The sequence below is a fragment of the Peromyscus californicus genome, unplaced genomic scaffold, assembly GCF_007827085.1.
Source record: "Peromyscus californicus insignis strain IS unplaced genomic scaffold, ASM782708v3 Scaffold_18__1_contigs__length_77618521, whole genome shotgun sequence".
Taxonomy (NCBI): Eukaryota; Metazoa; Chordata; class Mammalia; order Rodentia; family Cricetidae; genus Peromyscus; species Peromyscus californicus.
In genome coordinates this window covers 26,094,584-26,225,825 of record NW_026294480.1, presented here as the reverse complement: position 1 = coordinate 26,225,825, position 131,242 = coordinate 26,094,584, and the positions used below count along the sequence as shown (strand labels likewise).

At 43.5% G+C, this 131,242-nt stretch overlaps 2 protein-coding genes across 5 annotated transcripts in view; both read left to right on the top strand.

Moving 5' to 3' along the window:
- Zfr (zinc finger RNA binding protein) overlaps positions 1-36,791 on the top strand; it is a 64,671-nt gene extending 27,880 nt beyond the window's left edge. For 2 of the 4 annotated variants that reach the window (XM_052743101.1, XM_052743102.1), the window contains exons 6-20: positions 415-662; positions 3,716-3,907; positions 4,392-4,683; positions 7,038-7,234; positions 8,953-9,072; positions 10,760-10,905; positions 14,165-14,327; positions 15,117-15,322; positions 17,156-17,306; positions 20,919-21,060; positions 25,562-25,659; positions 26,498-26,593; positions 34,483-34,594; positions 34,713-34,810; positions 35,294-36,791. In XM_052743101.1, coding sequence (XP_052599061.1) covers positions 415-662; positions 3,716-3,907; positions 4,392-4,683; positions 7,038-7,234; positions 8,953-9,072; positions 10,760-10,905; positions 14,165-14,327; positions 15,117-15,322; positions 17,156-17,306; positions 20,919-21,060; positions 25,562-25,659; positions 26,498-26,593; positions 34,483-34,594; positions 34,713-34,810; positions 35,294-35,473 — 2,441 coding nt within the window. In that variant the 3' untranslated portion in view covers positions 35,474-36,791. The remainder of the gene's footprint in view (positions 1-414; positions 663-3,715; positions 3,908-4,391; positions 4,684-7,037; positions 7,235-8,952; positions 9,073-10,759; positions 10,906-14,164; positions 14,328-15,116; positions 15,323-17,155; positions 17,307-20,918; positions 21,061-25,561; positions 25,660-26,497; positions 26,594-34,482; positions 34,595-34,712; positions 34,811-35,293) is intronic. The other 2 variants (XM_052743103.1, XM_052743104.1) reach the window with 2 other exon arrangements.
- A 23,091-nt stretch (positions 36,792-59,882) lies between these two features.
- Mtmr12 (myotubularin related protein 12) lies at positions 59,883-130,801 on the top strand. Its single transcript, XM_052743100.1, has 16 exons — positions 59,883-60,113; positions 90,215-90,275; positions 92,108-92,253; positions 93,204-93,276; positions 95,594-95,724; positions 97,079-97,169; positions 101,183-101,312; positions 109,051-109,126; positions 114,753-114,859; positions 115,615-115,739; positions 117,136-117,214; positions 118,431-118,501; positions 121,016-121,188; positions 123,750-123,917; positions 124,824-124,985; positions 128,069-130,801. Exons 1-16 carry the CDS (start codon positions 60,033-60,035, stop codon positions 128,633-128,635), a joined length of 2,241 nt encoding a protein of 746 aa, XP_052599060.1. The 5' UTR covers positions 59,883-60,032; the 3' UTR covers positions 128,636-130,801.
- Positions 130,802-131,242: the final 441 nt, after the last annotated feature.

Genomic DNA, 131,242 nt, shown 5'->3' with positions numbered 1-131,242 from the left:
AGTCATCTCTCCAGCCCTAAATCTTACCTTATAAAGTGCTTCTGAATTTTTCCTACTTGAGATTCTTCTTCAAATTCAGTGATTTGTAAAATGTGTTTAGAGGATCAGTAGTTTTTTTAACCACACAGTTGTCAAACACATTCAATTGAGCAGTAATCTTTTAAATGAAGGGCTAAATTTTAGACTTTTCTTATACCTTAAAACATCTGCTATGTGTCAAGTAAATATTTTAGTGACTTGGTATAGAAGCCCGGTAAGTTTTATTGGGGGAGATTTTATGAGATAAGATAAATACATATTGTAAATATGCACGTGTAAATCTACCTTTGTCAACATTTATTGAATTTAAACTTATAATTTAACTTGTCCTTTTATAATCATATAACATAATCTTTGTTTCGTTTTATTTGTAAGGTACATCTTATTCAGGTTATGAAGCAGCCGTATATTCAGCTGCGTCTTCCTACTACCAACAGCAGCAGCAGCAACAGAAGCAAGCAGCAGCAGCAGCTGCTGCTGCAGCAGCAACAGCTGCCTGGACAGGGACCACCTTTACTAAAAAAACACCATTCCAAAATAAACAACTGAAACCAAAACAGCCTCCCAAACCACCCCAGATTCACTATTGTGATGTTTGTAAGATCAGCTGTGCTGGACCACAGGTACTTATATTGTGTATTTACCATGAGTCTCGGTGGTTATTTTTCATAGTTGAGTAGGGTTGATGTTCTAATTCCTGTGCCTACAAAGCACATTCACATCTGTGTATTCTACATCCAATGATTCACCCATAGATCAAAAATATGCATGTGGAAGACTGCATCAGTGTAGAATGCCTGCACTTTGTCCTTTCCATTATTTCCTAAACCATACAATAAAGCTGTTCAGTAGGATTTACAGCAGGTATTATAAATAATCTAGAGATCTTAATGTATGCAGGTAAAATACATAGATTGTGTGCAAATAATTTTGCTATTTTATTTAAAGAACTTGAGCATGCTTGGATTTTGGTAAACAATTTCCTGCAAACACTGAGAGATGGCTGTATTTCACTAAACATTTCTTTAGAAATTGTTTGTATTGTCACACAGAAGTGATAATCAGGAAAACTGTAAAAGTGATTGTAAATGTATGAAAAATGAGGAAATTGGGTCCCCCACCCCACCCCATCCTTTTTAGGAAGCCTCCTTTGCTTTTTATATAAAACTTCAAAAGATTTTTTTTTATTCAAATTAACCTATAATTGTAAGGATTGTGTTTCTGGTGAGACTGTTGTACATGCTTTCTAGACTGTAACATCTGTGACTTTGTCCATGAGGGGACTGGGAACATTGAAAATTAGAAAGGTAGAAGGAAGATGACTGTGGTGTTGGGGATGTAGCTCAGTTGGTAAAGTACTTGCCTATGCACTGGGCCCTAGAATCAAATCCCCACAACTACGTAAATCAAACATGGAAGTTGCTGTACACCTGTAATCCCAGTACTGAGAGGTAGATGCAAGAGAATGGAAGTTCATTGTCATCCTTGGCTATGTAGTCTGTATGAAGCCAGCCTGGGTTAAAGGCCCTGTCTCCCTCCTCTTGCTTTAAAAAAGATCAACCTGTGAAGAATGTGAGTCCTTTATTATCTTTTGTTTGTTTGTTTTTGTTACGATCTTACCATCTATACCTTAAACTGTGTGTTTCAAGCATGGGTCTGTTAATGAGTTCATCCCTTCCTAAAACCTTACTTGTTTTGACTATGAGTGAGTCCAATTTTTGTCACATATGGACGTACACACCTGTAATCCCAACGCCTTCTACAGCAGAAGTAGGAAGATTATAAATTCAAGGCCAGCCTGGCCTGTATTACGAGTCTTACCTTTTTAAAAAAAAGTTTTTATATAAAATTTTACGTAAGTGTTGGCTAGAGGGATAGCTCCATGGTTAAAGAGCACTTGATCTTGGAGAGGACCTGGGTTGGATTTCCAGCACATACATACTGGCTCACAAAACTACTCATCCATAACTACAGTTCCAAGGGATATGAGGGTTCTTGCCTCTGAGAGTATCAGGCATAAATGTTTTTTTTTAATTATTTAAAAATAAATATTTACACCAGCAGCTTAGCATTATAGAAAGCTTATTTGGGGGAGTGGATCAAATTTGATTCTTCACATTTCTCTTTATCTAGCTTTATTCCACCAGTATATGCTGTGTGTGTGTGTGGGGGGGGTATTTTCGTTCTTTAAGAGACAGGATCTCACTATGTACCACCTCACCCCTCAAACTCACAGAGATCTGCCTGCCTCTGCCTCCCAAGTGCTGGGATTAAAGGCATGAGCCACTATGCTTGGCCTATATATACACTTTTTAATATACTGGATTAGTTATGTTTTTAATACATAATTCTGAAATATTTTCAATTTTTGGTGTTTTCTGTATTGCTGACCCCTAATTAGGGAGTATTAAAATGTATGTATTCATACTATTTGTTCTTATGCAGTACATTTAACTATAGATTCGAATGAAGGTTAAGTGTCAAAAAGCATTCAGAATTTAAAAATTAAAGTTTATAAAGGTACCTTTTTATAAAGAATGTTTTTATTATAGTAGGTTTTTTCCCTCCTAATAATATAGGTACAGTTTCCCCCTCATTTTAGTTATGTAATCAGATTTTTTTTTTTTTTTTTTTTTGTAGAATGACTGCTATCCATTGTATTTTTGCCCAGTGTTACACATAAGCATTAAAAGATACAAGTTCTTGAAACTACAGGCAGTTTATGTTCTATTCTAACTATACATGAAATGCTTCATAATTCATCCTAGTGGGTAAGGAATAGGGAAGCTCAGTTGGCAAAGTCATGGCTTTGCAAGCATGCAACTCTTAAGTCTGATACCCAGAAGTAACGTGAAAAACAATTTACACGGTGTGACCTGAGCAAACACTGTTCAGACAGCAGCGATAGGCAGATCCCTGGATGGTTTCAGTGGGAAACCTTGTCTACAAAAAAGACTGCGCTAAACTCTTGAGGAATAGAAACCTAGGTTGTGCTTGCCCTGTGCTTTCCAGCACACATATACCCATTCACATGACTGCATCTATACACAGAATAAATCTGTTCTTAGGAGGTTGGATGTGTAGTTCAATAGTAGTGGCACACTTAAATCCCTGAATTCAGTTCTTGGTACCCAAATAGCAAAGTATTCTTATTAAATAAACTGCAGAGAACCACAGATCATATGTACAGAATATTTTATGTTCTTTGGTACTTTTAAAATAGCAGTTCCTATCCATTCTTCCTGCATCCCCCCACCCCCGCACCCCCACACCCCCCCCTCCCTTTTTGGAGACAGTATATTGTTACATAATTTAGAATAGCCTTGAATTCAATGATCCTCCTCCTCAGCCTACTGAGTGCTTAGATTACAGGTCTGCACCACCACACATTTACCACATTCTGCTTTTGTTGTTTTGGGGTCTATCTGTTTTTGTTGTTGTTGTTTTTTTGGGGGGGGGGGACAGGGTCTCACCATGTAACTGGCTGGCCTGGAACTCACCATGTAGACCAGGTTGGCCTCAACTCAATGCAGTTCTGCTCTGCCTCCTGAGTACTAAGATTGAAGGCATGTGCCACTACACCCAGTTTATGATCCCATTTTTAAATGAGTGTTAGAGGTCTGAAAGTTGAATAGAATGTTATAGAAAGAAAATTTGTACTTTTTGTTCAAAACAGACTTATAAAGAGCACTTAGAAGGACAGAAACATAAAAAAAAAGAAGCCGCATTGAAAGCCTCTCAAAATACCAGCAGCAGCAACAACTCAACTCGTGGGACACAAAATCAGCTACGTTGCGAGCTCTGTGATGTGTCTTGTACAGGAGCAGATGCATATGCTGCCCACATTCGTGGTGCTAAGCATCAGAAAGTAGGTGTTTTGGTCCCCCCTCCCACCCACACACACAGCCTTATGTCTTACTCTACTTACTTTCACTTTTTCAACAGGGGTTTGAAAAAAGATGACTTGAATTTTTGAAACCTTTGAGTATATTAAAAACCTTGCTTATATGTTAACATACATCAAGGTAACCTCAAATAGTCATTGCTTAAAAGAGAAACACTAGGACCTTTAAATTGAATTAAACCACTTCACAGTTTGGGACTAATTCATTTGTCTTGCTTAACTACAAACTGATTTGCTTATAGGCAAGTCCTTTTATCAGTAAACTACAGACCCATATCTGCTTCACAGAGATTATGTTAAAAATAATGAGTTTCTGTAAAACCATAATTGTAAAAATAACAAAGAAAATTAAAGTTTTGATTTTCATTTTAGAGTCTCACTCAGACAAACTTAAAAAAAAAAATGAACACATTTGAGTTTCCTGACAGGTGTGCTTTTTGTTTTGTAGGTGGTTAAATTACACACAAAACTTGGTAAACCTATTCCTTCAACGGAACCAAATGTTGTTAGCCAAGCTACTTCTTCAACAGCTGTATCTGCTTCAAAACCAACTGCCTCTCCTTCAAGTATTGGAGCAAGCAATTGTACTCTGAATACGTCATCAATTGCAACTTCTTCAGTGAAAGGTCTTTCAACTCCAGGAAACTCGTCTCTTAATAGCACATCCAACACTAAAGTGTCAGCGGTACCTACCAATATGGCTGCCAAGAAAACATCTACACCCAAAATAAACTTTGTTGGCAAGTACTAAAGATTGATTCTTTGTGTTCCTTTTAACTCTGTCCGAGTGGTTTTTCTTCTCCATTGTGTTGCTGGCTATTGAACCCAGAGTCTCCTATGTGCCAGGCAGCACTGTACTACCGAGCAGCCTCTGTCCTCTCTGCTTCTGTACTTCCTAGTCAATCCACAGTCCGCTATCCTTTTCTGAACCTATTTCAGGACTCCCCGGGTACCTAAGTACTTAGATAGAGACAAGCAGGAGGCTGAGTCAGAAGGATTGCCAGGAATTTGAGGCCAGCCTGGGTTTGGTTCCACGCCAGCTTAAACTAATATGAAAAACACTGTTTCAAAAACATTTTTTAAAAAGCCCCTTCCAAAGTCAGTGCTAAGTTTTCAATTTCATCCTGTTCATTGCCTTAACTTCGACTTGGCATATAGACTACTATACTGTAAATCCTAAGGTACATCGTAGTTTCCAGCATATATGTCCACCCATCCTTCTTTGGATAGATTACTGATTCTGTATGTTTGTTAAGTGACATTGTTCCTAAGATTATGGTTCTGCATCTCATCTCTCTGGAGCATATTCCTAGATGATTTTATGCATTCTAGTGTATGCAACTATAAAATCTGGCAAATTCAAAATCCCAACTGAGTTTGAGAATCATTTTGGTTGCTTGCTGGTTGTCCAATAAATATTCCCTTCCCATTGTGTTCCATCCAGAGAATATTACAAAATACTCATACAAATGACTTTCTTTGTTTAAGGAAAAACTTCACTAACATTTCTTCTTATTCATTGCTTCCTGCTATTTCCCTATCATCTATGCAGTGTTTATATGGTAGAAAGGCTTTTGGTTGTTAGGGCTTGTTTTTTAGGCATTAGTTTCTTTCTTAGAGCTTAGTTTAGGCTCTTCATCATAATCTCTGTGTTCTTGTTAGTCATTTTTTGAAAACACATACCAACTCTGTGATCTCTTAAAATCTTCATTGGCCTTTAGATGTAGTCTATGACTTGTGTTATTTAAAAGCCTTCATAATTGACTTCTACCTTAACTTCATGTCACCTTTACCTGGGGGAGTAGTTGATACTAAATTCCTGGCTTTCTTCACTTTACTGTAGTCTTTAAGTCCATGTTGCTACTCTTATACGTGCTGTACTTTCTAATTAGACATTATTCTCTGCTGTCTGCTTGGCCGTCTCATTCTCATTAATCTTCTCTCAAAGCCCAGTTCAAATGATAGACCCTTTGTGAAATCATTTCTAACTGGACATGGTAAAGACTTGTGACTCAGTTCTGCTTTGCTTCATTCCTACAAAATTCAGTTCCTATTAGCACAGGATATTATAAATACTTATCTCTTTAAATTGTGAGCAGCTCAATCACAGTTACATTATCTTATACTTTTTAATAAAAGTTTGCTGAAGTTGTTCTTTGATAGTTTGCTATATTTGTATAATTGTCTTATTCTTTCTGTAGATCTTAAAATATATTTGAAAGAGGTTTAAGAGTAGATCATTGACAGTATGTTATTGTCTTGAGTAAAGTGTTGAATTTTATTGGTTAAAGTGAAAGCAGTAATTTGTAGTTTTCTTTTCGTTTTTGAGATTATTCACAGTTTAGAATAAAAACAGCCCTCAGCTGGAAAGAATATGGTGGATACAAGGCACTTGCCAAGCCTGATGACTCCAGTTCAATCCCTGGTTCCCATGTGGTAGGAGAGAATTTACTTCTTCAGGTTTTCCTCATAACATGTGGTTGTGGTCCACATGGGCTGAACCTATTATGCACAAAGCCCTGAGTTCAATCCCTGTCCCCACATAAAGCCCACTATGGTGACACACACCTATATTTCCTGCACTAGGGAGGTAGAGAGAGAGAAATACCAGAATATTTAGGCCAACCTGGCCTACATAGTTAATTCCAGATCTGGCTTGTCTACAGCCTGAGAACCCCCATCAGAGATAAGCCAAAAAAAAAAAAAAAAAAAAAGAGCAAATAAAAAGAAAAACTGCTATGGGGGGTAGGTAAATACTTTTTCTTATTAATCAGTTTAGGGAACTCACTACAAACATGGATTATATTTAATCCTTTTCTTTTCAGGTTCCTTCTGTTCAACTTGGATCCTAAATGTTAGAACCAAGATAGGGTTTATAGATATGCTGTATGTTTTGAGATGGAAACGGGAAAAATTTTGAAGTGTGGTTCATTAATGGGATACAGAAAGCAATGTAATATATACAGTTTTTTAAAAATTCTAATCTATTCTGCATAAAGTTTATCCAGTTGTAGTCAAGATAACTTGTTTTCATCCTAATAGGTTTATACATTTATATAAAAATAAAATTACTATAATTTTTTTGCTTTTTTAGGTGGTAATAAGCTACAGTCAACAGGAAATAAAACTGAAGACTTAAAAGGAACTGAGTGTGTTAAAAGTACTCCTGCTGCCTCTGCTGTGCCGATTCCAGAAGTAAAGCAAGATGCAGTATCCGAGCCTGTCACACCGGCGGCCCTTGCTGCTTTGCAGAGTGATGTCCAACCAGTGGGGCATGACTATGTGGAAGAGGTACTGATTGGAGAAAACCATTGCTCTGAAATTGGTCAAAAGGAAAAATGTGTCACTCCAATTTATGTATAAAATCACACTGTACCCAGTTGTAGTTTGGATTTCAGTTACTTATAAAATTAAGGCTGCTAATCTAATGGGTATCATTCATTTGCTGTCTTGAGGTGATTAGAACAATTCCTGTTTATAGGTCAAGTGAGTACAGTAAATGGAGGAGCAAAAGAACATACAGAGGCCTGAATAAGTAGTTGCTATTAACAGAAAGATCATATAGTGGTATAGTGTAACACTACAGTTTGGTTTCACTCTTTTGGAAAGCATATATAAGTTTCCAAGCTCTGGTATATGTTTATAAAATTAGGATGTTTGCCCAATAAAGGTGTGACAATTAGGTAAATTGAGTGAGTGACATGTAGGGTTTTGTAACTATTTATTCCTTAGTCTGTTTCTCTATCAAAAGAGATTACATAATATATTGACTCTTTGTTTACAAGATATACAGCTAGGATCTTTAACTTACAAGTAATTTATAAATGACTGATTATCTCTCTTATAAGGGTAAGATCTGATTACCTTTTAAATTTTGTTCTCAGATACCTTTATTTTTAATGGCTTAATTAATGGGTTGATTAAATCTAATCTTTAGATGATTTGATTCAAATCCAGCCTTAATAGCACAATTTGAACTTAATAGTAACATCTCAGTCTGTTTTTTTCATTGTGCAGTTAGAAAAAAAATTGCATCTTGACTTTTTATATGCATCAAAATCTGGAGCTTTGAGAAGTTGTATAGTAAAATTGGGCTTTTAAATCATCCTCTTTTCCAAGAAGCAGGTGGTCAGTAACTGTTGTGAATTTACGGCGTCTAGCTAACTAGAAAAGCTTGGTTGACCCATACAGGATCAGCTTAAAATGGAGGCAGTAAACATTCAGTCATGAGTGGTGCAGGTCCTCCTGGAGCCATGTCACTCTGTGTAGATTGGTTGGCATTTGCTAACTGGTAGGAAGAAGTGAAGTGTCAGTATATGCCTGTGCAGGTGGTCTAGTTAAATCTGGCAAATCACAAAACAAACCAGAAGACATGAACTTATGAAAGAAACTTCGGCAGCGGGGGGGTGGGGGGGGGGTGGGGGGGGTAGGGGTGGTGTTGGTTGTTGGTAAAGATGGGAATGAATAACAGTGGATGGGATATGATCAGAATATATTATGCTAATTTATGAAATAGTCAAAGAATTAATAGAATTATTTTAAAAGTAAATCTAAATGCTTACATATAGACAGATACTGAAGTAAAAAATGCTTTACAAAGGCAAATATATACCAGTACTCATCCCAGTCCCAGTTTCTTTTTTTTTTTTTTTTTTTTTTTTTTTAATTAGGCCTGGGTAGTCAGGAGGCAGAGACTGGTGGATCTCTGTGAATTCAAGGTCAGACTAGTCTATATAGAGAATTCCAGGCCAGCTAAGGCTACAGTGGTGAGACTCTGTCTTGACGTTGAGATTAAAAATAAATTTGAAAATTAGACCAGCATAGTGGTGCACGCCAATATTGGGAAGGCAGGGGATCAGGAGTTTAAGGCCATTCTTGGCTTCTTGAGACTCTGTCTTGAAAAGCAATATAAATACATTGAAAATTATAGATGTTTCTGTTTGTTTTTACCCCATTTCAAATTCTGCTTGCTCTCAATTTGATCAGAGATTCTATTTTTCCATACCAAGGTACGAAATGATGAAGGGAAAGTCATTCGCTTCCACTGTAAACTATGTGAATGCAGCTTTAATGACCCCAATGCTAAAGAGATGCATTTAAAAGGACGAAGACATAGACTTCAGTATAAAGTAAGTTAATGTAACTACTCAACTATTGTTCTTCCAAGATTTTTTTTAACATACATTTTTACTGTGTATGGGTGCTTTGCATGCATGTATGTCTGTGCATCACATGTTTGCCTGTTGCCAGAGGCCAGAAGAAGGCATTGGATCTCTTGGAACTGGAGTTCCAGACTGGGAACATTTCGTGCTGGGAATCAAACCCAGGTCTTCTGGAAGAGCTGTCAGTGCTCTTAGCCTCTGAGCTAGTTGTCCCTTCGTAAAACAACTAGAGCATTCTATATGCACAATAAAGCATCTGAACAACTCACCTAGTATATGATCTCTCATTCTAAAATTAGCATGTCCTAGTGATCCATTCCCTCTGATAGAGCCTGGTATTTATTTTATTAGTTATACTTAAGCAATAACAGTATAACCATGTTTTTCATAGTTGTTGTAATTGGCAGGAGTAGACTAGAATCCATTGCTTGAGTCAAGAAGTCGTGTAATGATAATTGTTTCACATGGAGTCTACAGAGTACCACTTCACCTACCTTCTTTATGTTGGTAAAGTTAATTTGGAGATAATGCTGGAAGATCTCATTTATTTTATACTAGGAATTTACCATTGCCCACCTTCAGATATTAACATGTTAAAGTTGCTAAAAAGCCTGGGCTGGTACAGTAGGTGTGTGATTTTTCTTTGAAACATGGAATGAGAACACGTGGTAACTTGAATCCATGTACCCAAGCCATATTCATTCACATCTGGCTCCAACTAGATTAATAAGTGAGCACACCAGCAGAGGGGTAGTTATATAGCATTAGTTTCATAAATAGAAGATTTTACCCTGATCCAACCTAATTATACAGATTGTACTTTTCATTAGGAAATTGTATGTATGTATGTATGTATTTTTGGTTTTTCAGGACAGGGTTTCTTTGTGTAGTTTTGGTGCCTGTCCTGGATCTCGCTTTGTAGACCAGGCTGGCCTTGAACTCACAGAGATCCGCCTGGCTCTGCTTCCCAAGTGCTGGGATTAATGACATGTGCCACTGCCGCCCAGCTCATTAGGAAATTTTAACCGAGTGTTCTGGCACCTAGCTGAAACAAATTATAAGTTCAAGGCCAGTCTAGGCTATACAGTGATACACACACACTCACACATACATACATACATAAATAAACCAGGATTGGGTATAGCTCAGTTGGTAGAGTGCTAAGTTAGTGCACACACTCAGTCCTAGACTGGATCCCTACGCTGCATAAACTAGGTGTGGTAGCACATAGCTATAATTTCAACATTCACTTAGGGTAGGTACAGATGAAACAGTTCAAAGACATCATCAGTTACAAATCTAGTTTGAAGCCAGCTCTGTCTCACAAATGGAAGCAAGAGACCAGCACATACCAGTGCTACATGAAATTTGTAACTATGAACTTCTGATGAGAGACTGAAATTGTGTATTTTAAAATGGTTTTAGGCAGGTAAAGGCACTTGGCACCTGTCTGAGTTTGATCCCCCTGGAGTCCATATGGTGGAAGGAGAGAACTCACTCATACAAGTTATTCTCTGATCTCCACACATGCATTGTTGCACATATGCATGCATACATACACACAGACAATAAATACAAAAATAAATTATGTTTAATGAATTAGGTTTGTTCAAGGGACCTGCTCCTTTTTAAAATGTATTATTGGAATTAACAGAAAAAAGTAAATCCAGATTTGCAAGTAGAAGTGAAGCCCAGTATTCGAGCAAGAAAGATTCAAGAAGAGAAAATGAGAAAGCAAATGCAGAAGGAGGAGTATTGGCGGAGACGAGAAGAGGAGGAACGCTGGAGGATGGAAATGAGGTAGTGTTTTTAACAAGTGTTCACTAAGATCCTAGACAAAGAATGATAAACATTAGAATGCTTAGTATACTTATATTTGATTGTTACCTTGATAAGAAGAATTTTGTGGTGGTGGCTCACACTTTCAATCCCAGCAGAGGCTTGTGATTTCAAGGCCAAAGTTCAAGCTCAGTCAAGGATCCATGGAAAAAATAGTAAATGGTATTATATATGTTAAATATATATGAAGAAATTGGGTATTATAGGGGTAACTATTGCAGATGACCTAAGTTCAGTTTCTAGTACATCAGGTAGCTAGCTGCCTGTAATGCCAGCTCTAGGAGAACCAGTGCCCTCTTCTGGATCCTGGCTTCACATGTGCACATACAGACAAATGTGTATAATTTAAAATAAAGTTATAAAAAATTTGTAACATCTGAAGAAATGTCATACTTTGATAAGTGTTTGATATGTGCTTCTGTTTAGAACCAACAGAAATCTCATATTTAAATTGTATAATTCAGTTACAAGATTTTAGTATATACAGAGAATTGTAAACCATCATCAGTTTTGGAATATTTTACCACTCCTAAAAGAAATCATAGCCCCCGGGCTGGAGAGATGGCTCAGAGGTTACGAACACTGGCTTTTCTTCCAGAGGTCCTGAGTTCAATTCCCAGCACCCACATGGTGGCTCACAACCATCTGTAATGAGATCTGGCTCCCTCTTCTGGCCTGCAGGCATACATGCAAACAGAACACTGTATGCATAATAAATAAATAAATCTTTTGAAAAAAAGAAAAGAAAAAGAAATCATAGCCCCATTAACAATCACTCCCAGTTTGTTTACCATATTTTCTGTCCCATCTCAGTACCATGGAACCACTAATCGACTTTCTATCTTTATAAAGTCTATAAATTTCATAAAGGAAATCAGTTTTAGATGATTGACTCATACAGTGGTCTTTTGTGTCTGGAAACCCAGGGTGAGTAAGAACATGTAATCTTTTTAAATAACTTTATTGTAAAGCTACTTACTCACACTTTATTATGTGTTACCTTTAGGTTTCTGTAATAGATAACATATCAGTTTTTTTATGCATATGAAAAAATAAATTGTTTTTTAATTTGTGCCTTTCTCATGTGTTGGGAATTCTTTCTATGACTAGATTTTACATAGTTAAGCCTCTTACTTATATATCAAATACAATTATCTTAAGTCCCTACTCAGTGCTTGGAAATATGTTCATATACTGAGCATGAGTTTATAAACAGTAATTAAAATTCCTGCCTTTATACTATGTAAACATTTTTAGCAGTAACAAATATCATTGGACTAGACATGATTTTCTAGAACTTTTTTTTTTTTTTTTTTTTTTTTTTTTTTTTGGTTTTTCGAGACAGGGTTTCTCTGCGTAGCTTTGCGCCTGTCCTGGAACTCACTTGGTAGCCCAGGCTGGCCTCGAACTCACAGAGATCCGCCTGGCTCTGCCTCCCGAGTGCTGGGATTAAAGGCGTGCGCCACCACCGCCCGGCGATTTTCTAGAACTTTTAAGCTGGGTTATTTTCTTATTTTTTTCTCTCAAATCCTAAGTAACATAGAAGTATTCTATCAGTGCCCACATGACCTAAAATATACTGTTCACTCTCTACCTGGAAATACTGGTAGTTTTTACAGTGACAGTCAATAAGCACACATCTTTATTCTTGTTTTAGACAAATTTATTAGAATAGCCTTATTGCTACATGGTTGGTTTGGGGGGGGGGGTTGTTTGTTTTTGTTTTGTTTTTTTAAGATAGCCATTGAACTTAAAAATAATAGAACCAAGACAAAACAGAAATCAGTTCTAAAAATGTTAACTAGTAAAGAAGGGGCTGTAATACTAGATAACCATCTTTCGAATTCATTGGGTTTTTTTGTGTTTTTTTTTTTTTTTTTTTTTTTGAGACAGGGTTTCTCTGTGTAGTTTTTTGGTGCCTGTCCTGGATCTCGCTCTGTAGACCAGGGTGGCCTTGAACTCACAGAGATCCGCCTGCCTTTGCCTCCCGATTGCTGGGATTAAAGGTGTGCGACACCACCGCCTGGCTTTTTTTTTTTTTGATATGAAATGCTTTGTGATTTTGCATGTGCCATGCTAATATTCTCTGTATTGTCCCAGTTGTAGTATAAATGCTGCCAAAGCAAGCACTCAGGTGTTTTATTTGATATACATTGTAATTTCTACTGAATTGACAGCCATGAGGATCCACAACTATTCTTGTAACTTGAGTAATACAGCCTGTATTCCTTTTGGCAATACTTATTAGGAACTGAGTCATAGGTATCTCTAGCCAAGGATTTGTCTTCTGCTTACTATAATCTGCCATTATATCCAATAATGAAATTGTGAGTTGCTACCATTGGTCTTTTTTTTTTTAATAGCAGAGAAATATTTTGTACAGTCTATATCATAAATGGAGAACTTTACTATTTTTAAAAAAATAAAAACACTCAGGCTGAGAAGATAGGGCTATGGATAAAGTGCTTTTTGTGCAAATGGTGAGGGCTTGAGTTTGAATCCCCAGAACCCATGTAAAGCTGGACCTCATGGTTCACATCTGTGACACTATGTCTATAATGAGAGGTATAGACTGGAGAATTCCCAGAAGTTGTGGGCAAGCTAGGCTGGCATGTGCAGCAGGGGGGAAAAAAGAAGAAGAAAAAAGCAAAACTATAGACTGTCTCAAACAAGATGGAAGGAGGGAGCCCAATACTAAAGGTTGTTCTCTGGCCTGCATATAGACACTGTAGCACAGGCACACACACACTCCATCATGCTCACAAGCATGTACATACACCCACAATTTATTATCAGTTAGTCTCCTTTGGATTTACAATCATTACATTAAATGATTAGAATAAGCTAAGGTATCTGTTTTCTGTTCGACTTTGTGTTTGAGGTGTGAAGTCTTGTTCTTATTGTTGTCTCTAGTTTTCACTCCATTTTACTTCTCAATTAAAAGAAATAATGGAAATCAGAGAAAATGGCGGTTACTAAGGCAATTTGGGTGGGGTTTTTTGTTTTGTTTTTTATTTTATTATTTTTTTTTTTAATCTGATCTCTCCTTCCATTGGGTCCCAGGGATGGAACTCAGGTCATCAATCTAGTGCAGGCACCTTTTCCTGCTGAGTCTTGACTGACTTGATTACTTTTTTTAAAAAAAGTTTTTATGTTGTTATTGATGGAAGTTCTTAAGCTGGTTATTTTGTTTGTTTTTAATGTATCATTTGTGCATCAGACGTTATGAAGAGGACATGTACTGGAGAAGAATGGAGGAAGAGCAGCATCATTGGGATGATCGCCGACGAATGCCTGATGGAGGCTATCCTCATGGTCCTCCAGGCCCATTAGGTCTTTTGGGAGTCCGACCAGGCATGCCTCCCCAGCCACAGGGTCCTGCAGTGAGTATCTGCTTTGCTCATATAAGGGATGAGAATTTAAGCCTCCTTCAACATTAGAAGATGTTTTGTGAGTTCATTTTGAGATTTAATAATGCCATCAGCTTCATCTTGACTGTATTTTTAGTCCTCTTAAAGATTCTTAATGCTAAAATCTTCATGCATAAGAACTTGGCCACATTTCCTTTGTACTTCTTTATTTTCAATACTTGCTAAATTCTCAATACAGAACTACCTTTGTTTTTTGGTTTTGGTTTTGGTTTTTCGAGACAGGGCTGCTCTGTGTAGCCCTGGCTGTCCTGGAACTCATTCTGTATATCACACTAGTCTCAAACTCACAGAGATCTGCCTGCTTCTGCCTCTCGAGTGCTGGTATTAAAGGCGTGCACCACCACCACCCAGCTGTAGAACTACTTTTGATAAATATCTTGTACTTCAGAGACTTTCCTGCCAATATTTTTCCGTAGACTGGAAGGAATTTTCAATGTTAGAGGTAACTCTATTACCTATTCTTTCTCATTTGCCATTATAGTATCTGAGCAATTATTACTGAAAACAAGGTGAGTTTCAGATCACTGAAAAGCATTTACAAGGAGAGAGATTAGGACAATATCTATCTATATATAACAATTTTGCTTGTTTGCAACAGAAATGCTTGCATTTTCATTTTATTGAAAAAGGAAAATAGACTTTTAAGTGGACGTTTTGTTTGACTTCTTATTGTAAAGCAACTTTACCTAATTGAAAAATCAGAATTTTCTATTATTCAGAAAATTAACCTTTTCTCTCTAGCCCTTACGTCGCCCTGACTCATCTGATGATCGTTACGTAATGACAAAGCATGCAACCATTTATCCAACTGAAGAAGAGTTACAAGCAGTTCAGAAAATCGTTTCTATCACTGAACGTGCTTTAAAACTTGTTTCAGACAGTTTGTCTGAACATGAGAAGAACAAGAACAAAGAAGGAGATGATAAAAAAGAGGGAGGTAAAGACAGGTGAGTTTGCAAATTACATACTTCCTTTACATGGACATTTTTATATTTATTAGAAAGATAGCAAGACTGATAAGGGTCTAGCAAGAACATTTGCTACTCTAGTTCTAGAGTACCTGGGTTTGGTTCCTACCACCCACATCAGGCAGCTCACAACCATTCGACATTTACATATATATATATAAACTGGGGAAGGGGAAACTGAATTTCTGGTGTTAGTCCACACATCCTAACTCTACTTGTATTTTTACTACAATGAGTAATATGCATTTCTACCATCACCAGGGTTTTTTGATTTTTAATACTTAATAAATGTTTATTACAAAAAATATTAAATCTGTTTCAAAGAAGCCCTTATAACTGCAATTATATCAAGCTTCTCTTTTCCGGTTTTATTTATGTGTTGCATCTGTCTATATTTTCGTACGGTTAAAAAACAGCTAGGCAGTGGTGGCACACACCTTTAATCCCAGCACTCGGGAGGCAGAGGCAGGCGGATCTCTGTGAGTTCGAGGCCAGCCTGGTCTACAGATCGAGATCCAGGACAGGCACCAAAAAGCTACACAGAGAAACCCTGTCTCAAAAAAACGAAAACAAACAAACAAACAAACGTACGTACATGCATACATACATAACATCAATAGAAGCATTGGCCATAAAGCATAAGTTAGCCAAGCTTTAACATCTTTCATATTTATGATTTTCTAACTTTTCCCTTTCCCATTTGGGAATTTTTTTTCTATTAATGTTTCTTACATTTCTGACTTATAAAATAAAACACAAGGGGCTGGGTGTTTGGGCCCACTTTAATACCTAGCACACAAGAAACAGAAGTGTGGTGATATAATGTATACCCTAATAAAATTTGCCTGAAGATCAGAGAACAGAACAAGCCGCTAAATTAAACATAGAAGCTGGGCAGTGGTGGCACACACTTTTAGTCTTAGCACTTGGGGGGTAGAGATCCATTTGGATCTCTGTGAGTTCAAAGCCACCCTACATGAGATTGACTCAGTCTAGGAGAGAAACAGAGCCAGGCGGTGGTGGCACACACCTTTACTCCCAATGCTTGGGAATCACATGCCCTTAATTCAGTTGAGATCTCGTGCCTTTGCTTGGGAAGCACACAGGCCTTTAACCCCAGCACTAAGAAGGAAGTGATAAGGCCGGGTGGAGAAAGGTGTATAAGGCGTGAGGAGACAGGAACTGAGGGCTTTTCAGGCTGAGGAGTCCTAGAGGTAAGACGTGGCAGTGACTCGTTCCTTTGTCTCTCTGATCTTTCAGCATTTACCCCAATGTCTGGCTCTAGGTTTTTTTACTGAAAGACCGATAAAACATTCAAGCAACACAAAAGCAAGAGGCTCACAAGTTTGAAACTAGCCTGTGTTTTAGTGAGATTCTGTAAGGTAGACAGTATTTGTTTCAGTTGGCCCTGTGCAAACTTAGACCTTGATGCCGGTTTTTTATTTTTAAAAGTAATTTTATTTGTGTGTCTGTGTGAGTATATGCATATATGTGCATGTAGAGACCAGAAGAGGGCATCCAGTCCCATGGAACTGAAGTTGCAGGTTTTGTCCAATACAGAGTACTGTGTGCTTTTAACCTGTTTCTCATGAACAATCACTCTTAACCAGAGCCTTCTATCCAACCTTGGTTTGTTTTTAGTGTATGTTGTTTATCTAAGTAACATATAGTTTAAAATACTGTGTATTTTTCCACTGTAGTTGAAGACAGTTTCAATAGTGCAAAAGTCATCTAGATTACCATATGCTTGGAGGAAAATTACAGTTCTAGTTGAGAAATGTCATATTTTAATGTAAGTTGATTTTACTACAGAGCTCTGAAAGGGGTATTGCGAGTAGGAGTATTGGCAAAAGGATTGCTTCTACGAGGAGATAGAAATGTCAACCTTGTTTTGCTGTGCTCAGAAAAACCTTCAAAGACATTATTAAGCCGTATTGCAGAAAACCTACCCAAACAGCTTGCTGTAAGTATTATGGAAATGTTAAATTAACCCTTTGTCCAGATCAGAAGGTTTTGGCAGGACTGATTGTGCTTCATTTTAAACCTCAGTCAGCCTGTTAACTTTTAGCTTGGCTTTCCATAATGAAGAGATTGGTTACTTTTTTCCCCTTAATTGTGCAAACTGATGAAACTGTTTTCTGCTTCACCTTTTGGGGGTTTTGCAGTGCTTGTAATTTGGCAGGATGCCATCTTACTAATTTATTTTAAAATGGAAAAAATTCAGCATACCCAGTTTTTCCAAAATTGGACTCCTAAGAAGACATAGCAGAGAATATTTTATTTAGTGTATGTGTACACATCATGGTGTATGTATAGTAGATGGAGGACAAGATGTATAAGTCAGTTCTCTCCTCCCACTGTGTAAGTTCCAAGAGTCAAAGTCAGATCAGCAGGATTGGCAGCAAGTGCCTTTTACCCACTGATCCTCTTGACTGACCTGATTTTAAAAACAAAAAACTTTAAAAGCTCATATATAGTGTTTGATTTTTTTTTTAATTTATGGATCTCTTAGTTGAATGCATGTTTTTGATATAATGAGAGTGTATCTTACTTGAATTTGTCTAGTTTTATTATTAATATAGTAGTCTCTCTACCCTTGGAAAGATTTCTGAGATTCCCTGAAGCCCCCAGGATGCCTAAAACCTCAGACAGTAGATGTCATGTTTTCCTTACTCTTGCATACCTGGGATAAAGTGCAAATAAATTAGGCAAATATTTATAATTAAGCATAATAGATTAATGACATATTCTCCACCGTATGTCTTAGTAGCAACAACCTCAGCCTGTCCCCACCCCTACCACCAGGGGAATATTGTCTATAAACCCAAGACCTTGTGCATGCTAACCATGAGCTGTACCACCAAGCTGCATTTTTCATCCCATCGTTCTTCAGGGTGAGAACTTTCACATTTTCACTAAAGCTTCTCTTTGTTGTAGTTGAATGCAAGAATCACTCACATGCCATATCATGACAACTGATCCAATAAGTAAATAATGAACATGTAGTAGATTGGAAACAGGATGATTCACAAAGCAGGCCAGATTGGGCATGATCAATTTAGATTTAATCATGCTATTCCAGCCAGCATACAGTTTAAGACATATGAATTGCTTATTTGTGTAATTTTCCATGTAATATTTTCTGATTGTTATTGACCACAGATAAGTACAAATTGTGGGAAGTGAGACCATAGATAAAGGGATGACTACTATACTATTTTCAGTATTTCGGTAGAAGATATTTCCTCTTGGCAGCAAGATGGCTGAACCGGTAAAAGTACTTTGAAGCCTGAAACAGTTCAATCCTCAGAACCCATGTAACAGTGGGAGGAGAGAACTAACTCCACAGAGTGGTCTTCAGACCTCTGCGTGCACATGTGCACAAGTACAAGTAATAGAACATCCTTTTTTTGGCTTTCCAAAAACAACGCTTTGCCAGGTGGTGGTGGTGCACACCTTTAATCCCAGCAATGGGGAGGCAGAGGCAGGTGAATCTCTGAGTTTTAGGCCAGCCTGGTCTACAGAGCAAGTTCTAGGACAGCTAAGGCAGGTAAGCTTTAGGGGGGAAAACTCAACATTTTTAAGTAATAGCTTGATATTAATTGGCACTTATTTATATTGCAATGAAAGAAATACTTTATTTTTTTAAGTAGCCATGCAGATGGCTCAGTGAGTAAAATGTTTGCCCCCAGAGCCTAATGACTTGAGTCTGATTCTCCAAAGCTGTGCACAGGAAAGAGCCAATTTGTAAAAATGGCTTCTGACTCATTTATGTCCTGGTACATGTGTACCATTTACACTAACATCACACACATACAAATGCTATAGGACAAAGAAGTTCTTTTTTTCTTCATTTTTTTTTTAAAGATTTATTTACTATGTATACAGTGTTCTGTCTACATACATGCTCACAGGCCAGAAGAGGGCACCAGATCTCATTACAGATGGTTGTGAGCCACCATGTGGTTGCTGGGAATTGAACTCAGGACCTCTGGAAGAACAGCCAGTGCTCTTAACCTTTGAGCCATCTCTCCAGCCCTCATTCTTTTTTTTAAGAGAGGGGCTGTTGAGATGGCTCAGTAGTTAAGAGTATTTATTGTTCTTGCAGAAGACCTGAGTTTGAGTCCCAGCACCCCTTGTCTGCTTACAGCCAGACAGAATTCCAGTTGCAGAGGATCCAACACCCTCTCTAACCTCACAAGCAGCAGGCATGCATGTGGTGCAAATAATATGCAAACAAAACACTCATGCTCATAAAATCTTTTTTTTTTAAAGTGCTAAATAATTAACAGTTAATCAAAAGCAAACTACTTTCCAGATCACTTGCTCTTAACTCTGTGTAAGTACTTAAAAAGTTAAATTAGGGAGTTTGGTGAGGTTGCTCAGAATTGCTGCCCAGTCTGACAGCTGAGTTCACAGTCCACAGGACCCACTTGATGGAAAGAAAGAACTATTGCAAATTGTCCTCTGGCTCCACTCATGCACAGTGGTGTGTGTAAACATGAATGTGCACACATAATAAATAAATTAAAATGTCTTTTTGTTGGGGGGGGTAATTTTGGGTTTCGAGACAGGGTTTCTCTGTGTAACAGCCCCAGCTAGCTGTCGTGGAACTAGCTCTGTAGACCAGGCTGGCCTCAAACTCACAGAGATCGGCCTGCCTCTGCCTCCTGAGTGCTGGGATTAAAAATGAGTGCCACCACTACCCCTGAAAGTTGTTTTTTTGTTTTTGCTTTTGTTTTTTTTTAAGTCTCCAGCACCCCTCTATGTGTTACCACAAGTAAAAAGTAACATACAATTTGAGCCTAAATAGTACTGTATAAAAATTTCATGTTTCTATCTTGTTTTCAGTTGTTTGGGGTGGGTGGGTACAGGCATTCGAACCCGGATCCTTCTGTACACCAAGGGGTTCATCAACTAAGCTATATATTCAGCCCCTATAATGTCTGTATTGAGGCTTCATTTGTTTATGTAAACTGGAGCTGGATTCGTGTCTACCAAATTGCAGTAGATCAGTTATTGACTGCTTCTGAGTAAGCAATAAATTAGCAAGTCGAAAAGAATGAACTATGGGAATGGTTATTGAATCAGGCTCCTTGAGGAGCTCATATTTACCTTGAAAATCTATAAATATGTAAATGATGACGGCAGCTTTCTTTTTTAATTCATCAGTTAAAGGAGACATGAGGACCTGTGTACATATAACTCCTATTAAAAATAATCAAATGATTGGTTAAGAATACCCACATGATAACTCACAGCCATCTGTACTCCAGTTCCAGGGGATCTGAGCCCTCTTCTTTCCTCTGTGGGCACCAAATATGCACATGGTGCACAGACAGTATATGCAGGCAAAATACTCAAACACATAAAAAAAGTTTTAAAGTAGTGGAAAATATTAGTTCGACAAAGAATTGCAAGAGATTAATGGTAAGGGTAATCTGGCATGTGTTTTTTTAGAGGGAATAGAATCCAGTGTTTGTAGAATGGTTAATGTAATAAAAGCCACAGTAAAACTATTTTTGTCTTTTCATGCAAAAGAATCAACTAATTTCTTATACTCTTTATTACATAGGTTATAAGTCCTGAGAAGTATGACATAAAATGTGCTGTGTCTGAAGCAGCAATAATTTTGAACTCATGTGTGGAGCCCAAAATGCAAGTCACTATCACCCTGACATCTCCAATTATTCGAGAAGAGAACATGAGGGAAGGAGGTTGGAAAGCCAATTAAACATTCTCCTTTTCTTTTACCTTTTTGTTTTCCATTTACCTATCCTTTGATGGCATTAAGCCCTAGAAGGCAACATGCTGGCATTACATATGAATTAGATTTAACTTACTCAGCAATTAGTTTTGCTTTAGAACATTTCTAACAAAGTGAGTGCTCTTCTTAGTGATGTACTATTATAGAAAATATTATGTGATTGGTTTTCTTGATATTTTTTTTTCTTTCTTTTCTTGCAAACCTCAGATTTCTGGAAAAAAAACTTCAAAAATTGTTTTTTACGTAGTTGACACATGGAAAAAAGTTTAAATGCTTGTTAATAACTAGGGGCTGCAATTTAACTTTTGCTAAGACAATCCTGGTCTTGCCTTTTCTTGATGAAAAAGTCTCAAATTGGCGAACTATCTACAGCACTTACTTACAGTTGTTCTGTATATAGTCATGGATCTGGCCTGACCTGAAGTAACTTTTTCTAGTTCTCTGAGGTTGCTCTTTGGTTTTGCGTACTTTATAAATGCAGAACATGCTAATGCACACAGATTCGGGCATTTGGCCTGCATACCATCTAGAGCTCTTAATAAATGATGTGGATAAGTGAGTTACAGTACAGTTCAGGATTTTGTTTTGTTTTTTTTGTTTTTTGTTTTTTAACTGAATTTGCATTTGTAGAACATGAAACTCTACTGGTGCCAGCAATGTTGCTTTAGGGACTATTCTGTAACATTTTCAAAGCTTCCAAAGCATTTAAGCCAAAAGCATGATCATTGTCTGCAGTAATGTTGGTTCTCTTGTTTTATGGGTCAGATAAAATTTACTTTGTTTCCTTTCATGTTGTTTCTATCTATCTTAAGTTAAAATGGAATTAAATTTTACAGTGTTTGTAGTACAGGTTGAGGAGAAAAAAGATTATCAATTCTATTCTTTTAAATTTGTTACCTTAAGGCAAAACTATTATTTTCAAGAAACTGGGCTTTCTGTAGCCCAAGAAAAGAATATTTTAGTCAAATTTTCATTTCGAGGCATGTCTGATTCTGTATATTTTATATGTACACCATATTAGGATTTTTAAATGTTGTATCTTAAGCTTTGCATTCTAAAAAAACGTGAATTTTATGTAAAGGATCATGTATGTGAACATGAATTACCCTTGAAGGTCTGGCTATCCATGTTGTTGAAGAAAATGGTTCCTGAGTCAATTTGGCCAAGTTGTATGTAGCATATGATCCTTTACTTAGGTTTTTAAAAATCTAGTATGATATATTATAAATTACTGTTGCTATATTTAATGTAAAATTATGCTTATATAACTATTTATCTCTATTTCAAAATACTTCTGTTTATTTAGCCTCAGTTCATTATCAAGCTATTTTATAAGTTAATGGTATCCTGTTGTAGTAAATCCTTAACATACCTTTCTAAAGGAAACAAAATTATATTTTTGTCTGACCCAGACTGAGATAGAATTACAGTTCTGAATTTTATAAATATGATCATGAGGGAAATGGTCAGCCTAAAATTGAAAGATTTTTCTTCAAGACACTGAGCTGGAAAGTTGGATATACAAAAGTGTAGAAACATTGTTAAGAGTGTTCCTTGCTGCAGATGACTGCAGTCAACCCATGTTTTTAGCTTTATCATGAAGATTGCTTCTTTCTAGCTACAGAATATCGGTATGTATTCTCTCTCACTGCAGCTCCTGGTGCTCTGTGTCTTCAAATCATTTAAAGCCTATAGCTTGCTTTGGGGAGTTAGTACAGGATGTAAGGAAGGCTTTGCCGGAAGAACATTGTAAATCATGAGATTTGACTATGATATTCCCACATAGTGTAATAGCCTCTTTAATATGTAGTGGTCCTGTTTGATATAAAAATCATTTAATAAAAGAAATAACTAAATTGTTAAAATAACTGTTAAACACATGACATATCTTTTCTGGTAGTGTGTTTGACAGTTAACATGCAGTAAACATTTAATTGACTTTAAGCTTGAAATGTTCAGAATGCTCTAACCATTGCTACAGAATCTTTTCTGCAGCAAATCAAGTATTGTGTGTGTTTTTTTCTACCTGTAGCTTATCAGGCCCGGTCCAAAGCCTTCTAGCAGAAGGGATTGATTCCTGTCAGGGGTTGCTGCCAAGACATCGGAAGGATTTTTGACCAAGGTTTTCAAAAGCTCAGTGTCACATCTGCCATTTGATTAAGGGGGGATTTTGGATGCAGAGTCTGGCATTTTTTTTGTCCTTTGTGTGGCTATTTTGTTTGTCTTTTGTCTCTTCTAGAATTGAGCAGTGTTCACACTAGTTTTTAAGTAGTTGGGTGAATTATATTTTACATAACCATGTTAATTGAAATTAATATATTCCCATTAACTTTTAATTATAAAATAGTGTGGACACAGCATGTCTTCTAATTGGCGATTAACCCCTTAAAATTTGTGAAATACATTCATGTAGGAAAAGAATTTGTATTTTGTTTTAATAAATTAACAGTTTCTTTGTTTTGTTTCATTGACTATTAGGGAACAAGTATGATTTTAGCACAATATATCTAAGGGGTTAATCTACTTAAAATATAAAAATGGGTACAAAAATCCACACTAAATTTAACGAAAATTTCCTACTTATAGCTCTTATTTATTTTTAACTTATAATAGGTATTCTGGCATCATTGAATTTATATTATATAAAATCTACAAAGTTATGCTTGTGTACAAAAAAATTATTGGAAGAATTTGTAAGATTCTGAAATACAGTAGATTTAGAAACTTTCTACATTGACCATAGTTATCTGTTTACATTTTGGCTTTAACGTATTGTAAATAAGGAGTCAGAGGGCCTACTACATAGTCTTCATGTTGTGGAGAGTGGAAGTAGTTAAGGCAGATTTTCTTCTTTTTCAGGGTAGTTAGCTATCCTTTCTTTGTCCTTTCTCCTTATCTCATTTTTCAGATACCTTTTCATATTTCATCTATTCATGAGAACAAGAACTTACCTCCTAAGACTTCTAAATTTCTGGGCTGGAGAGATGGCTCATTGAGTAAGAGCACTTGCTGCTCTTGCAGATGACCCCATTTCAGTTCCCAGCACCCAGGGTCAGGCAGCCCACAACCAACTCTGCTCCTGGCCCTGGCCTACGAGATCTGCTGCCTTCTGGACTCTATGGGCACCACAAAGATGCATAAATAAAAATAAAATTGATTTCTAAATTCTTATAAGACAAAAATTCAAGCACTTTACCCAGACTAACAGTACTCATTAGTTTTTATATTTCTTCTTTTGTTGCTCATAGTCATTTGAAATACCCAGTAAATTATTGTATCCTAAATTCATCATGGTTTTTGGTGCTCTCTAGCTACTGCTTGTACTCAGCAGATTATTTTCTATAATTTTCCTGCATTTAAAAAATACACTATAAGCCAGGCATGATGGCTCACACTCCTAATCCCAGCTCTCAGAGGCTGAGGGAGGAGAATAAACCATGAGTTCAAGGCCAGCCTGAGCTATAGATGACCTTGTTTCAAAAACCAGAAAAGCAAAATGTACTAAAGTTGATGGCAACTCTGAATTAAATGAAGTATTAACTATTTGATTATAGAATAGTTTGACCAGCAAATTTATTATCTTCTGCACGTTTTATAGGTATTTCAGATAAACATGTAGCTGGCCTTTTTGGATCTTCACTTTTGTGAATGATTTATTAATGTAAACTGGTCTTTGTTAATGTAAATCTAATTTCTTGTCCTAATTTAGTTTCCCATTTTTTTAAGCTTTATTAAAAAGTAACACATTTTAGCCAACTTAAAAAGACTACATATTTACCCTCAGAGCACTCTGCTTATGGCTTCTTTTCTGTACTTAATTGTATTTAACTGTGCTAGTTCCTGTAGCCTTTCTCTGCTTTACTCATTGTTTCTCTCTGCTTGCTGTTTGGAATACTTGTAATGAAAACTTTCCATTTTAGAAAGCATTTCATATTCCCTTACGACATGCTAAAGTTCTGTTGAACATAAAGAATTGAATTCTCATAGAACTAAACCTAATTTTGGTCCTTTGGTTTTTTTGTAATTGTTGTATTGACCATTCCATATTTATTTAAGTTCTTTCTTATATTAGCCCCAGAGTAACCTAAAATACTTTACCAACTTGGTCAATTATTGTACATTCCCATTTAAGGTGGATTTTTGTGTTCCCTTTTGTCTTTGTCGTCTTTGTGCTGGTGCGCTGTGTCCAATAATCTTTCCTTTAGATTTCATTTTGGTGAGTAAGGTTTCTATTTCCAGAAAATTATTGTATCATGGAAGAGTTAATCTTAATTCTCCTTTTGTTCTTCATATTGTATTATGTAAATTTGTTGAAAGTTACTCCCTGGACGAATTAAACTGAAAAACTCTCAAATGGCTCACGTGACACTGATGCTACTTTAAGGAAGTGTCTTGCTCACCTGGTCAAACACCCATTCCTCACTGCATTTTGCCAATTCAATCCATTTTAGATGTAACCTCGGGTATGGTGAAAGACCCACCGGACGTCTTGGACAGGCAAAAATGCCTTGACGCTCTGGCTGCTCTACGCCACGCTAAGTGGTTCCAGGTTCGGAACATCATTTTACTTTTTTCTTGTAGCCTTATGAGAGAGTAGTTCAGTACATGTTTAACTATGCTTAAACATTTCAAAAGATTGCCTAAGCAACACTATTTTAAATTAAATCTCAGAAAATAAGGTATCATAGCTGAGTATAAAGATCTGCATTTTGCAGTTACTATTAATTTGACAATAAACAGGCTTGGGGGATGTTTGTACTCCGGGTTTTTTATTTTTAGTGGCTATATTTGAAGTTGACTTCTTCGGGAACATCACGTGTTTTTGTATATATATTTTATTCCATAAGGCTGCAGATGAACTATGCTTTAAATAATGGAATATGTGTTTAAAGCTTTGTGTATAGTTTTAAGATTTTCCCCTTTCTCTAAGTTGATGAGTGTAGGGAATGAAAGGTGAGGAACCGCTGCTTGGTTTAGTGACTTTGCAGACATGCAAAGGCACAGACCGGAAACCAAACAGATCTTCTCAACCTTCCAGTCCCTAGACAAACCTGTTAGCTCTTTACTTTTCTTTTCATTCCTAATTTAGGCAGAGTTTTTTCAGTTTACTGTTTTGTATGAACACAGGTCAAGGTTCACAGGGGATCAAGAAATATTATTCTTGTATAATCTGTTTACTTTGACCTAAATACTAGCTTTAAATACTAACTCTGGCATAAAATACTGCTGTAAATGGCAGCTCATTGAACCCAACTTAAATGTAATTATTTTTATTTTTATTTTTAATCTGAGCTTCCATTGAACAGTGGTATTTTAACTTTTTTTCATCAAGGGATATTTTTGATATTTCTAAGATTAATTCAGTTGGTTTTTGTGTTGCCCTCAAGGCTAGAGCTAATGGCCTACAGTCCTGTGTGATTATCATACGTATTCTCCGAGACCTTTGTCAACGAGTTCCAACTTGGTCTGATTTTCCTAGCTGGGTAAGTACCTTGTGACAGCCCCATATGACAGATGAGCATTTAGAAAGGTCTTTTCTGTTTACTCTTTGTCCTCTGACCCTCCATTTTCATTTACATATCGATAAAAATCCTGGGGATTTGAAAATACTTACTTTCTTAAGATATACTAATTAAAAAATTATGCTTGGGCTGGAGAGATAACTTAGTGAGTAGAGGCATTTGCCAACAAGCCTGAAAACATGAGTTCCATTCCTATAACCCATATGGTGGAAGGAAAGAATTGACTCCTAGAGCTTGTCCTTTGACCTGAATATGTATACCATGGTGCACAGAAGAGTAGGGAGACACACAGTGAAGGAGTGAGTAAATGAATGGTTGTTTAAAAAAAACAAAAGTAAGATGGTTTGCAAATTTTAGAAGAAGAATTATACTGGACTGAGTGACAGCTCAGCTATGCAAGCTTGAGGGCCTCAGATCAAGTCCCCAGAACTCACATAAAATACTGGGCATGGTGGACACACACTTGTCACCTTAGTATTGTGCTGGCCACGACAGGAGCATTACTGTCCAGGTTCAGAGAGAGACCCTTTCTCAAGGAAATTGGGTAATGAGCTATGCGTGTGAGAACCTGTCTTAACAAACATAAAAAGACCCAATGCGTTTATTTAAAGACAAACTGTTCGTGAATAGTAAACATTCACATAGAAATTTGTTCAGAAATAAAATTTAACCTGTTGATTTCAAAGTAGGTTATTAAAAATTAAATAGCCAAGGTTGCCAGGTGTGGTGGCTCATGCCTTTAACCGAAGCAGGAAGCAGAGGCAGGTGAATCTCTGTGAGTTCGGGGACAGCCTGGTCTACAGAGTGAGGTAAAGGACAGCTAGAGTAGTTACAGAAAAAGAAACCCTGTCTTGAGAAAATAAAGTCCCCCCCCCCAAAAAAAAAAGCCAAGTTTATCTTTTATTTATTTTTTTATTATTTGTTTTTGTCTGTGTTTAAGAATTCCATGCTTTAAGCCAGGCATTGGTGGCACACCCCTTTGATCCCAGCACTCACAGAGGCAGGTTGATCTCTCTGAGTTTGAGGCCAGCCTAGTCCACAGAACTAGTTCCAGGACAGCCAAGGCTACACAGAGAAACCCTGTCTTGAAAATACAAACAAAAGCCTGGACTTTGGACTTAAGACTTGTAGGGCTCAATTGTTTTTTTCCCAGATAAATTATATTTTTTTAGCGTTACAAATTACATACTTACTACACTGCAAAAACTTTTAGAAGGATGTGTTCCAAGTTCTCATGATTATTTCTAAGGGGAGTGCGAGAAGGAAATAATTAAGATAAAGAACTGTAATGTTTCATTTTTATTGAGGGAGTAGGGAGAGATACATGTGTTTGTTACTTGTGTGGTTAGATCTTCAAATTATGAATGGAATCCAGGTATTGTACGTACCTGGTTTCACAGCACTAGGGAACCGTGAGGCAGAGCATTGTAAGTTACATTGTAAGACCGTATGTCAAACAAGCCAAGTGAAACAAAAATACATAAATGAATCAAAGATGAATGCAACTGTGTATTTGAGGCAGGCATCATGCTGGAAGAGTAGCTGAGAGCTTCCATGTTGAGACAACGGGGATATAGATATATATAGATATATATCTATACCTATATAGATATAGATATATAAATAAAACTAGGAATAGCATAGACTTTTGAAAACTCAAAGCCCACTTCCAGTGACACACCTTCTCCAACAAAGTCACACCTCCTGATCCTTCCCAAAACAATTCTACCAACTGGGGACCAGGCATTCAAATATATGAGCATGTACAGACCATTCTCATTCAAACTACCACATTTCCACTCCCTGCTGACATGGACTTGTGGCCGTACCACAATGCAAAATGAATTTAGTCCAGCCTCAAAAGTCCCCAGATTCTTTCACAAATCACAACAGTTTTAGAAATTTAAAGTCTCTTGGAGTCTCAAGGCAGTCTCTAAAGCAAAAAGCAAGTTATATACTTCCAATATACAATGGCACAGTATACAGAACCTTTCCAAAGGAGAGAGGGGGTGCATAATGAGAAAATCTTGACAAAGGCAAGACCAAAACCCAACAGGGCAAATTCCAAATCCAGTAACTCTATGACTGATGTCAAAGAGCTTAGATTGCTTCTGCCTTCCAGTTTTGCTGGCTGCAACAGACTTCTCTCTGTTGTCTGGCTTCTACTCCCTGTCTGCAGCTGATGTTGGCAGACACCCCACAGCTTTATGCAGTGTCCTCTCTGAGCCTTCATGCAGGGATGCCTCTGCCACATACCTGGCCTCAGTAGCTTTCATTAGCCGTCAAGGTGGGTTCCACAACTGTAACAGGCTTCCTTAGACTGCCAGCCCCCAAATCATGACAGGGAGATTTATTATTAATTACAAATGCTCAGCTTTAGTTTAGGCTTGTTTCTAACTTTTAAACTTTAATTGTTTTTAACTTTTTAAACTTAAATTAATCCATTTCTATGTGCTGCCCCAAGACTCATTTACCTCATCTACATACTGTCCATCCTGCTTTCCTGCTTCTTCTGTGGCTGGCTGGCTAGCCCCTAGTTGGCTACCCTTTCTCTCTGCTTGCTAGCCCCGCCTATCCCTTCTCTGCATAGCTATTGGCGGTTCAGCTTTTTATTAGACTAATTAGGTGCCTTAGGCAGACAAGGTGAACAGCAACACATCTTTAATTAGTTAAACAATTATTCTGCAGTACAAACAGATGTAACATATTTTTGACTAGTTAAGCAAACATTCTATTCCACAACACACAACTCTGTACTGTTCTATTGCTCATGATTCTAAGGCCAGAACCATGTGGCAATGGTGCCAAGTTCTTCTGCCTGCTTCAGATGGAACCTGGCCCCCTCCTCAAATTACATTTGCATAAACTTTCCTTTGTTGTTGCTCATTTGAAACAGGTAATTCCTTAGGCCAGTGGTTCTCAGCCTGTGGGTCATGACTCCTATTGAGTCAGACAAACCTTTCACAAGGGTCACATATCAGATATTTACATTACGATTCATAACAGTAGCAAACTATAGTTATGAAGTAGCAGGGAAAATAATTTTATGGGTTCCGAGCATTAGAGTTGGGAACAACTGCCTTAGGCCATTTCTCTTTACAAGTTGTAGGATTAACTGAGTGGTGTCTGGCCCTGAGGGCACCACTCACTCAATTCCATTTCTCCTTGTCTCTTTCAGCACAAACTAAGATTCAAACATCAAATTTCCTGGTGTTCTTTTCATTGTAGACCTACATCAGAGTGGTAACTAATAAGCACTTGACAGTGTAAACATTAGACTGTCTTGAAATCTCCTCTGCCATTGAAATTAGTCCTAAATTCTTCAATAGTCTTAGGCTGATTCTTAGGACAAGGGCAAAAACCAGACACATTCTTTTCCAGAATACCACAAGAATGGTCTCTAACCCAGTTGCTATTATTACCCACCCCTCACTCCCCAAAGACCTCTTGAGCTGGGCCTCTATAGTTCTGTCCATATGGCTCTCAATACTTTTGTCTTCCAGGCTCCTCCTAGGGTGGCCCATTAAATCCTGCTTATAGCATTCAACTACTTTCCTAGTCCAAAGTCTTTCACATTCCTCCAGAAACCGCATGATTGGGCTTTTACAGAACAATAATAGCCCACTCTGTACACCAACTCTGGTTACTTTTCTGTTCCTTGAAGAGACACATGACCAAGGCAACGGAGAGAAAAGTTTACTGGGATCTCAGAGTTTGTGGGGATTAGAGTCCATGACTGTCGTGGTGGGGAGCATAGTGGCAGGTAGGCATGGTACTAGAGCAGTACTAAGAGCTTAATTAAATCTGATCCACAAGCAGGAGGCAGAGAGAGCTAACTGGGAACGTCGGAAGCTTTTGAAACCTCAAAGCCCACCCTCAGTGATCCAGCTCTTCAACAAGGCCACACCTCCTTTCTCAAAGCCCACCCTCAGTGATCCAGCTCTTCAACAAGGCCACACCTCCTAGCCCTTCCCCATTCCACCAACTGTGGACCAAGCATTCAAATTGGGGGGGGGGGGCATTCTTATTTAAGCTACCACAGTTCCATAATGTTTTGGATTTTAGCTTGATATAGTATTGTGGAGTCTTCCTGCTTATCTGAACTTTGACTTCATTTTATTGGCTTCATGTGGTCATTTAGTTTTCTTAGAATCCAAAACTTTAGATTATATTATCATTCAGATAGATTTTTTTTTTTTTTTTTTTTTTTTTTTTTTTCCGAGACAGGGTTTCTCTGTGTAGCTTTGCGCCTTTCCTGGAACTCGCTTTGGAGACCAGGCTGGCCTCGAACTCACAGAGATCCGCCTGGCTCTGCCTCCCGAGTGCTGGGATTAAAGGCGTGCGCCACCACCGCAGATAGATTTTTTAATGTTGATTAGATTTTACTAACAGCGAGTTTGTTTACAGAAATAATGATTGGAAAAAAGAGAGTTCTCATACAAATTTTGCCCCTGTACATGCACAGCTTCCATGTCAGTATTTGTACCAGAGGGGTACATTTGTTATTAATAAACTTTTAATGCATAATTGCCATGCAAAGTGTGTACTTAAAATAGACTTCTCATACTATTCTTTATATGAGTGTAAGATGTCATGCAAATTTGTTCTTTGTTTTATATATTTAGTTGACATAATTACATTTATTAGTTACAGTGGTATGTTTCAGTACACTCACATAAATGTGTAATAACTTGACTGGGTCATTGACGTGTTTATCATTTCAAACATTTATCAATTTTTTTATGTTGGGAGCATTTAAAGTCTTCCAGCAGCTACTTTGAGATGAAACAGTTAAGAGTTAGAAATGTAGTTCATGTTAGAGCACTTGCCAAGAATTTGCAAGATTCTGGGTTTGATTCAGCACCTAACACATGTACACCCCCCAAAAAGAAGTTTGTTAACTAATTGTTGGTAAGCATTGTCACCCTATTGTGCCACAGAACATAGATTATCCTGCTTATCCATTTCTACTGTGTGGCCATTGGCTGTCTTACCACCACCACCTCCACATTCTTCACAGACTCTGCCACTATTCTCTTTGTGGGAACATAGAGTATTTGTGTGTGGCTTGTTATCACATAATGTTAGTTTCTATCCATATTGTTGGAAATGACAAACTAGCATTCTTTATTGGGGCTTAATTCCACAGTTTTTACGACCCACAAATGGTTGAATCTTTTTAAAGTATCCTTTTTCTTACCTTTGTGAGTTATGCTCTAAGGACTGCTTGTGGAAAGAAGTACAATTCAAAAGGCCGGTTTTAGCCTATACTTTAAAATGTGTGTTTATTGTTAGGTCATTAGATGTGGGTAAAGTATATATACCCTTTGTACTCTTAAGGACTGGTTTCCCCCAGGGCTCCAGGATTACAAATTCTCTGCTTCTCCTTCCTCCAAGGAAGAAGGTGAGGGTGGTCAGAAGAGATCTTTACGTTTAGGAAAGTGTCCTGTGGCACAATCCATTCTTCCTCAACTAAGAGGTTATTAGTGAAGTGTTCACTCACTTCCTAATCCCACCCCAAGTTCCACATAGAGAGTACAGGAAGACCTGCTTGAGCATAGTCACTGTTTCTTGGGGGTGGTCTTTTGCTGTCCTTTCCTGTTTGGTGCAAGCTGTTCCATTTTTGCTTGGAGGCAGTAGCATGTGCATTGTACCATTTTTAATTATGTTTGGGAGGAGCAAGAGATCTTGAGATTTGGCTCTGTGCCCTCACCCTGAGATTGGACTGACATTGTTTTACCTCTGGCTTTTTTTTTTCTCTTTCATTTTTCTTTTAAGAAAATTTCTACTCCACATACTATCCACAGATCCCCCCTCCTCCCTCCTCTCACCCCCAGCCCTCTTTCCCAAGCCACCCCTTCCCCACATCTCCCAAATCGAGGTCTCCCAAGGAGAGTCAGCAGAGCCCAGCACACTGAGCCTAGGCAGGTCCAAGCCCCCTCCCACTGCACCAAGGCTGTGCAAGGTGTCACACCACAGGCACCAGGTTCCAGAAGCCTGCCCATAGACCAGGGACAGATCCTGATCCCCCTGCCTGGGTGCCCCCCAAATAGTTCGAGCCAAACAACCATCTTCTGTATCCAGATTACCTCTGGCTTTTACCTTTATTTTTTAAGTTTTATCATTTTATGTGTATGAATGGTTTGCCTACATGTGTATGTATATCGTGTGTGTGCCTGAGAAGGTCGGAATAGGGTTTTAGAGCCCTGGACTGGATGGAGTTAGACAGTTGAGAACCACAAGGTAGGTAGGTACTGGGAATCAAACCTGGGTCTTCTGCAAAAGCAGCAAGTGCTCCTAACCACTGAGCCATTTCTCAGTCCCTGTCTTTCTGATTTTTTTTTTTAATTGTATAACTGAGTATAAGTTTTTTGGCTTTGGAACCATTTTAGGGTTTTGTTGTGGTTTCAAGTTATTTGATTTCTTTGAATTGTTTTTTGAGCTCCTATTTATTGCATTCGTGTGTTTTGTTTGTGTATTTTGAGCAATGTGTGTGTGCCTCTGGGTCAGAGAACACTTTGTAGTAGTCTGTTCCTCTCCTTGGGCTATGACTTCCAGTGATCAAACTCAAGTCGTCAGATTTGCTAAGTCATATGACAGGCCCTGGAATTCCTACTTACAATTGAAATAAAAGTTACAATGGGTACTGGAGAGATGGCTCAACAGTTAAAAGCACTGACTGCCTTCCAGAGGATCTGAATTCAGTTCCCAGCACCCACCTCTAGCAGTTCACAAATGTCTATAACTCCAGCTCCTAGGGATCCAACACCCTCTTTTGGCTTTGGTAGGTACCTCCATACATGAGGCAGACACCCAGCATACACATTAGTAAAAATAAATTTTTTTTTTCAAAAGCTACACTGGATGACCCCAAAGCCTTGTACTAGATGAGAGAAGATAGCCTTCATATGCTTCACTTTGCATGCAGTGTTTGGAGTAGGTAAATCTGTAGAATTTGAAAGTACATTAGAGGAGGAAAGGACAGAGAGGAAGAGGTGTCTACTAGTAGGTATGCAGTGATTTTGAAAAAAAAAAAAACAGGCAGGGCAGTGGTGGCGCACGCCTTTAATCCTAGCACCCAGGAGACAGAGACAGGTGGATCTCCAAGTTTGAGGACAGCCAGGACTACACAGAGAAACCCTGTTAGAGTCTGTAGTTATTAACCTGATGTTTCTCTTCAAACTTAAAATGTAAAATTGGTGTCCCCATAACTTTTGGACTTGGGGACTCATTGTATAGTCCATCCTTGAACTTCTGATCTACTGCCTTGAGTTTGTTTCTTTGTTTGCTTTTTTTGAGATGGAGGTCTCTCTGTAGTTCTTTTGTCCTGGAGCTCACTGTGTAGACTAAGCAGGCCTCTAACTCGCAGAGACTGTCCTGTCTTTGCCCCCAGGGCCCAGCCTGGTTTTTTTGTTTATTATTGAGGTGGCACTAGGTTACCCAGACTCGATTCTCAACCAGTTCATGGGCTTAAATAATTCTGCTTCAGCCTCTAAAGAGATATGAGAGGCTTTTATTTAACTTGAATATTTTTGTATTATAAAAATTATTATTTTACATTTGCATATGTGTTGGAACAACTTGAAGAAGTCAGTTCTTTGTACCTTTAAGGTTCCATCAGTGGTGTGTCTGTGTGTCTCAGGACCACTTGGAAAAGTCAGTTCTCTACCATGGAGGTTCCATCAGGCTCCTCAGCAAGTGCCCTTTACCGCTTGAGCCGTCTCACTGGCTCATTGCCTTATCATAACTTCCATAATCTTCAAAATCTTGAAGGACACTTGCCCATCATTCTGATGGTATTTGAAAACGGTCTTTAAGCTGTTGAGTGTATTTTATGTCTTTAATCTTAGGCAATGGAGTTGCTGGTAGAGAAAGCAATCAGTAGTGCTTCCAGCCCTCAGAGCCCTGGAGATGCCCTGAGAAGAGTATTTGAGTGCATTTCTTCAGGGATTATTCTCAAAGGTAAGTCGCGGGTTTTTATTACGTAAAATTAAGTTGATTTCTTTATTGAATAAGAGGCCTACTTCCCCAAGGAGATAATGCTAATAATGCTTTTCTTTCTTTACAATGATCATTATAGGCAGCCCTGGACTTCTGGATCCTTGTGAAAAGGATCCCTTTGATACTTTGGCAACAATGACTGACCAACAACGTGAAGACATTACATCCAGTGCACAGGTATTTGAATACTTGTTGGATTACTGTCCTTAAGGTTTGGAGGTTTTGTAAATGTTTAGTTACATGAAATAATTGTATAATAGTCACTGTGATAATTATTTGGAAAGTAAGCCTTTAAAGGGGATATTGAAAAGATGTACCTTTCCAGAGGTGGTGGGGCACACTCATTTAATCTCAGCACCCATTCAGGGTGTTTCTTTCATTAAGTTTTTTTTCTCATATTGTTATATGAGGAAGTGAACTAAATAAGAATTCATGTGTTTTTGTGTCAGTGAGATAATCTATAGGTAAAAGTGTGTGCTGCCTAGCCTTATGGCCTGACCTTTGGTTCCTAGAACCCACATGGTAGAGAGAATGGCCCCCAAGTTGTACTCTGATCATGGTATAAATGTGCACCCCCCCAAAAAAGGGATAAATATAAAGTACAAATTTTAGAACATCTGATTTTTAAAATTCATTCCTTATTCTGACTCTTATTTTCAGTTTGCATTGAGACTGCTTGCATTCCGTCAGATACACAAAGTTCTTGGAATGGATCCATTACCACAAATGAACCAACGCTTTAACATCCACAACAACAGGAAACGAAGAAGGGATAGTGACGGAGTAGACGGATTTGAAGCCGAGGGGAAGAAAGACAAGAAGGATTATGATAACTTTTAAAAAGTTTCTGTAAATCCTCAGTGTTCAAATAGGTGCCGCTTTATTGGCTGTTTTCCATTCATAGTAATGTCTACTTCAAAGTTTATCAACAATGTAGAGTTTCATGGAAGAACCAAGTTTTTCTATGACATTAAAAAACTTAATGTACAGTGTTAGGTATTATATGGATGGAAAGACACTGAAAAATAAATTCAACTAGGGCAAAAATAGTGGTTCCATTTTTTTTCCCCATTATTTTGATTTTATTGACTGGTTGCCCTTACTCCCTGTATTTTTGTGTCTTTTATTAACTAGTGTATTGTGTTATGAAATCTTGACTGTATTTAATGCAGCATTTGTGCTTCAGTTGCTCCATGTGTTTTGATACTTTTATTTAGAAGTTTTGTTTGCTTTGACCCTAGTTGTAAGTTACTTTGTGTTATAGATCATATCCTTTACCCCTTAATATTTCACAGCAGTACGTTTTTTTGTAACGTGAAACTGCAGGATTTTTTTCCTTTTGTTATTCTATATGTGAAGGATTAAAATACAAAAATCTACCCTGCCATTTGAGTGCTCAGAACTGGGTGTTTCTGCAGATCTTGTGGCATTTGTCTATCTAGTGTGATATATAAAGGTGTAATTAAGACAAATTCGTTAATCTAATCAAGTTTGCTGTTAGTTGTGCATTAGCAGTATAAAAGCTAATATATACTATATGGTCTTGCAACAGTTTTAAAGCCTCTGCATAATTGATAATAAAATGCATGACATTTTTGTTTTTAATAGTCTTTTAAAATTATAATTTTAGGTTTAACACGTAGATCTTTGTACAGTTGACTTTTTGACATAGCAAGGCCAAAAATAACTTTCTGAATACTTTTTCTTCTGTACAAGTGGAAAGGGCATTTTTCACATATAAGTGGGCTATTGTTTTCAAAAGAACTTTATCATTGTGCAACTAACAATAACTAGCCCTTAATTATGGTGACAGTTCCTTATTAATGTGTGTGTAATTACTCTAACAGCTCTTAACAGTATAACACAGTTGAATGATCCCCACACATCCCATCATCCAGATCATCTATAGGTCTATTAACAGTGAGATTGATAAAGTATTACTGATTTAAAAAAAATAAGATTATCTAAGGAAAAAACAGAAAATTATTTGGTGTGGCCATCTTACATGCTTATGTCTCATATAAAATGCTAATACCCTAGCAGTGGTGTGATGCAAGTTCCATCTTCCTGTTGGTGTATGTATGCTCTGGTACACAGATGTTGTTTGTCACAGCACTACAGTGAGATACAGAAATAAAAACTTAAATTCATAGAACGACTTCATTGTATTATGTGGTAGACTTGATGAAGATGACTTTGGCTTGATACTACGTACGCTTCAGTAAAATCATATTCATATATATACCATATATGTATGTGTTACTCCTGCCAAGTGTATGTTGGCTGGTCACATAATTCTGAAAGTTTTTAGATTCACCACCAAATTGGTTCACTTTTCTAGGGTCAGAACCCTCCCCAGACTAAAGACTAGAAGTCTCTGAGTGTTCTTACAGAACTGTAGTACTATCTGTCTGACTTCAGCATGCCTTTATTTTTATGTTTAGATTTTTGCTAGGAGGTTTTAAGTACCCAGATAATTTTTAGATTTTTTTTTTTTTTTTTTTTTTTTTTGAAAGGAAGGAAGTGTTTTTGCTCAAAGTTTGAGAGGCTAATCATTTTGGTGGGGAAGGTGTAGCCACAGGTGGGTTCATTACATGAGAAGGGTGAAGCTGGAACTCTACATATTGGTCGAATGGGAAGCAGAGGCAGGACAAGACTTCTCACCCTAGACCATATCCTAGAAGTTTCATAACCTCTCAAAACTGCCACTAGTTGGGCACCAAGTGTTTAAACACGGCACCTGGTTGTAGGGGTCAGGCTACTTCATATCTAAAAAAGCATTCTATCCCTGGCTCTGTGTCCAAGTCATGCATGTCATGAGGTGACCTGCAGCACACTGAGCAGCCCTACCCCTGCACCTTGTCATTCATAGTCCACATGACTTCTCTTGGTCCATCCCCTTCAGTGCTGACAGCTTTCCTCAGTTGAACACCCCACATTTCTGGCATCACACACCCTGGTGTCTCCACTAAGGAGCTCTGTGTAGGGAATCTGACCCTGCTACACATTGCCTAGCATCAGTGACTCTTAGAACCTTGTTTCAAACCTCCATGACAGTAACTGTTGTATCAGGATGCCAACCACACAGCTTCATTGGGCTCCATGTGGCTTCATGGGTGAATCTGGGAAAACACCTAGGCAGTGTTTTCTGCCAGGTTACCCTGGAGGTACTCTGAGCTCTTTTCCTCCAAATGAATAGTTAGAAAATAATCTTTATGGATTCTTTGGGAATTTCACGTCATACACCTCAGTCTTTCTCATTTCCCAGTCCTTCCACATCTGCCCTCCATGCCTGTAACCTCCCCCCAAAAAGAAAAAAAAATTTTTTTAAATCTCTCCAATGCCTCTGGGCAACCGTCTGTTCCTCTATCAATTGCTGCTTTCTCTCGTACCAGTCATAGCTGTCCCATCTCTAGTTCCACCCTACATGTACCACTCTACTCTGTTTTTCCTGTCTCTCCATCACATGTTCACCATATTCACATGGTAGCCTTGGAAGCCGTGGTGTGTCACACAGTATTCCCTTTTGCGCAAACAGCTTTATTTGCAGATGTTCGTTGCAGTGAGTCATTGATCTGAATCAAGGCCTCTGGCCTCTGGCCCAAATCAACACTGGGCCCTCTCTGAGACTCCTCTGGGAATATCCTGCTGTTGCTCAGTCATGGAGATCCTGTGGCTGTGATTCTATGGGATTAGTCCCTTCATGCTCCAGCAGCTCATAGATGGGATAGATGTTGGGGTGGGCCATCTCAAAGCTCTGGATCTGGGCCTGGATGGTAGCTGAGTTGGTCATTCTGTGTCTCCCAACAAAGGGCAGGGTGAGCTGTCCTGCAACTGTATCAGCCCATGTCACTGTCACAGTGCTGTTGGCTGGCAGGGGATGGGGCCAGCTCTTTAGTAACCACACCATGAGGAGTATAGCCAGCTCAAATGCATATTTTCAGCTAGGATTTCAGTTTTAACCCCTAAGACCTGAAGTGTATTGGGTCCTGCTCTCAAAGCACCTTTCCTTCACCCCACTCTTAACATAGTCTTACTGTAATTCATAGTTCTTTGCTGAACTATGTATTTACATCTTTTCTCTGAGTAGTAACCATGCCAGAGCCCATATATTACCCTGTCCTAAAATTTCTCCCAACAAACAACTTTTATCAGCTACTTGTATTCAGCATTTTACTCAAGACATTTCATTATCAACAAACAGCCACAGTCCTTAGACTAATTCTTAAAGAAGTCCTTCCTCTGACACTTTGGAAGCCCAGTCTCAACTACCCATGTTTCCTATCCTAGCCTGTTAATGTCTACTGCATTCTAGGGTTTATCCAGCCCTCAGCTCCAAATTCGTACACATTCCTCCCAACAACTAGTTGCAAAGGCCTATGAACTCTAAGGTTGGTTTAATCACAGCACTGAATCCACTTCTTGGATCATTTTCTGTGTTCTCATCACTAGGACAAGTACCTTGTTGCTTGGATTCCAAGGGCTTCCTTGGGGGAGGGAGTGAGAAGGTGCGGAGTCAATAGCACAGACACCTCAAGTTCATTGAAGACAAATAATGAACTCATTTCTTCAATAACAGGGTAGGCCTTATATACCCTCCTCCCAGCACCCAGTCTGTGTGGTCATCCCTCATTGGCAGGGCACGATCAGGAACTCTGACAGTTCCTGTTGCTAGGCCCTCAGGCAGACTCCAGGTTGGCTCATAAGGAGTACGTTATGTACATGCCTTGGCAACTAGTCTGAGCCAATTTCCTCAACCCTATGGGCCTGTCCTACTATAGTACCTGGCAGAAGCATCTTGTTTCAATGGTTATAGGGGTTCAGGGCATGGGCCTGGGAGCTGAGGAAGCACAGCCTTTGCAGGAGGTGTGGGAGTGGAGTCGTTTATTGTGTATGTGTGTACTTGCACTAATGGACACCTTGAGGGAGTCAGTTCTCTGCTTCCAAGATAATCGCTAGTCATGTTTGGCAGCCAAAGCACCTTTACCCTCTAAGCCATTTTGCAAACCCCAAGAGAAATTTTTAGTTTTAGTTTTACTGTTGTGTTTTGAACTTTTGAAACAAGGCCTCATGTAGTCCAGACTTATGGAGCCCCCTGAGTTCCTGAGCGGCCCTACTTTTACCTCCCAAATGCTGAGTGGCATATGCCGCCACACCTGTGAGAATTCTTAGTGAGAAAGTAGATAAACTTGTGTTCTGTCTTGAATCCCCAATCCAGTGGAATTGTTTTGAACCATGTAATGTAGTAGAAACCATAGAGCAAATGGAAACAAAAAGATCATGTTGGAGAGAGAAAAGATGAAGAGGGTGTTGGAGTGGGGGTGTGTACCATGGTGTACATGATCACAGAACAACCTAAGAGGGTACCAGAGATCAAACTCGGGTTGTCAGATGTGACAGCAAGTGTCTTTGCCCACTGACCCATCTTGCCAGCCCTAGAATTATTGTTATTATTATTATTATTATTATTATTATTATTATTGTTTTGGTTTTTGTTTTTCAAGACAGAGTTTCTCCGTGTAACAGCCCTGGCTGTCCTTGTAGACTAGGCTGGCCTTGAATTACAGAGACCTGCCTGCCTCTGCCTCCAGAGTACTGGGATTAAAGGCATGGGCCACCACACCCAGCTAGAATTCTTAGTTGTATGGATTTTATGAAATCTCAAAGGACATGAAGGAGGGCTTAGTATTAGATATGGTAAAGAGGAAAGAGCTAAAACTGAAATCTTCAAATTCTGCTTCCTAGGAGAAGAAGTAAGCACTTCTCTTGCCCATCATCACCACTGAATGCAGCTATAAGACCTGGGTGAAACACACTTCAGTGGTGGCGCACGCCTTTAATCCCAGCACTAGGGAGGCAGGTGGATCTCTGAGTTCAAGTACAGCCTGCCCTACAGAGTGAGTTCCAGGACAGCCAGGGCTACACAGAGAAACCCTGTCTCCAAAAACAAACAGAAATCCTGGCTGAAATGCATAGGAACAAATCAAGGACTCCAAAATGTCATTAGTAGCCAATTAATTAGAGAACCATAATTAAAGTATCCACCATCCTACTGCTCACAAAAGTGTATTCACCTTCAGTCTTCCACTGCTTCGCCTTAGACACAACCATGGGTGGAGAAGTGGGTGGCAACTAAAACAGGTTTCTAGGCAGAAAACTGAAAGGGGGATGGTGGAGAGGACTGGAACAGACTGGAGAGGGGAAAAAATTAGTCCAAATGACCCCATTATGTTAAAAATCCCAGGACTCAACTCGTTTTGTAGGCTAGCCTTACCTTGCTTCCAAAACCATTAAAAACAATTCAGGCTATGTAGTGATATTTTATCTGTGTACCCAAATAAAGTTTATCTGAGGATCGGAAGGAAAAGCCAGCCACTATAGTAAACATAGAGGTCAGGCAATGGTAGCACACACCTTTAATCCAGCACTTGGGAGGCAAAAGTAGATAAATCTCTTAATTCCGTGAGTTCAAAGCCAGCCTGGGCTACATAGTGAGACCCCATGTCTCAAAAAAACAAAAATAGTAAAATAAATAATAAACAATTCAGAGCTGGGCCTAGTGGTCCAGACCTGTAATATTAGCTGTTGAAGAGGCTGAGACAGAGGATCGCAAGATAGAGACAATTCTGGACAAATTAAAACCTATCTGTGATGGTTACTGCCAATTTGACAGGACCTAGAACCACCTTAGAGACAAACTTCTGGGGATCTTTGTTATTTGTGAGGGAATTTCCAGGTTGGGTTAATTTTGATGGGTAGACCCACTATAGATGTGGGTAGCAGCCTTCCCAGTGAAGGGGTCCTGTACTGCATGAGAAGAAAGAGAGGCTACCATTTCATCTCTCTGCAATGGGACCAGCTGCCTCAGGCTCCTTCCTGCCAGCAGATCTTTCCCACTGTGCTTGACTGTACCCTTACAGTGTGAGCCAGAATAAACCCACCCTTTAGTTCCTGTCGAGGATCTTGTCACAGCCACAAGAACAGCAACTATTGCATTATCTCAAAAATTGGGCCAGGCGGAGGTGGCGCACGCCTTTAATCCCAGCACTCGGGAGGCAGAGGCAGGTGGATCTCTGTGAGTTCGAGGCCAGCCTGGGCTACAGAGAAAGAGCCAGGACAGGCACCAAAACTACACAGAGAAACCCTGTCTCTAAAAAACAAAACAAAACAAAACAAAAAAAAAAAAATTGGAAGGAAAGCTGGAGACATGGCTCAGAGGTTAAGAGCACTGGCAAGTTCCAGCAACCACAACCACCTGTAATGAGATCTGGTGCCCTCTTCTGGCTTGCATGTATACATACAGGCAAAACACTGTATACATAACAAATAAATCCTTTGAAAAAATCGAAAGGAAATAAAATGTAAAAAAAAAACTGGAGATAAAGATGAGCACCAGAGTACATGTCTAGCATGGATAAGACCCTGTGTTCAACCAACAGTTTACAAAAGGAAACAACAGCAACAATAACAACATGTCTAAGCAAGCTTATACCTCTTGAAAACAGATCACTGGAACAGCAAGACGACCCAGTAGGTAAAAACACTTGCCATATAAAAGCCTGAGACCTGTGTTTGATCCCCAGAACCCACAGTGGAGGGAGAGAACTGACTCCTGAAAGTTGTCTTCTGACTTCTACATATGCTCTGTGGTACATATCCATGCACTCACACTGATAAAATAACAAAGGTGGATATGGTGGCGCACGCCTTTAATCCCAGCACTTGGGAGGCAGAGCCAGGCGGATCTCTGTGAGTTCGAGGCCAGCCTGGTCTACAGAGCAAGATCCAGGACAGGCACCAAAACTACACAGAGAAACCCTGTCTAGGAAACAAACAAATAAATAAATAAATAAAAATAAAAGAGGTGGTGCCTATTAGAAGTGCCTTAGGTTGTTGGGGGACAGGACTGTAAGACCTGACCCCTTTCCCTTCCTTCTCTTTGTTCCCTAGGGTCTTGGTGTGACCAGAGCTACATAAGTGAGACCCCTGTCTCAAAACCAACCAACAACAACAAAGCAAGTTATAGAGAATCATTCACAGATCCATTACATCTGATCTGTGTCTATGTGCAAATGTCACTGTCAATTATTTGAAAATTAATGAGTATATGAATCTTATTACTAAAACTATAAAAACCATGATGTTCTACAATGAGTGAAAAATGAAAGAACAAGAACTGGGGATAAAGATCAAGGCAGAAATGAATGAAACAAATGAAAAAAAGGAACACTGAAACCAAGAGTGAGTTCTTCAAAAGGATAAATAAGAATGACAGAACTTTAGCCAAACTGCCCCAAAGAAAGAGATAGAAAAGACTAAAAAATTAGAGAAGAAAAGGGTGTCTTAGTTAGGGCTTCTATTGCTGTGAAGAGACACCATGACCACAGCAACTCTTATAAAGGAAAACATTTCATTGTGGTGGCAAATTACAGTTCAGAGGTTTAGTCCATTATCATCCTGGTGGGAAGCATGGCAGCACGCAGGCAGACAGGGTGCTAGAGAAGGAGCTGAGAGTTCTTACATCTTGACTCACAGGCAACAGGAAGTGGCCTGAGACACTGGGTGTGGCTTGAGCATATATGAGACCTCAAAGGCCGCCTCCACAATGACGTACTTCCTCCAACAAGGCCATACCTACCCCAACAAAACCACACCTCCAAATAGTGCCACTCCCTATGAGCTTATTGGGACTAATGGCATTCAAATTACCACAAAGGGTAACAATAGAATTTGAAACATCATCAGGTCTTATCCTGATATATATATATATATATATATATATATATATATATATATATATATATATATATATGAATATATGTATATATATGAAAATCCAAATAAAATTTTTTTATTGGAAGTCCAAAAAAAAAAGGAACATAACAAAACTAAACCAAGAGATGATAAACAATTCAAACAACTATAACAAGGAGGAAGATAGAAACTTATTAAAATTTCCCAACTATGGGACTGGAGAGATTGCTCACTGGTTAAGAGTACATATTGCTCTCCCAGAGGACCCAAATTCAGTTCCCAGCACCCACGTCAGACAGCTCACAGCTACCTGTAACTCCAGCTCTAGGGGATCTGACTGGAGGGCAGTGACACACGCCAAAAAAAACATAACTTTTTAAAAAATTATTTTCACTCTCCCAATTAAAAGAAGTTCAAGCTGAGACAGATTCACTGGTGAATTTTACCAGACCATCAAAGTAGAATTAACATCAATTGTGTCAGTTTAAACACATCAATAATAATAATCTCAGACACATCAACGTCTGGGTGTTGCATGAAGGACAAAGATCAAAGTATTTCTCTGTTTTTCTCTCCCTGTGTCTCCCATCATCCCTTTCGTTAATTGTCTGAGTCCAAATCTGTGCCTGTCTGAATGCTGTCTTGCCATTCCATCTACCTGTATCTCTCTGTCAATATTTTGTATCTGTCCCTAACAAAGGGCTTTATTCTATTGAACAGCACAGAAGGCATCACATGGGGGAAAGAATGAGGGATATATATATATATATATATATATATATATATATATATATATATATATATATACTTCACAGAAGTATTTAACAGAGTTTTACAATGGTAATCACTGAAGCAGGTAATAGACAAACATTGTCAAGCAATATCTGAATGTTGTAGTCAGTTTTTATGTAGCTATCCATAAGGCCTCTTGTTGTTTTTCTGCTGGCACAGTGGCTGCACCTGAATCTACTGCTGTTTCAGCCAGTCATTGCAGCTCTGGAGTTACTTCCACTTCTCAGGCAGCGGCTCAGTGGGACTTTTACATCCAGCTGTATCCACCTCCTGCCGTTGCCACCAAATGTAGTTTTTAACTAAATCTTTATTATTATATTTATCAGTAAGACTCAGGTGTCAGAGGCTGGGGTGAAAACCTGCTAGTTCAGAGAGGTTGAGGAGCAACCAGCTGAGCAACTTGGCTGGAGTCTCAGAAAGAGAGTGTCCTTCCACTCCGCCAAACCAAAAAGGACCACCACACTCAAAGTCCCTCCCTACTACTTCCTGTGCTTTTCTCTATCCATCTTCCAGACTCCCTCTGACTCTCTATGTTTACTTTCTGTCAATTAGTTGCTGGCTCCACCTCTTGACCCAAGGTTGATTTCATTTAATTAAGGCAAATGTAAACTTTGGGTTCATGATGTGATCAAATACCTCACAACATTTTCCCTTCTTTGTCTAAATAAAAAGGAAAGGTTTTAACTCTAAAACAGTAAAACTATATGCAATAAGAACTATTATCAGGTAAGAATTACATTCACAGCTGGGTGGTGATGGCGCACACCTTTAATCCTAGCACTTGGGAGGCAGAGCCAGGCAGATCTCTGTGAGTTCGAGGCCAGCCTGGTCTACAGAGTGAGTGAGATCCAGGACAGGCACCAAAACAACACAGAGAAACCCTGTCTCAAAAAAAAAAAAAAAAGAATTACATTCACAATGTCCAGTCCATTTGTATTTGGCAAATTTGGAGAACATACTCTGCTATCTCTCCTATTTTGGTGAGTCCAAAGTTTTATACCTAAACCATTTTCTATCATAACTGATATTACCAACCTAAAAATATCTTTTTAGACCTTAAAACATTTTCTTAGATAAACAACTTATATGTCGCTCAACCTAATAAGCTTTATATCTCTTTTGTAAGTTTTTCTGAATTTGGTAATAAGGAAAACTGTAAAACTATAACTGTCTAGTCTCCAACCCTATCAGAGACCTGAGAAGGATAAACTATTACCTGAGCAAACAAGAAGTGCAGAGCAAGCAACTTCCAAAACCATAGAAATGACAGATACAGCTAGATGCCTGGACAGTCACCCAAGGTTTCTCTGCAATGTTGGGCCATCCATCTTTGGCCTACAGGCAATAGAATATCTGACAGAGTTTTCTGTGAAGCAGGAATTTTAAAGGACTGGTCTAGCTTGTCTTAGCCAAGCTCAGCAATCAATCAACTTCCTTTGTGTCCTGCTTGTCCAGTTTGGACAGCATACTGTCAGCACTCACGGCAAGGGCAGTTTCTTGCCCAGTGGCTAGTTGAAAGCAACTCTATGTGGAGGTTCTTCAATGCCCATCATCTTCTTTGAAGTAGATATATCTCACTGTCATGAAAAGCCTTATGTTATCAAAACATTTTAAATGCCATATTCTGTAGATCTCTGAAGTGTTTGAAGACCACCTATCTATCTAAAATATATATCTCTGTTTAACCTTGAAAACATACCTAATGTGAGTATAAGTTTGTTATAGATGACTAACTACTAACCTGCATTTATTAATTATAAACAGTTTCTTATAATAGCTTTCAAGAACTAGAACTTTATGTTACATTTTTAAATGAGATGCATAGGTACAGTACCTTCAATAAAAATAGAAACATATATTCAGTATATTGTGACAAAAATAACCTTGAATTTGTATCAGTACACAAAAACCCATACCAATGTAAAATATTTGAGACTAGCAGTTGTTTTTTAGTTTAAAAGTAGATTCAATAATCTATCCTTTTATCCTATAATTCCTATATCCACCTTTTTCCCCAAAAGATAGGAGAGAAAGAAGGATAGAGGAAAGAAAAAGAAAGGAAGAAAGAAAGAGAGAGAGAAAGAAGGAAAGAAAGAACCTTTTAATCCAACCTCCTTTGTTTAGTTTCATCCATGACCATGACCAATAACAACTTGAAGCTAACCCCCCCCCCCCAAACAATGAAAAACATCCATAATCCACTGAACGACCAAAAACCTCTCATCCCAACTCTTGGGAATGTGTCCATTGTGTTCTTAAAGTTACTTCCTGTTGTCTGGGCATCTTTAGAGGACCCTGAGAAAACTGGGATACTGGTCAAGTCCTGGGACAGTTAGTGGTATCATTTCTTGTCCAGTATCTTTGTGATGGAAAAGTGCAGGGCTTCACTGAAGTCCTGGAAGAGTAGTCTATGAGGTTGGACCCTCTCAGCTAGAAGCTTTGAAGTTGTCCTGATCTGTTTGTAGTCCGAAACTAATACTTGGGTGGTGTTTGTCAGCTTAATGGCACTAGTACAGTCTAGGTGGATTTGTCATTGCAGGACCCCATCAACTTTTTGGAGACCTCAAAGGTCACTGTTAGGAATGGTCATAGTTCACTGCAGAAAACTTAAACATTTTAAATGCCATATACCGCCGATCTCTGAAAGGTTAAAGGATCACAGACTATTAAGTACATCTGGGGTGCACAAACTTAGTTCCTAATTACCTGCTTCAGACTCAAATCCTAAAACACATACAGGAAGCTAGATGGAATTTACTTCTAAATTAGTACTCTGTATGACTACTAATAACCCAACAGAAAGTTTATATATACATAATAGTCTCATAATTATAATATATGCAATATAACGCACATATTCATTTTATATATGCCTATTATATATGATTATATAATTCTATTATATAATTGGATTATATTATAATAATCTTATAATCTAATAATTTTTCATGGACTGTCTCCCTTGATCTATTTTTTTTTTACTCAGGTTATTATTTGTGTGTGTGTGTGTGTGTGTGTGTGTGTGTGTGTGTGTGTGTGTGTGTGTGCATTCTGGAGGATGAGCATGAACCATAGTATGTATGCAGCGGTCAGAGGTGGAGACACTTTTCTCTTCCCACCTCACTTGGATTCTGGGAATTGGACTCAGGTTGATGGGCCTGTGGGGCAGGTGCCTTCTCCTACTGAGCCATCTTGATGACCCTGCCTTTTAGTCTTCAAAGTTTCATTCACAGACCCTTGCCTCTTCCTTACTCTGTTTCCATGTGAGCAGCCTCTTCATATGGACCAGAGGCAGTGGAGCCAAGGACTATGTGCTGAAAACATTACTCAAAACAAGTAACTCCTTCCTTTAAATAGTTTTTCTCACATCTTTGTTCCAGAAATAAAACATTAATATAGATCCTGTTTCAAAAAAAGTGAGGATGGTAATATAATGTTTATGTGTCCAGATGAATCTCAAAAGAAATATAAATGGCTTACAGGAAGATGAAGCCAGTGTTGGAGAGATGGCTCAGTGGTTAAGAGCACTGACTGTTCTCCTAGAAGACCTGGGTTTAGTTCCCAGTACCCACATGGCATCTCACAACTGTCTGTAACTCCAAAACACCAAATGCACATAAAATAAAAATAAATTTAAAAAAAAAGCCAGGCGACAGTGGTGCATGCCTTTAACTTTTGCATTCTGGAGGCAGAGCCAGGCTGATCTCTGTAAGTTCAAGGCCAGCTTGGTCTACAGAGCGAGATCCAGGACAGGCACCAAAACTACACAGAGAAGCCAAAATTTTAACCTTACTAGTAATCAAATAAGTGCACAAAATTTTAAAGCTAACAGAATGTTTATCAATCAGACTGACAAAATACATAAAGACTGAAAATATTAAAGTTTCAATAGGCATAGTGGTGCACTCTTTTAACTCCAGAACTTGGAAGGCAGAGGCCCGAGGACGCTGTGAGTCCAAGGCCACCGTGATCTACATAGTGAGTTCCAGGACAGGCACAGCTACATGGTGAGACCCTGTCTCAAAAAACAAAAACAAAACAAAAGAAGAAAATGTTAAGGTCTGAGCTATCAATACCAAGATCTTAAAGTTGCAAAATACCAGTTCAATCTGCCTTATTATTATCACCATTATGGTGATTCCTAATGCTAAGTTTTTGGACAGTCTTGCTCTCCAGTGAGTAATGGCCTGGAACTTGTTTTGTAACCAGCTGTGGCCTCAAACCCATGATTTTCATTCCTCAACCTTCTGAGTGCTGGCATTACTGGCATGCACTACTATATCTAGCCTCAGTTAGCATCTTATTGGTGTTTTTTTAACACATACATATAGAGAGCCTTTGACTCAGCAATTGTACATCAGAGGTTTTGTCCTAAAGAATTAAATATACTCAATAAGTATAAAAAATTATCAATTCCTTGCATTTTTATTGTATTATTGTATGTGTGTGCCCCCACCTGGGCCTGTGGAAGTCAGAGGACAGCTTTGTGGAGTTAGATGTAAGGGGGTCAATAGAGACCAACCCTTGTCTCCCACTGGGTTCTTTCTTGTCTTGCCCTCTCCAAGAATGAGGTGAGCAGACAATGAAGTATGTAACTTGGGACCAATAACTTTAAAATGGGATAAAATAACTTAAAACAGGCTGTCATGCTGTGGATTTAAATAAAAGAGGCCCGAACTCTGGTAGTGGTGGGATGCTCTCAAGAGTCATTACAGGTCTGTAAAATGTTGCAGCTCTAGGGAGCGTTAGCATTCACAAGCTCTCCCCAGGGCTGAGAGATTCCAGATGCCAGTCAAGAGTAGCCCCTTATGGAGAAAGTCTACAGGTCTGAGCGGGGTTACAACTCTCCCAGGCTTCCTTATATGATATTTGAAGGCTTGTAGATGTGTCTAAAACTAGTCCTTCTATCTGTGTCTCCTAGAAGACCGTGCATTCTAACACTGGTGTAACCTCCAGAGCCAAGTCCTTGTCTTCATCTCTCTACTCATTTGCTCTCAGCTGGGTCTCTAGGCCTTTGTGGATGTCTTTTCTTTGAAGTGGGAAAAGCAGAATGGTACTTCCTTATTGATATGAGAGCAGGAGAAAGCAGAACAGAGAGCCTTCTTTTTACAAGCGCACGGATTACTTCTCTCATGACATGTGGTTTCAAACTGTTTCTCTGGATATTTCCTCTGTAGCTGATTCCTCACAGGTAGTGGAAAATTGTGCCCCCTTTCCCCCGGCCCTTCTGAGTCCCCAGCTCAGCTGGGCCGTACTGTTCCTATTCTGATTTCCAAAGCCTGTGAGAGTTATTTGCAGAGTCCGGCATTGCCTGCTTTCCTTGGCTGCCCTGAGAACATGTTCCTGAGCCCAGGTGGATGAATGGTGAATAGACGCCAGTGTTCTGGAGGAAGGTAAGGAGCCAGGAAATAGCTGATCGTTAACAGGCCTCCAGCAGAAAAGCTACTGTGTTAAAAACATGGAGAAGTTGCATCACAGCTCAGTGACTCCCAGTGTTCTCTGCCTGATAAAACAGACTTACCTCCAACTGCCCCAAACTGCATTTTAAACCTTGGGATAGATGACTGTTTCTAACATGAAATGGGGGTACAAGGGTGTTCCCAACCTCTGGATTCTTCTACAGCAGCCTGAACAATAAGCCTATCAAGTTTTCAGAAGTGGGATGGTGAGCCAAGATTTTGAGCAAAGATCAAATCCCCAGGAGTCAAGGAGACATGTGACATTTTATCTGAGAAGGTTCTCCTGACCCTACAGCTGCCAGTGTTTCTACTAAGATCTTTAAACTCCAACTCCCAGTGGCCCTCCCACTGTTCCTCCAGATTTTCAAGCCTTGTATTTAGTCTCAGACAAAATTTGGGAGAAAGGAAGGGCAGTAGTGGCGCACGCCTTTAATCCCAGTGCTTGGGAGGCAGAGGCAGGCAGATCTACAAATTGAGTTCCAGGACAGCCAGGACTGTTATACAGAGAAATCCTGTCTCAAATGTGGGAGAATAGGTTCTCTGGGTGGCAACTTCTGTCAAATCAGAAAAGAGACAGCTGGGTGGCTGGTACCACTTTGGTATCACACACATTTATTGTTGTGGGATATCTTTCTGTATGCTGTGAATATGTGTGGTTCCCATTGGATAATAAATAAAGCTGTTTTGGCCTAGGGCAAGAAAGCTTTACAGCCAGGTGGGAAATCCAAGCAGAGATGCAGAGGGAAGAAGGGCCGAGTCGGAAGAAATGAGAGCCGCTGCTGAAGGAGCAACAAGATGCCAGGAGATTGGTAACGTCATGGGCACGTGGGAACACATGGATTAATAGGAATGGGTCAATTTAAGATGAAAGAGCTAGCTAGCAAGAAGCGGAAGCCATAAGCCATATAATTTGAAATTAATATAAGCCTTTGAGTAATTATTTTATAAGTGACTGTGGGACTGTAGGGAGGAGAGATTCGTCCCGACTGCTGGACAAGGCAGGACCAGTCAAATTTCCGACTACAATTTTTTCTCTTGTGCTATATAGCACTCATGTAATTGGATGACATATAAAGGCATTAAATTGTGTGAATCTTCATCATTTGAAACATCAATAAGCCCCCTTCTTCTTCCTGGAGATCATCTCTGGAATAGATGCAGGGTCTTGAGTTCTATTTTCTTTTTTTCTGAAACAGGGTTTCTCCGTGTAGTTTTGGTGCCTGTTCTGGATCTTGCTCTGTAGACCAGGCTGGCCTGGAATTCACAGAGATCCTTTTGTTTGTGCCTCCTGAGTGCTGGAATTACAGGTGTGTGCCACCAGGCCCGGCTGGTGTCCTTTTCCATCGATCTCTGCCTATTCCTTTTTGGTGCAGAAAACCCAGGGCCAAGTTTTCTCAGCTAAGTTGGAAGCCAGCGAGTCCCAGTGATCCTCCTGTCTCCACCACCTGGCCCCTTATGTAGGTGCCAGGACACTTAGCCAGTTCTCATGATCGCGTGTCAAGTGTTCTCAACCTTTGAGCCTTTGTTTTGAGACAAGGTCTCATGTATGGCCTCAAACCTTGAGCTGACCAAGCTTGCACCATCATGCCTGGTTTATGCGGTGCTGGGAGTCACACTCAGGACTTTGTGCCTACTGAGCGACATCCCCAGCCTTTGTGATACCCTTCTTTGAAAGCTGGGCATGGAGACTGCTCAGTTCTGTAACTCCTGCGATGTCCTGACCAAGGCTGAGTATGTACTCCAAGTTTCATATGGTTGTGGCATAGCAGATGTGTTTCAGAGGAGGTACTGTGGGACGGAGGGAGCAGGGGTGGGCAACCAACAGGACCTGGTCCAGTCTACTGCATTTAAGCAGACCACTTTTTAAACAGTCCTGTAGAGGGCGGCGTTTCCTTATCCTGAAGCATCCACAGGTCATTGTTTTAAAGGCATCCCACCGATGAAAGCAGGAAGCTGAAGCAGGAGGATGGTCTGCAAGTTTGAGGCTACCTAGCCTACGTGGTACATTCCAGGCGGTCCAGGGCTACGTAGAGAGATTCTGTTTAAAAAATGGAGGGTCAGGGAGAGGTAGGAGAAAGAAAACAGGAGTACCGAAGTCCTGGAGGAGCTCATTCTAAATAGTGAGACAAACGTAAGTGGATAGGACCAGGCGCTGGCTGAGCCGCTTGAGGTGCTTAGAAATACAGGAGTCTATCTCTGCAGCATCTCTAAGGAAGCTGTCCCAAGTCCTGTTGACGCTGGGATCGGCTTTTTGGGTAGGATTTGGGGAGCTAGGTCAAGACAAGCAGAGGCAGAAAGCAGTGAGGCTTCCTTCCGTCTTTGTTGTTGTTTATTTGGCTGGTTGGTTGGTTTTTGAGGGGACGCTGTCTCAGGTAGTCCGGGCTGGCTGGAACTCACTACGCAGCCAAGAGACCTTCAACTCCTGATTTCCCTACCTCAGGCTCCTGTGTTAATGTGTACCGAGTCAAAGTGTCTACACTAAGGCACTTGTTTTTTTATTTAAGTCCAAATTATTTGAATTGCTCGCTATAAAATGGCTAATATTATGTGACTGTCACCCTTTTATCTTTTATTGAAAATAGATATTTTTCACATAATATATTTTGGTTGTGTCCCCCTCCAGCAACTCCTCCCAGATCCTCCTCATTTCCTCACCCTCCCCAAAATCACACTCTTTTTTGCTCCACCCCATTAGAAAACCAACAGGCGTCTAAAAAAAGAAAAGAAGAAGAAGAAGAAGAAAAAGAAAGAAAGAAAAGGAAAAAGAGGAAAAGAAGATGAAATAAAAGCGAACAAACTAGAATAGGGAAAAAAAAACAGATAAAAGAACAGAAAAGAAAAAGAGCCAAAAACAAAGTCAAAAAAAGAAAACCCACAGAAAATACATAGAGATGCAAAAACACACACATTTGTGCCCATAGAAATCTCATAGAAATACAAAATTGGAGACCATAACAGATAAGCAAAGGACCTATGGGAGGAAAGCCCCCAGACAAAGCATTGAAGCAAAAAAACAAGCCCTCCAAAAATGCCAGTGAATTTGTTTTGTGTTGGCCATTTATTGCTGGGCATGGGGCCTGCCCTTCAGTGTGGTTTGAGCCAGGCGGTAGTGGCGCACACCTTTAATCCCAGCACTCGGGAGGCAGAGCCAGGTGGATCTCTGTGAGTTCGGGGCCAGCCTGGGCTACAGAGTGAGACTCAGGGAAGGCACCAAAGCTACACAGAGAAACCCTGTCTCAAAAAACAAAAACAAACAAACAAGCAAACAAAAGTGTGGTTTGTATACCCACTGAGACTGTCACCCTTTAAAAAAGGTATGTTGAAATAGTAGAACAGTTTCTTAATTTACCTATTGTTAAGGCTAGATGATAACCTCCATGGTTCAGAATTTAAAGTCAGAAAGAGGCATGTACAAAAAATTCTTAAAAATGCTTCTCTAAATATCCAGTTTCCCTTTATATGAACAACCAATGCCACAATTCCCCTTGTATCTATCCAAAAAAGTTCCATTCATATACAAAAGATAGGAATAACTGGACTCTTCAGTGACCCCAGCGCTGAAGAGGTGAGGCATGAGGACTCTAAGTTCAAGGCCAGACTGAACTACACAGTAAGTTCATAATCAGCCTGGACTACATAAGGAGACACTATCTTAGAGAAAGGATTGCACATGTAGGCAGAATTTGAAGCCAGGTTGTCTGGCTCCTTTAACCACCAATCTGAACAGCTGCTACCTAAAATGTTTCCTCATTCTTTTTTATGGCTGTATAGTGTCCAATTAAATGGTTACCCTATAATTTACTTGAATCACTCCTATTAGTGAACATTTACAATATTTCTAACCCAATGTTACACACACACACACACACACACACACACACACACACACACACACACAAATGCAGTTAGTAGCTGGGTGTGGTGGTAATCCCAGCACTTGGTAAGTAGAGGCAGAAGACCAGCCCTCAGACTATGAGGTTGGCTTGGGTTATTTGAGACCCTGCCTCAAACCAAAACAGAACATAGCAAAACCTTAGACAAAAAAAAAATTGTAGTTAGTAAGCATGCTTATATGTCATTTCAAACATGTTTATCTGTGGAATACATTTATTAATTATCATTTATTTAATACAAACTTTATTACTATTATTATTATTATTTGTGTGTGTGTGTTTTTGTGTATTTCTCTCTCTGTGTATGTGTGTGTGTGCAGGTACTCATGGAGGCCAGAAGAGTGTGTTGGAGTACCTGTAGGCTATTGTAAGGTGCCCAACAAGGACATTGGGAACCAAACACTGGTCCTCTACAAGATCTTTTAACTGCTGAGCCATCTCCCCAGCTCCTCAGTGTAAGCCTATCAAGCCACACGAGTGGCCAGGCCCCTTCCCCAAGACCTCCAAACTACCAGGTTCCACCCACAGAACACTCTAACTGCCATAACTGCTGGATCCTGCCTCCACCCTACAGAGTAAAAAATCCAATCTCTGGACTTGAAATCCCACCAATCTCCACCCTGGAAGCTTCACCCTGAAAAGTGTGTCATCCCCCCACCCCCGCCTCAAGAAACTCTATATAAGCCCTGCCTTCTGCTCAGTTCTCTGCTGTTTCTCACCTAAGCAGAAGCAGCCCCCTCCTAGGTTTTTCCCTTCCAATAAATCTCTTGTGTGAGGTTTGTTGTACCCTGTGTGTAAGTGTTGAAGCTCTGAAGGAAAAGGTATCCTGGCAGTTGGAAGCCAAGGAATACCTACAGCTCTGAAGGGAAAGTTGTCCCAACAGAAGTGTTACAGCTCTGTTCAGGTGGGGGACAGTTTCCCCCGCGAAGCGTTACAGTCCTTGATCTGGGAGGTTTCCCTAATGCAAGTGCAAAAACTTTGCTCCAGCAGGGGAGGGTTTCCCCATTGAGGTTGTTACAGATTTGCTCAGGAGAAGTATTACAGCTCTGCCCAGCTTCCCTGGAGTGTAATAATTCTGATCCAGCAAGACAAAGGCTTCCCAGACAAAGTGTCACAGCTCTGTTCTGCTCCATCAAGAATCATTGCAGCTCTGCCCCGCTCCAGTGAAAGAAAGTCATTATAGCAAACCTCACTCAAGAAATTTTTTTGGGAGGGAGGGAATCCACGAGAGTGGCTGCCTCTGCCAGCGTGGAAAAAGGAAGCCCCAAGCTGAACAAGTACAGGGTTTATATGGGATTTCTTATTGGCAGGGCTTTCGAAAGTGAGGATTGATAGGATCTCAATTCCTGAGCTTGGGATAAGCTCAGAGATTGGTTGGATTTTGTGCTCAGGGATTGGTTGGTTTTCATGCTCAGGGATTGGTTAGATTTCAAGTCCTGAGTTAGTTAGGGGCAGGATGTGTTTCCTTAGCTCAGGTCTCAGGGGGAGGGTGTTCTTTCATTGGCCCTACAGTGTGACTTTGTGGTATTCCTTGGCTCCTGACTGCTAGGATACTTTTCCACCTGAGCTGAGCTGCAATGCTTACACTCAAGACAATTTTTAATAGGGACTGTAGAATTGCCATCCCCCTGCCTCTTCAGTTTATCCTCACATCCACAGCCAGCGAGAACCCCCGTGCCTCTGATTCTTGCTGTGGATTTGTGTAGCACTCAGTGACTAGTGTTGGTCTTGTTGGGAAGGAGACCGAGAGCATACTGTTCTTAAGAACCTTCTGGACTAGATAGGCTGGAGTGAGTCACAATGGACCACTGGTCAACCTTTAATAAGTAAAACAAGCCATTGACTTAAAGAAGGTAGTATACAATAAAGGCTCACTAAGTTTCTAACCATGTGGCCAGCTTAGGTTGTTCATATATATATATATATATATATATATATATATATATATATATGTTTCTTTTTTTAATTTTTATTTTATGTGCATTGGTGTTTTGTCTGTGTGAAGTTCTTGGGTCCCCTGCAACTGGAGTTGCAGACAGTTGTGAGCTGCCACGTGGGTGCTGAGAATTGAACCCAGGTCCTTTGAAAGAGCAGTCAGTGCTCTTAACCACTGAGCCATCTCTCCAGCCCCTAGACTGTATATTTTGTGAGCGTAAAACTAAATAAAGAGTGAGTGAATAAATAAACTGAATGTGATGGTCTCTTATTGTAGTCTAAGCTACTGCGGAAGTTGGTGGCTGAGGATTGCTTGAGCCAAGGAATTTGAGGCCAACCTGAACAGTAGGACAGAAGACATTAAAAAATCAAAAATTTCCAGCAGGCTGTCCTGTATTGATACCTGTCACGAGCAGGAAGGTAGATGCAAGTAGTTAGTATAACAAGTTTTATTTTATTACGCTAAGGGTCACACTAGGTTCACACATTAAATTCCTAACTCCTAACTCCTAAAAGCCTATCTCCTGAGGCTGCTCACCTGTGAGACATATCTTAGGTGAAGGTCAGGTCCAGTCTCTGCCAGAAGCCTCTGATTCTAGGGTCAGACTCCTGGGGGAGACTCTCCAGCCACAAGGCAGATGAAGATCGTGCGGATATGCAGAGCACAGCATTACTCTTGGTCTCTACTTGGATAGTGTCCAGTGGGCATCGTGGGGTACTAGGACTGTGTCTGGTTATCTTGAGTGAGCACTGTCACTGGGTTCTGGTTATCAGGCGCAGCCTTGGGTGTAGTGGGGCTCCTGGCTAAGCTATTTTTACTTGACTAAAAGGCATTTTTTTAAAAAACTATGTTCATTACAATACCTCAAGATGAAGAAGCCAATTGCTGCTGCTTCTTCTTCCTCTTCTTCTTTCTCCTCCTCCTCCCCTCCCCCCAGACACGGTTTCAATATGTAGTCCTGGCTGTCCTGGATCTTGCTTTGTGGACCAGACTGACCTCAAACTTACAGAGATCCCCCTGCCTCTGCATTCCAAGTGCTGGGATTAAAGGCGTGTACTGCCACTGCCCAACTGCCAAATGCTTCTTAGGCTAGGTCTATTCCTCATCATATCAGAGGAGAGTAGAAAGACTCTTGGTTGTAGCAAGAGGCTAAGGACCACCCCCCCGCCGTGTGTGTGTGTGTGTGTGTGTGTGTGTGTGTGTGTGTGTGTGTGTGTGTTTCTGTCTGTCTATGTAACACAGCTGGCTTGAAATTCATGATCCTCCTGCCTCAACCTCCAGGATAAAGAATGAAGTCTGAAGACACCAGACTACTTAGTGAAGTTGAAATATGGATAGTGGCCGCTAAGTAATACAGGCAGAAGGCTGGTACGTTAGTTCAGTTGGAGAAATTACTGTTAGGAACATACATTTAAAAAAAAAAAAAGCAAAACCCAAAACAACAACAACAACAAACAAAACCAGGCACTTGCGATCCCAGCGCTGAAGAGGTGGGGACAGGTGGAGCCCTAGGACTCACTGGCCAGCCAGCCTAGCCTGCTTGGCCAGCACCAGGCCGATGACAGACGCTGTCTTTAAAAACAAGGTGGGTGGTGCCCAACAAAAACCACCCAAGATGACTCCTGACCTCTACACACATGTATGTACAGAAACCACACACACACACACACACACACACACACACACACACACACACACACACACACACGTACTTTAGTTCTTGAAAAGTTTGTATATGTTATTTCCTTGCTTACGCATCTCTGTTGTTCACACAAAGCTACTTCACCCACTCAAGTGCAAATATTTATTGAATTCCTACTGTGTGTGAAGCACCTGTTAAGTCAAGATGAGTGAGAGGTACAGACTGCATCAAGTAACTCCAAAGAGGAAGAAACGTCAGCGGCTAAGCATCTTAGAGCTGTGTGCCATAGTCTTTCTCACTCCGCCTTTCTCTTTCCTGTCTCTCTCCTTGAGTTTCCCACCTGCCTCTAAGCTACCTTGCCATAGGCCAAAGCAGCTTATTTATTAACCAATGGGAACAACATATATTCACAGCGTACAGAAAGACATCCCCCAGCAAAGGCTTACAGACAATATGGGCGGTGTGAGAAGACCTGAGAGATTCCTGGGGAGCCACAGGTCCAGGCTGGAGTCTGATGTCAGTGCAGGGTGACAACAGTCGCAGAAGTGAAGGCAGGCACACTCTCCAGTCGGAATCAAGACAGGCAGGGGAGCTGCACTGACGTTCTCTGGATGTTTATATTTGGGCCACCTGCTAGGAGGTCAGTCTATTCTTGAGCAATGTCTTCTCCCCTCTGTCAAGCCACCCTGGAAATGCCCTCAAAGACCTGCCCATAGGTGTGTCTGTAGTTCATTCCAGAGTCCACTGACTTGACAATCAAGATGATCCATCAGGGCTGGAGAGATGGCTCAGGAATTAGGAGCAGCATTTGCTCTTGACCTGAATCTGGTTCCTAGCACCAACATTGGGTATCTTAATAACTATCTGTAATTCTAGCCCCAGGGAATACAAGACATCTCCCATGGGCGCACACACACACACACACACACACACACACACACACACACACACACACACACACCACACACAACTTAAAACCCAGTGTTTATTAGTGAGTGAAAACTGACTCTAGAAGTATGTATGAGTCTATTCCTGCTGCTGTAACAGAACACCTTACAGTTGATAATTTATAGATATAGAAAATTGCTTCTCATTGTTCTGGAGCCTAGGGAAGTCCAGGACAAGGTATCAGCAGATTCTGAGTTAGGAAGGGTGGCCCTGGTCAACAACGATACATTCTTGCTGAGCCCTCTCAAGGGGGAAGGCTAGCCAGAACCCTTTGATCTCTCTTATAAGGGCATTCCCTCAAGGCTTAATCACCTCCTCCAAGCCCCATTTCTCAACAGTATCACATGGTATTACGCTCTAACATATGAAGTGGGGAGGGGGAGGGGAGGAGCAGGGGCATTCAGAAAATGGCAAACCAGCTGGCTTTTTGGTATTTAAAAACTCTGATTTGTTGGCTTTAATCCCTGGGAAGTGTGTAGATCCAGAGACAGTGTCAAGTTTCCAGAATCATATTACAACTGGGCTTGACCATCGGCAGATACTAAAGATCAGGGTAATAAAGTAATATCTGACGCATGATGGCCTGAAGGGAGGGACATTTGCTTGGTAAATTTCCATCAAAAGCCAGTGTTTCTGTTCACGGATTGGTCCAGATGTTGAACATAAAAACAACAGAATTTGTCTGGCAACTGAAGAGGGGGTCCCTAGACTTCTTCCTGGGAGCCAACCTGGAGGATCTCAGTTAATCTTTTGCTAGTTTTTGAGATGGTCTTATTTAAAGGCCAGGTTGACCTGAAACTGCCTCCGGGTCCCAGTTCACGATCTTCTTGTCTGGCCTCCCGGGTGCTGCGATGAGAGGTGGGCACCGCCACTCCCACTTTGTCACTTATATTTTATATCGAAGAGCTTTGGGAAGGAGTAGTACTCAGCTGGGATTAAAAACAAAAAACAAACAAACAAAGCAAGCTACTAATGCATAGCAAGGTGCCTGGTGCTTGAAAATTTAACTGCAAATATTTATTGGCTTGTTCCAGTAGATGGAACTTCTAGCGAGCTGCATCCAGTCTTATTCTTCTGCCTAAGGCAATACTTCAGAAGCAGAATTCACTTTGGTCTTGCTCACGCGAGGCAAGTGTCCCGAAGGTGGAATTTAAATGAAGTGTGTGTATGTGTGTGTGTGTGTGTGTGTGTTCTATTTGCAATCTTGGCGTAAAATGAGAGGTTTGTCGATAACTTGAGAGACTAGGTAAGTCTTGAGGGCTTTTGATCTTACCAGTTAGAAACAAAGCAGCGAACAGAAGTTTGAAGTTGCTAAAACATTTTATGGTCACTTCAGTCTACTACGTAGTTCCTGTCTGCTCTTGTCTCTCTTTCGTCTAAAGTTAAAAGTCTGAACGTCGTCGATGTGAACTTGAAGCAGGCTTTTGGAAGCTGAATTTCAAAGCTGCAGGCAAATAAATAAAGCAAAGGGGTTTGAACGGCTGCCTGCAACAACTTAGTGACCGCACGATCATTGGACAAACGGCGACATTCTCGCTATCCAATCGTGGTGAAGTCCGGAGAGAACGCTCTCAGGATTGGCTAGAGCAAATATCTCTTCAGGTAGTGCCCCGTGCCAATCAGAGGACGCCCGGGGGGCGGGCTCTGCCTCCGACAGCCGACCAGAGCCCGCCAGGAGACGGGCGCAGACGCTCGGGTGGGCGTGTCCTGCCCCAGGGCTGTGGGCGGGACCTCGCAGCCTGAGAAGCGAGGGAGCGGCAGTGGGCGTGTCCCGCGGTCGGTAGGCGGGGCGCGCGGCCTGGGCGGGGCGAACGGTGTCAGCGGCGGAGCCGGATGCGGGCGGTACCGCGGCCGCCGCGGCCCTAGGGATGGGCGGAGCCCCGGCCGCTGGTGCTGGTGGCCGCCGCCGCTGCCGGAGCCCGAGCCTGAGCCGCCGCCTCTGCTGCCGCGCGTCGCTGCTTCGCAAGGCGGGGGAATGCTGGGGAAAGGGGGAGTCGGCGGTGGCGGCGGCACCAAGGCGCCCAAGCCTTCCTTCGTATCGTACGTGCGCCCTGAGGTGAGAAGAGCGCCGCGGGGCGAGCGCGGTGGCGGGTGGAGCGGCCGGGGTAGGGGCGCTTCCTGCCCGGGTGCCGGGCGGGGCGAAGCGGCAGGACGCCCTGGGGCCTCCCGGCGGGCCGCGGCCCAGGACTCCTGCGGCTGGCCGTGCAGGTGCTGGGGCAGGGCCCTGGATCTCGTTACCGCGCCTCTGGGCGCCCCAGGTATCCGGAGGGGAGGGGAGAGCAGAAGGGCTGCGGGTCGGGACCCCTGAGGGCTTCCTTCAGCAGCCCGCAGCCTGGTGGGTATGCTCTTGCCCTGGACTTTGCTCCGTGAATTTTGAGAGCTCGTCTGTCGCGGATCCTGCTGCCTTTGGTGCCATTTGATGCCGCTGGCGGGACGTGGTGCACTGCCTCCCGCCGGCGCTGCTGTGGGGAATGTGGGTCGGCCCTGGCCTCTTTCCGTCTCTCCCCAGAGAATCCTTCTCCCGCTTCTTCCCATTCCATCTCCTCCCTTCCAGTCGGTGCAGTTTTAGTCAGGAAGTGCATTTATTCGGGAAATGCTTTCCGAGCGCCTACTGTGTGCCAGGTACGACCCTGAACGCTCGTGATGAGTATCAGTGAACAGAACAAAGATCGCGTTCCCCGGGAGCTTACGTAAAAAGAGAAACAGAGTAAACGATATACATAAGTTAATGGTATGATATTTAGAAGATAATGGGGGAAAGGCGACCTTTCACTCTTGCAAAGGTGGTATTTCAGTCAAGACTGGGAAGATGTTAGGTATCAGGGAAGAGTGGTCTAGGTAAGGCATCTTGGACCGCCCAGGGAAGGCTGCCCTTTGACAGTGTTTCCGGATGACAAGACACAGGGAGGGGATTGGAGAGATCAGAACTCCTAGCCATGTTGAAGACTTGTGAGGCTTCTTTATCTTTGACTAGACACCTCATTTTGGATTTGTGAAGGTTGTGTTTTTTTCTGCTTTTGCAATTTTGTTTGTTTATTGGAGACAGAGTCTCTCTATCTTGTAGGCTTGGCTGTCCTGGAACTCAATTATGTAGACCAGGCTGGCCTTGAACTCACAACGATCTGCCTGCCTCTGCCTCCTGAGTGCTGGGACTAAAGGCAGTACTACCGTGCCCAACTTCTGCAATTAGATCAGCAGTATGCGGGTAGATGCTTTGCCAAATTCAGTGCCTCCCAGTGTCTTCCCACTTTTCACTCCTGTTAAGGTGGAAAACAAGTGGGCAGGGCTGTAAAGTCAGAGACCTGGGGCCTTGCAGCCTTTGCACATGTCTTGAAATCAAGACATCTAGTGGAGAGTATTAAAATGGGTCCTATTTTTAGTCTTAATTTTCAAATAAAAACCACTTCCTCTGTCAGAACTTGATAGAGAGGCAGGGTCATCTTATGTTTTTCACCAGTCTCTCCCTGTATCCCCTAGAGGCAATGTGGTCAGTTGCTCATTGTCTTTTCTTTGATAGCACCCTAGTTGAAAGGTAACCGATTTGAACCTTTCTTATTTTGTGAGAGTTAATGGCAAGTGGGAAGTCTTCTGAAGTGTGGCCAGAGTTCAAGGATACTCAAATCCTTCATCTCAAAGTGCGCTCTTTGTCCACAATCTCTGCTGTTTCCTCTGAGAGGTGGTGGGAAAGGTGGTGAGTGGGTGGTTCAGCTCACTGTGGTCATTGTTTGAGTCTTTTTAGAAGGCACTTGGTGCTTTTGCATTTAAAACAGTGCTGTGGTGATGCTGTGAGCCTTTGTTGCAGTTGGTGGTGCTGGATGACGTTTTCAACTCTACTGGGCATGGTTTATTAAAAGATAATGGTAGGAGGAGGTGAGAAAGCTTTGCTTAGCCATCATGCTACCAGAAATGGATGAGCAGCCCTGAGAGTGTTGCTTATGTGGCTCAGAGCCCTGCTGAGTTTGATACTCTCTTGGTTCACCCAGCGGGAGCCTCAAAACACTTTTATGAAGACTGGCACCCACTGTTTCTACTCCCCTTCTTCTCTACTGTCTGTGGTTCTTGTGTGTCCTGAGGGTATGCGTGCATTTTAATTTTGGTCTGTAGCTATACAACCCTGAACTACACCACTCTGAAGAGGCCCCATCCCATCTGGTATTCCTTTTTTCCTTTGTGCAGTTCTGGAGAGAGACTCCAGGGCCTCCACTGGGATAAACAAGTGCTCTACCACTGAGCCACATCCCCAGCCCATCACCTCTTTCTTCATACCAGCCTTTCCTAGTTGGTAAACTTGCAGTTTCTCAGATGCTTCCTTGTTGAGGAGTGACTAAGTTGCCAGAACCTTTATACCTTGTAGTGTAATGATGCCTCTTCCTGGTGATGAGTCTGGATCAGATCGCGGAACTTGCAAAGGCAGCTTCAGTAAGCCAGAATAGATAGAATCTATCAAGGGTCAAGGGTCAGCACTTTCTTTTCTTTCTTTCTCCCCCCCCCCCCCCCCCAGACAATTTCTGTGCCTGTCCTGGAACTCACTCTGTAGACCAGGCTGGCCTCGAACTCACAGAGATCCTCCTGGCTCTGCCTCCCGAGTGCTAGGATTAAAGGTGTGCGCCACCACCACCTGGCTGGGTCAGCACTTTCTATTCAAAAGCATTCGATAAAGTATTTGAAGATGAAGTTGTTAACCATGATCCTTTCCCTCCTCGCCTGGTGGTCCAAAGTGGATATTGGACCTCGCATTGGATAGCCTAAAGTGCAGGGTAATAGTTAACTCCAGCTTTTGGATCTCTGCCAAAGTAACTGAGTGGTTTTGCCATTGATTCTCCCAGGGAGTGTGGCAGGTAAAATCCTGAACCATGGCTTAGGACCTTTGGTCACGTTTTGTAATCTCTTCAGAGGGTGACTAGTAAGTGGGAAGCTAGTGGTTGTGAAAGTTGAGGTGTACAGGAGACAGGAATCTGGGGCCACCTTGCCACTTGATAGCTGATGCCTAGAAACATCTCAGCACCCCTACCCCAGCCCAGCCTCAGGCACAGGTTGCAGAGGGTGTCTGGCAGCAGACACGTTGAGCTATGTTCCAGGGACGCAGCTGGTGATACTTTGAGTACAAAACCACTTTTCATGTGAGAATGGACACCTGTTTGAATTATAATGTCAGGAGCCAAAAGTGTTTGCTGTAGAAAAGTCAGATGGAGTTACACAAAAAAATTAAGTAGATGTTAGAAACTTGTGCTTCTTGTTTAGTCTTGCAGAGGACCCAAGTTTGGTTCTCAGCACCAACAATGACACCTCACAACACTTGTGGCAAACATTCACATACACACACACACAGAAAGAATCTTAAAAAAAAAAGTCTGGATTTGGTGCTAGCCACCCACGTAATAAATTTATGCTGAGGCGGTGGTGCAGTGGGTAAAGGACCTTGCTGCCAAGCCCGAGGACCTGAGTTCAATCCATGAGGCCCAAACGATGTGGAAGGAGAGACCCATTTTCTACAAGCTGTCCTTCAACTTCCACACTGTGGCATGTGTGCACCCACACATGTACACACACTGTCTAAATAAATAAAACATGACAAACTTGCTAACTTACCAAAATGGAATTAATATTACCAGTCATATTCTCAGCTGCCTTTTTTCACCAAAAATGCATGTTGTAAACATCTCTCCATATCAGTGGTGAAGCTACAGTTAGGCCTTTGTTCTTCAGTGGAGACACAGCGATGGGAGAGGCCGGGTATCGCAAATAGCTGAAGTAGCTGATCTTCAGACGGGATGATTCTGTACTTAGAAACTGATGCTGAATGACAGACAGTTCTGATTCTTCAAATTTACCAGCTCTTTGCTAAGCTACCTTGGCATTTTTTAAAAGATCTATTTTATTTTATGTGTGTGAGTGTTTTCCCTGAATATGTACCACGTGTTTCCCTGGTGCCCAAGGGTGTCTAAAGAATTCATCTGACCCCCTGGAACTGGAGTTACAGAGGGTTATGAGTCACCATTTAGGTGCTGGGAACCAAATCCAGGTCTTCTGCAGGAGCAACAAGTATTCTTCACTGCTGAGTCATTTCCCCAGCCCTTTTGGTCATTTTTAATGATTAGATATGGTCAGTGACTGGGCCTGGAAGCTTGTACAGAAAGGACAACTAGACAGTACTAGGAGGAAGATCCATTTTGACGGAAGCACCTCCATTGTGATAGGGTGCTAAATAGAAAGCTTCACTGTGCTTATGTGTTCTTTAAAACCTACCCGGAAAATGTTAGCTCTTACAGTGCTGCCACGCACACCCATTTTTACATGGCATTCCAAATATGGTTAAAACGTACTTGCTCCTGGAGTTTAGTCAGTGTTTGATTTGGATACACTAATAATAGTACCGGTAACATTTTGTGGATTTTTTAGATTGGGAAGAAAACATAATTTATCCTCCATTTTACAGATGTGTAAACTGAGGCTCTGCAAGGTTAAATGCTCTTGCATATGGGCACAGCAGGATTGCTGGACAAAGAACTGTCTCCTAAGGAGCCAGCAGTGACAGGGCCTAGCCAGACCCATAGGAACTCAGGAAAGGTTCTGTATGGCCTTGAGTAGTGTAAGAAAGTAGGCTGAGCAAGCCTTTAGGAGCAAGCCAAGAAGCAGCACTCCTCCACAGAGTTCCCTCAGTGATGGATTGTGACCTGGAAGGGTGCCTTTCTTCCTTTAGTTGCTTTTGGTCAAAGTGTTTTATCACAGCAACAGAAACACTAAGACAGGAGAAAAGGCAAAGGCAAGAAAGATGGAAACGGATTTTTTTTTTTAAGTTGTAAGAACTGTGCATTTTCTCTTTATCCCCCCAGGGAAACAAAGGCATTATTTGTGAGAAGTGAACCTATGATCCTGTATTTGTAACAGTTTGATCCTATCATACAGTATTTAAACTTGGATGTTCTGATTCTGTGTCTCGTTCTCTTTCTCCTTGTTTTTGTGGATTCAAGGAATTTTCTTTCTTTTTTTCTTTCAGGGTTTCTCTATATAACAGTCCTACCTGTTCTAGAACTGGCTGTGTAGCCCAGGCTGGCCTCAAACTCACAGAGATCCATCTGCCTCTGCCTCCCAAGTGCTGGGATTAAAGGCGTGCGCCACCACTACCCGGCTGAATTCAGGGAATGTTCATTAGCAGAACAAGCTTGTCCACATCTGGCTGTGGTGCACTACTGTGCTTTCTCACTGGTGTCTTTCCATGAGAGTTCCTCCTTGGCTTTTGGTAGATGCTGATCTGAGACTTACTGAGCAGGTACAGGGGCCTCTTGGCTATTCTAGTCTCTAGAGGCCTCATTTTCCAGGTCAGCAGATGTTTGCTCAGCATCTCCTATATGTACCAAGCATTCCAGGCATCCAGTGAGGCTTTAGTGGTCTGCAAAATAGACATCATGTAACTTAAAGCATTTTGTTTTATGTATATTTTGAGACAGTGTCTACCTATATAGTTCCAGCTAGCCTTGAACTCCGTGTAGACCAGGTTAGCTTGGAAATCATGATCGTCCTGCCTTAACCTCCTGAGTGCTAAGATTACAGATGTACACTACCATGGCCAGCTTGAGACAGATCGCTTACTTTGATGACTTTGATGGATAAATACTATGAAGAAGAAATTAGCTTATCCTAAAACAGACATTCCTCAGCCCTGGCAGTAAAAATACTTTTAAGGCAAAGTTTAGATGCATTACTTTCTTTTTTTTTTTTTGCATGATTTTTGTTTGTTTGTTTGTTTTATTTGTTGTTGCTTTTTGGGGGACAGTGTTTCTCTCTATAACCTAGCTGTCCTGAAACTTGCTCTGTAGTTCAGGGTGGCCTCAAACTCAGAGATCCATCTGCCTCTGCCTCCCAAGTGCTAGGATTAAAGGCGGACACTACCACCATCTGGCTTAGATGCACTACTTTTTTGTTGTTTTTACATTTAAAATTTAGTGCATGCACACACACAGGCATTCATGTGCACACCCCAACATGTGAATAGAGGACAACTTTGAGGAATTGATTTTCTCCTTCCACAGGTAGGCCCCAGGAATTGAACTCATGTTGTCAGGCTTGGAGGCAGGTACAGTTACTCACTCAGCCATCTTGATAACCCTGCTCACCCTGCCTCCCCTTTTTTTAATCTATAACTCCATAGCTTTTTCTCCATTTTCAACTTTTTTTTTTTAAACGTACCAGACAGGGTTTCTCTGTGTAGTTTTGGTGCCTGTCCTGGATTTCGCCCTGTAGTCCAGGCTGGCCATGAACTCGCAGAGATCCACTTGGCTCTGCCAGGCTGGGATTAAAGCCGTGGGCCACCACCACCCGGCTCCCCTCTGGCTTTTAATGCATTCAATGCTTGCCATCTATGTATGAGACACACTGCTTTTCTTCTGTTAATAGTAATATTAAAATACACAGTCTGGCCCCCCCTTCCCTTAGCAAATGTTTATTATTTATTATAATTAAATTAATTGGGCTGGGGATTGAACCCAGGGCCTGCGTATGTTAGGCAAGCACTCTAGTACTGAGTTGTATCCTCCTTGTCCCCACCAAATTACCTTGAAGTTGGCAGTGGCCATAGAAGGACATGAAAAGTTCTTCCTAAAATAATCACTTTCTTAGCTGTGGCTTTAGTTTGATGATCTGTCCAAGCTTCTGCTTTTTTTTTTCCCTCCTCCATGTGTTTCCTGTGGCATCTCCCTGGGTCATATCCAACACCATACAACTTGCAGATGGTGCATCCGAAGGCTCTGCCAAGCAGCACTTCCTGCATTCTGACCAAACAACTGCCACATGCTGCCATCCCCTTAAAGCCAGATCGTCCTTCACACCCTCCTGCCATCTCCAGGGTTCCTGTGAGGGCTGCAGCGAAGCTCTGTCAGTGGTAGATGTGCAAGGGCCAGGGTTCGATCCCAGCACCCGAAGGACAAAGTCTAAGCAGCAGGGCTCCTGTCAGGATCTTAGGATGTGGGGTGCTCATGGTTACAAGGTTAACGCTGTTATTCTTTTCTGCATGCCCTCGGCAGGATGTTGGATGCCCTGACTGTTCTGCATGGAATCATCCCATGTGACAAGTGGTTTCAGAAAGAATCTGGTTTTCAGGCAGATTTTTTTTTCCCCTTTAAATAAAACCGGAAAAATCACATATATCTTACTATGCATATATCTTACCATGATAAAAGCAGTGCAACAAAGTTACAGTTTGGAAGTTAGAAAAATAAGATTCCCAGTAGGCATGGTACCACAAATACAGTAGTGATTCCACTCAGGAGTCTGTCCAGGCCTTGTCTGTGTGTACATGTGTGCACGTATATGTCTTGTGGTTACAATGCAGATGTGTAAAACTTTCTGGGTTGCATGTGGTTGTCAGATTTGAAGATGGTGCTGTGCCATATTCGTAGGGTGTGTACAAGCTGTTTTAACAGCAGGAAATTGCCTTGTCTCTTATCTGTAGGTTCGCAGCCTTTGAAGCTGCATTCTTCACTTTACTAGGCTTATGCTCAAGGCTGCTCATGGTGGCACCTGGGGACTTCTGTGCAGTTTAGGAAATAGCAGAGGTAGGTGTTCACGGCAGGTGCATGTGGTTACTTTGTTGTTGTTTCAAGATTTATTTTAGCCAGCTAAGCTCTGAGGCAGAGGCAGGTGGATCTCTGTGACTTGGAGGCCAATCTGGTCTGTATACATAGTTCTGGACCAGCCAGGGCTACATAGTGAGACCCTGTCCCAAAAAGAAAAAAAAAGATTTTATTTATTTTTATTTGAGATAGGGTGTTACTGTATAGATCAGGCTGGTCTTGAACTCACAGAGATATGCCTGTCTACTTCCCAAGTTCTGAGATAAAAGCTATATACCACCATGCCCTGCAAAATGGATTTTATTTTTAAAGATCTATTTTAATTATCTGTATGTGTGTGGGTATTTCCACAGAGGTTAGAGTTGTTCCCCCTGGATATGGGGTTACAGGTAGTTGTGAGCCACCTGATGTGGGTGCTGGGAATGGAACTCAGATCCTTAGGAAGAGCAGTAGGTGCTCTTAACCACTGAGCCATCTCTCCAGCCCTGATATTTTATTTTTAGTTGTTCATGCATGGGATATTTTGGCCAAGATTTGACCTGGAACAAACTGGGTATCCCAGGCTGGCCTCAAACCCTGGGTGATCCTCCTGCATTAGCTCCGGCCTAAGACCCTGGGTGATCCTCCTGCATTAGCTCCATCCTCAAACCCTGGGTGATCCTGCTGCATTAGCTCCATCCTCAAACCCTGGGTGATCCTCCTGCATTAGCTCCATCCTCAAACCCTGGGTGATCCTCCTGCATTAGCTCCATCCTCAAACCCTGGGTGATCCTCCTGCATTAGCTCCGGCCTAAGACCCTGGGTGATCCTCCTGTATTAGCTCCGGCCTAAGACCCTGGGTGATCCTCCTGCATTAGCTCCATCCTCAAACCCTGGGTGATCCTCCTGCATTAGCTCCGGCCTCAAACCCTGGGTGATCCTCCTGCATTAGCTCCGGCCTCAAACCCTGGGTGATCCTCCTGCATTAGCTCCGGCCTCAAACCCTGGGTGATCCTCCTGCATTAGCTCCATCCTCAAACCCTGGGTGATCCTCCTGCATTAGCTCCGGCCTAAGACCCTGGGTGATCCTCCTGCATTAGCTCCATCCTCAAACCCTGGGTGATCCTCCTGCATTAGCTCCATCCTCAAACCCTGGGTGATCCTCCTGCATTAGCTCCGGCCTAAGACCCTGGGTGATCCTCCTGCATTAGCTCCGGCCTAAGACCCTGGGTGATCCTCCTGCATTAGCTCCGGCCTAAGACCCTGGGTGATCCTCCTGCATTAGCTCCGGCCTCAAACCCTGGGTGATCCTCCTGCATTAGCCTCCCAGGGGCTGGAAGGCCATGTCTGGCTTTGAACTAGAACAATCTTTTAACCTCTAGTCTTCTGTTGCTTCGGGAAGACCAAGAAATGAGACGGAAGGCTACCAGAGCCCACCCCATCCCTGCACACCTTGTGACACATTACTACAGAAAGCAAAAGCTTGTCAGTGCTCTGCGGGCTAGCAGGGGAGGCCGGCTCCTTTAAGCCTCTCTTGTCTTCCAGCCGGAGAACTGGAGTGATAGTAACACCCTTCTTATACCATAAGTCTGTGACAATTCATGACCATTAACTCTTGACTGCTCTTGGGAAGGCCTGGGGTGGAATTCTTGGCACATAGCCTTCAATAAGTATATGTTTTATTATATTATCCTCCTCCTCCTCATCGTCATCGTCATTATTATTCAGCCACTGGGGTGTTCCATACAGTGCTTGCTTTCTGGCTAAGGTGTTAATAAGTGGAGTGTTTTGTTGTGGTGGTTGCCATGGTGCCATGACAGGAAAGTTCACTGTGGTAACTACTGGAGTCTTTTTCACTATCTCTAAAAGTTTCTTTTCCTTTTTTTTGTTCCTTTATACATTTGAGAATGATTTGATTATATTTAAAATTCTGACCTAATGAGAACACAGTCGTCAGCGTTTTTCTTTATTAACATCGGCCTTTGGCATTTTGCTAGTTTCATTGTGTGGTATAGACTGACTTTTCCTCTGCTCATTGCTGTCAGGCCTTTCTGTCAAAGGCCAAATTTTGTCCGTCTATCACATGTGTCCAGTGACTCATTTAAGGTATGAGTGAAGCAAATGAAGTCACAATTAGCTCAAGCAAAATAAAATGACTTCTGTTTATTTCAAAGGCATTTACAAGACTGTGCTGTTTGGACTTACAGTTATTCCAGTAGCAAAGATAATACCAGTTTGTCTCTTGTGTCCATCTTGGATCACCTGGGTTGGTAGGTAGCCTTTCACAGGTGGTCTTTACCTCCTCTATTGCTTACTTTTGGTGAAGGGAGCCCAGATGTCAGGGCTTAGGTATGGGTGATGGCGATGAGGCTCTGGCTGGAGTGGTCTGCCTACCTTTCTCTAAGGTCAGGTTACCAGTCTCTGTTTCAGACAGTGGGCCTGACCTGCTGGGTGTTGAGATTTGCCTTTGCTAGGAGTTTAAAAACACCTAAGGACGTGGTGCTGTGGTTCAAGCCTGTATGCTAAGCACCTTAAAAATGAAGGCAAGAGGAAGGCAGCTCATGAAGGTTATACAGTGAGTTCAAGGCCAGTCTTTGCTGCATAGTAAGTTCATGTTTCAAAAACAAAGCAAAACAAAGCAGTACAAACCAAAAATCTGAGAACAGCCTGACAAAAATGAACCCACTCTTTTCTTTTTTCTTTCTTTTCTTTCCTCTTCTCTTCCCTTCTCTTCCCTTCCCTTCCCCTTCCTTCCTTCCTTCCCTCCTTCCTTCCTTTCTTTTTTGTCTTTTGTTTTTTGTTTTGTTTGTTTGTTTATTTTCAAGACAGGGTTTCTCTGTGTAGCCCTGGCTGTCCTGGAACTCACTATATAGACCAGGCTGGCCTCGAACTCACAGAGATCCACCTGCCTCGGCCTCCCGAGTGCTGGGATTAAAGGTGTGCCCATCACTCCCAGCATTCCCTTTTTGTTATAAATTATTGTCGTTTTCTACCTGCTGAGTGAGTAGCATGGCCCAGAGTGACAAGAGAAACCCTGTGCCCTCTGGGTGTTGTGCCTTAGTCTGCCAGTCAGTATGTGGCAGACAGAAGGCAGTGGTACTGTGAGGTGCCTGGAAGTCCGTCAAAGTGTTGTGGGTAAGGTTGCCACTGTGACAGACCAGGACAGAGAGACAGCTGAGGAATAAACTGGTGATAGTAGGAATTTGAGAATGGGAAGAAGGTGCCATGATATCACAGAAGAGCTTCAACCTATGATCCTAGAGGTTTGTGGTTCTGGAGTCACTTGATGTGACCTTAGACATGGACTTCACTTTTCTGTCGCTTCTCCTCTCCTGTGACATGGATAGATATCTTCCCTCAGGCTTATTTTGGGGATAAGAAGAAATACATGTTGAATAATCTGCTCCATACTGGCCTTGTGGTCGATGCCTGACAGCTTATAGATGCTCTTATTATTACTAATAGCTAGAACTGGAAGGGTCTTTATTTGTTCAACATCTTTGTGTACTCACCATTGCTTAACACTGGTTAAAATTAGGAACCCAAAGCAACCGTGTGCGCAGGAGCTGCACACTGTGTTGGTGGGACAGCAGGTCTCCAGATGGCTCTAAGCACGGAGGTAGGAGCTGCCTGCCCAAGAGGGAGGCATGCCCAGAATGCCCACAGCAGAGGAGGCTTCACACAGCAGCCGGCTTATGTGAAGGCTGTGTGGGACTTGGAAAGGTCAGTCATACGGTGGGATTTGGTGTGGGAAGCAGGGGCTGGTAAGACAGGCAGACAAGAGGGACAGCTTGAAAGCTTACAGGTGTGCTGGGAGTGTGCGGTTGGGGCATCTGTCCCCATCCTGTACCAGCATGTGCATCTTTGCATGACAGTGAAAAAGGAGTAAGTCTGCAGGAACATTTCCAGTTCTGGAAGGACTCGTTACCACTAGGTCAGTCCGGCTCTTCCGAAGCCGACAGGCAAACCCCATTTGCCCCTTGCTCCAAGGCGTTCACCTCCTCCCAGTTACTTAAGCAGCATAGAGCAGTTCTGGGGAAGATGGTGGAGAGCGAGTCACGGAAGGCAGCACCATATGTCCCTGCAGCTGCTGTTAATCACGTCCCCTAGCTTAGGTTATAGAGCAGTGCCAGCCCAGTACTGCCACCTGTCACCTTTCTGCCAGCACTTGTACACGTCCAAGCAGGACCATCATTATTGTCAACATATTAACATCAGGGAGCCTCAGTTTTCTGACCTATGAGTGGGAATACTGCAAATACTGTGTAATTCAAAAGGATGCTGCTAGTCTTGCATGAAGTGATTCAAGGAAAGCTCTTAACAGTACATGGTAGATACTGTTATTGTTTTTGTTTAATTTTTATGTTTTTGGTGCTGGTATTGAACCTGGGTCTCACTCATGGTATGCAAGTGTGCTACCCCTGAGCTACACCCCCAGGCCTATATGTTAATTGTAGTTATTCCTCTCTACCTGCAGTTGTGTGTGTGTGTGTGTATGTGTATGTGTATGTTTGTGTGTTTTTGTGTAAGTGAGCACACACGTGTACCTGTTCGTGCATTTGCCTTTCCTGAGCTGAGCATCAGGAAGTGGGATGGGAAGGAGATGCCCTGATACTGTGGACAAGCTCCTGATTCTGTAGGTTTCCTGTTTGGATTTAGCCACTTGATGGTGACCTTAGACCTAGGACTGTCATTTCTTTGAGACTTCTCATTGTAAAATGTGTACAGCTGTCTTTCCTGGAGGCTCGTTTTGAAGATGAGAAGAAATAACCAGATCAGGACCTGGCAGGTCTAGGAGGAGTATGCCATCCCCCTTACTGTGGCCGCCCTTACTGTCCACCCAGGCCTCCCTGCCTGCACCTTTGCCTTCTCACTGGAGTTTGGAGTTTCTTTGTCTTTCTGCGTCAGTACCATGTCCAGGACTTTGGGGAAGGCCTGGGATTGGGACGGCATGAGAAGTCTTGCACTGATCCAGTTCAGTTTGGTTTCCTTCTCGGAAGTCAGCCTCTCAGGTTTCTGCCACAACAGTCCTCTTCCCTCATCATCCCGTAGCTAAAGCAGTCACAACCCCAGAGGGAGCCTCGGTGACAGTGTCTTCATTTGTCTTACCACCTCCCTGTCTAGAGCATCTTCCGCTTCCTGTCTGCACTGCCCTATGATCTCTGCACGACCCAGCAGGAGAGGCCCTGTCCAGTGCAGCTTCCATTTCCCACCTCAGAGCCCTGTCTATCCAGCCTTTACAGTCAGCTAGTCTAACAGGCGAAGGAAAGGCTCTCTCGGAACCCTGCATGCTGTGCTTTTGGTAAGAAGCCTGAGCTTGGCTTCGTAGGCCTGGTCTGTGGCTGTTTCTTTTCTGTGTGACCCAAAGTCTCGATTCCTGGATTTAGAGAATTAAAATCCTGATTTTAGAGGGTGTTTTGTTTTGTTTTTATGACAGGGTTTCTCTGTAGCCCTGGCTGTCTGTCCTGGAACTCCTCTGTAGACAAGGTTGGCATTGAACTCAGAGATCTGCCTGCCTCTGCCTCCTGAGTGTGGATATTAAAGATGTGTGCCACCAAGGGACCCTTCTGAGCCTCAGATATACAAAATAAAAGAACAACGACAAAATCAGGAGATTCACGTATGCCCAGGGATGGGGAAGGTCATGAATTGGGAAGGGAGACCTTCTTTTTTAACTTCAAAATTTGAGGGACTTTCTTACTGCAGTTTCAAATGCAACCAGATGAAAAACTCCGAAGAGAAACAAGTGGGGTGCGGTGTGTAAGCTGCTGGGGGGCAGTACTCAGCGCCTTCCCTCTGTGTTCTTGGGTCTTTCTGCTTGCTGCATCTCCCTTTCTTTGTCCCTGCAGTGTAGCGTGCAGGCGGCTCTGGTACTCCCTGGTGCAGGTGACTGCTCTTCTTCTGTCTTGCCTATTCACTGCTGTGTGTCAGTTTCCCAGCAAAGCCAGAAGCCCCTTGAGGTCGAGCTCTGTGCCACCCACTCACCGGTCTGGTTGAATTCTGGTGGCTTCAGGAAGAGCATGATGCATGAGGCTGGTACTAGGATAGGACCTCAGAAGGCAGTTGCCGGGAAGCATTAGTTAGAGGGGCTTGTTAGTTGTTAAGCCAGTGACTTGTTAGATGTCTGGAGCCTCTGTGTGTGTGTGTATATGTGTGAGAGAGAGGGGTGTGTGTGTGTGTGTGTGTGTGTGTGTGTGTGTGTGTGTGTGAACCCTAGCTTCATCTGTTTAGCTGTGGGAACCTTAGGGGCATTACTTAACCTTTTGAAGTTTTATTGGCCTTATCTGTAAAGTGGGGATGAAAATTCCTTACACTCACAGGTGTGTCCACCCTGGAGCACAAGGGACTGTGGTCCAGCTTAATTGTAAATGCTGTTCAACACGTTTGTAGATGACAATATCAATGTCCAAAGGTTGGACACATATGTGAAAATAAATGACACAGGCAAGACATTTATGAGTGGACATTATAAACACCAACAAATTCCATTCAGATATTTGTAGACAACAGATGCGTAGTCTGGAAATGGTAGTCTCCAGCTAGCCTCTTAAATGAAGACATCTTCTGACTGAAACTGCTTCATGTAATGAGTGAACAGGAGAGTTCTTAAAGACCAGGCATGTGGTTCTCTGTGAGGTATTGTTACCTTGAACCAGACAGGTTGTCAGTTTCTCACTGCATGTCTGTCTGTCTATCTGTCTTCAGATGCTCTTCTGTTGGTTTATTATCAGGGTAATTGGTGCCTGCGGTGGCCAAAAGCAGTGTATACAGCTAGCAGAGTGGAGCTGTGGTCAGCAAAGCCATTGCCCTGCCCTGCTTTTTGAGTCAGAAGGTTCAGGGAATGAGTCTGCCAGTAAGGCTGGCTCTGAGGGAGCCAGTCCTTCCATAAGCATCTCCAGGAAGAGTCTAGCTCCCTGCAGTCGATTAACTGTGGATTCATCCAGGCTCTGGTCTGTATCATTAGTGAGAAAACTTGTGTTTAAAATCTGACTTGAATGTGCCCCTATTCTCTCAGTGAAACTAGAAAATGTTTCCGGAAGTCAGGTCAGGGAGCAATTTGATAACGCCTGGCACTAGCCACCTGTATAGTGGGAGCTTTCTGTCCCTGTGATATACCTGAGGTAATGATCGGAATAGTAAAAGCTCAGGTTGAGTTTGGCTTGTGTTTGGAGGGTCTAGTCCCTGATTGGTTGACCTGGTTTCTTCCTGTGATGAGGTAGCACATCGTGGTAGGAGTGTGTGGTGGGACAAAACTGCTGACTTCGTCCATGAAGGGATCAGGGTCCCATCATCTGCATTGAGGGAAGGCCTAAAGACGTGACTGTGCCGCATCACTTCAGGTTTCCATTAGCGCCAGACCAGCAGTCACACCTCTAACATAGGTACCAGACCAGCAGTCAGACCTCTAACATAAGGTACCAGACCAGCAGTCACACCTCTAACATAAGGTACCAGACCAGCAGTCACACCTCTAACATAAGGAACCAGACCAGCAGTCAGATCTCTAACATAAGGTACCAGACCAGCAGTCAGATCTCTAACATAAGGAACCAGACCAGCAGTCACACCTCTAACATAAGGAACCAGACCAGCAGTCAGATCTCTAACATAAGGTACCAGACCAGCAGTCACACCTCTAACATAAGGAACCAGACCAGCAGTCACACCTCTAACATAGGTACCAGACCAGCAGTCAGACCTCTAACATAGGTACCAGACCAGCAGTCACACCTCTAACATAGGTACCAGACCAGCAGTCACACCTCTAACATAAGTACCAGACCAGCAGTCACACCTCTAACATAGGTACCAGACCAGCAGTCACACCTCTAACATAGGTACCAGACCAGCAGTCACACCTCTAACATAAGGAACCAGACCAGCAGTCACACCTCTAACATAAGGAACCAGACCAGCAGTCACACCTTTAACATAAGGAACCAGACCAGCAGTCACACCTCTAACATAGGTACCAGACCAGCAGTCACACCTCTAACATAGGAACCAGACCAGCAGTCAGACCTCTAACATAGGTACCAGACCAGCAGTCACACCTTTAACATAGGTACCAGACCAGCAGTCACACCTCTAACATAAGGAACCAGACCAGCAGTCACACCTCTAACATAAGGAACCAGACCAGCAGTCACACCTCTAACATAAGGTACCAGACCAGCAGTCACACCTCTAACATAAGGAACCAGACCAGCAGTCAGATCTCTAACATAAGGTACCAGACCAGCAGTCACACCTCTAACATAGGTACCAGACCAGCAGTCAGACCTCTAACGTAAGGAACTTGGGTGGATAGTCTCGAGCCTAACTATAGCACTTAGGAATTCTAGTAGAACTGTTTTTTCATTCTTTTAATAACTCCGCCTGGCACTGAAGAATATTACCCAGAGAAGGAATTACTTGTTTTTGTATTTTTTTGATGTGTATGCTCTTCGACTTTAACTGACAATTTTCTATCTGTCAGGGGTAGGAGCTGAAGCTAAAAAGCCATGAAGGTACAGTCTAGGCCCTGAGTTGCCATCATTTCTTGGTGAGACAGACTAGGTAAGAGATAACTGCAGTAAAGTATGGGAAGTACTGTAACAGAAGCATATAGAGTGTCTTAGGTATCCAGAAAGGGGCCTCTTGTCAGTCTTGTGAGGAAGGCTGGATCAGGGACAGCTCGACAAAGGAGCTGGACTGTGGGGATAGTGGATTGGACAGGGTTGGGGACCTGTATGCATGGGGTGGTCTCAGTACATGCCCAGGGGCTGGGGGTCACACAGCGGCAATAAGACTTGGTAGTCGTGGGAGCACGCAGGAGACAGAGGATGATGGCGTGAGTAAGAGAGCACTAGGGAGGGTTGATCTGCGTATGCTGTGAAAGCAGAGCGTGGGACCCGAGGAGCGGGCGGTAGTGAGGGAGTGACCCCTGCTTCCTGGAGTGATTGTCCAGTTAGCCAGATCGCACAGAGGCAGCTTCCTAAGAGTCAGGGACGGGTGTGGAGATGAGTCGGCAGGACCGAGGGACACTGCAGTGTGAGTGTCCATGGGCTGTTGGGCTGTCTAGATCTGGAGCTCTGACAACAGGTCTCGTATGAAGAAATGTTTGCAGATAATCATCCGGGAGCCCCGTTAGTGGGAGTGCTTGTCTACAAGGCCTGTGGAGAGGCATTCAGGCCTTCTCAGAAAAAGGACTTGAGGAAGAGTGTTGGCCATTCTACTACAACTAACCTCTGCTCATTGCTCGGGTCTCAGGACAATGACACTTTTCTGAGGGTTACTGTCTTCCTTAATCCCTTTCTGAAGCCAGATGAGGTAGGGCACACACCCGTGATCTCTGGAGGCTGAGGCAGGAGAATCACAGTTCAAGGTCATCAGCTCCACAGTCTGATGGAGGCCAGCCTGGACTCTGTGAGACCCTTTCCGAATGTGGTTAGTGTTTTTGCTGGGCTCCCTTTTACCTGCTCTACTCCAGCACCCATGGTATGCTGCTGTGGTGTTGGACATGGTGTGCTCTAAAGACGTGGAGAGCGTGTGCTGTCTCGTCCCTGTGTTTACTGTGCCTGGACTAGAGTAGATCCTGAGGGACTGCTGCTCAGTAACTGAAAGAGTATGCCCCGTGTTGAGGGGCAGAGGCAGCGTTCAGGAGAGGAGGTTCAAGGACAGAGGCAGGTTGGATTAAAGGTGAGAGCGTAGCTTTAGTTGTTTACCTGAGGCTAAAGACCCACTGTACTTTTCCTGGCTCAGTCTTTTTTTTTTTTTTTTTTTTTTAACGTGAACAATGAGAATAGTAAGGGTAATTAAGAGTCATGAAAATTAAATAAAATGTGCCAATAGATTTTTTTTTTCTGTGTGGCTTTTAGTAACTGTTGCCTCAATTATCCAAGAAGCCAATGATTTTTTTTTGTCTGAATTTCAAAGAAGTAAATTAATCTTTTTCTCCTTTTTTTTTTCTTTAGTATGTTGTGATGACTAGTTTTTATGACAGCTTTACCCAGGCTAGAGTCATTTGAGAGGTGGCAACCTCAATTGAGACCGTGCCTCCATAAGACCTGGCTGCAGACAAGCCTGAGGGCATTTTAAATAGTGATTGATGTGGGAGAGCCCAGCCCACTGTGAGTGGTGCCACCCCTGGGCTGGAGGTCCTGGGACTATAAGAAAGCAGGCTGAGTAAGCTGTGGAGAAGAAGCCAGTAAGCAGCACTTATGCATGGCCTCTGCATTAGGTTCCTGCCCTGCTTGAGTTCCTGTTCTGACTTCCTTCAGTGATGTGGAAGTGTCAGCCAAATAATCCCCTCCTCCCCAAGTTGTTTTTGATCATCGTGTTTCATCACAGCAACAGTAACCCCGAGTAGGACAGGATTTTATGCATGCTTGCATGTGAGTAGGCACATGTGTGAGAGTTTGCGTGTGTGTAGGACTGAGGTCGATGAGAATTATCCCCAAGTCTCTTCCATCTTACTCGTCAAGACAGACGGGCTCACCAGTTCAGTCAGTCTTGCTAGCCAGCTTGCCCAAGGGATCTCGTTTCCACCGTCCAAGGCCGCCACACCCACCTGCTATTTTAGTGGGTTCTGGGACCCAGACTCTGATCTTCATGTTTGTGTGGCCACTGCTTTCATCACCGAACCGTTTCCCCAGCTCCAGTTTACTCGTCTTTATCCCTAGCATTTGGTAGTTTAGGACATTCAGTGTTTGTTGAAATGAGTTGCTACATATTAGAGATGGTCATTTTGCAACTCTGTTATCAGACATATGGCATGAAGTACTGACTCATCCATACTGAAGCCCTGTGATTTGGGGGCCACTCCTCAGAAACAGATCCAAGGAGAGATCAGATTGACAACCTTTGTGGTGCTGCGAGTTTCTGTGGGTACGTCTTCTTTGGGTGACACTTCTCAAGATCTCATCTTGTCTGGCATAGACATTTCTAGAAAGGGCATGCTTCTGGCTGAGCATGGGTTTGTCTTGGATGAGGGGGTACTGGCAGCTGCAGGCCCTAGGAACAGTTGATTCTCACAGTGGGACCCGGAACAGATGCAGCTAACTCCTTTTGATCTGTGGAAGAAAAGCTTCGGAAATCAGCGGACTTATTTTTCATGCCCTTATCCTGTTTTTAGATTAAAACAGAAAGAATGCCCCAAAGCACTGAGATAAACATTGAAATTGGAGATGAAGAAAGCCCAGCTCTTACCCTGCACTCCTGCAGAAGCACACTTCATTTGTATCTTACCCCTGTTCTAATTGAGTCCGTGCCCCTGAGACTGCCTAGCTTTAAGAGCCAAGACATACTGTGACCCCGGTGACAACAGTGTTCTGCTTCTCTTTTATACCATAAGAGCAAACTTTGTCCCTATTCAAATAGGACAGCGACAGGTGCAGGGCAGAGCACATAGGCCGTTTGTAACTTACACACGTTGAAAATTTGTCTTTCTTTGAAATGGGTTAGCTTTTGAAGAGTCTCATTGTGACCAGTAGAGCCATTTCTGTTTGCTTATTAACAAGGATATTAACAAGGTCAGTGAGAAATTACTTCTTCACTGTGAGGAATTTGATGTCACAGTTCATGGCTTTAGGAATAAGAAGGACCATTTGCTGATTACACAGCTGACAGTGACTGCCAGAGTAGAGTGATAGGAGGTGCAGAGGCATGAGAAGAATCCTGGCCCGTCTTAGAAACCAAGATGGGTTCAAAGCTTCTACCGTCCGAAGAACAAGGCTCCTAGAGAGGCACTGGCTCCCTGGCTGCTGGGTAAATTGGTTGGTTGTGAGATCCTGAAATGATGCCAGGTCTGTCCATGGAGGCTGGCCGCCCTACTGGAGTTCTTCTGGACGGGCTTCATGAGTGACGGTCTGGATTAGTGCCACACACGGCATGGCAGCATTTGAGGGAGTGCTCTTTCCTTACTATGCTCTGCCATGGTTAGAGCATTTGGCAATACCAGCCATACTAACGGTCACATCTAGCTATTGTTTCTTTTCTTAAACGACTCCCCCTGCCCACCCTTTCCACCACCCCAGAGAAATGGTTTCTCTCTAAATAGTCCCGACTGTCCTGGAACTCACTCTGTAGCCCAGGCTGGCCTCTAACTCACAGAGATCCGCCTGCCTCAGCCTCCCAATGCTGGGTATAAAGGCATGCGCCACCGCCGCCCGGCTGTCTGTTGTTTCTTTATCTCCCATGTGCTTCTTTGTCTCTTGGGGATTTCAGGATCTGCCTAGTAAGGAACTTGTAAAGTTAGTTTTCAATTTTTAGATTTTATTTGAGACAGAGTCTCACTTGGAACCTGGGCTGGCCTAAAACTCACTGTCTTGTCCATACTAGCTTCAAACTCACATTGTTCTTTCTGCCTAAGGCTGCCAAAGGCTGGGATTTCTGGTCTGAGCTACCATGCTTGACTTTTTATTTTAAATATATATGTGTGTGTGTGTGTGTGTGTGTGTGTGTGTGTGTGTGTGTGTGTGAAATGTATTTTTATTTTACGTGTTTGAGTGTTCTGGTTGCCTGTATGTATGTGTACTGTGTCCATGGCAGTGCCCATAGAGCCTGAAAAAAGATGTCAGATCCCTTGGAACTGGAGGTACAGACAGTTGTGAGCTGCCATGCTGGGAACTGAACCCAGGTCCTCTGCAAGAGCAGCAAGTACTCCTAACCAGAGAGCCATATCTCCAGCTTTATTTCAGATTTTTGAGACAGAGTCTCACTTAATAGTTAAGGCTGCCCTTGAATGTGTAATCCTCCTGCCTCTCTCTCCTAAGTGGTGGAATTAGTTCCACTGTGACTAAAATTACAAATAAAAGTAAGAAGTATGAAGTTTACTTTTAATTATTAATAATTCAACTAAATCTTTGAGTATTTACTGTGTGTCAGAGCTGTATTAGGTTCTGGGGACAAAGACTTGCCCCAGAGGGCTTATTGACTTCATGGAGATAGATAATTATAGGAGAGGAGACACAGGGGCTGGAAGGGCCTGGTAACAGAGAAGGTTTCCCTGAGGAAATGCTCTTGTCCTGAGCTACACAAAAAGTTCTCGGTGCCAAAGAGGGATAGGAAACATTCAAGGCAAGAGGAAATGCCTGTGGAGACAACTCCGGACGAGAGGGCGTGAGGGAGATACAGGGGCTGAGAGAAGACTGAATGCCTAATATAGTGATGAGGACACAGTAGGAGCCAGACCGGTCAAGTAGGTGGCCATGTTAAACGGGCTTCATAGTCTTGAGATGATAGGTCTTTATCCCATACCTAAGCCAGAGCAGGCCGTGTTCCGAAAAGATCGTTCCGACTTGAGGGTGGAGAATGGGTTAGAAAGGAAGCAGAGACCAGTGGCCTGGTGGAAACTATTGCAGTGGTGTGGGTAAGAGATGAGGTTACCTCCAATAGGATGGGGCTGGTGGGCAGAAGAGAGGAGCATGGGTTGTGGGGGTCCTCAGTAGGTGCTATTGATGTAATTGGTGTTAGATTGGATGTTGAGGGGGTTTGGAAGAGGTGTAAAAGCACACTCTTGGGATGGCCTTTAGGCTGTGTGCTCTTGAGGGGATGCATCATCTTGCCCAGACAGTGCAGAGCAGTGTCAGTTAGGGTTGGAGCACAGTGAACCATGCTACTCATGAACTCTCCAGATTGGGACGGCAACCAAGAGATTGATGCTTTACACAGTGAGTAAGTCCTAAGGAATAACTGCATCAGCTGGTGTGAATGAAGCCCAGGATTTCTTCTCTGTGTAGCTGGCCAGTGTCGCTTCGGTCCATTACTTGTGTAGAGTAGGTGTGATGGTTAATTCTGGTTCCGTTTAAGCGGATTAAGAAATGCCTAGGAGATTAGTAAAGCACACTTTGGGTGAGTTAGTGAAAAATTTCTAGAGTCAGTTAATCATGGGGGCTCTGACCCAATGAATGGATTAATCCCTAGATAGGTAGACTTATTACATGATGGCATTCTGGGAGGTGGTGGAAGACAGGAAGTTGGGACTAGTTGGAGGAGGTTGGTAGCTGGGGGGTCCTTGAGGGCTAGATCTTGCCTTGGTTACTTGTAGTATACTGTTCTCTTTGCTCCTTGCCTATCATGGTGTGAACTCCTCTGCTCTGCCATGCTCCCACCATGATGGATTGACACTAAACTGTGGGTAATGCAAAGAAATCCCCCATGAATTTCTCAAATATTTGACTTATGCAGGTCTTTTTTGTTTTCCCATCAGTACTCTTTGAGGCTTTCTCCTTCCCCCGACTCCCTTTTTTGCAGACAGGGTCTCCTCATGTATCCTTAGCTGGCCTTGAACTAACTGCAGATAGGCCTTGAACTCCTGAACAACCAGCTCCTGTGGGCACTATCTTTGGTACCTGCTCTGACCGGACTTCAGGTGGAGCTAAGAGCGACTTGACTGATCATCCTGTTTCTTTTTCCTTCCGCTTCTCCTTTTGATACAAGAGACATTGTGGCCTTTTGTAAGAGCACAGAACTAGATGAGAATAGATACGTGGGCACGGATTCTACTGCTCCATATACCAGTTGGTGCCTCCATCTGTAAAGGAGATATTCTAGGGTATGATGGTTATTTCAAAGTCTTGCTGTGAGGATTAAATGAGCCAATAAATACAAGCCAGGTGCTTGGGGCTCAAGAAATGCTTGTCATCATTCACCTTTCTCAGTGAGGCTGGCCCTGTGCTCACTTTGAAAGAGGACTGGAGACTTTGGCATTCAAAGATTGAACAACTGACTCTGAGTCCATAGTGTCCACTGGGTTGGGACGCAGTAGCTCATATTGCACTAAGGAAGAGATTGTATTTATTCATGTATTGGTAAAGGTCACATTGCACAGCCTGTGGTCGTTGGTCCAAGCGGTTCACTTATGGGGGCAAAGCTTATGCCTCGGCAAAACACGGCATGACTGCGAGGAAGATGCACACGTGAGAATTTTCTTTGAGGTAGGGTCTCATTTAGCCCAGGTCGATGCCCCATTTTCCTCTAAACTTGGTTGTGATCCTCTTTAGGCCTCAGACCCGTCATCTGTGAAGTGGAGGCAGTACTGGGGCTGCGAGGTGAATGGAGAGTATGAATGTGGTAGGAAGAAAAGCTTATTAGATGTTGGCTATTGTTAGTTAGAGCATGCAGGTGAGTCTGTCAGCCTGGCTAAGGAGGACTTTTGTCACTCAGTGCAAAGTTCTACTCATTCATTATTACTGCGCAGGGCTTGGGACTTTCGGCAGCATTCCAAATAGGTGAGGTGGCCGAGGGATCTAGGGTGGGCCGAACTGGGTGTTGGTGTGGTTAATTTAGTGTCATTTGAGACAAGGACTTGCACAGAGTTGGTGATAAGATTGTTTGTAGCAGCAGCAGCAGCAACAGCGGCTACTGTCTTCTGACCTTTCCTTTCCTGGCTCCAGTGCTGAGGAAGTGTGATGAATAATGGCAGTTTCGGTAGGAAGTTGAGCAGGTTAGGAATCCATCTGTTGGCTTTTCAGCTGTGCTCTTCTGATGTTGAAATCACCAACTGCTCTGTAAAGTATGTGGCTCCTGGGTGACTTTGTTGCTTTTGGGTTTTCCCCAAGATTGAAACAAGATTGATTTTCAATTAGCAGCTTGGTACCAATATTAGAAGGTATTTAAAATTATTCCAGGGAAGAAGTCAGTGCTTTTAAATCTAGAGGCTGTACTAAACGCAGCCTCTTCCTTTCACTCCAGGAAGTACTCTGCATGGTTGATGGCGTCCTCTGAACACCGTCTTATCTGTGACCTGTGTTCTGAATGGAGGAGGCAGAGGGTCTTCCTCTGGGGTCTGTCTTTTCAGTTCCTTTTTCCTCCTCTTCCCTCCTTTGTTTCTTTGTTTTAATTGCTGGGACTTGAACTCAGATCTCATGTTCAGTGAGGCCTACCTCTGAGCTATATCCCAGCCTTTCCTTTTCAGCCAAAGCACCCCGCCCCCTTTCTGGATATAGATACTCAGGCTGACCTCCGTGACATGACTTGACCCTTGAACAGGCTCTTTTGATACTGATGTCACAAGGCAGGCAGTACAGCTCTTCATCCGATCCCTTTGGACCCTTTTCTGAGAGTGAGACACTTGTCCTTACCAGCTACAATGCATCCATGCTCCTGACTCAGCCCTGTGCTTGTTCTTTTCTGTTATCATTAAGAAATTTTTTTCCATTCATTTTACACACCAATCAAAGATCCCCCTCTTCCCTCCCGCCCCCTCAGCCTCCCTCTCCCAACCCACCTCCCACTCCTTCCCACAAGAAGGCAAGGCCTCCTGGAGCATGAGGAGGCACATCCTGTAGAGGCAAGTCCAAGCTCCGCCCCCTGCCTCAACCTGTGCTTTTTCTTGAATGACACTTACTGGAGAGAATAAATACCGTGAGCTCACTTTACTCCTCTACTTCCCACCTCTTGCTGTCCGTGGGATAACGCCCAAATCCCTTAGGATGGTACACAACTCCCCTTAAGCTGCCCGGCCGTAGCCTCTTTCTCGCCCCTCACGGTGTCGGCTGCCGCTGTTTGTACCTTCTCTGCATTGTCTGTCTGCGTATGCTCCTCGTTTGTCATTTCTTAGGAGGACAGTATCTTCTCTACTCCTTCTCTGTTGGTCTCCCTGCCGTTCGGTGCCTTTCGGGCTCCCATAGCTCTGTAGCAGGGCCTTACGTGAGCATCCTTCACAGTGTACTGTAACGGGGCTTGGTACTGTTTTCCAGGCTGGACTGCATGCGCCCGTTTTTCCTTTGGTGCCTGGTTCCAGCACTGTCAGGGATTCGTTTAAATGACCTGTCTTCCGTAAATGACCTTCCTGTGCACACATAGAGAAGATACACATTTCATCTACCTTAGGAAGTATAGCATAGTCTCCTTTAAGAAAAAATTAAAATATATGTAATGTGTCTGTGTATATATGTGTACATATAGGACTTAGTTTGGAAACGACAGGGTTAAGAACAACGTGGAATTTTTGTTAAGTATTCTGTCTGTAGAGGCCGTAAGTCAGTCTGTGTCATTTCTGAGGCACCATCCACTTGGTGTTTTGGGACAAGGGCTCTCACTGGCCTGAGGCTAACCTGGCTGACTAGTGAAGGTCTTGTTGCCTTAACCTTCCCACCATTGGATTGCAGGCCTGTACTACCACACCTAACCTCTTAATATTTCCTAGGGATTGAGCTCAGGTTTATGCTTACAAGCAGGTGGCTAGCTCTCCAGTCTTTCTTAAGTTTTAAGATTTTTATTACCTTGCTTTTGTTTGTCCAGGCTGGCATCAAACTGGTGATCCTCCTGCCTCAGCCTCTGAATGCTGGGATTACCCATGGAATACCACCACACCCATGGAGTTTGAAGTTTTTTAAGTCGTTTTCTGCCTGGCGTGTGTTGGGGTAGGAGAGTGGATGTACCTGTCTACATTCAGTCATGATGGGAGTGTGGTGGCCCTGAGGAAAGCCATTCAAGCAGCATCAATACCAGCAGAATAATGTCAAGTCCTGTGAGGCTTTCCTGGCTAGAGGCCCACTTCTCCTCACCCCTCCTGAACCTCATGCATTTGAGGCTATAGAGCTGCTTGGGACTCTTCTCTGCCAACCTCATGAGGTGGTGACTGTGACGTTAGATCCTTATCCTGTGGCTCTAAGGAATAGTGTAACATGATGTGTTGGGTGCTATGACTCTAGTCATCTCTGATTTCCATTGTTAGGAACTCACCAGTCAGCATCTTTGACAGTAAACAGAACTCCACTGTGACACATGTGTGCCAACAAGGGAATTGGTCGTAGTGGCACAGGTATGACTCAAAGAGCTGTCGGCTTCTGAGAGCCGTGTTCGTATCTCCCCTATCTGCCATTGCCTTTTCGTGTGTCTCACTATCTGCGGAACGGCCGGCTCACTCTGCGTCACCATGCTGTGGCCTACTTTTCAAGTCTGCAGTTGACGCAGCCAGCTTGATTAGCAGCTTTGAGCCTTTCAGAGAAGTTAATAGGAGAGATGGTGGTTAGCCTGTGTTTGTAAAACCCTTCTTCCTGTTAGTTCCCATTGCAGTAAACGGGGAGAAGTGGGTCCTTCCCAGAGACGGGGCACTGGGAACTGGGGTCTGGGGAAGAAGGGAGTTGGGGATTGGACAGTAACTACAGGCTTCTCTGAGTTACTTTGTCTCTGGAATTTAGAAAAAGAATTTCACACCTTGCATAGTGGTGTACACCAGTCATCCCTGCACTCAGGAGGCTGAGGCAAGAGAATCCTGAGTTCAAGGCCAACCTGGGCTGCACAGTATATTTTGAAAAAGAGAGGCTACTTCTTCTGATGTAAGAACAGCATAGTCCTCGCCCCAGCTGGCCGAGGTGTTTGGAGTGCATTCTAAGCACTAGTTGACAAATGCCACAGTTTTCATCAGCTGATAGAATTTAGTGAGTCCCTTTGCTTTCTCTTCAGAGAAGGATGATAGAACCTGACAGAAATCATCATGCTTTCATGTATTTATTCGCCTGTGACGGAGAATGAAAACTCTGAGTGAGAATTCCTAAATTACCAAACACTCACCTGCACATGTACACGAATAGCTCATTCAACCTCCAGAAGATTGCATCAGACTCAGCTCCCCTGACAGGCTCCCCGGACTCCCTGCGCACCCCAAGTTTGAGAAGCCTGTCCCCAGATTTGTGGCATCTCCTGGATGGAAATCCTATTCACATCCAAAATAAGGCTTTCTTGAAAGGGTTCTCTAGGGAAGCAAAGACACTCTGTCTCATCTTTGCGGCAGCCGACTGCCCTCCAACTGCCTCGGCCACACCCTCGTTTATTCTGATGCCATGGTTTAGTCTGAATGAACATAGCCTTTTACCTAAGTGAAATGAAATGAACCCAGTTCATTTGCTGACAAAACTGTTGTGTCTTTTAGTATTTTCCAGTCAGGGAAATCATCCCCATGGTATCATTTATTGTGTTTCTCTGTCCTGTTTTTGTTTTGTTTTTTGTTGTATTAGGGATTGAACCCGGGACCTCATATGCTAGGGAAGTGCTCTACCACTGAACTATACTGGAAGCCTAGCCTCTTTACACTGTTTGGGTGTGCTGGGGCCTAATGAGTGACTGGGGTCACAGGCTTGCACCACCAGCCTGCCCTTTTCCTTCCCTCCTTCCCTCCTTCCCTGCTTCCTTCTTCTACCCATCTGCCCTTGGCTGGGTCTCACTCCGTATCCCAGGCTGACCTAGACTTCCTTGTGTAGCTCATGCTGTTCGAACATACAATCTCTCTGTCTCTCGAGCCTTGGATTCCAGGTGTGTTTGAGATTAGGTGTTTTGGTAGGAATACTTTTTAGATGACTTGGATGACTTCACTAGGAAGCTTAGTATCCTGTCATGTTAACAAGTGTTTGTACTAAGTCACTACTTAGCAAAGGAGCAAGCATCACTCATTCAATTTTACAAATTATCCTTGAATATCCAATAAATGCTGAACACAAAATAGAGGGACATGAGGATAGATATTGAGAAACCGACATTGAGCCAGGCCTTGATTCTCCAGTAGAAGTGATTGCAACTCGGGGCAACATCTTGTGGTTTTAAGTCACTTGGAGTAGACAGTGGGTATTGCAGGTGTCTTCACTGAGTCCTAAACTAGTGTGCTACATAGAGTAGTTGGATCTGTACAGGCTACGTACTGTCCTGTGTCCTCTGTCTGTCTGTTATAGATACTTTATCTGTACTGACTACATACTGTCCTGTGTCCTCTGTCTGTCTGTTATAGATATTTTGTCTGTACTGACTACATACTGTCCTGTGTCCTCTGTCTGTCTGTTATAGATATTTTGTCTGTACTGACTACATACTGTCCTGTGTCCTCTGTCTGTCTGTTATAGATACTTTGTCTGTACTGACTACATACTGTCCTGTGTCCTCTGTCTGTTATAGATATTTTGTCTGTACTGACTACATACTGTCCTGTGTCCTCTGTCTGTCTGTTATAGATATTTTGTCTGTACTGACTACATACCGTCCTGTGTCCTCTGTCTGTCTGTTATAGATATTTTGTCTGTACTGACTACATACCGTCCTGTGTCCTCTGTCTGTCTGTTATAGATATTTTGTCTGTACTGACTACATACTGTCCTGTGTCCTCTGTCTGTCTGTTATAGATATTTTGTCTGTACTGACTACATACTGTCCTGTGTCCTCTGTCTGTCTGTTATAGATATTTTGTCTGTACTGACTACATACTGTCCTGTGTCCTCTGTCTGTCTGTTATAGATATTTTGTCTGTACTGACTACATACTGTCCTGTGTCCCTCTGTCTGTCTGTTATAGATATTTTGTCTGTACTGACTACATACTGTCCTGTGTTCCTCTGTCTGTTATAGATATTTTGTCTGTACTGACTACATACTGTCCTGTGTCCTCTGTCTGTTATAGATATTTTGTCTGTACTGACTACATACTGTCCTGTGTCCTCTGTCTGTTATAGATATTTTGTCTGTACTGACTACATACTGTCCTGTGTCCTCTGTCTGTCTGTTATAGATATTTTGTCTGTACTGACTACATGCTGTCCTGTGTCCTCTGTCTGTCTGTTATAGATATTTTGTCTGTACTGACTACATACTGTCCTGTGTCCCTCTGTCTGTCTGTTATAGATATTTTGTCTGTACTGACTACATACTGTCCTGTGTTCCCCTGTCTGTTATAGATATTTTGTCTGTACTGACTACATACTGTCCTGTGTCCTCTGTCTGTCTGTTATAGATATTTTGTCTGTACTGACTACATACTGTCCTGTGTCCTCTGTCTGTCTGTTATAGATATTTTGTCTGTACTGACTACATATGTCCTGTGTCCTCTGTCTGTTATAGATATTTTGTCTGTACTGACTACATACTGTCCTGTGTTCCTCTGTCTGTTACAGATATTTTATCTGTACTGACTACATACTGTCCTGTGTCCTCTGTCTGTTATAGATATTTTGTCTGTACTGACTACATACTGTCCTGTGTCCTCTGTCTGTTATAGATATTTTGTCTGTACTGACTACATACTGTCCTGTGTTCCTCTGTCTGTCTGTTATAGATATTTTGTCTGTACTGACTACATACTGTCCTGTGTTCCTCTGTCTGTCTTTTAGAGATAGACTGGACTTTTTTTCCCCTAAGATGACTCAGTATCTCTTGCTTTTAACTGTTGGTTTTCTTTGGAGAGAGAGGAGCTTATTCTCTGACATGTCTCCTTTTTCTTCCTGAATCTGTGTCTGAGTTATGTTTCTTTGCCTAGATGTCATCTTTAACTTGTTCCTTCATATAAGGGATGCCTACCGCAGCCTTTCTGTTTGGGATAAGTAATAGATATAAATCTTAAAAATCTAGTTTAATATACTGACTATCACTAAAACTTGCTGGAATTTTCTGTCCACTTTTATTTAAAAGATTTATTTATTTATTTATTTGGTTTTTTGAGATGGTTTCTCTGTGTAGCTTTGGAGCCTGTCCTGGAACTCACTCTGTAGACCAGGCTGGCCTTGAACTCAAGAGATCTGCCTGCCTCTGCCTCCCGAGTGCTGGGATTAAGATGTGTGCCACCACCACCCAGCTCTTTTTTTTTTTTTTTTTTAAGACAGGCCAACCTGGCCTCATATTTCCTATACAGCCAAGAATGACCTTGAACTTCTTGATCCTCCTGCCCCCACCTCTTTGAGTGCTGTTTTTACCATCATGTTCTGCCACATCCTGTTTGTATATGTATACATATATGTAGTCAGTACAGACAAAATATCTATAACAGACAGAGGAACACACAGGACAGTATGTAGTCAGTAGAGACAAAATATCTGTAACAGACAGACAGAGGACACAGGACAGTATGTAGTCAGTACAGATAAAATATCTGTAACAGACAGAGGACCACAGGACAGTATGTAGTCAGTACAGACAAGGTACATGTGCATGTGTGTGCTTATGGAGGCCACAAGTTGATATTGGGTGTCTTCTTTAGTTGCCCTCCATGTTGTTTTTGAGACAGTCTCTCACTGAGCCTGTTTGGCTAGACTAGCTAGCCAAAGAGCCTCAGGGATCCCCCTGTCTCTGCTTTCCCAGTGTTGGGATTGCAGGTGCACGCTGCTGTGCCCAGCTTTTACACGAGCATTGGCGACTGAGTTTAGGTCCCCATATGCTCGTGCAGCAAGTACTTTACTGAAGGAGTCCTCTCTCTACATTCTGCTTTTGTTTGTTTGCTTGCTTTTGCTTTTCATGCTGGGGATTTATGCATGCTAGGCAACAGCTCCAGCTCCCTAAACGTGCATTTAAGAGTAGCTTGTTAAAGGCCGGTGAGGTAGTTTAGTGAATAATGTACTTGTTTGATCCCTTACATGGTAGAAGGAGAAATCCAGTTCCTACCACTTGTTCTCTGACCCCCCCCCACACATACACACAGTGGCACGTGCCTGTGCTTGCATGTCTATACATACACAGTAAATAAAAGTAATAACAGTAGCTTATTAAATCAACATAAACGTCCTGAGCAGAGGTGGTAGTTTAATATGTATTCTAAAAGCGTGCCTTTATTGTTATTTTGGGCCCTTAATAAAAGAAAATCGTGACCTTTTGCTTTTGTATTTATTTATTTATTTATTTATTTATTTATTTATTTATTTATTTATTTATAGGAAATTCACACAACTGAAAAGGAATTAACGCAGAAGGAAGTCTCTCTTCACTTGTTGCCAGGTAACGGTCATGTTAGCATCATATCTCACACTCAGCTCAAGGCCAGAGATCGATTACGTCATCCCTAGTGTTGCTGTTATAAACTCTTTTGTTCTCATCCTCTGGCACAGAACAGTGATGATGTATCCTAATAAAGATGCCAAGGTCTTCAGTAACCACACACCTGGCTCAGGGTGTTACAACATTTGGAAGGAATTTTCCTTGTTTCCCTTTCCTCCAGCCTGATGGGAATAAATGAGAAATTCTCACTTCTTTCACAAGTCAGTGAAGCCTTTCTGAGGGTGTCCTACTTGGCTTTGTCCAGTATTTCTGGTCTCCACTCAAGAAAATCCTAGTCCCTGGAAGAATCCCTTAGTCTGCATGTACTTCCCGCTGCCTCTGTCCATAGTTGCTCTCAGATCTCACAGCTGCCTGGGCCTCCAGGACTGGTGGTGGGAGCCTCACCCATCTGTCTGCTGGTGTATCACTTCTGAGTTCAAGAACAGAGACCTCTTGGTGGCATGTCTCCCTCTTATGTGGAAAATGTTGCCAACTGTATAAAAATCCTTTCTTTTTAAGTGTTTTGTTTATTTTGAAACTGGGTTTCACACAGCTCAGGCTGGCTGGGATTTGTGACCCTTCTGCTGCCTCTCCTGAGTCCTGGGCTCACAGACGTGCATGCTGTGTCCCGTTTCAAAGGGTTTTCTTTTCCTCGTAATGTGTGTTTTCCTGTAACAAGGATGCCTGACTTTTTATCACCCCTCCCCCACACCTCCAAGACAGGGTTTCTCTGTGGAATCTTGGCTGTCCTGGAAATCACTTTGTAGACCAGGCTGACCTCGAAGGTCTGCCTGCCTCTGCCTTCCAAGTGCTGGGATTAAAAACTAGATCAAATGAATTTTTAACCAACAAGTGAATTCAGAGGTGAAGAAAGCCGGAGGGAGGCCCTAGGGGAAGACGGTTATCTGTCAGATGACAAGAAAATCCCTCTGTTGTTGTTGTTGCTGCAGAGTTGACTCTTATTTCCTATGTGTCTGTCTCTTCTTGTCCTCACCCAGACACCAGCAGGTTTTCTCTGCTTCTGGGGAGCAGAGGCTCCCCTGGCTCCACCCTAGTGCTTTGGGCTATGGAGTCTGTCTTCAGGAACTATAGCTTCTACTGTGGGCTGGGTGCCTGCAGATGGAGCGGGTGGGGGTGGGGTGGCACTCGAGAGGAAACGCTTTGAACTAAGAAAGAGAGACTGTGCCCCCTCACCTCATGACCTCCGTTTCTCTCTCATCCTCCGACATGAGCCAGCACCCCTGTCATCTGAGGGAGCTGCACAGAACCCCTCCCTGGCTCACACAGAAAAAGGGGCCGAGTCTGAATCCGGGCCCTGCGGCCTGCCTGCCTGCCTGCCCGCCTTTGCTCCACTTCTAGTATGGTGGGACACCTACTGTCAGAGTAATAAAAACATCAAGATCTACACTAGAGAAGGTAGCTGAAAGGCAGGTGAAGGAGACACAGCTCTCATCCCAGCACTTGGGAGGCTGAGGCAGGAGGATTACTATGAGTTAAGGCAGCCAGCTCAGGCTACACAGTGAACTCAAAGCCAGACTGTGTAATCTAGTGAGACCCTGTCTCCAAGCAAAGGAGAGAGAAGAGGCTTGAACTTGTGAGAGGTCAGAGAAGTCTCAGCATGAAGTGTGTCTGGGCCATTTGGTTCTCTGCTCTGCTTCCCTTCCGCTCCTCTGTTTGCAGTCCCTGCCCCTCTGGAGTGGGCTGGACTGTGGGTTTGTCCTGCTGTACACCGTGAGAAAACGGTTCCGTGTGTTCCCCAAGGCCTCTGAGGAGAGCTGCTGTGTCTCCATCAGGTGAACAACTGCTCTGTGAAGCCAGCATAGTCATGAAGTACGTCCAGGAAGACTCCTGTCTGAGTGGCGTCTACGGGAGACTGGTCTGCACTGACTTCAAGATCGCCTTCTTGGGGGATGAGGACTCCGCCCTGGACAACGGTGGTGTACGTATGAGCTGCGCTTGCTGAGTGGTAGGGGAAGTGCCGCTGGGATCCGGTGCTGCCCCTGCAGCCTTTCTCCTCCCCACACAAGCAGAGGCCAGCCTCTCGTTAGTGGTCTGCCCTTGCCCTGCAGGGGCTCACGCCACCAGGAGGACCTCCTAGAAATCCTGACCTGTGCTTCATGCTTGCTTTTGCCCTTCCAAGCCGACATCATCAACTCTTCCCCGATTGCTACTGAATTCAGCACAGCCTGAGTCACTTGTTGGACCAGCCTCTCCCACCGTGTCCAGTTCCTCATGTTCCCCTCTACTAAGCTCTTTCACAGATTCGGGAACTGGGGTCTGAGGTTGTTTCTGTTTGTTCCGAACCTAGTTGCAGTGTTGTTGTGAGACTTGTGACTACTTAGGAGGGAGCAGTAGAGGAGGGCCGGACAGCACTACACCCGGTGGGAACCCCACGGGGCCCCGCCTGACCCCCGTGTGCCAGCTGCCCTGGACCCCTTTGCTTCGCATAAAGCAGCACTGTTGCTACTCTCAGGCTGGCCCCCTGCACCGCTGTCCACTGCAGGGCTTGGCTCCTAGAGCTGAGCAAAGACAGCTTTGCCAAACACTTGACTCTCAAAGCAGTGCTTCTCAAAGCTGCCCAGGTAGGTAGCTTGTCTCCGCCTGTCTGCACTTGTGTGCAGAAGGACTACTGTTACGTCTGCACTTGAGTTTTAGTGCGCAGTGAGTGGGTTTCCTCGGTGCAGCCCAGAAGTGGCATGTTCTCCCTGGACTGAATCAGCTGGTTCTCAGGAGATTTTCTCACATGTACTGCAGCATCCCTTTCTTGGGGGCATGGGGGAGATGTCTTTCTCAGTGTACAGTGGAGAACAGTGATTTGCTTTGCTATGAACATCTGAGTTTATTGAAAGGAGTCACAGTTATTTCTTTTGATTTTTTTTTTCTTTTTAGGAAACTCAGTTTAAGAATAAGATTGTGGGAGCAAATGATGTTCCACTTCACTGTGTGGATCAGATTTATGGAGGTGAGTGTCTCCTTCCCTTGTTACTTTGCCTGCCTCAGAATATATAGCAATAATGATGATATTCGTACAGTCTGTTTAACTGTGTTACTTAAGTTACCGTGTGTAAAGCAGCTTTGTGAATGGTGAAGTGCAGCATAGAGTAGCTACCCAGGCTTCCTTGGGTGAAGTAAACCAAGCTGGGCTTGGCTCCTCCTCTCTACCTCATTCTTTTAAGATTTGTGTGAGTGTGCACGTGGGGGTCAGAGGACAACATGCAGGAGCTTCCACCTGTGGGTCCTGGGGATCGAACTCAGGTCATCGGGCTTAGTGGCAAGTCCTTTACTCATTGACTCACCTCTTTTTTTGGTGGGCGGGGGTTTGGGGAGACAGTTTGCTTGTTTGCTTGTTTTAATGTAGCCCACTAGCCTCAAACTCTTTATCTTCTTGCCTCTGGCTCTTGCTCCTGAGTGCTGAGTTTTCAGGTGCAAGGCAGCACACCTAGCCGGAAGCCTGTTTTCTCATCCTCACACCAGCCTATTCTGAGTTGGATGTTGATCAGTTAAGGTTCATTGTATGCAAGTAATGGGCATGTGCTTGACACACATTAAATGCTTGTATGACAGTGTCCTTAGAAAACATAGTATCATGTTCAGTGAGTATACACAAGGAAAATTTAAAGAAAAAAGAAAAAAGAAAGAAAAGAAAAACCTGAGCCAGATGTGATGGTGCATACCTTCAATCCCAGAAGGCAGAGGTAGGTGGATCTCTGAGTTTGAAGCTAGCCTGGTCTATAAAGTGAGTTCCAGGACAGAAACCTTGTCTAAAAAAAAAACTTGATTGTATATTAGGATATCTTTTCTGCTGACTTAATAAGATTGCCCTTCCAAACCTCACTCTGTTTTCTTTTGGATGTTTTCAGAAATTGTTCAGCCACGTATGGTATTCTCAACCCCAGTAGGTGCTGAGTGAGTCCAGGCTCTGGAGCAGGGGTGGAAATGTTAAGAGAGACTCTAGCCATAGATGTAGGAGTTGGCCAGCATGAAACTGTATCCCCAACACTCTCCCTTCCATCCATTATGAGCTCAACTTTTGCAGTTTGGCAGCTTTTCCTTTTTAAGTATTTATTTATTTTTAAGTTTTATATGTATGAGTGTTTGCATATATATATGCATGCCCATGCCTGAGGAGGCCAAAGAGGGTGTTGGATCTCCTAGAACTGGAGTTACACATGGTGGTGAGCCTCCCTTCATGTTTGTGCTGGAAAGCAACCCTCTCTTCTGCAAGAGCAACAAGTGCTCTTAACCACTGAGCTATCTCCCTGGACCCAAGGTTTATTTAGTGTGTGTGTGCGTGTGTGTGAGCAGAGGTCAGAAGAGGGTATCCAGTTCCCTGGAGCTGGAGTTACAGGCAGTTGTGAACTGCCTGACATGGATGCTAGGAACTGAACTCTGGTCCTTTGGAAGAGCAGGAAGTGCTCATAGCTGTGTGGTGATATATTGTGTTCCCTAATAAAATTTGCCTAAAGATCAGAGAGACAAAGGAACAAGCCACTGCCTCGTCTTACCTCTAGGACTCCTCAGCCTGAAAAACTTCAGTTCCTGTCTCCTCACGCCTTATATACCTTTCTCCACCCGGCCATTACTTCCTGAGATTAAAGGCATGTGTGCTTCCCAAGCAAAGGCATGAGATATCAAGTCCTGGGATTAAAGATGTGTGTCACCATACCTGGCTCTGTTTCTCTCTTATACTGAGTCAATCTCATGTAGTCTAGGGTGGTTTTAAACTCACAGAGATCCAGACAGATCTCTGCCTCCCGAGTGCTAGGATTAAAGGTGTGTGTCACCACCCCCTGGCATCTGTATTTAATCTAGTGGCTTGTTTTCTCTGATCTTCAGCCAAAGTTTATAAGGGCACACAATTAGCTGCTGTCTCTCAGACCCATCAGAGCTGGGCTTTCTTCAGGCTGTTGGAGTCTGCTCTGTCCATTTGAGTCTTAGGCTTATTCCTGAGGAATAAAGAATCCTGCTAGAAGCCTGACGTGGTGGCACACACCTTTAATCCCAGCACCTTAGAGGCAAAGGCAGGTGGATCTCAGAGTTGGAGGCCATTCTGATCTAAAAACTTAGATCCAGAACAGCCAGAATTACCCAGAGAAACCCTGTCTTGAAAATCCCAAAACAAACAAACAAACAAACAAAACAGTCACAAAAAAAACAAAAACAAATACTTCTGGGAGAGACTTCTGTCCTTGAAAGCTAACAGTCTACCTGTTCCTTTAGCGTGAATTTGTTGCCATGTAACATTCATTTCTACTCATGATTTCATCATTGTTCTGTAGTGTTTGATGAGAAAAAGAAACCTCTGTTTGGACAACTGAAGAAATACCCCGAGAAGCTTGTTATCCACTGCAAAGATCTGCGGGTGCTACACTTTTGTCTGAGGTACACAAAGGAAGAGGAAGTCAAAAGGGTAACTAGCTGCATGTGTTTTTAGGTTTATTTCCCGTCAGGGTTTCCCCCACTGACTGTAGGTTTTGCTTACATTGCCTGGAGGTGGAAGGGAGCCTTTCACTCTGAAGATGAAGCTGTAATCTCATTCTTGGATTAGTGTGTGAGAGATAGTTGGGACAAGCACCATAGTGCTGGTTACCTAGAGCTACTAAAGGGTGAGTGGGAGGTGATGAGTGAGGTCAGGGTCTGCTGGGGAATGGGGAGGAAAAGACAGCTAAGGCTGGCCCTTCCTCTACAGTCTGCCTCACACACGAGTGCTGACTTCCAGCTCCTGAGAATCTGTGTGTTTACCTCTACAAAACAGCAGTTGTTCCATGAGCACAGTTGGGTCACTAGGTGCACCTGTAAAGATTAAGCATCATTTCCTGGTGGACACATCGAGTTGCGGTCAGGAAATGGCTGCACCAGTTTGCTGTGATTCATTATAATTTCCAAGGTTTTTCCTGCTGAGACAGGGAAGGTCTCAAACTCGCCCCTCTCATGGTGCTCGCGTTAGGGAAAGCCCAACAAGAAGCCAGTTTGCTTATACTGTCTTATGTGCAATGAATTATGCACGCTATGGGTAATGCCTTCATTTTCTTTGAGATAGTATGGTAGTTCAGTTAGAATAGTAAGTGTGATTGTAGTATCTATTCTGAGCAGGCAGAGAAAGCTGTAGATAGAGAAAACTCCCTGAGTAACGAAGCATTTCCATTTGAACAGTTATTTTAGTCATTTATCAAAACATACTTTTGATTAGCACAGTAGATAGAGAGCACAGTGATGGATTTCTTTTTTTTTCCTTTTGAGACAAGGTCTTGTGTAGCCCAGGCTGGCCTTGAAGCTTTGCTCCTCCTCCCTCTACCTCCTGAGTGCTGGGACTATAAGCATGTGCTACTAGGGCTTTGTGCATGCTAGGCAAGCATACTGCTAACTGAGCTACATGCCTGGCCCCATTCCTCCATTGTCTAGAGGAGCCAAAAGTGAGTCAGCTAAGTGTACTGCTTATTCTCTGTTATCAATTGTGAGTCTCGGGCATGTTGGATATTTGGACCTGACCTCATAGGGCAGTTGAGATTTTTAACTCTTGGTTTTGGGGAAATTAGACTGTGTTTTAAATTTTCCCTAGAAATTCAGAGCTCTTAGAAAGCATGACAAAATAGTATTCTGTTGCTCTGGCACTCTTCCAAGAGCCTACTCATAGATCCAAGTTCAGCAAGGGTTGTGTTGTCCCCAGAGCCCATTAGTGTGACAGAGAACAGAATTGGTGCCTGCTTTTCTTAGCGCTGATCTATGAGAAGCATGACAGTATCCATTGGTCCTTTTTTCTCTAGATTGTCAGTGGCATAATCCATCACACCCAAGCTCCTAAACTGCTGAAAAGACTGTTTCTGTTTTCCTATGCAGCTGCTGTGCACAGCACAGGTAAGTCTCTTCGGAGCTATTGTTGCTGAATAGTCAGGATCCTTGCTATTCATTTTGGTTTTGTCTCTCAAACTCAGGAACTTCCTGCCTTGGTCTCCTGAATGCTGGGATTCCCAGCAAGTGTCCCCAGCCCCAGAAGGTTCCTTTCTCTTCTCCCCTGTAGTCAGGAAGGGAAACCCCATCTTAATGAGTTTGTATCACTATGACCAAATACATGCCAGAAAAGGGAAGACAGAAAAGGTTCACCGTTGAGAGGGTTCACTCCGTGGTGGCTTGGCCCATGGGCTTGTGGAACAGCTTGAAGGCTGTTCACCTCCTGGTGAGGGACGGGAAATAGAAAAAGAAGAAGGAAACAGAAACCAGACATAACTTTAGCAGACACACTGCAGGGACCTGCTTCCTCCAGGAATGCCTAATCTCTCAAAGTATCTGCGTCCCCCCTGTCTTAGTTAGGTCACCATTGCTATGATGAAACACCATGACCAAAAGCAAGCTGGGCAGGAAAGGGTTTATTTTATTACACTTCCAAATCGTAGTCCATCACTGAAGGAAGTCAGGACAGGAACTCAAACAGGGCAGGAACCTGAAGACAGGAGCTGATGCAGAGTCCATGGAGGAGAGCTGTTTACTGGATTGCTTTCTGTGCCTTGCTCAGTCTGCTCTCTTCTAGGACCCAGGACCACCAGCCCAGGGATGGCACCACCCACTGTGGGCTGGACCTGCCCTCATCAATCACTAATTAAGAAAATGTCCTCCAGCCTGATCTTAGGAAGGCATTTTATCAATTGAGGTTCCCTCTTTTCAGATGAATGTAGCTTGTGTCAAGTTGACATAAAACCAACCAGGATACTCCCTGAACGACAACATGCATTTGGTTGCAAGCATCTAATACATGATTCATTCAGGAGTTCTCTTCTTTTCCTGGGATCTTTGCTTAACTGATCTTTTAGGTCTGTTTGCTTTCACGTTGCGATGAATTATTTGTGTGGTTACTTATGAAAAGTCAAATCAGGGGCTAGAGAGATGGCTTGGTGGGTAAAAATGTCTGCTGTGAAGGCATGAAGAGTTTCGGTTCCTGGCATCCATGTAAAAGACAGGTGCAGCGGTGCATGTCTGGAGCCCGAGGACTGCTGGCAGAAACAGATTGTGGGAGCTTTCTGGCCAGCCAGTCTAGCCAAAAGAGCGAGGTCTAGGTTCAGTGAGGGGCACTACCTCAACAATAAGTCGGAGAGCAGTAGAGAAACATACGTGGTGTCAACCTCTGGTGCCCACATGTGTATGCGAGTGTTCACACACAAGTGGACTTTAATTTTTTTTTAAGATTTATTTATTTATTATGTACACAGAAGAGGGTGCCAGATCTCATTACAGATGGTTGTGAGCCACCATGTGGATGCTGGGAATTGAACTCAGAACCTCTGGAAGAATAGTCGGTGCTCTTAACCTCTGAGCCATCTCTCCAGCCTGGACTTTAATTTTTATGAATTAAGAAAAGGTAAAATCAATGTTATACTGGAAAGGTGAAACTATTGGAAAAACAAAATTGAGACAAAATTTAAAATAATTCTATTTGTCTCTGGGTTCTTTTTTTCTACATAAATATACTTGAGTTTATTTAAGATTCTAGAGGATACCATATATTTAAAGTTTGAAATAAAGAAAGAACAATATATAGTAGATGTTTGGTGGACACAAGGCATTTGTTCATAAGAAAAGCGCTCAGTGGTGGCACACGCCTTTAATCCCAGCACTCGGGAGGCAGAGGCAGGCGGATCTCTGTGAGTTTGAGGCCAGCCTGGTGCACAGAGTGAGTTCCAGGAAATGCGCAAAGCTACACAGAGAAAACCCTGTCTCGAAAAATCAAAAAAAAAAAGAAGAAGAAAAATTTGGAGTTGGGGATTTAGCTCAGTGGTAGAGCACTTGCCTAGCAAGCGAGAGGCCCTGGGTTCGGTCCTCAGCTGGTGGGGGGGGCATGGACACCAAAAGCACTCTAGTAGTCTGGCTTGATAAAAGAAAACATGCCAGGCCTACCAGTGCACACAGAGTGATACCCTGTGTGTAAGTGGAGGGGATGGGAGGAATGAATATTATTTACAATTCTGAGTGTTTGCTAGTTTGTTGAGAAGAAGGCTGAGCTGCTCATCAGGTAAAGGCCCTGTGACCTGAGTTGAGGCAGGGTTCTAGTATGTAGCTCAGGCTGCCCTTAAACTCAAGATCCTACTTTAGCCATCTAAATGTTGACATTATAGGCATGATACTGTTCCTGTCTTATGTATCTTTTTAGATTTATTTTTATGTGTATGATTGCTTGCTTGCATGAATGCATGTACCACATGTGTGCTTGTTATCTGTTGTGACCAGAGGAGGACACTGAATCTCCTAAGACTGGAGCTAGAAGCAGTTAGGAGCTGCTGTGTAGGTGTTAGAAATTGAACCCCGGTAGTCTGAAGGAACAGCCAGTGCTCTTAACCATGGAGCAGATTTTCTAGCTCACTTACACTCCCCCTTCCCCCAGACAGAGTTTCTCTGTGTGGCCCTGGCTGTCTTGGAACCTGCTTTTAAACCAGGCTGGCCTCAAACTCAGAGATCCACCTGTCTCTGTCTCCATCTCCCAAGTGCTAGGATTAAAGGCATGAACCACCACTGCCTGGTTATACAATATTTTTAATGTGTCTGTGCTTTGACTGTGGCCTGAGGTCAGGTGTGGAATTTTCCACTTGAGAGATCACATTGGCAGTCAAGAAATTTCAGATTTTCTTTTTTCTTTTTAGATTAGGAATATTCAACTTATGTAAACATTTACTGTTGTCATTGTTCTAACTACTGTTACTGTAATTTTGTTTTATTTAACAGAAGCAGGTGGGGTCGTTTTAGCAAACACTTATTTTCTAGGAAGTTGGGGTTTTTCGATGTGCATGTCACTTCCAGCAATCAGTGATGGTCTGGAGAAAGGCCACAGCCATTTCTGCTGAGCTTTGGGCAGCACTTCTGGACATTTTGTTCTAACAGTGCTGATTTTGTAGCCAAAGTTCCTGTCACCATGATGCAGGCCTTGGCTATTGGCCACTTCCTCCACTGTGACTCTCTGATCTGTTGATGGCTTTCAGTAACCGAGTGCCATCCTGGACAGGCCGCTCTCAGCAGCACATCACAAACTGAGGAAAGATTTACATTCCGGAATCGGACATGCTGTTCTAATCAGTGTGCCATGTTATTATACACATGTGGTAGGGCTAAAAATACTTCATTTCTTAGCTTTGGTGCCAAGCCCATCTTTCAATGCTTCACAGAATTTTTGTTTTATATAAATTATGTCATGGGCAGATGACTGAAAATCGAGCTAGAAATTGCTTTTGCAAGGAATGGAACAAGAATAACCTCTTGGGGCTGGAGGGATGGCTTAGTAGCTAAGACTACATGCTGCTTTCCCCGAGGACCCAGTTCAGTCCTTAGCACCCATATTGAGTGGCTCACAACCGCCTGTAACTTCAGCTCCAGGGCTCCAGCACCATTTTCCAGACTCCACAGTTTCCCACACACTCTGGGCATACAGAAACAGATACACGTAAAATAGTGAAAACTGACCTTTAGAAACAGAACTCCTTTCCTCCACTATGAAGAGACAGCATGGACCAGTGTGAGGACTCAGCAGGTAAATGTGCTTGCCTCCAGACGTGACAGCTGAGTTGAATCCCCAGCACCCACACGGTGAGAGGAGAGCTGATTCCTTCATGTTGTCCTCAGACCAACATATGTGCGCTGTGACAGGCATGCCGTGCTCCCTTCCCCCCCACAAAATACGTAAATGTAATGAAAATTTCAGTAAACTTTCCATTACAGTTTTTGGATTAATGACAGAAAAATGGAGAAAAATGGAACAATTAAACTGTGAATTTATTCTTCTTAGATAAAAACACTCAGTGTAATAAATTGGGTTCAGAGCTTATGTGTCCACATGAACAAAATACCAGTGTCGTGCAAAGACTTGACTGTGTGCTAATTTTTTTTCTTAGCCATTGATCCCAAGAACCATACTGTAATGTTTGACACACCTAAAGACTGGTGTTGGGAGCTGGAGCGGACCAAGGGTAGTGTGAAGTACAAAACAGTGAATGTGAATGAAGGCTACAGAATCTGTGACAGGTAAGCTCTCCACGTTGGCTCTCACCATTAGTTATGTTCATATGTGTGTGGGGATGTGCATATGTGTCTGTGGGTGCCCTTGGAGGCCAGAAGATGGCCTCAGATCGTATATTAGGGTTCTTTGAAGGAGCACTGGGATACACACACACACACACACACACACACACACACACACACACACGATTTATTGGAGTGGTTCACAGGGTGTGGTTTGGGTAGTCCAGCCATGGCGGCCTCACTCTGGAGAAGTTGAGAATCCAGTGGTTGCTCAGTCGACAAGGCTGGCTGTCTCAATGGTCCTAGTCCAGCACTGGAGGACTGGAGGACTCCTGGAGAGCTGCTCATCTTCAGTCTGTGCTGAACTCTGGAAGAAGTTGTTTCTGATACCAGCAAAGGAATACCACAGCAATAGATAAAATGATCTTGTCAGCAAAAGTGAGGGCAAGCAGGCCAAAAAAAAAAAAGCAATTTTCTTTTTCCTGTCCTTTGTCCAAACTTCCACTAGAAGGGGCGCCCACATTTAATGTGCCTTTTTATTTCAAATGTGACCAAGAAAGTTCCTCAAGGAGTACCCAGAAGCTTGTGTTTTAGTTGGTTTCAGATATAGTCAAGTTAACAACCAAGATGAGCCATCACAGATCCCACGGAGCTGGAGTTATAGGAGCTGTGAGCTGTTGGTAAACTGGGTGCTGTGAACTGGACTCTGGTCCTTTGGAAGAATAGCACACACATAGTGGCCCACACCTTTAATCCCAGTACTTGGGAAGCAGAAAGAGGTGGATCTCTGTGTTTGCGGCAAGCCTGGTCTACATAGCGAGTTCCATGACAACCAGGGCTATGTAAAGAGACCCTAACTCAAAACAAAACAAACTAACCCCTGAGCCATCTCTCTAGCCCCCCACACGGTGTTTGAATGTGTTGACATTGTGTGATTATCATCACAGTAAGTTTTGGAATGTTTCCATCATCTAGTAAAGAAAACCCAAATTAACAGTTACCCTCATTTCTCCTCAGTTCTCCTCCCTGTGCCAATTCCTAAGCAAATCATACATTTGCCTGTTTGGACACTTTTTATAAATAAAACATAGGATAGGTGGTCTTTTATGACTGCCTTGTGTTTGTTTGTTTGTTTTGAGACAGGGTCTTTCTGTGGCACTAGGTGGGTCTCGAACTCACTAATTAACCCAAATTAGCCTCAAACCTAAGATCTTCCTGCTTCAGTCTCCTGAGTATCCAGCACAGATGTGCACCAACACCTCTGGCTTTTTCTTTTTATTGCCAAATGATATTCCATAGTATGGACATACCATGTTTTATTTACCCATTCACTTGCCATAAGCATTTAAAGTTTTTATGAGGATATGGTTTTTATTTCTCTTCAGTATGTAATCTGATACAGTGCCGAAACGAGGGATTGACTGTGTTTAGCTGTTGAGGAATAACCAGACTAGCTGCCCCAGATGTGGTGCCGTTTGGCTCTCCCATCAAGTGTGTAAAGCTTCCTTGTTTCAGCCCTGACTTTTCCTGTTACTGTTTGTTAGTGATGTGGGAGACAGCCACCTCAGCCTTGTGCATGCCCGGAAGCGCGGGCCACTGAGCCGCACCTCCACTCTTCCCAACAGAAATCTTTAACAGAAACCTTTAACGCATCTATTAGGACACTGACACTGAAAAGTGGGGTTGGGAGCTGGGCCGTGGTGGCGCACACCTTTAATCCCAGCACTTGGGAGGCAGAGGCACGTGAATCTCTGTAAATTTGAGGGTAGCCTGGTCTACAGAGCTAGTTCCAGGACAGACAGGGCTGTTACACAGAGAAACCTTGTCTCAAAAAAAAAAAAAAAGTGGAGTTGGGAAGACGGCTTAGGTGGCAAAGTGCTTCCCCCACAGGATGAGGACCTCAGTTTGATCCCCAGAACCTGTGTAAAGAAATGTATGTGCCTGTAATCCCAATGCTGGGCAGGTGAAGACAGGATGGATGGTCCCCGGGGCTTGCTGGCCATCCATTCTAGCCAGTTGGTGAGCTCCAGGTTCAGTGATGGACCCTATCTGAAAAAAGATGTCTTAGCAGGTAAAACTGCTTGCCACATGACCCTGAGCTTGATCCTCAGGGCCTGTGGTGGAAGTAGAGAGCTGACTTCTGAAAACTGCCTCCTGACTCCACGTGCAGCATGGCATGTGCACACTCGCATTCATAGACACACAGTAATGCACAGAAGAAATTCAAGGTAGGGAGCTATTGAGAAAGACACTGGATGAGATAGGGCACTCGCCCGTCATGTGTGAGGCCCTGGGTTCAATAACCAGCATGGAAACAAAACTGCGGAGAAACACACATCAGGCAGAAGCCTGGAAGAGCTGGAGGTGGTGGAGAAGAGGGTGATCAGGAAGGTCCCGGGAGTAAGTGAGTGGCCTTTGGTCCAAGCTGCGAGAAGGGGAGGCAGAGAAGCCTGATAGGCAGGGACAGCCAGGGGCCCAGGGCTGTGGGGAGCACGCCAGGGAAAGGGAGGAGAGGTTGAGGAGAGGGACTGGTTGGATGCTTCCAGAAGAATTTATCCTTTTTGAATCTGAGAACAATGAGGGGGAGTTTGAGCAGAGGCAGGGAGTGATCTGGCCTACATTTTTAAAGGATGACTCTGTGGATCTGTTTTTAGAAACTCGACTCTTATCATTTGGGAACATAGCTTCCTAGCACGCTGCTGACAGCCGCATAAAATAGTGTGGGTTTATAGCGCTTTTTATATCCGGGTGTTTCAGATGACCCCTCCCCCAGTCGGTCTGGGTAAGAATGAGAAACTGCATTGTCAGAACTGTCCGCTCAGGTGCCACAAGCCCATTGCTCCCCTTTTCAGTTCACTCCTAAAATCCTTCCTTCATTCCACCTCCTTGTGGAGATACAAGAGGCTGTTTAACCCCGTGGGGGTGTGCTTCCCAGAGGGACCCTTGAGCTAATGCTGACACAGCAAGATGCAGCTCTGCCCCAGGCATAGCCTTTCCAGACTACAGCTGTGCCTGAATGGATCACCCAGCTTCCCAGGCTGGAGATGCCCCGAGAGAGGCCCTTGACTCTGAACTCATCCCACTGCCTAAGTGACGGTTTTCAGAGAGGGCGGACTAGTTACTCATAGTCTCAACAGACTGCCTGGGATCCACCCGAGTTATGTGGGACAGGTGAGAACACCCTCCACCCTGTGCCTGGTGTGCTGCTCTTCCGCACTGCTCAGGGACAGAGGCTAAAATTAACCAGAGGGGCTAGAGAGGTGGCTCAGTGTTTAAGAGCACTGACTGCTCTTCCCGAGGACCCAGGTTCAGTTCCCAGCACCCACAGGACAGCTCATGACTCTCTGTAATTCGACACCCATGGCAAAACACCAACGCACATAAAAATAAATAAATAGATAGATAGATAGACAAACAAACAAACTTAACCAGAGAGCCAACATTGTAGAATATTGGGGAAGACATGCAAGTGTTTTAGAACGGGGGGGGGGGGGGGGGGGGGGGGGGGGGTAGGGGGGTAGGGGCACATCTGCTTTATAGAACTCCTCAGATGATGTTAGAGTGGTGGCCTGTGGAGAAGTTACTGTCCAGTCAGTGCTTCCCACAGTTGGGAATCTCAGTCACCCCCAGAGCTTGTGGGCCTGCGGGTGCTGACTGAGCAGGTGGGCCAGGACTGATCTGCATCCCTCCTGAGCTCAGGTGCTGCTGCAGTCCACCCTGATCGCAGGGCATTCCAGGACAGCAGCTTTCAGCCCACTGCGTTCCCGGAGAGCTTTAAGCTTCTCCTCTATAAGCATGGGGTCAAGCCTGGATTTTGATAATTTTCTAATCCTTCCCTGTGCTTTTAATGGACATCTGGAGTTTAAAAGCCATTGATCTGTTATAATGTTTGTACTTTAGTGATAGATTAGCGTACTGGCCACCCACTCAGGCAGGTACATCAAATATAAGTACTTCAGAACTTCAGAAGTCAAGGTCTTAAGACTTTTACTGACTTGAGGGCCTTAGCTAGGACCAGTGGTTCACAGACCTGGGTATACATCACAATCTCATAGGATCTTTGTCCTTTTCAAATTGTTTGTGAGGGGCTGGAGAGGTGACTTGGGAGTTAAGAGCACTTCCTGCTCTTCTAGAGGGACCCCAACTTAGTGACCTGTGCCTGTGTGTCTGACTGCTAACAAGTGCCTATCACTCTAGCCCCAGGGAATCGAACCCCCTCCTCTTGTGGCCACCAGCACCCAGATCAGACAGGCACACGCACAAATGAATCTTTCAAATGAGCTGTAAGGTTGATTATACAAATTCGGAAGCATTATAGGAAAACAATGTATGTCAAACTTCCCTTTATCCATTACCCGGGTGTAACAATGACTAATTCATAGCTAATCCTGTCTCTCTATACCCCACCTACTTGTCTCCCTTTGGATTGCCTGGAAATGAATTTCAAAGCTCATCTCATTTATGTTTAGTATATATTGCAAAGAACAAAGGACTGAGATTTTTTTAAATAAACACAGCATGAAACCATTATCATGCTTTTCAAATTCACACTACTTTTTTGTTGGTTTTTGTTTTTTGAGACAGGGTCTTCCTTTGAAGCACTTGCCTGGAACTTGCTATAAGGATCAGGCAGACCTCAAACTCAGAGATCCGCCTACCTCTGCCTCTCAAATTCTGGGATTAAAGGAATGTGTCATACCTAGCCTCACACTATTTCTTTGACATCTAGTTAGTATTTAAAATTTCCTCATGACTTGGTTTGGCTTGCGGGTAGAGAGAAGTTGTTTTATTTTGTGTGTGTATGTTTTGAGACAGGGTTTCACCATATATCCCAGGCTGGCCACCCAACAGATAAGATTATAGGCGTGTGCCACCAGTTCTTGACTCATTTTTGAAAAATTTCTCTTTCATCCTTTTTTGTTTTGTTTTGTTTTGTTTTGAGACAGGATTTCTCTGTATAGCCCTGGCTGTCCTGGAATTCACTCTGTAGACCAGGCTGGCCTGGAACTCAATGCCAACCTCTGCCTTTGCCTCCTGAGTGCTGGGATTAAAGGCATGTACCATTACTGCCCGGCTCTCTTTCATCTTTTTAATCTTACTGTTAATAAAGAGTCAGAGTAGCATTTTGCCATATCTTAATGGGTTTCCTAAGTTACTTTATGTGTGGATTCTCAAACCCTCATCTTTTTCTTGAAGAAATCAAGCTGTTTGTTAATTGTTTCCCATAGTGTGGAGTTCAATGACCACACCCCTTGGTGATGTTTAGTATGTTTGTCCACCTCTTGTGGATTGATTGATGGAGCAATCATTTGTGTTTTGATCTCCTTGCTTTAAAGAGCCATCTTTCCATGGGGCTAGGGAGATAGCCAGTAAATAAGACTACTTTCTGCTCTTGCAGAGGACTGGAGTTTGGTTCTCAGCACCCACATGGTGGCTTACAGTGGTCTGTACCTCCAATTCCAAAGAGTCCAACACCCACTTCTGGCTTTCGAGGTCACGTGCATGGACATGGTGCACAGACATACGCTCAGGAACACACATATACACATTAAAACGTTCCTTTTTCTGAAATGTATCTTTTCCATGACTTGATGGTTGTCAGATTGAGGTCAAACCTGCAGTGTGTCTGCAGACACCGTCTGGTTGCATCCATTGCAGCTTAGCTGCACAGGCGCCTTCTAAGGTCTCAGGTGCTGTATTCCCAACTCTTTGAGGGAGGTGTTTGCAGCTCCATCGGGAGGGGTCTGTTGACGGAGGAGCCAGTGTGCCCATGTGTTTCTGATCCCTCTGAAAAAATCTAGCTTCCCCATGTCCTACAGTTGACAGTAATCATACTACGTATCTGATCGTGGTGTTGGAGTCAGTGAATCATCCATGTGAGGGACTAGAGCAATGTCTGACACGGAGTACTCTTCAAATGTTTCTTGTTGTTTTGAGAGAGTATTTCTATGTAGTTCTGTCTGTCTTGGAACCCACTACATAGACCAGGCTGGCCTTAAACTCACTGAGATCTGGTCTCCCAAGTACTGGGATTAAAGGCGTCTGTCACCATACCCATCTCAGAGTATGTGATAAAGTGGACTGCAGTCATCATGGTTACTGATTTTCATATTAGTTTAATTGCGAGCAACACAGGTGTTTATGTTGTTACTGTTCGATGAGATTTTGGACTTCGTATACTTTTAGATATCACATTTTCCAATCTCTGCTTCTTTCAGTGCTGAAGATCAAACCAAGGGCCTTGTGCATGTTAGGCAAGGGCTCTGTTGCAGAGCTGGACCCACATCCCTCATCTCCTTCATTTTGTAGAAGAAGACACAAGACCCAGAAAGGCAGAACAGTTTACCTTCCTTGTCAGCAGAGGCAGGGCTGTGCAGAGCCATAGGCAGAGCTAGGGTTCGAATCCGGATTCCTAATCTATTTGCTCAGAGTACTTGTCACCAACCCAGGGGTGGCAGTTCATCTTGGGTTCTTAACTGGGAAGTATGGTCCTTTTGTAGCTCATTGTTACTTCCTTGAATTCTCTGATGTCAGCTTTCGTATTTTGTGAATTAAGTGTCGAACTGAAAGCTGATTGTAATGAGTCTTTTCCTGTCCCATCAACAGCTCCCAAATAACAACACTGAGACTTCTTTATTAATTATGAAAGCTTGGCCTTAGCTTAAGCTTGTTTTTAACTAGCTCTTATGACTTAATAACCCATTTCTATTAATCTATGTTCTGTCACATACTGCCCATCTTGCTTCTTCCTTGTCCTCTGGCATCTCTCATGCACCTAAATAATCTCTATCTTCTCTCTCTACTCAGAAGTCCCACCTGTACCTCCTGCCTAGCTATTGGCCATCAGCTTTTTATTACACCAATCACAGCAAATACATCTTCACACAGTATACAAATATCCCACAACATTTCCCTTTTTGTCTAAATAAAAAGGAAAGGTTTTTGTTGTTGTTGTTGTTGTTTGTTTGTTTTTTCGAGACAGGGTTTCTCTGTGTAACAGCCCTAGCTGTCCTGGAACTGGCTTTGTAGACCAGGCTGGCCTTGAGCTCACAGAGATCCACCTGCCTCTGCCTCCCGAGTACTGGGATTAAAGACATTGTGCCACCATCACCCAGCTTAAGAAGGAAAGGTCTTGACTCTAACATAGTAAAACTATATATGGTAAGAATTACAGTAGGAATTACATTCACAATGTCCAGTCTATTTGTATTTGGCAAATTCAGAGAAACTGCTCTATTATTTAACCTTAGTGATAATAATCCAAAGTTTTATGCCTAAATCACTCTTTATCATAACTTGTATTACCATTCTAAAAATATCTTTTTAGATCTAAAACATTTTTTTAGATAAACAACTTAAGCTTTTTTGTTTCTCAACCATATAAACTTTACATCTCTTATGTGAAGATATATTGCTGTGATTGATGTAATAAAAAGCTGAACAGCCAATAGCTAGGCAGGAGGTATAGGCAGGATTTCTGAGGAGAAAAAGAAAGAGGAGGAGGAGGAATCTAAGCATGAAGGAGAAGCCAGGAGATACGGAGAGGAAACAGGATGTACAAGATGGAAGAGCGGTAACCGCATGTGATAGAACACTGATTAATACAGTGGATTAATTTAGGTTATAAGAGCTAAGGGCCGAGCTTTCGTAATTAACACAAAGTCTCTGTGTCATTATTTGGGAACTGGCTGGTGGGACAGAGAAAGACTTGGTTACAGTTGATGCCCCCTCTCTCTTCTAGGCTGCCAGCATACTTTGTTGTCCCCACTCCCCTTCTTGAAGAGGATGTGAAGCGTTTTCAGGGCCATGGCATACCAGTAAGTGCATCGGGGACCCTGGGAGAGGGGACATCAGCAGCTCTCGGCCTCTGGTGCTCCAGGGTCTGTCTGTGGCCTGAGAGCAATCTGGAAATGCCACAGGGACTCCCGAGAGCAGTCTCCTGAACATGAGGCTCACCGGGACAAGTCTAAAGTTGTCACAGATGCTCTTAGAGTTTTAGCAGAGACGTTGAAAAGCTTCATGAGGAGAATAGGCCCACCTGCTTTAACATTTAAACCTGATTTGGACCTGAGCTGACACCACACATAGTGGAATTTCATTTATTTTGGCCAGCTCTGTTATGTTGATAAGAGCATGTTGAGTTTTTTGCTAGAGACAACATGCAGCACACCTTGATTTTCACAGAATAGGATAGGATCCATATTTAGTATGTCTCTGATCAGATAAAGCAAGACTAGATGACACCCCTATTTCTAGTTGTTGGCTGGGAGTTACCCACTGTGTGGGACTTTAGTGAGAAATGAGAATTACAGGCAGTACTGTGCAGTACACAGGCTGGTTTGCCAGAAGAATCTTCAATGTGAGCCAACGTGGTGAAGCTCCACCACACACCCAGAGCCCATGGAGGCTGGGCAGGTAATAAGTATGTCCCTTGCAGAGAGGCAAAGTCCCTCTGCCTGGCCTAGGAGGGCAGCTCTTCAGCACCAGCCTATAACACTGTTGGCTGAATTTTGCCAGATGGCTGAATTTTTTCAGAGGAAGCCAGAAATACAGATTTCTATGTGAGTTTTTCTGATCCCCAGCTAGACATAGCTAAGTCGGAGAGTTTCAGAACATGTGCCTTTGGGGTATAGCTGGATCACGTTCTACCAGTTTTCAGGTTCAATTGATATCTGCAATTCACATACTTACCTTTACACTCTTAAAATTAGTGAGTCTATAAAGTTATTGTTTATGTGGGTCGTGTAGTATTAGAAGTTCCAGCTGAGGCTGGGCGGTGATGGCTCACGCCTTTAATCCCAGCACTCAGGAGGTAGAGGCAGGCGGATCTCTGTGAGTTCAAGGCCAACCTGGTCTACAAAGTAAGCTTCTGGACAGTCAGGACTATACAGACAAACACTGTCTCAAAAAACCAAAACAGGAAAAAAAAAAAAAAAGAAAAGAAAAAAGAAAGAAAGAAATTCCAGTTGAAATAGGGTATGATAGCTCATCCCTGTAATCCCTACACTCAGGAGGCTGAGGCAAGAGGCTTGCTGTGAGTTTGAGGACAGCATAGGCTATAGAGTGAGATCCTGTTAAATTTTTTTTTCAAACTGAATTTTAATGAAAAATTTAAGTAGCATATGTTAGCATAAGTAACATACTTTTCTGGAAAATAACCATCCAAAATAGTAAAATGGAACAGCACTATTTAGCATTTTGGAAATAGAAGCCAGCTGGATTCTTTTATTTAGTCTGTTGTGGTATGCTGGGGATCAGTTAAAGAACACAGAGAAACTCCGGCTTCAGGCATGTGTATTTGGAGAGGAAGGCATAGTTGGTAGCTAGACTGAGAATATTGTTATTTGACAGTGTACCAGAACGTGGTCTCTGACGGTTTCACAAAGGTTAGTGACGTAAGGAATTTGAAAACACAAGGACCTGTTGTTAAAGTCCCCAGTCCCTCTTACACTTTGAATGGGATTTAGAGAATGTTTTTGTCCTGTCACACATTTGGAATTATACATCTAAATACTGACCCACCCATACCATCATCTTACAAGAAGAGGAAGCCGTTCAAGTAACATCAGGTTTTCCACAGTTCTAATTTTTTGCTCTAAAGCTTAATTTTTTTGTCGTTGGCAACATTTTATAAATTGCTTCTATGAAATGATAAACTCACTTTATTCACTTTTTAAATTATTTTAGTATTTTAATTTTTTTGAGATTTCATACAAGAGCACTGTACTTACATCATTTCCCTCTTCCCTCTCTCCTCTCAACTCTTCCCATGTTCTTCTCTACTCCTCATTCATGACCTCTTTAATTATTGTTGTTACATATGTGTATGCATATGCAAAACACACGCTTGTATGTACATGTGTTGATGGCTGAGCCCGTGGAATTAGATGACCAGTGAGGGATCATCCTTGGAGAAGACTGAGTCCCCTTTCTCAGCGCCGTTGATTGCCCACAGCTCTTCATCTAGGCCCATGTACATCGGTGTGCCAGCTGGTATTCTCATTATGCAGGTCTTTTTCACTCAACTAACCGTACTATTGAGGTTTCATGGGTGCAGCCATTTCCCAGCAGGTGTCCTGATCCTCTAGTTAAAAACTTTCCCCTTTGTAAATGTATCCCTTAGGGTTGGGCACCCCGGGTTTATTCCACTTGTTTTCTGCATTTGACCAGCTGTGGATCTGCGACAGTCATCATCTGCTGTGAAAAGAGGCTTCTTTGATGAGGGGGTGAGAGTTACACTTATCTATGGACGTAAGGCTGGGTATTGAGAATACAAGTCCAGTTAGACAGCTGCTGGCTGCCCCTACGTTCAGAGTGCCACAGCTGCATCAGTGTCTTCTGGGCCGCTCAGGTGTGGTCTGTAGGCATCATAGCCAGACGGACCGGTGGCTGCTTCTCTGCCATGGCAGCTGGCCTAGCTCCTTCCAGTATTATAAGAGCTAGTCCTGCAAAGTCTGCGCACAATGTTTGGAGAGGCACTCAACTCGGGAGGACAGACACTTTATGCTGTATCACAGTTAAGATTGTAAAATGGACCATTTAGAAGATGGTATTACTAGTGGGGATCGAGGACATACGTGCGGAGCTCGGAGAACAGCTTTGTGGAGTTGATTTTCTCTTTCCACCTGCTCGTGATCTGGGGATTAAACTCTGGTCATCAGACTTTCGCACCAAGCACTTTACCCACGGAGCCATCATTTGGCCCTAAAACTAGTCATTCTTCACCTTCTGTTCAAGGACATTCTCGGGGGAATTGGACCGTTTTCCTGCTAGTGGTAACTTATTAACAAGCTGTGTTAACAAGTGCTTGTGCCTGGACTGGTGCTGAACCACCACAGGTTCACTGACCACGGCTACTGTGCCGCCAGTGCGTACGGCACCGCAGTGGAAATGGTTATGGTATTGCAGGCCACCCACAAGGGTCTGGGTCTCAGGACAGGGCACAGTGCACTCGGAAAGCCCCTTGCTTGAGAGGGATGACAGTGAGGGTTCCTCCATGGAGAAACATAGAAAAGGGTGCGGTGTGGGCTGTGGGAAGAAGAAAAGGAGGAGGATTAACTGCACATGCGGATAGGCTTCAGGCTCCTTCTCCATCCCTACCACATGGGGAATTAAGATACAGCATGTTCTTGCCAGGCCTGGGGGCTGGGACATAGAAAGCGTTCTCCTAAGAAATGGGTGAAGAGCCAGCAACATTGTTAGGAGCTTTAGAAAGGCATGTTCCTGAGTCTTCCGCAGTTATATGTTCCAAACTCTTTAGTGGGGTATACACGGACAGCAGTAAGAGAGCACACGGGATGGAACTGACATGTCTCTATCACAGGACACAGAGCAGATAGTCTCCTCTCCTCCCCTCTCTGCCTGAGCCTCTCTTCCTTTGCTTGGTGCTGGGCTCAAATCCAGGGCCTCACCATGCTGCCATGCTCGGCTGGTGCTCTGTCCCTGAACTACTAGCCCCTCTTCTGCTTATCCCTGTCTAATTCCTCGTTGGTCACCTACCTGTACGACTTGTGAGGTCATTCTGATCCTTGCCACTTGGCTAAGTTGCTTGTATTGATTTACTCTGAAATAAAGGGTGATAGTTGTTCCTTTGTGCCTCAGATGAGATGAGACAGTCTGATTAAAGGTTATTATTACGTATGTCCCAACAGCTGTATATCCCCCAAGACCTGCCATTTTTGCCCTGTCTAAGCAGTTAAAATGATTAGGAGCATTTCATCTCTTGAATACTGCCATCCCGTTATGACTAAGAGTGTCCTCCATCTGTATCCAAGTGAGCTGACCTGCTAGTGGGCATGGCTGCTTAAGTGTTCAAAATATTACTCTCTACCTTTGGCAGCAGGCATAGAAGTCTGTGGTAGTTTGTCCGTGGTTCTTTCTGTTGCACTGGAGGATGGAGTAAGAAACAAAGGGCACCTCAGTTTTCCCCAGTGTCTGAATACGGCTGCCTCATATGAATTACAAGTGTGCCTGGCCTACAAAGGGAGTCGCTCTTTAGGGGCAGATGCTAGAGTAGTCCTCGACCCTCGCTCTAGCTGACATCATTTCCCATGTCCAGGGCGACAGTCCTCTCTCCTGAACGCGTAGTCCCACGCTCACAAGTCTCCTGGATGCTGTATGGTGATGCATTGGAGGCCTAGGCACCCAGTGTGCCCACTGTCAACTCCACTATCTTCCCTGAACCCAAGACAGTTCTTTCTGTTCTCTGGAGTGCAGAGCAGCTCTGGATTGATCTGCAGGCCTTTAGCTCCTGCCCAGGCAGCTGCTCGCTTATCCAAGGCATAGTTTGTTCATGGCAGTTAATGCTGAAGTGGTGTTCAGTAAGAGGAAAAATGGCATTTCATCCATCCATCCATCCATCCATCCATCCATCCATCCATCCATCCATCGATTATTTACTGTGTATGCATGGGTCAGAAGATGACTTGTACATCTCTGGGTTCTTCCTTCCATCCATCATGTGAGTTCTGGGAATTGAACTCAGGTTGTCAGGCTTGGCTGCAAGTATCTTTATCTGCTGAACCAGCTTGCTGACAATGCCCCCAAATGTCTTTCCAGCCAAGGCTGATAGTGTGGTCAGCAAAGCAAGGGCTAGACACGTAGCCGCTACAGAACCCATAGCCTCAGATCTTGCCCAGTTAACCAAAGCAGTATCCAGGAAAGAACGTCCAGGCACCCACCTAAGCCTGTCCTTCACAGTCACTCATCACACCCCTTGTTGTTCCTCCAAGTCCATTCTTCCTGCTGTCTCCCACATTCTGCCTCGCCGTCGAAGAGCTGTGAGGTAGAACAGACCTTGGTCATCTTTATGCCGGCTCACAACCCTGTGAGTGCCTTCCCTCTGTGAGTTTCAGATTCCCTGTCGAGAAGTCAGCTCTTCCTGGGGGGCGCTCCCTCTGCTGGTGGGAACTGAGCTGCGCATCTGCCATCCGGCAGCGTGGCCTGTGGAGTGAGACAGTAGCCACTGTCCTACATGGGAAGGAAGTCCTCTGGGCTGCTGGAATGGGGCCAATAACCATTCTTATCACACGAAGTGACCATGAGAATTGAGTGAGTTTAGTTCATGTAAAATGCCTGGGCTGCAAAGCTGCACTGCCGTGCTGGTTGCTGTCCTGGAAGTAACAGTAACGGTGCTGCTGTCACCATTAAGTCGCCAGCTCGAAAGCCAAGGGATGGATGTTAGACTGTGAGCAAGCCCGAATCTGACTGCCTGGTCCCGTTTTCTCTCTCTCTTTTGTTTTTTAAGTCTAAATCTTGGTCATTGACTGTACCCAGCCAGTTTGTCTCTCTTTTGTTTTTTAAGTCTAAATCTTGGTCATTGACTGTACCCAGACAGTTTGTTTTGAAGTTACAGACTTTTCTGTCTGGACGGAAATGCTTAGCTCCTCTGCTCCCTGTTGCATTTTGAGTATTCTGACAAACATTTTCCTTTTCTCTCTGAAGATCTGGTGTTGGTCTTGCCACAATGGAAGCGCCCTTTTGAAAATGTCAGCACTGCCCAAAGAACAGGATGATGGTGCTCTGCAAATCCAGAAGAGCTTCTTGGATGGGTCAGTACTCATTCTACTCTTTGTTCTGGGTCCATTTAGCTCCTGGTCTATGAGGAGCAGGTAGTAAGTATAGTTCTTCTTAGTGTGTCCATTCTGCTTACCTGCTGGTAGCTTTCTGTTGGAGGAATATGAGTAATAACACTCATTTTAATGACCTCACAGGAAACCAGTACAGCGTAATCCTTAGGAAGGTCAACTGTGCTGTTTTCAGAGATTCACAGAAGTATTGGGCGGGGGTTGGGGAGGGTATGGTGGCTATAGTGTTAACAGCTGTCAAGTCTAGGTCATGGGGTGCATCACTGTACTGTCCCACTATTAAATGGAGTAGAAGTTTCTCGGTAAGTTTAAATCTGTTTATTTATTTGTTTATTTTGATGTGTGTGGGTGTTTGTTGTCTGGGCACCACTTGTGCCTGTTCCCTGGGACTGGAATTATAGATAACTGTGAGCCTCTGTGGGCTGAACCCAGCTGTGCCAGAAGAGCATCCAGTTCTCTTCACTAGTGAGCCATCTCTCCAGCCCCTCCAAGAAATTTGATAAAGTCGATAGCTTGAACAACAGAAGGAGTAGGTTATGTAATTCAGTTGCTTTGACCCAACCACGACCTCCATTTCCACATCCATGCACTGGCTCTCTGAGCAAGGATTCAATGAGGTGAGGGCTCTGAAAACAGACTGTGTGCCAAGTGCTCAGGACAGACAAGCTATTCACATTCCTGTTGGCTCTTCTAACCTCACGTTGCTTTTTGACACCTAGAATTTACAAGACCATCCACAGGCCACCTTACGAAATTGTTAAAACTGAAGACTTATCAAGCAACTTCCTGTCGCTGCAGGAAATCCAGAATGCATACTGCAAATTTAAGCAGCTGTTTCTGATAGGTAAGAACAGCGGACTCTTTTTGTCAAATGGGGAAAGCCACACCTCGTGGATCAGGGGAAAGCTAATGGTGGTGTGCAGGGGGCTCTCAGCCCAGGGCCATTGACAAGCAGTGTCAGGCTGTAGGCAGAAGTCCAGGGCGCCAGCTACCACTGTCGTGTTCACTGCTCCTGCCCAGCGCTCCAGGTTTTCCCGTGGCTTCCATTGCAATGGTCACATAGATACATAGCCATCTCCTTCCTTTCTCCCTCCCCAGCAGGCCAGGTTCCATGGTGGACGTCTTAGCTCCTCTCTAAGGTTTTGAACCATGGAGTACCTAGAGCCTTCCTAAGCATTTATAATGTGACTTGTTGGTTTTCCCTGATCGACTTTTCTTCCAAACTGGGAATACTTTAATTTGTTTTAGCCCTCATTGGGCATGTAGTTTCTTACAATGCAAAACAATTTTGTTAATAAATGTAAAAGCATTCCAACCACTCCAGCCACCACCCCACCCCACCCCATCCCTGTAATGATAAGGTGAGCGGGTGGCAGATGTGGCGGCAGGCTGCAGACACAGCATCCACGGGGAGAGTTTACACACACACACACACACACACACACACACACACACACACACACCTCTCTGAGAGAGAGAGAGAGAGGGAAAGCTGAGGCGTGCACACCTCATGGCAAGAAAAGGAGGAAGGGGGAGAGGAAGAAGGGAGGGGCTTTTCCTCAAAGGAGGATTTACGTCAGGACGCAGGGTGGGTCCTCCCAGCCTGAGTGACAACTGGAAACCTGACAGACTCAGTCACACTTGGTAGCCTGCTAAAGTTGTCCCCCCCCACCCCCCAGTTTTTTGAGACACAGGGTTTCTCTGTGTGTAGCCCTGGCTGTCCTGGAACTCACTCTGTAGACCAGGCTGGCCTCGAACTCGAGATGAGTCTGCCTCTGGAGTGCGGGGTTAACGGCGAATGCCACCGTGCCCAGCTGAATTCTTGCCATTCTTAAACCAGCCTTTTCTTCTGTCATGTTTAGAGACAGCTTTTCCTAACTTTGACTCCCTAGCCTAGCACGTTCTTTACTGTTTTGGGATTTGTTCAGCTGACACTGAATTTTCACTGCATATACTAATTATGCTGGTATCATGATGAAGATGACTGATCCAGAAAGCTGTTTTCGCTGAAAGGAAACGGAAACACCATTGTATACTGCTAACCAAAGTGGGATACACGTTGTAAGGGAGATTTGAAGTAGATGATTTTACTTTCTGACCCAGGACTGGGATTCTCAGTTGTGGTTTTTTCATTCACTTGGAACCCCTGAGCTGTACAGCTTGGGGGCATCGTGGGTGTACTGTGGCAGGCGTGGCCGTGGACAATAACTTGAAGTCTCCCATTTTTTTCCTGTTTTCAGATAACAGTACGGAATTTTGGGACACAGATATAAAGTGGTTTTCTCTCTTAGAAAGCAGCAGCTGGCTTGATATAATCAGGTATTTTAACCCATTGTTTTTCACATGAATCGTACAGTTTTCTAATTTTGAATTGTGGAGGAATTGACAGACACCTAGTCTGTCACAGTTATTTATTCTGAGATCATATGTTTGGTTCAGGGTTGGGCTGCACCCTCTCCCCCAGGGTTTCTCTTTTTGTAGGCCTGGCTGTCCTGGAACTCAAGATCCGAGATCCGCCTGCCTCTTCCTCCCTAGTGCTGGGATTAAAGGTGTGTGTTACCACTGCCCGCTGGGTTGGGCTGCATTTTATGTTTTCTGTTTATCATTTCTTTGTACATTTGATAAGAATTGTCCAATGCTCTCTCTGCTTACAAAGAAGTGCACTCTATAAGCAAGGCATGCTGAGACTACAGGAAAAGCTGGGACCATTCAGAACTAACGGAGGTGGCAGTGCTGGCCTCCCAGTGGAAAGGACACTGATTTCTCACAAATGTTATCCTGAACTTTATGTGTTTCTTGCTTGTACCTATTTAAATTATTGTTTTAGAAAAATCACTGTTAATGTCAGTGCATCATTTTGATTTAGAATTGAGTCTTAGAAAAGTTATATTGCCTTTGATAACCCATAGCTCCTCTCTGTTGCTGTTTACTAAAGGACACAGTACAGGCAGGTACAAAACAGATGTGGGCAGAGTCTAGCTCACCCGTGCCACGCCTGAGGAAACAACTGTCCCCATCCAACCTGGGCTGTTCTCTCCTGTATTCATTTACCTTTTTTTTTTTTTTAAAGATCAGGTCTCTTTGTAGTCCAGGCTAGTCTCAGTTCCCAAGTGCAGGGATTTTCCATATTGCTGCAATGGTAGAGTGTCCTTCGTTTGTACTGCTGAATAATATTCCAACACGCACATGCGTGCACACATAAACGTGTACTCTATTTGTTAGTGAACTCTTAGGTTGCCTCCATGTTTTGACTAGCTTGAACAATGCCACAGTGCTTGTGGAGGTGTGGACGGCTGAGATACTTCTTCTATCCCTTTAGTGTGTATGTGTGTGTGTGTTTGTGTACTCTTGGGTATCCATAATTAGTTTCTCATGGTCAGATGAGTATCAGTAAATCGTGATTATTCCCCCTTCCTAGCCTTTTAGCATGAAGAAACACAAAGAAAACTGAAGAGCAATTCCAGCTGCTCCTCCACTTGTCTACAGCAGCAAACTCAAGAGCTAACACTCCTGTTCTCATCTCTCCCATGTTTAGACGCTGCCTGAAGAAAGCGATAGAGATTACGGAATGCCTGGAAGCACAGAACACGAATGTTCTCCTCTTGGGTAATAAAGCACACGGGGTGGTTTCATTCACTGAGAATCAGCTTCCCCCCACACACACACCCCCTCCACCCTTGGTTTTTTGAGACCGAGTTTTTCTGGGCAATATCTCAATTCATAGACCAGGCTGCCCTCGAACTCACTGAGGTCTGCCTGCCTCTGCTGGAGTAAAGGTGTGGGCCACCACTGCCGGGCTAAGAGTCAGCTTTTGTATATCTAACTTATGGACCGATTTGTTTCCTCTCCTCTCTTCTCCTTTTTCTTAGCTTGTAATCCTTTGCCTCAAATTTCACTGTTAGGGTTTAAAACAAAATCCTTTCACTTGGAACCTGGCAGACCTGAGAAGGGATTGTTTGGTGTCTTTACCCGGCAGTCTTTGGGATGCCCTTTTACACAGGAGCCCTGCAGATGCTTAGGTTACTGTCTGCCTGTGTGCAGGCAGCTCTGTGCAGTTGCCATGGGAAGTGCAGTGCTGGACTGTGCCTTTCCTATCCTCAGTGGGGATTTTCTGTGCTCCGGGACGGTGTCACACAGTCTAGAAAAGCCCTGTAAACCACCTGCAGCAGAGAGTGCTGTTGTGAGGGCTTACATAGGAGCTGAAGCCTCACCTGCTCTTTAGATCCTATTTCCGTTTGTTTTCAGGAGAGGGGGGTGTCACTGTATTGCCCAGGCTGCCTTCAAATTCCTGGCTTATGTGATCCTCCTCCTTCAGCCTCACAAGCATCTGGAACTACAGATGTGTCTCCATCCTGACTTACTTTGTAGAGGATGCTACACATTGAGTAGAGTGTCTCCTGGAGTCTACCCCTGGTGTTTATCACTTCTGTGATGCTTCTCTTACTGTAGCCCCTAAGAGCACATTGGAAGATGTTCCTTCTTATGGTTTCTGGACCACCTGGTGCTAGCTCACCAGCTGAGCATTGAATGCTCTCCTTGAGCACCTTCCGTACACCGAACTCTATGCTTTTCCTTCCAGACACTTACAGACTAATGGGAGCATTACCTTAAGACTATTTGGTAAAGACACAAGAAGAGTATGATCTGAATTCTGAATAACTAATAAAGAAGGATGAGATCTGAGAGGTGGGAGAGCCCAGGACCAGATCCACCAATTACAGAGCTGTGCCGTGCCAATCCAGCTCTGATTTCCAGATGTCTCTCACCCCTCGGGGCTTTCGAGCTGTCTGTCTTCTGCAGTCTTGCTTTCAAGCCCTCACTGCTGTCCTCGAGGTGTCCCATCAGCACCTTCAGATGAAGAGGAAGATTATCTTCCAGGCGGCACTGTCAGAGACTGATAGATAGCACTAGACGGCAGACAGCCTTGGACGCACCAAGTTAGAGCTCTAGAACCTTCATTAAAAATGGAAGGCGGGCAGGGTAGCATATGCTTGTAACCCCAGGGAGGAGACAGGACCACTGGCGCTCACTGGACAGGAAGGCTAGCCCACTCCTGAACTGCAGGCCAGTGAGAGACCCTGTCTTCCGGGTAGGGAAAAAGGTAGATGGCACCCAAGGTACAACACACAAGATTGTCCTCTGGGCTGGCCTCTGCATGCACCTGCACACACACACACACACACACACACACACACACACACACACACACATACACACATACATACACAGATCTGTCTTTGTCAACCCCACGTAGTTCCTGCATGTTTGCTATAGATGAGTGTAAACCTGAGCTTCAGTGCATTGTAATTCTAGGACACGGGAAGAGAGAGTACTCATAGTGTGAGTATAGGTCTAATTCTCTGACCCTAAGGATACAGCCACCATTTTCCTTGAGGACACTTCTAAAAAGCAATACGAATTGTGCCTTTTTGAAAGTGGGGAATAGAGAGGAAGCCATGGGAAATGTAGGCCTGGCTTTAGTGTCTTCACACTCTAAGATGAATGCATGGCTGTGGCTGGGTGTTTGCCTCTGCTCTAAGTCAGCAGTGTGGGTTTGTGGAGTGCACTCCAGGCGGGCACACGGAGCAGTACCAAGGAGAATTCCTCCTGTAGGCTTGGCAAGGAGAAGCAGGCGCCTTTGTGCTCCTCAGACAGAACAGGAAGAGCCGTGTGACTGAAGTGGTCAGTTGGCACAGAGCAGCCCGTAAAGGGTAGGGAGTGAAAAAAGGGTCTGACGTGAAGAGGCTGAATCTGGAGCAGTGAGCGGAGACTCGGGCTTTCTCCCCAGGAGAGAAGGGAAGTAGACTTCATCTACAGTCAGGCAGTCATTGGTGCATCAGTGTGGCTCCTCTTCTGTGGTGCCTGTGGGTGCCATGTGCAGAAAGTGGATTTTTCAGGGCCGTGTTTGTTCAGTAAGCAGGTCCCTGCTTAGCACCACTGTGTGCCGGAACCCGCCCTAACAAGCCAGAAGCTGTTCCTCTCTCCCAAGTTAGCCCTTGTCTGTAGGAAGTCACAGCAGACCTTGGTGTTGGGAATCCTGCTTTTAGCTGTGTGGATGAGAGCACTGTCTCTTTGTAACACCCTGTCCTCTTCCTTGGTGCTGCTGCTGGACCATTCTAGAAGAGAACGCATCTGATCTCTGCTGCCTCCTCTCCTCTCTGGTGCAAGTGATGATGGACCCCCACTATCGAACCAGGACTGGGTTCCAGAGCCTCATTCAAAAGGAGTGGGTCATGGGTTGCCACTCTTTCTTGGATCGCTGTAATCATCTCCGCCAGAGCGACAAAGAGGAGGTGAGTGCCTTTCCTGCAGACTGTCACTGGGGAGAGAGACTCCCTCTCATCTGGTCACTGTCCTCAGATGTAGGCTTGTCGAAGTGCATACTTCACAGACATCAGCAAACCTCAGCTCATCTCGGGTGACTTGAATGCTTTAAACAATGTGGAAATCTTTCCCAGCGCTGCAAGGATATCAATAAGTGTGTTCAAAGTCTTCTAACTCATGTAGAGTAAGGCTGTATATACATTTCATACTAGGAGAAATACTGGTTTTGTAACAGTTATACACAGGATAACTCAGGAAGAAAGAATCTTCGAATCTTGTAAATTAAACTTTGTAGTTAGTGATGTGTAGTGTATAAATTTGCCACAGACAATATACTTCACAGTAAATTGTCCTTGTTTGCTGCCATCGATTGCTAGAGCCTCTGCAGTGCTGGGAGAAGTGTGGCCTGAGTCACAGCCTCTTCTGTTGGTTTGGTATAGATGTAACTGTCTTATTAAATAAGAAACACGGAGCCAAATTCAGAGTTAAAAGCCCAAGAGGTCAGAGCAGTAGTTAAGAGCTAGAAAACCCTTTCTTACCCTTCACTGCCGCTGCTGTCCTACCTCTCTGCAAGAGAGCTACTTCCTGTGTGTTTGTCCTTTTTATTGACTTTTTGTTCTGCCTTCTCATTGGTTGTAAACCCAACCACATGACCTCCTCGTCACTGCCCATCTATACAGACCTCCAGGTCTTCTATGGTTAGTATTAAGATTAAAGGCGTGTGTCTCCATGCTGGTGGTATCCTTGAACACACAGAGATCTGCCTGTCATGTGATCAGGATTACAGGCATGTGCTACCACTGCCAGACTTCTGCTATGGCTTGCTATTAGCTCTGACCCCCAGGCAACTTTATTTATTAACATACAAATAAAATCACATTTCAGTACAAATAAAATATCACCATAGTTTGGTTGTCATTGCTGTGTTGTTTGGGCGTGGGGGCTTGGTTATATTGTCCAGGTTGGCTTTGCACTCAGCCAGCCTTCCATCTCATCATCCCAAGTAGCTGGGATTATGTGCATGCACTGCCACACCCAGCTTGCTTCTATGTAGATGAATGACTCATCCTCTCAGATCAGAGTGTTGTTTTGAGTTGATTTTAGACAAGGTCTTATGTATCCCAGGCTGGTCTCAAACTCGTTACACAGCCAAGGATGAACTTGAAGTTTAATCTTCTGCTCCCACCTTCCAGGCACTGGGGTTGTAGGTATAACCCACCACAACCAGTTTTATGCAGTGCTGGAGATGGACCCCAGACCTTGGAGTATGCTAGGCATGATCTTTCCATAGGCTACTGTACAGTGAGGCTCGTCTAGTCTACGTCTTACTTAGTGATACTGCCCATAATCTGTGATGTGAAGGCTCTCAGAACCAATGTGTTGGAGTTCTGGGGACTAGATGGTGTGATTCATGATATTACTGATGTAGAGCTGGTCTTTTTACCAAGAATTCTTACCGCTTTCCTCTTACCAGCTCTGTGTGAGGCCTGTATCTCTACTCTTGTAGAAGGTAGACACTGTCACATAGTGGCCTTACCCTGTTGCAGGATCACTGGTGGGTCAAGAAGAAAACTCCTTTAACTGGTAACACAACAGACAAACTGCCAACAAAGCCTTGCCTCTGAGTAGCTTCCAAAAGAGGACCCAAGTTGACCAAGCACTTGAATGCAGGCCAGGAGCCCATTCTGCAACTCTTGCCTTCTCTCCTGCCCTTTTGCCTTCAGGGCCCTCACTGAGTGATAAAGAAGGGAACCTTCTCCAGCTAAGTCTCCAGAATCCACCCCACCTGGTATCACTGGGCCGGCAGGAATGCCCCCATTTATTGATAAAATGTAAAATGGCAGTCATCACTAAGTCCTGTTTTTGCAGCTGAACACTCTGAAGAAGAATGGGATTCACTTAATTAGAGTTCAGAATTAGTGTTCTAATCACCAAAGCTGATTGCAGACACTCATGTGCACATCCATTATGCAGTTTTAGATACTCGTTTTAGATACTGTTTTTTATTAAGCGGCGCAATGTTATTCATTAAGTGGCGCTGTTTACCGTTCGGAAAAAAGCCACAAGGTACAACAGAACCCACTGTAATACTTTATTAAGGGAAGGGAACAGAAGGGGTGCTTTGGCCTATGGAAAGATCATTCAGGAAGAGAGGGGAGGGATTTGTGGAACCCACTTTTTATAGGTGTCCCCCCCCCTGCACCCCCCTCCCCACATGCGCATATGGACTTAAGTTACTACGCTACGCATGTGCATATATTACATGATCACACTGCACGCAAGTTACATGATCATGCAACGCATGGATTACGTAGGATGTAAGGCCCTGGGATGACTAAGCATCTTGCCAGCAAATGAGCAGTCATGAGAGAGTGGCTAGGAATTCTAACAGGTACTGCTAACTTACAGGGAGGTGGTCTCCCTGAGAACACTCATCACATGGAAAGAACTGTCTATTTGTTCAATGAGCTCAAGACAGCTCATGCTGGGCCTAGGCTTCCTAAATAATGTGTGTTTTGTTTCCATATAGGTCCCTGTGTTCCTGCTTTTCTTAGATTGTGTATGGCAGCTGGTGCACCAGCACCCCCCAGCATTTGAGTTCACAGAGACTTTCCTGACTGTTTTATCCGATAGCTTATATATACCTATTTTCAGCACCTTCTTCTTCAATTCGCCTCATCAAAAAGACACTAACATGGTAAGAGTCCCTTTTAGAGACCTCTGTGTCACCAAAGCTTCATCCTACAAACTCAACTCCTGACAGTGGCCCCACAGATGACAGGTATTCAGTACTGGCTGTGCACCAGACGCGCTTCAGGTGACTCCCAGCTCGTCCTTCCTTCCTGGGGAAGTGTTTAATCTTCGCAGCACACTGTAGCTGTCGATTGTTACCCCTGAGGAAGTGGAAACACAATAATCATCTAGCCCCAGGTTATATAGTAAATATTTAAGATGGAGGCGAATGTTTGGGAATGAAGACCAATTCAAAGTTATCCTTTTCAAAGGTAGACCAGGTACCCTCTCTTCGTTACCCTAATGCCTAGAGTTGTTGTGGGACAAGAATGGACCCCAGGGGAACAAGGTAGCCAGGCTTTGGTTTTATACCTGAAAGCCCTTTCGGTCCTGCTCAGCCTGTGTTCCAGATGTAAGGGGTCTCTGTTAATCTCCATGCCTTCATCTAGCTCTCTCCTGCCTTGGCACTGGCGTTTAGTTACTAAGTTGCCAAGTGCCAAGTTCCACGAGGAAGCGGACACAGTGGGACTGGCATCTTCGTTGACAGCCCTGCAGCTGCCAGCTTCATACTCTCAGGCACTTCACTCCTGTTTTCGGAGCCTCAGTTTCCTCAGATGTCAAGTTGGGAAAGTAGGGGTTAACTCACAAGTTTGTTGTGAAAGCACCCAGCCGTCCAGCTGCTGTAGGTAGACCGCTGAGAAAAAGGGCCCTTCTCACCCTCCCTGCCAAGAGCCTCTGCCTGGAGAAACGCAGCCTATGTGCATTCATTCCCAGCCCAGCAGAGAACTCTTCCTGCAGCCCGTTTCTGAGAATGTGTGCTTGCTTCCCAGCCGTCCCTGGAAGCTGTGGTGACCTGTGCTTGTTTTGGCAGGGTAGGGAAAGCCTGGATACACAAAGCAAGCCTTTGACTCTGCTCACCGTGTGGGATTGGTCAGTACAGTTTGAACCCAAAGCACAGACATTGCTCAGAAACCCTCTCTATGTGGAAAAGCCAAAATTGGATAAAGGCCAGCGGAAAGGATCACGTTTCAAAGTAAGATGTGCATGTCTTAACACCCTCCCCCCAACATTGGCTCCTCCGTCGCATACATGCGAGGACAAAGGCTACTTTATGGATCTCTCTGTTGCGTGCTTCCTCTAATACAGTGTGCAGTTGGGACTTGCGGCAGTCAGGTTACGGGGCTCATTAGTGGTGCCTTTAGCAAATCTGCTTTTGCTCTGATGAGGCTTATCACTGAGGCTGCCGTTGTCAGAGTTGTGCTGCATGGGATTGTGCCCCTTACTCCGTGTCTGTGTGTCGGTAGAGTAAAGGCTGCATGGATTATGAAGGCTTTACTCCGCATGTGCCAGTTCATGTATTTCATAACAAGACTTTTCTTTTTCTTTCTTTTTAAAACAACTTTACTATTTTATTTTATGAATCTGTGTTTTATCTGATACATGTCTGTGTACTACATGTGTGCCTGGTGTCCACAGAGCCCAGAAAAAAGAGCATCAGGTCCCCTGAAATTGGATTTATAGTCAGTTGTGAACCTCCATGTGGGCACTGGAAATCAAACCTGGATCCACTGGAAGTCAGTGCTCTTAAACACTGAGACATCTCTCCAGCCCCAGGACTTTTCCTAATAAACCTATAAAGGGAGAGTGGCAAGCGTCGTGTCGAGACGTGAACCGTCTCCCAGCTCTGCCCACTCTACTGTTGTGGCACAAACAGTGGTCCTGAATGATGATAGGCACTGGGCACAGCTGGGTTCCAGTGTTTACGCGAGTGTCACCCCGGCTTTGGCCCGTCGACTGGAGTTTGCCAGCCTGTATCCTAAAGCACAAACAGCAAGTTTTCATCTTCCTTTTAGAGATTGCTTCCTGATTTTACTAACTATGATACCCCAAAGTTCACTAACTGGCACACAGTTTAAACAGCACCCCAGCTCTGTCACCTGGTCAGTGATGGCAAATCCAAGTCCGTGCATGCCATTACCTTTCCCACCACTGTCCTTCCTATCCTGCCTGGTCCTCAGGGGCCCTAGATACTTGCCAGTTCAGTCGGAACAGGGTTCTAGTCTAAGCAAGATGGGATCAGGTGAACCAAGGCCAGCACATGGAGGGAGTGTCGGCTGCTGAGCGCTTAGACTTGCCATGATGCCCTCTCAGCTGTCTGTCCTCAGGCCCAGAGCGCATGGATACTCCCTTTTCTGCAGCTGGAGCAAGATTGCTGCAATCAGCACAGGTCAGCCAGGGATGAGCTTTCCTTTGGTGTCCCATGCCCCCTGGTGGCAGCCTGCACTAGAGCACAGAGCTGCCCGGTACCTGTGGGAGTCTTGGAGAGGCCGAGCACCCCTTGTCTGTTGTCCTTGTCTGTTGTCCTTGTCTGTTGTCCTTGTCTGTTGTCCTTGCGGTCTCTTCTAATAGACAGTGGGTTGCAGGCTGTGTAAATGCAGCAGCCTTGGAGGTGAGCAACAAGGACTGGGAAGCCTTCCTGTGAGCACCAGGTGCTGGGCTTGGGCACCATGCTGAGAGGACACATGGAGGAGGTGTGAGCAGAGGCCTCCAACACCAGGCAACACTTGGTGACAGTTAGGTTCCCTTGTGGGGATTTTTTTGTCCCACATTCCTGCCTGACTCACCTTGGTCGTTATGGAGAAGAGAGGCCACTTATGCCTGGTCTTCATCCTTGCTGTCTCCGGGTGGAGAGTCAAAGGTTCTGATCATCTCTGAGTTGTGCTATTGTGGGTAACTTGCCCTGTGTGTGTATTTTTATTATTATTACATATTCTATAATCAGGAAATATTTTCTTTTTAAAAGTTTTTTTACAAGGATACACACTAGTAGAAATATGCTTGAAAATTGGAGTGCTAGCCTGAAGGTCATATTTTTACTCTATTCTTACTTTGTTTGTGGGAAGGTCTTACACTATTGCTTAGGCTAACATGAAACATTATATAATCCAAGCTAGATCTAAACTCCTGGCAATCTTCTGTCTCAGCCTCCTGAGCATGGGATTACAGGCATCAGCCACTGCTTATGGCTCTCTGTTCCTACTTTGCATGAACACCTTAGGGGTAGAACAGTTGGCAGGAAACAGCTTCTCCTCATATTTGTACCTTTTCCTTTGGGCATCGATGAAACCCACAACTTCTGACCTATCTTCATAACCCTCTCATGGTGTACCCCAAAATATAGTACCTTGCCTTTTTTGAGAAAGCCAGCAAGCAGGAACAAAACTTAAATGCTCTCATGTTTCCTGTTCTGTGCATTCTGACAAACAAGACTATCTGGGCAAGTTAGTCCTTTCCTCTTCGCCATTGTCTCTGTGTTCTCACTGCCTGTTGTCCACAGAGACAGAGAGACAGAGAGAGAGAGAGAGAGAGAGAGAGAGAGAGAGAGAGAGAGAGAGAGAGAGAGAGAGACAGAGAGAGAGAGAGACAGAGACAGAGACAGAGAGAGAGGCATGACTTCAGCTGGAATACCTGATAGGCTAAAAGGTTGTTTTGTCTGTGGGATAAGATCTCCAGGTGGTCAGTACTGATTCCTGAAGATGTTCAGAATATTACTGCAGTTAAGAGCTCTTACGTTCTCAAAAAAGAAACTTTTCTTCCCTTTAAATGGTGTGCCAGGAGTGGCAGCACACACCTGTAGTGCCAGTGATTGGAAGGCAGAGGCAGGAGGATCCTGTGTTTCAGGCCAGCATGGTCTATACAGTGGGTTCCAGGCTGTCCAGGGCTATGTAGTGAGAGACTCGGTCTGGAAAAGCCCCCAAACTGACGTAAATCATTACCTGTTAAACCAGTTTCTCTAAAGCACTTTGTGTCCATTGGCACCCCTCTTACCGAAAGGCCTAGTCTGTCCCAGTGTGCCTGTCTGCAGTCCATGTGTACCTGGTTCTTTCGTTTGTTGATGGTACGTCGTGCATAGATCACTCACAGTGTCACAGGAACAGGAAGTCCTCTCTATGTGCTACAGCATCTTAATGAATGGGCGTGAGATGGCAGTTCTGATGTCTCTTGACACTACTCACATCAGGATGATGATACTCTTTATTATCATCATTATTATTATTAAAATAGCTGTAACCTTGCCTCTTAACCAGATATTCTCTTTTCTGTTTTCTTTCAAAGCATCAACGACAACTTTCTTTGCCACTTACCCAGTCTAAGTCATCTCCCAAAAGAGGATTTTTCAGGGAAGAAACAGATCATTTAATCAAAAACCTAGGGAAGAGAATTAGCAAGCTTATTAGCTCTTCGGATGAGTTCCAGGACAACTCTCGAGAGTTCTATGACAGCTGGCATAGTAAGCCCACAGACTACCATGGCTTGTTACTGCCTCACATCGAGGGGCCCGAAATCAAGGTGTGGGCCCAGCGCTACTTACGTTGGATTCCAGAAGCCCAGATCCTGGGTGGTGGCAGAGTGGCCGCCATGAGCAAACTCTTGGAGATGATGGAGGAAGTGCAGAGCTTACAGGAGAAAATCGACGCCAAGCACCACAGGCCGGAGGCTGTCCACACGCAGGCCCCCAGCCTGCTGAGGAACTCTGCCCGCCTCTCCTCCCTGTTCCCTTTTGCGCTGCTCCAGCGACATTCATCCAAGCCTGTCCTACCCACCAGTGGCTGGAAAGCTTTGGGAGGGGAAGACGACCTGGCCAAACGAGAAGACGAGTTTGTGGACCTCGGGGACGTATGACCTGTCTCCTCAGGGACTGTGAAAGAGGCCCACCTGAGGGGAGGACAGTTGTTCCCTGGACTGGTGTCTCGGTGTTAGTCCAGTGCTGTGTAGGAGAAAGTGGAGGCTTTCGGGAAGAGAGCTGGTTCTCCTTTTCTTTCCAAGTCCTGAACGATGATGCAATTAAAGCCGTGCCTCTAGTGTTTATAGGAAGGAGTTCCTACCTGACCTGTCATAGGATTGGGGTCGCTTCCCGACGCCTGTATAATATGTACACAAAATACCTCACGGCCAGGTCGCTGTGAGAGCTTCCTCCTCCTGTCTTTTCTGTGCCAAGATAACTATGTAGCCATTGGGAACAAGAGCAAGGTCAGCTTTACGTGGTGTCTGTAAATGGAGAGACAGGGGTATTAAGCTGTGTGCTTTGACTTACACCGTAGCGTATTCCAGCACCTCTCCCCCCCCCCCCCCATAGAAAAGCTGGAAAATTCCACTGGTGTCATTCCTCCTGACATTCACTTCCTTCTTCCCGGACTGTAACAAGGCGCGGTGGTGGCAGCCGCCTCCCCTCTTCCTTTGCTGCCATTCCCATCTTGCTTCTTCCTGCTCCATGCCGTCTGCACTGCCCACCGTGGTGCAGACTGTCCCAGTGTCTCGCTGCTGACCTATGGAGTGAACTGGGGAACCCCTCTGTCTTCCAAGGGGAGCTTCTGTTCCCTGGATCCCCTCATTTTGAGCATGCATTTGGCCTTCTGCTTTTGTACGGAGGCTCACAGCACCTGGACTGTGCCTCTCTGCAACCCCCCAGCTGCTCCCCTCGCCTCCCCATTACTGTCATAGATGCTGGGGTAGGCAGCTCACTCTCGAATGTGGCTTTCACGGGAAAGCAATCCTAAGTGTCAGACGCAATTATCACGGGATGCCTCAGTGATTTAAAAAGCCATAAAAGAAACTCAGCTCTGCCTGGTCACCTTGGATCTGCTGTCTTAAAGATATATATTTTTTTAGAGGTTGAAAGTATACTTTATAAGGATCACATCATTCTCAACGGAACCCTGTCCAATCCCACAAAAGGCATGGTGCATGGAGAGTGGGAGGGGGCAAAGGACCTCATTGGAGAACGTCTCAAGTGTTTGCCGTTTATCTACATTTGCTGTTGAGGAGAGATCTTGTTGAGGAAATCTTTCTGTTGCTCACGGGCAATAAGGCATTTTGAAACTTCACAAAGAGTTCTTTCTGATTTGCACTGAATCATCTTTTGTACATAATGATCATTTTTCCTCTTCTCCCCTCCACACTGAGGCACAAGCCAGGTTGGTGTGTTGGGACGGCATGTTGAGGGGAGGTCAGGATTTGTGTTTCTAGGGCCAAATGCACTCAGTCTTGGTTGCCTTAAGACCCTTCAGGCCAGGTCCGTGCTAGGCTTGTGTAGGGAATTTGAAAACATACAAGTTCCTTAGCTACCTTCACTTGCATTCTTGGAGCTTTCTAAACTGTCAGTAACCTCCACTTCCTCTCTGTCTACTTCTCAAATACTCAGCAGAGATAACTATTTTTGTTACCATATTATAACATGAATATTTATATGGTAGCCTCTACAGTCTTAATGATTTCCTTTCCAAAAATGCCTCATGTGATGTTGTATACTTCACAAGGTATGGTTTAAAGGCACAGGGTCATGACCCTTGTTATAGCAGTTGAATGTGCATTGAAATATTTTTCTATTTTTTTTTAAATCACAATAGAAAAAAGTAAGCAAGCTGTTGTAACCTGTATGGTCATGACAGTTTATGTATTTATATTTGAAAACCAGATTTCTATAACTTGTATTTGTGTATAGAACTTTCCATGGGTTTATATATTGTGAATTTTTATTCAAGATTGAGATGTGGATTATGCTTAACATTAAAAGATAAAATAAGAGCATTTGTTTAAAATGCACTGTGCAAGTTTGGAAGTGGATGTTAATAACTTACTGTATATAATACCTGGCGTTTGTTTATACCTCCAAGTTTTTACACTGAAGATAAACTAGCTTTAATTAAATTCAAAAATGTTAAGAGAATTAATCAACTGTTAGGCTGAGTCAGTGCAAATGTGCCGTTTATTTCTGGTGTTAATGAAAGTTATGCTCATGCCTCACTGCACTGTAGCCGACTGCAGAGATTAAAGCACGACTCGGAAGCAGCGCTGTGATTGGTGTGCGTGCGCCACCGCTGCCGCCCCGCCGCCCCCCGCCGCCTGCTGTGTCCTGAATGACGTCATTCAGGACGCGATAAGCCCGTCCTGGCTGCTGGCAGGTGCTCAGGCAGACATAGAGCCCTGGGAAACTCAAGGCTGTGTTTTTCTGGACCGCCCCCTTCTCTCTCCTCTGTGTATGTGTACACTGGTGTGTGGGTGGCAGGTAATGGGGTACCAGCACCCAAACAAATACTTGAAATTCCAGATGGTAATAAAATGCTGTGAAGAGGGGTGGTGAGATGACCAGCGGGTAAGGGAGCTTACCCCAAGTCTGAAGACCCTAGTTTAATCCCTGGGACCCAAAAGGTGAGAGGGAAAAACTGACCGCCCCCCACCGCCCCCCCGCACAAAATAAACAAATGTCATTTTTAGTGCTATGAAGAAAAG

Coding starts and splice junctions, on each gene's coding strand:
- Mtmr12 (XM_052743100.1), top strand. CDS start 60,033: ATGCTGGGGAAAGGGGGAGTCGGCGGTGGCGGCGGCACCAAGGCGCCC. Junction 93,277..95,593: donor TGTGGATCAGATTTATGGAG/GTGAGTGTCTCC, acceptor ATTGTTCTGTAG/TGTTTGATGAGAAAAAGAAA. Junction 115,740..117,135: donor TAAGCAGCTGTTTCTGATAG/GTAAGAACAGCG, acceptor TCCTGTTTTCAG/ATAACAGTACGGAATTTTGG.